This window comes from Eleutherodactylus coqui, chromosome 1 (assembly GCF_035609145.1).
Source record: "Eleutherodactylus coqui strain aEleCoq1 chromosome 1, aEleCoq1.hap1, whole genome shotgun sequence".
In the NCBI taxonomy this organism is placed as follows: Eukaryota; Metazoa; Chordata; class Amphibia; order Anura; family Eleutherodactylidae; genus Eleutherodactylus; species Eleutherodactylus coqui.
The window spans coordinates 397,589,386-397,733,564 of record NC_089837.1 but is presented as its reverse complement, the minus strand read 5'-3'; the positions used below and the strand labels follow the sequence as shown (position 1 = coordinate 397,733,564).

The 144,179-nt window shown below is 44.2% G+C and overlaps 2 protein-coding genes across 3 annotated transcripts; one reads left to right on the top strand and one right to left on the bottom strand.

Annotated features, from left to right (window-relative positions):
- The first annotated feature begins 31,302 nt into the window (after positions 1–31,302).
- TPP2 (tripeptidyl peptidase 2) lies at positions 31,303–99,238 on the top strand. Of its 2 annotated transcripts, XM_066580095.1 has the most exons (30): positions 31,303–31,501; positions 33,762–33,890; positions 35,056–35,151; positions 35,414–35,518; positions 35,611–35,735; positions 37,622–37,785; positions 37,967–38,121; positions 41,765–41,841; positions 41,989–42,116; positions 43,228–43,327; positions 45,257–45,405; positions 45,617–45,732; positions 47,096–47,264; positions 49,539–49,696; positions 50,623–50,699; positions 54,057–54,160; positions 54,287–54,441; positions 55,905–56,021; positions 57,906–58,006; positions 64,361–64,457; positions 67,132–67,269; positions 70,163–70,407; positions 72,367–72,445; positions 80,539–80,577; positions 82,832–82,983; positions 88,002–88,098; positions 92,049–92,179; positions 94,100–94,307; positions 95,325–95,444; positions 97,972–99,238. In XM_066580095.1, exons 1-30 carry the CDS (start codon positions 31,334–31,336, stop codon positions 98,059–98,061), a joined length of 3,789 nt encoding a protein of 1,262 aa, XP_066436192.1. In that variant the 5' UTR covers positions 31,303–31,333; the 3' UTR covers positions 98,062–99,238. The 2 variants fall into 2 exon arrangements, with proteins under 2 accessions (XP_066436192.1, XP_066436200.1); XM_066580103.1 differs by lacking the exon at positions 80,539–80,577 and having other exon boundaries at positions 31,304–31,501.
- Positions 99,239–103,736: 4,498 nt separating this feature from the next.
- METTL21C (methyltransferase 21C, AARS1 lysine) lies at positions 103,737–129,125 on the bottom strand. The gene is made up of 4 exons (XM_066580113.1): positions 128,951–129,125; positions 126,751–126,905; positions 105,643–105,760; positions 103,737–105,496 (listed from the first exon to the last, which is right to left on the bottom strand). Exons 1-4 carry the CDS (start codon positions 129,123–129,125, stop codon positions 105,102–105,104), a joined length of 843 nt encoding a protein of 280 aa, XP_066436210.1. The 3' UTR covers positions 103,737–105,101.
- Positions 129,126–144,179: the final 15,054 nt, after the last annotated feature.

The window sequence follows — 144,179 nt, the reverse complement described above, 5'->3', positions numbered from 1 at the left end:
TTAAATGGTGAGCTGAAACACCACACAGATACTGTATGCAGCGTATATTATGTATACTGTTTCCCTCTGGCGCTATGACGGCGGTGATGTAACGGGCACAGCAGAGCCAGGAAACAATTTTGCGCAAGCCTGCTGTAACACTTAGCTGCGTATTAATTAGGACTACTACCCCCAGCAGACACGCAGTACACTGAAGACGGTCATAGGCAGCCCAAATATAGTATTTTTCCCCAATTTTTTTGAAAAAGCCCACTGCCTATATAGACAGTATATCTCTTTCACCTTTCCCACTGTCCCTGCCTCACCAGTACTGCCCCTATACTCTGTAAAATGACTGCAGACTGTCTATGTGTCTGTGACTGTCGGGTGTCAGACAGCGTATGCAGCGTATATATGTATACTGTTTCCCTCTGGCGCTATGACGGCGGTGATGTAACGGAGACAGCAGAGCCAGGAAACAATTTTGCGCAAGCCTGCTGTAATGCTTAGCTGGTTATTAATTATGACAACTACTCCCAGCAGACACGCAGTAGACTGAAGACGGTCACAGGCAGCCGAAATATAGTATTTTTCCCCAATTTTTTTTAAAAAGACCACTGCCTATATAGCCTGTATATCTCTTTCCCTGCCTCACCAGTACTGCCCCTATACTCTGTACAATGACTGCAGACTGAGGACGCAATGGTCTGCACGCCCGATTTAGAAAAAAAAATAATTGTGCAACACTGCTAAAAGCAGCCTAAACAGTACTACACACGGTCAGATGGGGCCCTAAGAAGGACCGTTGGGGTTCTTGAAGCCTAAAATAACACCTAACACTCTCCCTATAGCAGCAGCAGCATCAGCAGCACTTTTTCCTGATCTCTGTCAGAATGCATCTGTGGCGAGCCGCGGGCGGGGCAGATTTTAATACTCGGGCGACACCTGATCTCCCCAGCCACTCACTGCAGGGGGGTGGTATAGGGCTGGAACGTCACAGGAGGAAGTTGTAATGCCTTCCATGTCTTTCTATTGGCCAGAAAAGCGCGCAAATGTCTCAGAGATGAAAGTGAAAGTAACTCGAACATCGCGTGGTGCTCGTCTCCAGTAACGAGCATCTCGAACACCCTAATACTCGAACGAGCATCAAGCTCGGACGAGTACGCTCGCTCATCTCTAATTACTAACCATCCAAGTTCTTTCAAATTCTGATTAAACCCACTGCTATAATTTGCTATTAATAAGCATTGAACAATAGTCACCAACTCAGATAATATAAACCAGCAATTCCATGTATAAGATTAGGTTCTTACCCCTCCTCACGGACAGCGGGCTGTGAATACTCCATCACAATGATATAGATCTTGATATGGGTCTCAGTTGAAGAAGAATGTTCCTAAAGTCGCTGAAGTCTCTTTAGTGAGAGCAATAAGGAGCCGGTCTGAACTCTAAAAGAGCAATCGCTGACTGGCACCAACTGTCGTTTTCTTGCTCGGTTTGAAAGCAAATCCTGCGATCCTATTGGCTGTTGCAAGTGGCATCTGCCACAATGGTTCACACAGCAGTAAATGTAAAGGGAAGCCGCACTCTCATCATCTCACCTTCCAGGCTCATATATTATGGTTTTGAATGGATACTTAAAACTTTCCCTTATATTTATCATCCTTATCCATCTAGCGCCATTTATAGCTGCTGCCATGTTGTTCTCTGGGGTGAGATACAATTTGTCATACTGTACATTCCTAAACTTGGATATATTACTACTTGGATAAATTACTTTTTAACCCCCTGCATTTTCTAACCGTGGACGAGTTCCTGGGGAAGCACAAGTTAAGATGTGGATTTTAAATCCCCACCTGCTGAAAGCACTTCAGAGCAGTTCAGGTGACAATGCTGTCACAGTGTTCAGTGATGAGGGGACTCCCCACTAAGATGAAGCTGAGCCACAGGATTGCGATCTACTTTGTATGTTGTCAAAGGGGTCAGCGCTGCTGCCGCTGGCCCCATTAAACACAAGGTGAAACCCCGGATGTGACAGTATCCAGGGTTTTTACATCCAAAAAATCCTGAATTCCGCAGTAACTGGGATCATGTTGTACCACCTCTAGCTTGGTGTTAGGTTGTGCTGGCTGGGATCTGTTGTATATGGTTTCTAGCAGCACAAGCCCACAGGTGCAGCATGATTGAGCTGGCTGGGTTCTGGGGATCTCCAGCTAGCCAATCCCCTGGGTCTTTCCTCACATATAAACCCAGCTCCTGTTAGTGTCTGTTTGGTGTCTAGAGGGAGCAGTCATGCACCCTTGTCTGTTGCAGCTTGCTGTGAGTTTGTTGGCTCATGTCCGTTTGTACGCTTACTTTCTGTCAGTTTTGTGTCAGTTTGTTCTGCTGAGTTTGTTAGCTATTTCTGCACTAGGGTGGCCCTTAGGGTCCTCTAGTAGATGTGTCTTGCTAGTGTAGGGACCGCAAGACACGAGGAGCCTTGTCATGGCTTTGCAGCTTACATTCATTGACCAATCTACAAACCAATACCTCATACGTTTATAGCTATATTATCTGCTTATGTGTACAGGTATGCAAGGTGAGTGTTTTGGTCAACTGTCAGTCCCTATGTTTATGTCTGTTCGTCAGTCCAGTTTGGAGTAGGCTGTTCTCTGTCTAGTTGGTGTTTCCGTCACCATGTCCAATCTGAATTCCGTCTGAGGTCTCTGTGTTTGGGCTATAACCAGCCTGTTTTGGGCACGTTCGTATGGGCCTGGTGTTTATTTGCCCACATAAACGTAACACTTGGATGGAAGATGTGATACAGGTGGACATAGAGGGTCTAGAACCCTGTCGAGCTGCCTCTAGCTTGGAGGCAATATATGATACGGGCATGTATGAAAGAATAGAAATGTGGCCCCTCTCCTCCCCTTTCTTCACAATAAGTTTAAAATCTGGAGTTCCTTGCCCCTATCTATAGCAGGCCAAATTAATCTTATCAAAATGGTAATTCTCCCAAAATTTCTGTAAAGAGAGAGCTGCATCAAGGTCCGCAGGGCTGTAGGCGGAGGCCCGGGCATGAGAGGGTTAACAGGGAAGTGGAATGCAAGGTTGACATCAGAAGAAAAGATGAAGCAGGCGTGAGAAAAAAGGTGGTTATTGCAAAGGAAGGGGCAGAGCCAAAAAGTGCGCAAAGATGAAGAACCGCTGGTGACATAAGTTGGGAGGAGATTGCAGCCAGAGAAGAAGCGAGTCCAGAGTTGCGTAGGAAAATCCTAAGAAATGGATGTGAGTGCGATGATAGAACAGTTCCATGCGGCTGCGACAGTTTGGGGCACAGCATGACTATACAGGAAAATCACAAAAGTGCTCACCTGGGAAAATACAAAAATCTGACAATCACACCGAGGGCCCAGTGTAGTGAACCAGGAAGAGCACGTGCTCCAGCGCAGCTGAGTCCTGGACATTTGCCGAGGGTTCGCCGCTGCCTAGGAAGACCTTCTTAGGACGCTTCAGGTCAGCACCCTTCCACACCAGCCACTAGGGCAGAGTCTCGCCTGTGAGAAATTCCATGAGGCAGTGGAGAGCTGCACTGGGATCTTGGCTGCACTCCAGCAGGGTGGTGGAGCCTAGATTGCGGCTGACACTAGTGAGCAGAGGAAGTGTGGGGTGATGCTCGCCTAGCAAGGAATCGGTCAGGGAGCGTGCCAGTCATAGTCCAGGTGCAGTCGGTGATGAGGAAGATGCCAGGAATTTATGTCTGAAGGGGCCAAGAGGCCAGTCGGTGGCAGCAGGTGAATGTTGGTTAGTTTGGTAACGCAGAGGAAGAATCTGCAGGAAGTTCGGGATTAGCTTCCAGAAGTAGAGAGACGTCACAGACCGTCTGAAGGCAGGTGGTGGTGGGGAAGCCAAGGTGATCTGGAACGGAATCTGTGGCTGGTGGGTTCATAGCCCCTGCGCAGCCGGTTTAGTGCACTTCTATGTTGTGTCTGTTTAATTTAAATAATGCATCGGTACATATGGGAAGCAGGATATTTAGAGGTTTGGGCAGTGAGGCGATTGGGGCCAGCGCACAAGGTGTTGGTGAAGATGTGATAGATATTTTCAGGTACATGAAGGAAATTTTAGCTAGGTGTAAGAGGGGAGCTGGATTGGTGTTGCAGAGTGACCCATCTCTTGTGGAGGCATGGGTGCCATACAGTCACCGTGGCTGCGCTATGAAAAACAGTTTAGGCAGAGAAAAGCAGTGCGGCCTAGTATAAGATGGGACCATAAGGACATAGGCCTGTGGTTGCAGGTGATGGCACCTGCAAGGTTCGGGCAGCCCTTTCATAGGGGCACTGGGGAAGGGAGTACCAGTGGAAGTTCACTGTCTGGGAGCTAGCAGGGGCAAACAGGGAGTAATAAGTTTGAAGTATGCTGGCAGTGTAATGAGGGCCAGTGCAAATATGGGGGAAATTGTAGGTTTAAATACGTTTGTTCACAGTGCAATGGTACATCGCACGGAGCAGCCCAGTGCTTTAAAAGAGGGAAGGGAAAGGGACCATCTAGTTCTGGGAAAAGGAAAGTTGCCAGTGAGGCTGGAAGACATGGTATCGTACCTAAATAGGTACCCGGATATGGTTAAATCAGACCTGTTAATATTAGGTCTCCGTGATGGTTTTAAAATTCCTCCTCTGGATTCATTGTGTTCCGTTTTATAGAGAGAACCTGCAGTCTGCAGGCTGTTATGCAGAGATAGTCACAGAGAAGTTACGGAGAGAGGTATTGTTGGGACATATGGCAGAGACGTTTGTGGAACCGACTTGTATGGATTTTATAGTTTCACCATTGGGAACAGTGCCCAAAAACGAACCGAACAAGTTTCAGTTGATTCATCATTTATTGTACCCGAAAGGGGCATCTGTTAATGATGACATTGATCCTGAATTGTGTTCAGTAGTTTATACATCTTTTGATTAGGCCGTGAGGTGGGTGAGTAAGTATGGAAAAGGGGCATTGTTAGTAAAAACGTATATTGAATCAGCATTTCGCCTTTTACCAGTTGGCCCTAAGAGCAGTCGTTTGTTGGGTTGCTACTGAGAAGAGAATTCAAAAGATTCCTGAATCTAGCTTCTGAAACATATTTAGCTTAGTTTTACTCTCATGTATTATATGGGAATGTGTGTATTTTCTATTTCCCACCCAAAAAACCAACAAGCCCAATTAGAAATTTTAAAGCTACTATTACTCAAACGCCAGCGTCATTTATCACTATTCCCTGAGAGTTAACACTGGGTAATAGCGCTAATTGACGGGTGATTGTTGGGAAAATGTGAGCGCTAGTGCTGTAAGGCCCAATGTCCACGGGCGGCTTTTAATTATAAAATCTGTGTGTATCTTCCGTACTGGAGATCCTCAGATTTAGAAGCCTATAGAAATGCATTAGCATCTGCAGGGCAATTTAATGCATGCAGATGTTATTTTTTTCCCACGCAATGCACGCAAGGGAAGGAATCGCAGCATGCTCCATTTTTCTGCGGATCCGGCAAGGACAGCTTCCATTGAAGTCAATGGAAGCCGTCATATCTGTGGCACAGCCACAGCTGTTATTGTGGCTGTGTCACGAATCCGCGGGAGAGTAGGAGATTTAAAAAAGAAAAGTGGGCACGGCGCATGCGCGTGGCCTGCTGCCGCTGTGCCAAGTGCATCCGGGCAGAAGAAAGAGGATCCGGCTACGATGGAGGAGAGCTCCGCAGCGTCCGGACAAGTGAGTAAATGTCATTTTTGGCCTCATGGCTGCGGGCGCAGGTGGAAACTGCTGTGGGATGCCACACTTGGGCTTAAGGCCCCTGCACACTAGCATTGTTCATGTATGGTTTTTTTTTCACGTGATTTTGCTGCGTTATTTTAACGTAAAAGTCAATGGGACTTTCCAATGTTAAAAAAGCATCGCACAAAAATTGCAAGTTTGTGCTTTGCGATTTTTGTGCAATGCGTTTTTGACATTAGAAAGTCCCATTGACATTCGCATAAAAAAAAATGCAGAGTTCACGCAGCGTTAAAAAAAAAAACGCAAGTGGGTAGGAGCCCTAATAGTCAAATAGAAAAGGAAATAGAGAACTGCTGGCACGGCTCAGCTAGTAGATCTGAGGACAGCGGATATTTTACTAATGGTCAGGATCAAATTTGGCAGACTTTTTCCATCTTAATTGGCTTACACTGGTGAACAATAAACAAAGTATCTGTTAATTTACCCTCTGAAGGATCTAAATAAAGAATTGGTGTGGAGACTATGGCCATTTGACTGGTTAAAGGAATACATCTGTTCCCAACAGTTTCACTCATGTCACTTTAGCACACAATATCATTGCATGTTAACATTTGCCAGTTGCTTCTGCTCCGCATGGACGACCAGGCAGAGGGCGTTTGTATGATTGCCCAGTTGCCAGTGTTGGAGTTGTAAGGAAACTTTGTTCCTGGAACTTGCTAATTAAAATTTCTCATCTCCAGCACGCACATGAGGAGGATATTTTTGCAGTGCATATAGCAAATAAAACTGCAATAAAAAAACTCCAAATATGACATATGTTCACTGGGTCTGCAAAGACATATTGTATGTGACAGTTATAGCTTATAAAAGCTACAAGCCAAGGAGGAAGAGAAGCAACATGTAACTGACATGAGATAAGGAACTTGATTGTTTCACCCATATCAGATTAACGACATTTTAACTCCCCTATGAAGCTTTTTTTCAAACTTGAAGCTTCATGAAGATGTTGAAAAGCGCTAGTTGAACACTAGCATAATGGCATTCCAATGTTCGCTTCTGTCCTAGGAGCTGATTAAGGGAAAGATTGGAAGCATAGGATTCGGCAAATGTTAGAACTAAACAGACCACATTTCCTATAATGGGGTTCATCCACTTTCCAGCATGCCGTCTGATGAAATTGCAGAGCATGCTGCGCTGTTTCGCCTTGGACTTTATACTGGATCTGTATCAGAGGCTCCAAGCCCGCAGCACAGATGTGAACATGGCCGTATCTGACATTGCTCAATAATGGCTCATTTACACGCAACGATTGTTGTTCAAAATGCATTCAAACGCATGAATTTGCGCGATAATCATTGCATCTAAACGTAAAGCCATCATGCACTTTTCATTCGTCGCTCAGTTTCAGCCAGCATGAAAATCAATCATTGCTGGTTCGCTCACTTCTCATTACGTCTAAACACTCCCCGCTTAGTGCTTCACATAGGAATATGAAGCACTGACTGCAAAGTCAGCGATTCTCAGCAGTGATCTGCCTGTCTAAACTTTCTGCATGAGCGCAAACAACTAGTGATGTCACTTGCTCGTGTGCTCATTTAAACGAGAATCGTCTTGTGTACATGGGGGATAAATCATGTTCTTCATCTCTCACTTTTATCAGGTTTTGCATTTTCGCCTCTTTTCTAGTGAAATATGTTTTTGTGTTCCTCCTCACCTCTGTAATTTTAATTATTATAATTTTTTCTATTTGTATGTCCATCAAAGGTTATCAAGACCCACATTGGGTTGAAACGCGTTCTTTGCTCTGATGTTTTTTGGCACTAAGCACTAAATAAAGCAGGTTCTTTTGTTACGGGAAGCCGCTTCAACTTGAATTCTTTCGTGTCCAAGCAGTAGAGCAGGTAATGTGTATCTACGTGCGCATGAGCGTTGCGTTTTTGGGGAGCGCACAATGCTTTTTTGTGCATGCTTTGGCATATTTTACTGTACTTTTTGCAGCTGGAAGGCATGTTCATTTGCATGTGGCAAAAAAAATAGTCACCGATTGAAATGACTATTTAGTCTAATGAGTTCCAGATGTTCTTTTTTCTGTGCACTTATGCAATTTTTCCTGCATCTCCTAGAGTATTTTGCACATCCCCACTAACTTCTATGGGTAATTTTGCTGCCCAAATGCACAGTAGAGTAGAACATTCTGCATTTTTTTGCACAAACAAAATGCACAGGTAAAATATGCAAATGTGAACGAACCCAATAAAACCAACCTCTGCAGACAACCACACGAGTTTCCAGTAGACATAAACATACTCTGAGGCCGGATTCCCATCAGCACCTGGCTTTCCATTTTCCATCATGGGATCAGGACAATAGACTACTGGAATCATCCTATGATGGAAATGAAGCTAATGGACCCTATCGACCCTAATGGGGTCCGACAGCCTTCCATACTTCCCTCTGGCAAATTCCCAAATTAGGGCAGCATGCTGCACTTTTTACCTAGTAGTTTATATTGGATCTGCTCCAGAAGCTCAGAATGGAGACTTTGATGCAAAGTTGGTTTACGTGCACCACTGGCACCAGCAAGAAGTTAAAAATTAATGTCGTTACATATTATTTTGGCAACATACCCACTTTATATGGTCAGGCTAATGATTGGCACGCGTGCAGGGAGAGGATGCAGAGCCCGCTCTGCTGGCACGCGCGCCGACGGCTGCTCATCACGATATTCATTACCGTCTGGGATGCCGACTTTCACATGCAATAGAGGATCAGAAGTGTTCCCCATTGATGTCACTGGGAAACCTTGCATCGCACTCGCATGCACATCACACGACGTGCAAGGTATGTAAGATCCCATTGAAATCAATGGGCGTTGTGTTCCGAGGCACATGAAAAATATAGGACATGCATTTTTTTTCTCACAGCATCTCTGTGAGGGAAAGCATCGCTCATGTGTATGACTCCATTCAAAACAATGGAGTTCATATTCGCACAAGTCTTATGAGTCTTGCAATGTGCAAAACTCACTTGAGATTAGCGCTCTTGTGAAACTGGCCTTAGTGGATAATCTGTGGCCTTAGTAGTTTTGTATAATTTGTTAAAACAGGCTGCACTGATAATGCACTACACACATAAATAAAGACAAAGTCAGAATCAATTAAATAAAATAATTTTATTAGTACCTTGTAGTAAATGTATGTCATTTTAAATCATCCAGTGACAATCAATAAGGCTGGGTTCACACGGGGCGTATTCCCGTCGGAAATCTTGCGGTTTAAGCCGGGCGAACCGCCGCGGTTTAAGCCACGGCGGCTTTGAAGCAGCCCGGCCGCCTGCTTTTCCGTTGCGGCCGGCGCTCCATAGAGGAGAGCGCGGCCGCGACGAAAATAAACAAAAAAAAAGTAAATAGACATGCTGCATCTTCTGAAACCGGACTTACTGCAGTGGATTGGCCGTCCCATGTGGACGAGACTTCTGAGAAATCTCGTCCACATGGCTGGCTAATGCCGAGATTAGCGGCCGCGGGCGGATTTGCCACGCCCAAATGCCGCGCGGCAAAGCCGCGGCAAATGCGCCCTGTGTGAACCCAGCCTATGATTTATGCTAAAAAAAAAAGAGGACCTTTAAGAATCCTAGAATGGTAGGGTTGGTGCTCAGTGCAGGATTTACTAAATCATCCCAGACAGATATTTGTCCAGCCTTTGTTTGAACACTTCCATTGAAGGAGAACTCACCACCTCCCATGGTAACCAGTTCCACTCACTGATCACCCTCACTGTCAGAAAGTTTTTTCTAATATCTAATCTGTGTCTCCTCCCTTTCAGTTTCATCCCATTGCTTCTAGTCTTTCCTTGTGTAAATGAGAATAGGGCTGATCCCTCTGCACAGTGACAGCCCTTCAGATATTTGTAGACAGCTATTAACTCTTCTCTCAGCCTACCTTTTTGCAAGCTAAACATTCCCAGATCCTTTAACCGTTCTGCATAGGACATGAATTGCAGACCGCTCACCATCTTGGTAACTCTTCTCTGAACTTGCTCCACTTTGTCTATGTCTTTTTTAAAGTGGAGTGCCCAGAAGTGGACACAGTATTCCAGATGAGGTCTGACTAAGGAGTTCGATCCCCTTGTTCCTCTGCTACATGTGGCGCCTAGAGCTTTCTGCATTGCATAAACAACCAATGTTCTGTAATGTCTTGCTCCATGGCTGTTCATGTTATGCTGATGTCACAAAAAGCTGCAGTTACAAAGACTTATTGTAACCCATTTACCTGTTTAACTATTTTAGTTCTATACAATGTTGAAAGTGTGTATTTCTTGAATAGTATCCCTTTACATATCATGGTAATATATAGTATTTGTTCTATAACAGTTCATTAATGAAATGAAAATAGAGATTTACAGAAATGTGCATATTCCTCTCGCACCTATGGGTCAAAATGGTCCTCACATAGTATCAACAGAATGTCTTGATGTCTGGGACATCAAGGGGTGGAGAGTGCTGGTCCTATTACCCGTCGGTCCACACTGTACCCAGTGGATGAATACAGGCAAATCAAGAACAGAAATGCATGAACCATGTTTCAGGAAATTTGATACAGATGATATGTAGGTAAGTACTAGCATCAGTGTTTCTGGTAGTGCAATGCGCCACTTACTAAAATAATATAGTGAAAGAGATTGGAGTTGGTCATAGGTCCTAAACCAGGAGAGCCGGACAGCAGCCATATGCTTACAGGACCCGTGATGATGTCACCGTCATGTGGCCAGTCACTGGGGCTCTGAATTCCGCCCCTGATGACGGTGACATCATCACAGCCCCTATAAGCACACAACTGTAAGGCTCAGCATGTTTTAGGACCTATGAGGACGTCACTGTCATGTGATCAGCGGCAGAGCTCTGGTGACTGATCACATGACGATGACATCATCACATGTAACTCACACCATCACTCAATCACACATCACTCACAGACAGGTGGTCGTTAGTATTTTGATATATATGTTTCACTGCTAGGTCATTGCTAGCATAAGTCCACTTCCCTCAATTGTGGAGCGCTTGGCTATAACAATTCCCTTGGTGCTACAAACCAAATATGGTGGTGGAAAGGGTCCAAACCAATTTCTTCATTATTCACAGGTACACAAGCAGTGGACCCAAATCACATGGATCTGAGGGACAGCAACATGCTTCCATCTTTATCAGGCCCTAGACTTACCTCCAGCTTTACAGTGTCCATCATCATTTGAAGAGAGCGCCAAAATGCTGCGCAATCAGTTTATCAATGTGTGGTCAGCTGATCAAAAGTAAGATCATCTGATCACGGGGTACTATGATAATAGTAGTGAGTCCACTGATGATCGTTGGTGTATACTGCCAGTCTCATTCATGATGTTTATGGTGTTTGAAGGACATCTAGTGGCCAGTTAATGTTAGTACTGGTTCAAAATGAAATACAGGAGTTGTGTTAAAAGGACAGAAAAAAGCTGGAGGGGTTCAGGGGGGTCATTTATTCTGTCCTTTAACACAGCTCACGTGAGGTCAAGTGCCTGCTATACATGACTAATGTATCCATTACTTTTACCAAAATGCCAATTAAAGTTCTTGAAACTGAAAACAATGAGCAACTGGATTGCATTACGTGGAAATGAACATTATGTGCTGAACAGTAGGAGAAACTAATGGAAGGCAGCGAGAGCAAAAAGGGCTTCAGTGTAACATGAGGGAGGGGGAAGCACCATAAAGTGGTATGGGAGGTGGGTGGTGGCAACAGTAACAAAGTGACAAGAGGACTGGAGAACAGGAAAGGGGCATCCTGTGTGATAAGGGGGATCTATTAGGGGCATCCTGTATGTTAACCCCTTAGTGACCAAGCCTGTTTACGCCTTAATGACCAGGCCAAATTTTGCAAATCTGACACGTGTCACTTTAGCATGGAAAAAGACCAGAAAGGTTTTGCATATCCAAGCGATTCTGACATTGTTTTATCGCCACATGTTGTACTTCATTTAGGTGGAAAAAAAAGACCGATAGAATTTGTGTTTATTTATTAAAAGCGCCAAAATTGGGAAAATTTTGAAAAAATCGTCATTTTTTCACATTTCCAACTGCAATATCTCAAATATGTGCAAACATAATATAGAAATTTTTGCTAAGATTTATATTTCCATCCGTTTACTTTATTTTGGGCGCACATTGGAAAAACTTTCGTTTTTTTTTAACCATTTAGGAGACGTACAAATGTAACATTACTTTTCAGCATTTTGAGGAATACTTTGTTTTCCTACACCAATCCAAGATTGGAAAGGCTCATAGGAGTCAAAATGATAGATACCCCCACAAGTGACCCCATTTTAAAAACTACACCCTTTAACGTATTCACTGAGGGGTGTCAAGAGTATTTTAACCCCACAGTTTTTTTCAGGAGTCAATGCAATTTAGAAGAGAAAAACAAAAATTTCATATTTTTGCAAGTATGTCATTTTAAAGACAGGACTTTTTTCTACAGTACACATGAAAATCAGGATTTGCACCCCAGAATGGATACCCCTGTTTGTCCCGTGCTCAGAAACATACCCATTGTGGCCCTAATCTTACGTTTGGATGCACAATGGGGCCCAAAATGAAAGGAGCAATCGGTGGCTTTCGGAACAGAAATTTTGCTTGAAGGAGATTTAGGCCCCATTGCCCACTTGTAGAGCCATTGAGTGACCAAAACTATGGAGAACCCCCACAAGTGACCCCATTTTGAAAAGTAGACCCCTTAACGAATTTATCTAGGGGTATAATGACTTTTTTGACTTCACAGTTTTTGAATGAATCTAAGCCAAGCCGAAGGAAAAAAATTACAATTTTCATTTTTTTGGTAATTCTGTCATTTTAAAAGCAGTTTTTTTGTACAGCACATATATGAATGAAGACTTGCACCCCAAAATGGATACCCCTGTTTCTCCCGTGCTCAGAAACATACCCATTGTGGCCCTAATCATATGTCTGGATGCACAATGGGGCCCAAAATGAAAGGAGCAACCGGTGGCTTTCGGAACAGAACTTTTGCTTGAAGGAGATTTAGTCCCCATTGCCCACTTGTAGAGCCCTTGAGTGACCAAAACGATGGAGAACGCCCACAAGTGACCCCATTTTGAAACGTAGACCCCTTAACGAATTTATCTAGGGGTAGGATGACTTTTTTGACTTCACAGTTTTTGAATGAATCTAAGCCAAGCCGAAGGAAAAAAAATACGATTTTCATTTTTTGGTAATTCTGTCATTTCAAAAGCAGTTTTTTTTGTACCACACATATATGAATGAAGACTTGCACCCCAAAATGGATACCCCTGTTTGTCCTGTGCACAGAAACATACCCATTGTGGCCCTAGTATTACGTCTATATGCACAATGGGGCCCAAAATGAAAGGAGCAACCGGTGGCTTTCGGAACAGAAATTTTGCTTGAAGGAGATTTAGGCCCTATTGCCCACTTGTAGAGCCATTGAGTGACCAAAACGATGGAGAACCCCCAAAAGTGACCCCATTTTGAAAAGTAGACCCCCTAACGAATTTATCTAGGGGTATAATGACTTTTTTGACTTCACAGTTTTTGAATGAATCTAAGCCAAGCAGAAGGAAAAAATTACGATTTTCATTTTTTTGGCAATTGTGTCAATTTAAAAACTGTTTTTTTTGGAAAGTGTACATAGGAATGAAGACTTTCGCCCCAAAATGGATACCCCCATTTGTCCCGTGTTCAGAAACATACCCATTGTGGCCCTAATCTACTTAAAGGAAACATAGCTAGGCCTATAATGGAAGGAGCACCCGTTGGATTTCAGGGTACAACGGAATAAATTCCAGTCCCCATTGCCCACAGTTAGAGCCATTGAGCGTCCAAAACGATAGAGAACCCCCACAAATGACCCATTTTAAAAACTAGACCCCTTAACAAATTCATCTAGGGCTGTACTGCATATTTTGACCCCAAAGTATTTGAATGAATCTAAGCAAAGCAAAAGGAAAAAATTACGATTTTCATTTGTTTGTCAATTTTGTCAATTTAAAAACTGTTTTTTTTGTACAGTGTACATAGGAATGAAGACTTTCACCCCAAAATGGATACCCCTGTTTGTCCCCTGTTCAGAAACATACCCATTGTGGCCCTAATCTACTTACAGGACACATGGCTAGGCCCATAATGGAGGGAATGCCCGCTGGATTTCAGGGCAGAACTGAATAAATTCAAGGCCCCATTGCCCACTTATACGGAAAAGAAATTGACTTCCTAAAAATAATCCCCCCCCCCCCCCCCGCCATCCCCATTTTTTGGCATTCCCTAAATATTAGATAAAGGTAATAATATAAATGCGTTTTATGTCCGAAGACAGGGGTAATTACGGAGGCTGGTTGGGCTGGGCACATGGGGCAAGAAAACCGGGTATCCCCCCCCCCTCCTCTCATGTATTTTGGGGGGTATTTCGTAACCTCAGCAGCGGGGATGGGGTGTAGAAAGTGGCGCTGTGAGGCTTTGTAATCTTGCTGCGGTGCAGCGGTCTCACAGAGAAGGCGCTCAACAAGCTGCTCCTGGAACTGCAGGAAGGCGAGCGTTCCCGGGGCTTCTTGTAAATTACGGATTACAGGTAGCGGTCTGAATAACACCGGGCTCACGTAGCCGTAGGCGGAATCTGCTTGCGGAGGCCCGCAGCGGATTCCAGCTGTGAACCCGGCTGTGACCCTGCGTACGGTTGCGTAATGTACTGCACATAACTGCCTACTCACACAGGCGGTTTTTTGTTTGCATTTCCCGCACCGTCGCTTAGAGTTGACCCGGGTACCCGCAGCCCGTACACAATGTGTTTGCATATGGGCTGCGAGTATATCCGCGGTCATAGAGCACAAAGGGCTCTAGGTCGCAGATATTCGTGGTAAAATATAGCATGCTGTGTTCTGTTTCTGCGAGTGGATTACGTAATTCCGACCCGCTAATTGGGGGGAATTGTGTAATCCAATGCATGCGATTGATCCGTGGATTACCGCTGATCAAGCGCATGCAGAACCTGTAATTCCTCTCTGGTCACGCGTGACCGGCCTAATGTTAGATCGCTACTTTATCACGTGACCGGGGACCGCTCAGCGAGGCCGCCGGTCACTGCTCCAAGCACTCAGCAACCGTTGGTCGCTGGGAGCAAGGAGATTTAACATTTCCTGGGCTTCCCGGCTCCTGCGAATGTGTCCGGCATTTTGCCGGCGGGCGCATGCGCAGCAGCCGGAAGGGTCCATGGAGGATAATCGCATCTGGATTCAAATGCGGAAGCCTCCGAGAAGATGTTTCATCTCCCCCCACCGATCGCATCAGTGAGGGGAAATGAAACTGCCACTTTTTAAAGAACTTTTACGTGATCGCCATTATGCATTGGATAACGGCGATCACGTGACCAGTAACCGCATACCGCGGCTCCCCGTGACATCTCCAGGCTCTTGGCTACCTTTTGTAGCCAGTAGCAGGGAGATTTTATATTTCTTGGGCAATCTTTCACTTTTGCGCATGCGTCCGCCATCATGCTGACGGGCGCATGCGCCGAAGCTGGGGTAAGATCCGCGGATCAACATCCCACCAGGGAACGAATCCGGGTCCTTGGGTACGTAATTTCATCCCCCCTTACGGATACGATCCATAAGGGGAGATGAAACTTTAACTTTTTAAACTTTTTTTTACTTTTTAACTTTATATGATCACCGTTATCTGATGGATAACGGTGATCATATGACTGGAAACCGCATACAGCGGTCCCCAGTCATATCTCCCTGCACTCGGCTATCTGTGACAGCCGGGTGCAAGGAGATTTTGAATTTGCCGGGCTCGCCGGCTTCTGCACATGCGCGCCGCATCGGCACATCGCAGAAGCCAGCGGGGGGTCCAGACACCAGCCGGAGGACATCGGCAGACCTGAGGTGAGTATTTTCACCTCCCCTCATGGATCCGATCCATGAGGGGAGGTGAAACTTTTCTTTTTTTACACTTTTTTTTTAACTTTTTTGCGATCGCCGCTATCCATTGGATAACGGCGATCGCGGTACCGGGGACCGCTCACCGCAGTCCCCGCTGACATCTCCTGCCTCCCGGCTACATACAGGAGCCGGGAGCCAGGAGATTTTAAGTCTCCCGCGCCGCCGGGCCTTCTGCGCATGCGGCTGACGTAATGCCGCCAGGCGCGCATGCGCAGAAGGACGGCTACGGCGCCCAGAGCATCGGGACAGCTGGGAGTCGTGCGATGGACATCGGTGAGTAATTTCAGCTGCTCCGATGGATCTGATCCATCAGAGCAGCTGAATCTTTAACTTTTTGGGCACTTTTATTTACTTTTTTGCGATCGGCGCTATCCATTGCATAGCGCCGATCGCAATGCCGGGGGGGGGCTCCGAACAGCCCGGGATGACAGCTCCATGCTGTCAGCTACCTGCAGACACCGACAGCATGGAGCTGTCACGTCCACAGCCCGAGGGGCATTATTCTCTGCAGGAAGCATGTTTTTACGTCCTCAGAGAATAAGGCCCACTTCGGGAGGATGTAAAAACACTATGGGCTGGTCGTTAAGGGGTTAAGGTGTGTGTGTGTGTGTGTGTGTGTGTGTATGTGGGGGGGGGCTATTAGCAGCATCTTGTGTGATACAGGGAGCTATTAGGGGCATCCTCTCAGATAAGGTGTGGGGGGGGGGGGACTTTTACCTGCATCCCATGTGATAAGAGAAAGAACTGTAAGGGGCTTTCTGTGTGATAGTAGGTGAGGAGGAGAACTATAAGGCTAAATTCACACGTAGCGGAAAATCCACAGCAAAATCAGTCATTTCTGCTTCAAAATCCGGACCATTAATGCGCATTTTGGCACGGATCCACGGGCAATTTCACCATTTCAATAGGAGGTGTGGTTTGCTGTGGATCTACACCAAAATCCAATTCCAAATCTGCCAAGACAGTGTGGATTTTCTGCAGTTTTTGACAGAAATGATGCCGATTTTTACCTGTGGAAAATCTGCACCATTTCCGCTGTGTGTGAATGTACCCCAAGAGGCATTCTGTGTGACGAATGTAGTGTAGAATCTTGTAGGGAAGCCCACAACATACAGGAATGGGTCCGCAGGAAGAGTAGACATATTAACCAGACAAGTAAGCACCTAACAGAATTATGTAATGTCCCTTCAGGTCAAAGATATGCCGCTGCGTCTGGAAAGGGTTTCTTAGCAAAATAATAACTCCTTTTACTTTGCTAAGATTAGTGCAAACATAAAACCGATGGTACTGGGAGTGGAAGTAGTGAGGTCTGGATGAGCTTGAAAATGGTGTCACTTGGAGGCATAGAACTTGTCGGTCGCGACAGCGTTGTGGCATGGTGGCCTTGGCGCAGGCCAAGACCTTTAACCTTGCTATGCAGGACAAGGGTTAATGCACCATGTGGAGAGACTGCTGGGTGCTGTCTCTCTTTGCTGCATAGATGCATGTTGGATTAGTCGTGCCTGGGAGAAGGTTGGAGGTGTGGTTCCCTAATTGCTCTGCCAGTCCTCAGTCATTGAGTAGTCTTATATTCTCACCCCTTCTTTTCCTTAGTGCTGCTTAATCTCCAAATAGAGAAGAAATGGAGAGTGGAGCTCCTCTGTGCTGGGTGGACTGCTACTTACAGAAAAGTTGCTGCGGTTTACTTTTCGGTTGTATTTTCTGTTTTCATTTCTGTATTGCGTTACTGTTCAGTTCATTGCTCCAGGGGCCTGTATGGGGACAATCAGGGCCCAGGAAGAAGACCATGGGGCCGCCTTTATCGAGACGATTACTCCGCTTCTAGGCAGGGACCCTTCACCCCCTGCTAGGTTAGGGCCAGGTTTCTTTCTCCCTGGAGTGGTATTACTGTTCAGCATAGCATGGTGCACACTGTTCTACAGTGCATAGTAGCATTCAACTGCAGTGGTTGTGAACGTCACCCTGCGTCTGTGCTGAGTGTGGTGCTTGTGTGCCACATGGACGTGACAATAATATTGGGTTTAGGTTTGCTGTAATCTGGCGCTTATACAAAAAATACACATCAGAATTGCACTTTTTTTGATCACACAGTCTCCAAGAAAATCATAAGAAGCAATCAAAAGTCATGCTCCAAAATGGTACCAGCAGAAACTACAGTACATCCTGCAAATAAAACGCGCCCTCGCACAACTGTTGATGAAAAAATAAAAAGTTATAGCTGTCAGAATAATTGCACTGAGACATAGAAAAACAACACATAGGGTAGCTACAATCACTTAAGATTGCGCTGTGGAGTATTATTCCATCACTCATTTGCATCATTCATCATACAGCAGCAATTACAACAAAAGTAGGTGACTTTTCCAGAATTTTATAGGCAGTGCATTTCCAGTGATAGGAACTGTGGTGACACCTAGTGGTCACACTGCATAGTGCTGCCATAATGGAGACCATCTTATCTCTACCAACGTAGAGACATAGCCGTACCAATTTAATTACTTTGTACATCACTCATCTCATGCAACACCCCTACAAATATAGAAATAAAAAGGGAAAAATTAGATCTCCAAGAATGTTTTAAAGAGAGTTCTCATGTAATTTTATGATATGTATTATGCTTCATTTCTCTTAACAGAGCCTGTCTGTTCCTTTACGAAGGTCTATTCTGGGGATTGCTTCTTTATACTGGTTATAGTCATTACGTCTTTTGCGCGGTCCTCTTTGTCGCATACAGACTGTTTAACTGGTGAGAATATTAGGATATGCAGGTTCGATGTACTGCACCTGATACAAAAAGATTCTTCACATACTTAGGAAGTATTTACACAAACAGTTTTCCCATGTGAGTCCCATTCTATTATAACATGGATGGAACTCGCACAAAAATATAACACAATTTCAATGGGTTTAATTTAAATGAGTGAATTTTCACTCGACCTGATAGGGCAAGATCGAAAAATGGCAGTATGTCCCATTTTTAGCTTTTCTGTTCCAGAATTGCTCACTGTTTCCATGGCGCACCTGCACTACCGTCCATAGTCTTTGTCTTGGCCCGCTCACTGCGTTGATCGTGGTCACTGGTGCACCCTTGGCCTTCTCCATTCCTCCCATGTCGTGCACTTGTTCTGGGGCATGGCTTGGCATGCTCCCCTCAGCGCTGTGCTTTGGTCGAGCTGGTGCTCTCTCATGGGCTGGGGTCGAGAGCGGTCATGTACGTAGACACTTCCAGCCGGGCTAGTGATATAATCTAGCTTCTGGCTTCTAGGCCTGTATAGCACATAACTAGAGGTGGAACTTCCAGTTGGTGTGTGGGGATAGAGCAGGACTTCCGTTTCGCGCATGTAGGGGGCGGATCGTTCCCCTTGCCCGTGCAATATTAATGAGCCCGATCCTTCCTATAAACAAGGGGTTCCTACTTCACCACTGTTCCCCACCGCTCTGAAGGTTTAGGAGTTGACTTCCGGCCCACCTCTCCGCACTGACTGTCTGCTTCTCCACCACTCCCACCAGCTCTAGGATCCTCCTGGGGGAGTGATGATATCTCCACGGGGGAACAAGCAAGGGTTCTTGTTCCTATTTCAAGCGAAGCCCCAAACGCACCCAGAACTGATCTCCAGCAGCCATTCATCACCTGGCTGATTGCTTGCCTGGGCCAAGTACCCTCTGTCCTAAGGGGCATTCTTCTTCTTTATAGACATTATTGTCTTCATTACAGCCATACTCTGCTCTCTTCAGAACGTATGTCTTTCACCTTTCACTATAGTTTGCATGGAGAGGAACAACACTGAGTTGACATCATCACAGATGCTGTAAGTACACAGCTGCTGTCCGGCTCTGCAGGTTTTTAATAAAGTGAAGGACCTGTGATGACGTCACCGTCATGTGATTGAGGTGGAGCTCAGAGCACCAGTGACTGATCCCATGATGGTGGCATCTTCACATGTAACTGACACAGTCACTCACTTACAGATAGGTGATCGTTAGTATTCCATAGCAAATGAGGCCGTGGGGCATGCATATATTTATATTCCACAACACTTCTGCTCGATTCAACCCAAACAACCAATCACTGTGAAGAAGCCAACCCAAACAACCAATCACTGTAAATCAGCCAACCCAAACAACTAATCAGGTTGCTGGAATTGTGAATCAACCGACCCAAACAACCAATCAGGTTGTGAATCGAGCAGAAGTGTTGTGAAATATAGATATATGCCTGGGGGATGCATATATGTATATTACTCCCCAAATGCACACCATTTGCAACCTGATTGGTTGTTTGGATTTACTCATTCCCGGTGATTGGTTATTTGGGTTGGCTGATTCCCGGTGATTGGTTATTTGAGTTGGCTGATTCCCGGTGATTGGTTATTTGGTTTGGCTGGTTCACGGTGATTGGTTGTTTAGGTTGGCTCGTGTAGAAGTGGGGAGTAATAGTCTAATATGCGTGGGGGATGGTAGGGGAGCATATATTTCTTTTCAGCCCCACTTCTTTAGTATTGAGCAATTCCAGCAACCTCATATCCTCGTGCACATCTCAAAAGGAAGGTGTTGTCCCCAACAACCAATGAGGTTGCTGGAATTGCTCAATGCTACAGAAGGGGGTCTGAAAAGAAATATATGCCGTAGGGGATGTTGTCTGCTCGAAATCTGCACAGGGATGAAGTACATGTGATGACGTCACAGTCATGTGATCAGGGGCGGAGCATGTAACTCACTCACAGAGCCCAGGTGACTGATCACATGATGGTGACACCACCACAGGTCCTGGAAGCACACAGCTGCTGTCAGGCTCTGCATGTTTTATGACCTTTGATGATGTCGCCATCATGCGATTGGGGAAGAGCATGTAACTCACACGGATAGGTTGTCGGTACTATTTTGACTATTGTATGCGCGGCATTATCTAACATCGTTATATCATGCCCTCAAATATCAGTCAACCAATATCTTCATAACCACACTGTTATTACCGGCTCCGGACAACTTTTCCTCCCTCCACAGGCTATCGTATACCTACCACACTCTCGCGGCTTCTCCAAGTCAACCAACTCTACAGCATCCTTAGATTCTCCCAGGGGGGAATATTACAGGCAATTTTTGCTCTTGAGAAGGGCATTCTCGGCACTGAGCTCCATCACACTTGTGTTTTTTTAACGCTGTTTTTTTTAACGCGATTGTCAATGGGACTTTCTAATGCTAAAAACGTATCGCAAGTTCGTGCTTTGCGATTTTTGTGCGCTGCATTTTTAACATTAGAAAGTTTCATTGACATTCATGTTAAAAAAATGCAAGTGTGTGGGAGCCCTAACACTGAGGCAACTTCTTGGGCCACTCCAACAGTAGCCTATCACGGCGATCCTTTCCAAGCATTGGGGCGATTTTTCACTTGTACGAGTGCTAACGTGCGCAGCGTGGGGAGTGGCAATGCTCTACATCTCTTTATAAGGAGCTCTAAACAATAGCATCATTTCTTCACTGTAGTTCTTTCTAGGTACGGCCTCTGTACCCAAGCTCAGGGCATCAGGCATATTGTGTTATTAATAGAGATGAGCGAGCATGCTCGTACGATTATTAGCATACACGAAGGTACTCGTTACTCGAGCGAGCACCACGCGGTGCTCGAGAAAATTTCACCATCTCCTCCCCACATGTTTAGCAGCTTTTTTAGCCAATGAACATGCAGGGAAGGCTTTGGCACCTCCTGCTATAATGTGCCAACCCTGTGCACGTCTATAGCAGTGATTGGCTGGCCAGATCAGGTGACCTAGAATCATAAAAACTCAGGTCACATGATGCTCGCCTCACACGGAGGCTGGATTAGCTGAGGGTCAGAGCTGCTGTGAATGAGGGAGAGCAATAGTGTAGGTTAGAAGGAGCGTTTAGGCAGGGATCCATCTTCAAAGAACCCAACGGTCCTTTTTAGGACTACAACTCCTCTTTTGTGCATCAGCAGTTTGGCTGCCTGGGACCAGTAGTGCGCACAAAGCATTCACAAGCATCCCAGCTGTATACTGCATACTGTTACCGGTTCTATACAGTATACTGCTACTGGTGTACACAGACTGTATAGGAACTAACAAAACTCCTCATTTTTCATTTTTTTATTTGTTTTTGTACAAGACTGTAGACATTTTTCAGGGTCTTTTTTTTACTATAGTGTACGCAAAATACCCCAGTGTGTGTCCTGTCAATCCACACTATATAACCAGACTGTACACATTTTTCACGGTCTATTTTTGGCTTAAAGCATACGCAAAATATCTCACAGTTTGCGTAGCATTTTGACGCAGTGCATTATACAACATGATCAAGACTAGGGGTAAGGGTCGAGGACGAGGGCGTCCGAATGAGGGTGTGGGCAGAGGCCGAGGTGGGGTGCAACAGTGCTTACTGCAGAGGGAGAAGTAGAACGCCATGTATCTATGCTCCCTAGCTTCACCTCACAGTTTGCAGGTCCGCGTAGTAGACCATTATTAAAACCACAACAGTGCAATCAGGTGATCACGTGGATAGTGTGTTCCACACAGTCCACTCGCGCTAGCCAAGGGACTGGATCTGTAAATCCTCACGCTGCTCCTCCTTCCTCCCAGCCTGCTTACTTCATGAAAAGGAGAAATTCAGAACAGGCATACTCACAGGAACTGTTCTCAGGTCCCTTCCCTGAGTCGCAAACAATGGTTCATGAGCCACTTGAGGAGTTTGTCATGACCGATGCCCAAAATTTGGACCTTTCACAGTCTCGGGGTGATGAGGGTGGGGACTTCCAAGTACTGTCTCAAGAGGTATTTGTTGATGATGATGAGACACTGTTGTCTGTCAGTGAGGTTGTTGCTAGGTCAGTAAGTGTGAGGGAGGAGCAGACTGAGGATTCAGAGGAAGAGCTGGTGGATGATGAGGTGGCTAACCCGACCCCTTCAGAGGGGGAGGCAAGTGCAGGTTGGAAGAGGCAGTGGGGTGGCCAAAGGGAGAAGCAGGGCCAGAGCAAGTAATCCCCCAACTGTTCCCTACAGCACCTCCTCGTGGCAAGCTCCCGTGCAGAGGGCTAGGTGTTCAAAGGTCTGGAGGTTTTTTAATGAGAACGCGGATGACCGACAAACAGTGGTGTGCAACCTGTGCTGCACCAAGATCAGGAGGGGAGCCACCACTACCAGCCTGACCACCACCGGCATGCGCAGGCATATGATAGCTAAGCACCCGACGAGGTGGAACGAAGGCCATTCACCGCCTGCGGGTCACACCACTGCCTCTTTCCCTGTGTCACATGCTGGCACTGAGATGCAATCCCCCTCCAAGGACGAAGGCACGAGCGTCTCCCGCCCTGCACCCACCCCTTCACCTGCACAGTCCTCCACTGCCTCCACCAATGTGTCCCAGCGCAGTGTTCAGCTGTCCATAACACAAACATTAGAGTGCAAGCGCAAATATGCAGCCACCCACCTGCATGCACAATCGCTTAACGTGCATATCTCCAAACTGCTGAGCCTGGAGATGCTGCCATATAGGCTGGTAGAAACTGAGGCTTTCTGCAACCTCATGGCGGTGGCTGTCTCTCGCTACTTGGTCCCCAGTCGCCACTATTTTTCCCGCTGCACTGTCCCCGCCCTACACCAGCACGTGTCACGGAATATCAACCGTGCCCTCACCAAGGTGGTTACTGGGAAGGTACACTTAACCACCGACACGTGGATAAGTGCTGGTGGGCAGGGACACTACATCTTCCTGTCGGTACATTGGGTTAACTTGGTGGAGGCTGGGACCGAGTCTGACCTTGGGTCTGCTCACGTGCTACCCACACCGAGGATTGTAGGTCCTACCTCGGTCATGGTTTCTCCGGCTTATTATGCCACCTCCTCCAACCCCCCCCCCCCCCCACTCCTCCTCCACCTCTCAATTACCATCTGTGAGCACGTCGCCTTTAGTTAATAGCTCGAGGCACTGCAGCACTGCCGTGGGAAAGCATTGACAGTCTGTACTAGAAACTCCTGAGATTAGGTGACAAGAGCTGTTGCAGGGTTTGACGGAGCAGACAGATCTGTGGCTTTCGACGCTGAACCTCCAACCAGGCATGGTCGTGTGTGACAATGGGTGTAACCTGGTGGCAGCTCTGCAACTTGGCAGACTAGCACACGTGCCATGCCTGGCCCACGTGTTCAATCTGGTGGTTCAGCTCTTTCTTAAAAACTACCCCAATTTGTCTGAGCTGCTCATCAAGGTGCGTCGCATGTGCGCACATTTCAGAAAGTCCACCACAGATGCTGCCACTCTCAGGACACTGCAACAGTGCTTCCAGCTGCCAGTTTACTGACTGTTGTGCGACGTGCCCACGCGCTGAAATTCAACTTTGCATATGTTAGCCAGGGATTACGAGCAGTGTAGAGCCATTGTTGAATACCAGCCGCAACATGCCCCTCGGAGTGGTAGTCAGCCTCCACACTTCTTCACAGAGGAGTGGGCATGGATGTCTGACATCTGTCAGGTGTTAGGAAACTTTGAGGAGTCAACACAAATGGTGAGCGGTGATGCGGCCATCATCAGCGTAACCATCCCACTGCTTTGCCTGCTGAGAAGGTCGCTGCTAAGCATTAAGGCCGACGCTTTGTGGATAGAACAGGAGATGGGGGATGACAATACGTCACTTGATAGCCAGACCACCCTCATGTCTGTTTCTCAGCGCGTATTGGAGGAGGAGGAGGTGGGGGAAGAGACTGCTTCCCACACTGCAGAGGGTACCCATGCTACTTCCTTCACATTTGTTCAGCGTGTATGGGCTGAAGAGGAGGAGACTGAGAGTCATCCTCCTAGTGAGGACAGAGATGTGTTGCGTACTGGGACTCTGGCACACATGGCTGACTTCATGTTAAGCTGCCCTTCCCGTGACCCTCGCGTTAGACACATTCTGGCCAACACGGATTACTGGGTGTTCACCCTTCTCGACTCACTGTATAAGGAGAACCTTTCCACTTTCATTCCCGAAGAGGAAAGGAGTATGAGAGTGATGCAATACCACAAGGCCCTGGTGGAAAAGCTGATACTAAACTTCCCATCTGACAACACTAGCGGTAGAGGACGTAGTTCAGTGGTCCAACTAGCAGGGGAGACGAGGGGAACAGGCAGCATGTCCAGCGCAGGCAGGGGAACACTTTCCAAGGCCTTTGCCAGTTTTATGGCACCCCAGCTAGATAATGTCACCACTCCTCAGTCTAGGCTGAGTAAGAGGGAACAGTGTAAAAAGATGGTGAAGGAGTACATAGCCGACCGTACCAAAGTCCTCCGTGATCCCTTTGCTCCATACAATTCCTGGGTGTCAAAGCTGGACACGTGGCACAAACTTGCGCTGTACGCCTTGGAGGTGCTGGCCTGCCCTGCCACTAGCGTGTTATCAGAGAGGGTTTTTAGTGCTGCTGGGGGGATTATCACGGTTAAACGTACCCGCCTGTCAACTGACAGGCTTACACTTATTGAGATGAACAAAGCCTGGATTTCCCCAGACTTCTCTTCTCCGCCAGTGGAAAGCAGCTAAACATAAAGTATCTTTGAGCTGGAACTGGAGAACCATGCACCCTCTATCACCCCAAAAAAGGGTAGAAGTAGCTTGGTCTATCCTTCTCTGATCTTCCTCCTCTTCCTCCTAAACCAGCATGTCAGCACGCTCAACAGCCAATTCTTCAGAGGGCCAAAAGGCTCTTTAAAAACTATTTTTTTCGGAGGGCTGCCTCCAGGCTTTGCCAAAACATTTTTTTCTGAGGGCTGCCTCCAGGTTCTTGCCCCCAATTTTGAAGAGTTTCACCACTAGAGTTTAGTAAACGTGCTGGTTCCAGCTTGATACACCCTCAAATGTATCCCAGCGCAGTGTCCAGCTATCTGACACCAAGACAGAATAAATTGTCCTGGTTTGGCCACTCTAATTTCTTCATAGTACATACTGTCTTTCCCTGGGGTACTGGTTAAAAAGCCCCTCGGGGAGAGGCAGGGGCTGGGACAGGCGGTAGCTTGCCTGTCGGTGGACCGCCACCTGGATCCCATTAAGCAAGTACGAGCTCTATGTTAAAAAAATATTTCAGGGGTTCACCTGCACTCTGGGTAAGCAAATCTTTCAGGGGTTCCCCGATACTCTTGGTACACAAATTTTTCAGGGGTTCGCCTATACCCTTGGTAAACAAATGTTTCAGGGGTTCGCCTACACTCCTGGTAAACAAATGACCTGCACTCTCGCTCAAAAAATCTTTCAGGTTCTCATTTGCAATCTTGGTAAAAAAAAATTCTTCTTAAAATGTGTTGTTATCTTCATTAAAAATGTAGAAGTACTGGCCTCTGAGTCCCCCTTATGCTGGCGTTTGTGGCTAATGAAATGCTGCGACGGAGGTGGCATGAGATGACATTTACAATCATACATTAATTTGTCTGCGATTTGTCAGCTATGAAGCACAATTTTAAAACGGTCACACGGCGTACGGAAACGTATCCAGGCGCGGTGTCCATCTTTGAATACTAATTTCCTTACAGTTCATGCAGTCTTTCCCTGGGGCACTGTTTAACAAGCCCCTCGGGGAGAGGCAGGGGCTGGGACAGGCGATAGCTTGCCTGTCGGTGGACCGCCACCTGAATCCCATTAAGCAAGTACAAGCTGTCGCTCAAAAAATCTTTCAGGTTTTTACCTGCACTCTTGGTAAACAAATCTTTCAAGGGTGCACCTATCCTCCTGGTAAACAAATCCTTTTAGGGGTTCTACTACACTCTTAATAAACAAATCTTTCGAGGGTGCACCTATACTCTTGATAAACAAATCTTTCAGGGGTTCACCTACACGCTGGGTAAAAAAATCTTTTGTTTTAGAATGGGTTGTTGAATTGTGGAGATGTGTAGAAGTACTGGCATCTGAGTCCCCTTTATGCCCACGTTTGTGGCTGATGAAATTTTGTGATGGAGGTGGCATGGGATTGGAATTATGATCATACGTTAATTTATCAGCAATTCCCAAGGGAGGCGGCAGAGGGGAGGCTGCGGTGCACTGACTGAGTGTGTCCCCGCTCCTTCTCAGCACTTTGAGAAAACGCATCAAAGACCACAGCTCTTTCCCATTAGCCCCAACAAGGTGTCCGTCGTGACGTTTTGTGAGGCCTTATTTTACTGCCGTCGGCGCTATCAGGGGAGACAGGCCTGCTCCTTCCGCCTTCCTGGAACCGGCGCTGGGCCTGCACCGCCCAGGATTTTCCTCATACCGGTTCTCTGACACCCTCTTCGCCTTGCGGCCGGGGACGCTCCGTCGAAGTCAGCCTTTGCCTTTTTGGGCGTCCCCTGGAGCACGGAGCACAGAGGTTTGGCCCTACCGTGGGTTATTAGGCGATTTTTTTTTTCTCTTTGCATGCTTCCTCAACTGGCAGAGGCATCGTTGTGTGCCTGGCCGCTCGGAGGGGGTGCCCGGGTCAGACGGCCACCCGCCAGCTACCTCGGCCGGACAGGCAGAGTAGGGGCTCAGGGACTCCATGGCTTTGCCCCAAAGGAAGGCGGCAGAGGGGCGGCTGCGGTGCGTTGACTCGAGTGTGCGCGTCCCCACTCCTTCTCAGCGCTTTGAGAAAATAGGTCAAAGACTGCCAGCTCTCACCCAGTACTCCCGGACAAAGGCGGGTTTACCCGAACCCCCGGGACAAGAGGAGAGGGCTGCTCCTCTTTTGCATGCTGCTCCGCACGGGGGCGCCGTCGGACGTCAGGAGCCGGAAGGACTGGCCTATGGTGTCGCCGAGCTCCCGGCGGCGAAGTAGGCGAAGGGGTGCACCTTACCCCGTCTGGGATGGGGACAGCTGGACGCTGCACTGGAAAAAATTTCAGTACGCTGTGGACGAAGGCTCGTGCCTGCCTCCTGGGGGGGATTGGACAGCAATGCCAGCATATAACCCAGGAGAAGAGGCAGTGGTGTCCCCCGCAGTTGGTGATTGGCCTTCGTTGCACCTAGTGTGGTGCTTAGCTAAGATGTGCCAGTGCGAGTGCCTTGCTGATTATGGTCTGGCCCAACTAAATTGTTAGGGGGGTGACCGCCAGGCTCTTGTCCCCAATTTGGCCTAATAGTGCGAAATAGGAGCCTCAGATGCATCCATGCATGCTGCCTCTGCTGTTCCCTATCCGTTTCTGTGGTGTTTCCATCACTTTCTGATGTTTTCGGGTGATTTACACAACCTCCCCTCTGCGGAGCATGGGTCACCTTGAAAAATGCTCGAGTCTCCCATTGACTTCAATGGGGTTCGTTACTCGAAACGAGCTCTCGAGCATTACAAATAGCTCGACACGAGTAACGAGCACTGGAGCATTTTGGTGCTTGCTCATCTCTAGTTATTAACCAAAATAATGGTACTTAGCACATGTTAGAAAATCATCACTTGAATTCCCCTGGCAGCCGCTGGTTTCTAATGGGCAGGGAGCGTTTGTTAGGTACTTGCCTCCTTTGAGACCCACATTTACAAAAAAAAAAGTAATTGTCTATGTGGTATATGAGCCGTGGACATCCAGGCCTCAGGCAACCCCACTGTCCTGCGAGCTCTTCCACCTAGATGGTCCCCCTTCAGGGACTGTTGCCTCTCTGGAGATTCCCTCCTATCATGTCAGGGCAATAATGAGGCATAAGAACAGGGATTGTATAATGAGACGCCTTGCAGAGCGGAAGGTTTTATTCTCCTTGTATTTTGACTGCCATACTTGAGACTTAAACCGTAGTTGCACATACCCCCTCCTTTGAGCAAGCAGTGGTTTATGTAAGTGATCCCCCCGATCACAGCAGTACAGCTAGAAGTAGAGGGCGACTTTGGCCACGATGAAGGTCACATGATCGCATTGCCGTTGAACTTAATGGAGTGGCAGAATGCCACAACTTCACAATCACAGCAACCTGCAACTGGCACTGTGACTCTACTGGGTTTGATGGCGGTACTACACAGAGATCTTTGGTTGTACAACGTCACCGTGCAGTTCTAGCTTCATGGTTCCATAAAGGCCTATTTAGACCAAACGATTCTCGCTCAAAAAATCGCTCAAAGACTTCTTTTGAGCAAGAATCATTGGGTCTAACTGCACGGACATACTGCAGTCTTCGTTAACAAGTCGCTGATTGTTGTCTTTCAGCAAGCTGAAAGAGAAAAACCAGTCCTATCAGGAGCACCTGCTAAGTTCTCAGCGGGATACAGCTGATACTATTGTTTTAACTGGTATCCTGCTCAGAGAACACAGCCAGAGTATGAAGAGGACAGTGGTCTAGCTGTGTTCTGCATACCCCAAACGGAGCGGCCTCGCAGTGATTTTCAGGGAAGGGCTTTAAATATAAGCCTTCCCTGAAAATCATTCTGATCAAGTGTAAAAAATTTTAAAAAATACATATATACTCACCTCCCCACCGCTGCCAGGGCTCAGCGGCGTGTAGCCAGGTCTTCTCCCTGCACTGCATTGAAGTGCTTTCATCAGACGGGGACTTAAAATCCCTGCCTGATGAAAAGAGCAGTATCCGATTGGCTGAGCGCTCAGCCAATCACGGGCAGCGCTCAGCCATTCAATGAATGACAGCTAAGCACTGCCTGTGATTGGTCTCAGCGCTCAACCAATCACAGGCAGAGCTCAGACATTCATTGAATTTAACAAATTGCCAAGCGCTGTCTGTGATTGTGTGAACGCTCAGCCAATCAGATACAGCTCTTTCAGCAGGCGGGGATTTTAAATCCCTGCCTGATGAAAGAACTTGAGAGCAGTGCAGGGAAAAGACCTGGCTACACGCGGCTGAGCCCCAGCAGCAGCGGAGGGGTGAGTATATATATTTTTTACACTTGATAGGGATGATTTTCAGGGAAGGATTTATATTGAAAGCCTTTCCGTGAAAATCACTGCAGGGTTGTCTGTGTTCTGCATACCCCACTCGGAGTGCTCAGCTGTATACCAGCTGACTGCTCCAAGAAGACAACAGCTGTATGCAGAAGATAGTGGTCCCTCTTGTCTTCTGCATACAGCGTGCCTTCATTTACACACTTATGCCAAGTATACACACGTATACTGCGGTTTGAGCGATCATCTTGTCGTGTAAATGCACACAACAATTATGACTCAAAAGATGCTTTTGAGCGATAATTGTGTCTAAATTAGGCATTACACAGAGGAGGAGTCAATAATGGGAATTGCACCCTTAGGTTACATTCACACGGACGAGCGCGATATTGGGCGGAGCAACTTGGCCTGCTATAATGCGTTTACATGTGGCTGCCAGGCGTTTCATCATTCCAAACCCTCTCTCATCACTTCTGTGAAGCTGCCATCCTCAGGTGAGTTTCATCAGAGGATCGCAAGTAGTTGCCATTGATTTCAAGGGGAAACATGCCATCACACGGAGTGTGAGTACTATGCGACGTCCTTAAAAGTCCCATTAAAAACAGTGGGCGATGTGTTCGGAAGGAACGCCAAAAAAAATAGGATATGCTGCGATTTTTATTTAACCTTAAAAAAAAAGGTTCATGTGAATAACTCCATTCAAAGGAATGGAATTCAAACTGGCACGTCTCGCAACGCACAGAACCCTACGAGATTCACGCACGTGCCCAGCTTCTACCCTGTACCCCTATGTGCTGCGGCACTGACAGCGGGCGCCTGATCACCTGGGGACCCCCGACAATTAACGATGACCTATCTTGAGGATAAGTCCTGGAAGTCCCCTGTAAACCCTTAATGACCACAGACGTAATGTTACATCCTGCGGTTGTAGGGTATTTCTTACAGCCGACACCTGGTGGCAACAGCTCAGATAAGCCGTGCGCTCCGATAAGCCGTACCGCGGCCCTTCCACAATTGACGATGCAAAAAAACGTTGTGGATTCCACGACAACGCAGGAAAAGCAGAAGTTAAAAAAATCTGTACTGTGCATGTCTGACCGCGAGCCGTGCGGACCATCCGCAGTACAGATGAAGACGAAAGTAACAGGTACGAGCGGACGCCGCTGCTGGCAGAGCCGGACTGTGCTGCGGGATCCGGCTCTGCCGTGTGCATTGGGCCTTACACACACCCATGTAGTGGGACGGAAGAGTGGCAGCATGTTCTATGATACGCTGGCCTGACACGGGACTAATGCATGCACACGTGTCCTCACATGGCACGCAACATGCAAGTAGCTTCCGTGGTCCGCTCACCATCCGCTGTGTAAATAGACCGCACACCGAGGCTCCAACATACATCCAGTGGGCAAACTAAAAACGTCTCTCCGCTAGATTTATCAATTCTGTGTTGTCGTTCCTCTATTATTCCTCCTGGCAATAGAGTATCCTTGGGTTAGGATCGCACATGCAGCCGTCAATGTAGATATACACCTCCCAGAGGAATAACAGAGGAGCAGCAGAGCACAGCGAGGAGCTGCTCTGCAACGGTCACATACAGGTACCGACCGCAGCAGGTGGACGCCGCTCACCCCGCACTTACCGGCGCGTCTCGGAACTAGAGCTGCACTACACGCGCTTTACATGCAGAGGGCGCTCCGGGCATCTCGGAGGGAATGGATTGTAGGCCGACCAATCAGCTTCCAGAGGCGTGGCGTCCTCCCACTTCCGCCCGGCCTTGTACGTCCCGTTGTTGGTGCGCTGGCCCCGCCCCCTCTTCCTTGTCATGGTCATGGCTGCCGGCAGTGAAGAACCTTTCCCTTTTCACGGGCTTCTTCCCAAAAAAGAGACCGGCGCCGCGTCCTTCCTGTCCCGGTACCCGCACTACGATGGGCGCGGGGTGCTGATGGCGGTGCTGGACACCGGGGTGGACCCGGGCGCCCCCGGGATGCAGGTACATGAGGGCAGCCGTGTCTGATGCACTTCCTCCCCCGGCGAAATGTCCCCGTGCCCGGCGCCGCGCTGCTGCTCCTCAGCGGACTTGTGTCGCTGCTAAAAGAGGCCTGGCACGGGGGAGGAGCCGGCACGTCGGCACGACTACAGTGACAGTCGGGCGGGGGAGATGCTGGACACTGCAGAACACCCCTCTTTGTCAGGGAGAATGGTACCGCCCAGCTGTCATTCTGTTCCCCTATAGCAGTCCTCAGGGACCCCCAACAGGCCATGTTTTCAGGACATCCTATAGTAAGAACACCTGTGGCAATGTGTGAGGCGCCGACAATAATTACATCACCTGTGCAATACTGAGGAAATCCTGAAAACATGACCTGTGGGGGAAACTGAGGACTGGAGTTGGGGAACACTGGTCTAGAACAGCCAGGGAGAGGTGCAAGTGATGCAGAACAATATAGAATGGGGCAGAGGAGTGACCATGGTGATACCCCCCCCCCCCCATGGTCAGCTGGCGTTTAGCTTGAGACCCCCTAATATCAGGAGTTGTAAGACCCTTCTGCACGGAACGATTAGCGTTCAAACAAGTAAAAGTGAAGCCTGATCATCCAGTGTAAACGCGGCCGGCGGCAGACGACTAGTACATTGGTCACTTTTGGTTTGTCGTTCGTTCTGTGTAGGGCTACCAATCATCGCTGGCTCATTCACTAATTGTCTGGTGTAAATGCCGATAATTCAGTCCCTCTCATTCCTTTAGGCCTCATGCACATGCGATTTGCGCAGCGGAAGACCTGCAGGTCAGCACAGAAATGCTTTTTAAATGCTTGTCAGCGATTGATCGTCTTTCCCGCGCAGATGGATGCTGATGGATAGCGGATTGTCTGCGCGGGGGGAAAAGTATCACAATCCCAAAGTGACTGTCTTCCCCCTCCTCCACACCTCCCTGCTTGATCTCCAAGCAATCAGAGAGGTATCTGCCTACAAATCAGAAATTAAATTGCCATCTTCCATAGAGATCAATGGAGCCTATCTGCGCAGAATCCGCGGTAAAATGGAGCATGCTGCGGTTTCTATTCTGCATGCGGAATCTGCAAATCAGATCCGTGTGTGTGCTGAGGAAGCTCCGTGCTTTCCTATGGGCGACTAGTACAGCAGATCTCCCGCGCAGGTGTCGATCACAGGTTCCGCAAATCTAATCCAATCCGCCCGCATGCGCGAGGCCTTATACAGTGAATGACTGAAGGGTTTCTCGTGTGAACGAGCCAGCGATGTATCTGCTGTATAAGCCAGCGGCCCGAACGAACGCCCACATCACTCGCTCGTTCAAACGATAAATCTTATGTAAAGGGCCCTTTGGAATATGTATGCGCTATACAAATAGAGGCGGGGCGGCACTTGCCCCGTGGGGCACCATCAGATGATCACTGACTTCCACGGTGACTAAAGGCCCACTTAGACACAACGATTATCGCTTACAATTTGCTTAAAAGCCGTCTTTTGAGCGATAATCATTGGGTCTAACTGCTCGGACATCGTGCAGCTTTGGTTAAGGAATCGCTCATCGTTCTCTTTTAGCATGCTGAAAGACAACGATGAGCCTTAACAGGCATTCACAGTATGTTTCAGCTGTATCCCGCTCCCTGATCACAGGCTGGGTATGAAGAACACAGCCGTCCAACTGTATTCTGCATATTCCGCATAGAGCGCACAGATGTATACCAGCTGAGCGCTCTGTAAACAGCAGGGGTATAAAGAACACAGCAGTCCAGCTGTGTTCTGCATACCCCGCTCGGAGAGCACTCTGAGCAGAGAACAGCTGGATGCAGAAGACAAGCGCCCTGCTTGATTTCTGCACCCCCCATTCGGAGCGCTCAGCTGTATAACAGCCAGGCGCTCCGAGCAGAGAACAGCTGGATGTAGAAGACAAGCGTCCCTGCTTGTCTTCTGTATACCCCGCTGGGAGCGTAAAATGATCGCTCAACGTTTCAGCGATCACCTTGCGCTTAAAGGCACACAATGATTATTGCTCAAATTACGTTTTTTGAGCAATCATCGTTTTCTAAACCAGGTTTAAGGAAGGCTGTGTTAGCCTCTTATTTTGGTTTTTCACCTGTCCAGGTGTGCACTTGGGCCATAGGTGATAACTGTTGATGCCTGTGAGTTGTGAATACGCCCCCTAGTGGCCAAGAGTCGGCAGAACTCTTTTACTTGCATGTGAATGACGCTGATTAAAATCTTCTTTTTCTTTTTTCCCCCCCCCCCAGCAAACATCAGATGGAAGGCCGAAGATAATAGACATTATAGACACCACCGGAAGCGGGGATGTAAACACCAGTGCTGTAGTGGAACCTAAAGAAGGTGTGATATTGGGCCTGTCTGGTAGGACTTTAAAGGTAGGTCTTCAAAGGTCTTAGATATCTATTGTAACTTTTCTCTTCGGCTGGGTTCACATGAGGCGCAATTGCTGTGCAGACTTTTCGCATGGAAATTCTGCCGGCATTTGTAAACATGAGACTAAGTAGCGAAGTGGATGAGATTTGCAAAAATCTCATTCACACGCTGCGCACAAGGCGTGCAGAAACTGACATGCGGCGCAGAATTCAAATTCGAAACATCTCAATTGTATTGCTTGTCATACATATCGGATGCCCATCGATGAGGTAGGTACTTTTAATTAGCGCCAAACCAATAACTTGTCATATAAGTATGGCGTTAATAGCCCGGCAGAAAACCCCGCAGAGTCTGAAGACATATGGTTCTTTAATGGTATTCAGATTTGTCATATAAAAAGCTGTTTAAATGTGTGCAGGACTTGGAGCTGTGAGTTCTGCCACTCGCTGCCCACACAGCGTGATGAGCGCGCTGCTGCCAGGAGTCTCCAGTCAGTCTCTATGTATAGGCAGAGAAAGCAAGACTAAAGATTTTCGGAGTCCTGCTTGCATTTAAAGGCAGTTTAATCAATGCATTATATAGGGGAGCAGCTTGTTGGTAAACGCTTAGTGACTGCTAATATGCCTTTTTATGGAGGTCACAAGGGGGCCTTTTTCCAATGCATTAGTCACTTTACGTCACCTTGGAATAAGGCTGGCATGGGTGACCTGTCTGATGACAGCCGGACTTCTGGAAAAAGCACAACATTGGTATTGCCGCATCATTCTCCTTGACCAGGTGCCCTTGATATCAGTCGTATGACTAATATGACTGAGTCTAAGCTTGACCACTGGTTGCAAGCTGTGGCCTGGGTAATGGCAGTGATGTCGGCATCATGGTAGGTAAAAAGAAAGCCCAATCCTATTAAGTAATCTAACCGTTTAACTGGGGACACTTTAAACAACTACTTGAGCTGCCAGCCAGGCAGGGATCACGGCTACTGCCCACAGAATTAGGAGTCTGCTGCTGCACAAAGCCATAGATAAACTTGACTAGAACCTTGTTACAGCCATGGAGGGGGGCTTTACATACAAGTGTATTTGCATCCCTCTTATAAAAGTTCACCAACTGCCAGGAAGGTCAGCTGGAACAATAGGGAACTTATTTTGTATCTTTCCTCAACCACAGGTTCCCACGAACTGGCGAAATCCATCCGGCAGATACCACATAGGTGTGAAGAATGGGTTTGATTTTTATCCAAAGGCACTCAAAGAGCGACTGCAGGTAATATGTGGGAGTAATGGGTAACATTTGCAGGTCATATGACTCCTCTACTTAGCATTGTCTATTATAAGCTGTGAACGGTCACACTTATTATAATGCGAACTAGTAATGATACTTTTATTAGAAATGACCATATGCAGTTTCCATAATTGTCTAGACAGATCATCATTGTACTGGTAATAAGAATTCTGGAAGACCAGACCGTGAGCAGTAAAATGACTGAATACTCAGTTTAATGTTCATATTGGTTCTTCGTATCTAGAAAGAACGGAAGGAGAAGTTGTGGGATCCTGTCCACAGAGCTGTACTAGCAGAAGCCTGCAGGAAGCAAGATGACATTGATACAAGTTCTAATGCTCAAACTTTGGTAATGGATGTCTCCGTTATTTCCTGTTCAAAAATGATAGTCTGTTTTGGTTTTTTTTATATACTTTTTCTCTTGTTCTTTCTATTTAATAGATGGGGAAATTAATTAAAGAAGATATTCAGAATCAAGTTGAAATGCTGAATGTATTTGAGAAAAAATTCAGTGATCCTGGCCCTGTATACGACTGCTTAGTGTGGCATGATGGAGAGTCGTGGAGGTATGTCATATCTTATCTTCGTTACTTCTGTTTCAACATTTAAGAAGAATCGGTGATATATTAACCTTCAAACAGGAACTCCCTTTTTAGACAACTAGGTCTTATCCATAGGATACGCTTTAAATGTCTGATAGATGCAGGCCTAGAGGTGGAACTCACCGCTACCTCTAGAACAAGGGGCACCCAACTGTGTCCCATCTTGACTTTTCCAGCTGGCTGCTGCATGCAGACTCATAAATGGTTGGGTTTTACCTAAGCAGCCAAGCACCCTGTGCTATGCTATTTCCATAACTCCCCTAAAAGTTAATGGGAGTTATGTGAACTGTATAGCACAGCACGCTACATCATTTCCACATCTCACAATGGCAGGTTGAAGGGGGTGGAATATTCTAGGCAGCAAGTGAAGTCAATTTTTGAAATTCGAGTGAGAAAGTGTAAGGACCTAAGGGTCATTTTACACAGAGCAATTAATCGTTGGAGTGAGCAAACTAGTATTTTACTTTCGAACGATGTCCATTTACAAGCGCAGATAATAGTCATAGCTTGTTCAGTCCACTGTTGACCTGTCAGGGCCATTCCCAGGCATTTCCAGACTCCCTAAGTGATTTTTGTCAAGGGCCAAATTGTGATGGCTAGAGAGCTGGATCAGAGCCGCTCCTAAGTGGCAGGTTTTGTTGGGTGTTCTCCATATACAGTGGGTTAATTCCTACCCAGATGTGTTAACGGAAGGATAACTAGTAAACTGATGCGGTCATGAGTGCCCAAGGCACTCATGACCGCATGGCTAGGACTAGCCATCTGCTCTGTTTCTACAGACGTATTGTAGCTCAAATTGTTGAAAAAGTTAATGTAGGCTTTGAAAGAAAGGGGTCAGAATGCACAGTTACTCCTTATGGACTTGTGTAGCCGCAGAGCGGTCAGGCTACCACTGTCCACTCCCAAACTTATCGACAATGGGCATGTGAGCATCAGACTTTGACTATGGAGCTATGGAAGACTCTGGTCTGATCTGATGAGCCTTGTCCTTTACATCATGTGGACTGCTGAGGTTGTGTGTGACTTGCCTAGGGAAGAGTTCTCACCAGGATGCACCATGGGTAGAAGGGAAGCTAATGGAGGCAGTGTCTTCTCCTGGGGGAACCTTTTGTCCTGGCATTCATGTAGATGTTCCTTTTATACCAAAGACCTAAACGTTGTTGCAGACTAAGATGGCGTGGGTATTCCCTAATAGCAGTGACCATATTTGGTAGGATCCTGTGTCCTGCCATACTACAAAAGCTGTTCCGGAATGCTTTGAGGAACATTATAAAGGGGTCAAAGTGTTGATTTGTCCTCCAAACTTCCCAAATTTTATAGATTTCAAGAATCAGTGGGATGTGCTGGAAAAGCCATCTGCAACTGAATAATTCTAAGATCAATTGGTTTGCACAATATTAAGCGTAAATGCGTTCAGCGACCGAACAATCAGTTATAAGTTGTTAGATTGTTGCAGATTGGATCTTTTATACGGCCCTAAAAATCATTGTTCATCAGCTTTAAATCTTTTGGCATAAACTACCCAATTACTGATCAGTGGAAGACACACAACAGCTAGTTCACCACCGGTTGCATTCTCCTTCCACTTTATCCGGTGGTGTAGGAGGGCCTTTACAGGCATAGAGCATTTGCTGTGAATGTCATGCTGCTAGGTATCACAGGACACGTTGGAAGGTCTTGTGGAGTTTGTGCCTCAGTGGGTCAAAGAGGACCTGCACAATATTAGACATGCGGTTTTAATGTTTTCGCTGACTGGTGTCTACTGCCAGCTGCTGTATTCCATTATTTGATGTAAAACTGACTGTTGTGTGCTGAGCCCTTCTTGAATTTGCACATTTGCCCTCTTGCAGAGCCTGTATGGACACTAGTGAATGTGGAGAACTTGAAACTTGCACTGTGTTAGGAAACTACAGAGAAGCCCAAGAGTATGCATCATTCGGTACTACAGAAATGCTGAATTACTCGGTCAACATTTGTGATGATGGGAACCTGCTTTCAATTGTAACAAGTGGAGGTATTTTTTTTTAGCTTTCCTTTATTCATAGTGTAACAAATCTTAAAGGCTCTTGTAGGGATATCAAGCAAAATTAAAAAACCCTTGCAGCCCTTAGCAACCATAATGTAGCTATAATTTCCAAAGCTGCACTATCCTCGCCAACGATACCTGGTGATCGATGTGTTGTTGTGCATTACAGGTGCTCATGGAACCCACGTGGCCAGTATTGCAGCCGGCTTTTTTCCTGAAGAACCAGAAAGAAATGGTATTGCTCCTGGAGCCCAGATTCTAGCAATAAAAATTGGTGACACAAGGCTGAGCACAATGGAGACCGGCACAGGGCTTATACGAGCGGTATGAATTCTGTTCTGCTAGGATCATGTTTGTACTGCTTGCAGGTTGTGCCTTCAGTTTGTCAGTCAACCTATCAAAAAATATAAAGTATGTATTCGCTTCTAGCAGCTGGCAGCATTCTTTGGTCTGATATGAGATCAAAAATCAACTTGCCAGAAGCTAATACATATAGCTATTGCCACTCAGAGGCAGACACTAAGGAGAAAGTGTTTGCCCCTCCTACTAGCTATACCCCTCCTGCAGGCACCAAGTTAACCAGTTTTAGCTTGGTATCCATATGAGATGCAGGTTTGTTGCCGGTCTTAAGAACCTCTTGGATTCAGGTGATACTGGGAGACATGACTTTCCTTGATGGCTCCGTTCTGTTCGTCCTCTTCAGTGAGGTAACAGTTCTGTTGTCTGCCCTAACCTCAGAAGGAAAAGAGGCACGTTCAAACCCTAACTTGAACATGACCCGCCAGCGCCTGTCCTCTTTTTCACCAGAGTGCTCCTTTCAAGGCAGGCGAGCACAAGGGGGGGACACTGCTGAAATCGGGGAGCTGTTCTTCTTTCTCATCTGAAGGGTATTTTTTCAACTCTGCAGTGAGGTAAGTATTCTTCTTGCCCAATTCTGCCCACTATAACCCCTATAGTTTTCCATAGTAAGGCGCAGTGTTATGCTTATGTGGGGTGGGGATCTCCCTTTCCAGTGATACTACCTCTGTCTAACCTTACATGCTGTAATTGCTATTTATCATGGCTTCTAAGTGGTTTACCAGCCATCAACAAATGGTAAGTGCATTAACTGCGCTACCGTGGACTTTGAGTCTGCTTCATACATTGTGGAGGACATTTTTATTAAGCAGCTGACACCCACTAGTAAGGGCCACGATCGGTGCTAGCGCTGATGATAGCTGCTTAACCCCCTAGGTGCTGCGGTCCATGATGACTGCAACATATGAGCAGATAGACAGAGGGGAAGACCCCCACTCCGTCATTGTGACGTGATCACGAGAAACAGATGGTTGTCATCACAGCTCAAGGCCTAGTGACTGCTTCTAGGCTGCTACAGAATCAAGCCAATTAAGACCTGCCACAGAGTGATGGGTGATCTTTAAAAGTACAATATACTGCTATACTGAATTAATTTTTTTTTCAAGTGATCAAACTGTTCCCACCTCAAGTCTCCTATGAGGACTAATACAAATTGTAAAAAATGTTTAACCCTTTCCATTCCACTGTTTGACGTCTAAAGACATTATGATTTAAGGCTGTACAGCTCCGATGTTGGAAGACGTCCGTCAGGGTTCTCTTATTGTATATTGCCAACCTCTGCTGTCGGAGCCTATCCAACGTGTCACCTCATGCAGTACTGGCTTTAGCCAACATATAGCGCTTTTGTATAATGGCAGAAAGAGTCAGCCCCCTAGGAAAACCAGGATACAAATTGGATTGGAAAGGGTTAAATCTTTCTAAATAGTCAAACAAAATGAATTTTAAAAAAAGTTAAATCTGGTTTGCATTGCTGCAAAGTCTGAGCTACTGCCGCAAAGATGTTGCATTATTTATCCCAGACAGGGAATGCCTTTAAAAAAAAAAGACTTGATTGATTTAATTGTATTTTTATCGCATGCACCCCATAATGGTAGCAATAGAAACTAGAGCTCACCCCACAACAAACAAGCCCTTCACACAACTCCATCAATTAAGTTATGAGGCTCAAAACATTGCAACAAAAGCAATTTTGTGTTAGCCAAAAAAAATATATATATTAAAAAATGTGATATCACTGTAATTGCACTAATCTGCAGAATGTTAGCAAGTCATTGCACCATAAATGCTATATACACGAGACCAAAAAATTAGGGTGCATCTGAATTTTTTTCCCCTTATTTTATAGTATGTTGGGGGTGATTTCGAAGAGGCACACAAAGGGTTACTTGCATAAGTTTACTCTGTGCTCCAAATTAAATGGGTTAGATGCACCTGCGGAAGGAGAAGATATCAAGCCGTGATGAGTATAGTGTTATGTTGCCATATCCTGACATAACGCAGGGCTGCTAGTCTATTTATAATGCTAGTGTTCGAGCTTAAAGGTGTCGTAACCTATGTATCACCAATCATCACACAAGTTAAGGCTGAGTCATGAATGTCTGGGAGACGTGGTACAAATAAGATGTTGGTAAGTCTTATGCAAATAGATGTACAATGTAACAGTCAGGAGCGGCTCAGGCTGTTCACGCTCTCTAGTGAACTTTCTATACTATGTATCCAGGTAAACTAGACACAGTGAAGTCAATACCATACAAAGTGGAAACTATTATTGCTAGATATTAATGCACAGGACAATGGAGAAAGTCCAGTGTTGGGTTAAAAGCTTTCAGTCTTAAACCATCCAGGCAGACATAAAGGGACATAGGACATGTGCCGTCTTACATGTTTTAGGCAAGCATGTTGCCCTTAATCATAGACTTTTTCTCCATTTTCCTGTGTATCAGTTGTAGTTTGTAGCCGGCCCTTGCATGGGAGCTACTGCAGAGGAGCTAGTTTGCATTTCTCCTGTAGGTACGTTAAATGGTTCCATTGCAAAATACGTCTTGTCCCGCAAAAGCAAACTTATATGGCTGAGTTAATAGAAGAATGAAATAAGTTATAGCTTTTGGAAGATAGTAATGAAAGGGTTTAAGGCCACTCTCGCACACATGTTCAGAAATCACGGCATTTTACAGCAATTTCGAGCAGCGTTTTTGAACGCCTGTCACGGTGTTTAACAGCGCTTTTTAACACACCCCATCATTGTGATGGTTGATGAGGTGCGTTAAGCACTAAAATGTGCAAAAATGAAGCAGACGGCACTAAAAAAAAAACAACAATCAGTGTTTTGAAGGCCGCGTCCGAGCACAAGTCTGCGAAGCCTGATTGAAATCAATGGCTGTGTTGTACTGCGGTTAGCGTGGCACTTGGGACACCGCAGTAAAAAGTAGTGCGTGTGAGAGCAGTCTGAAGGTGCAAGGTTAACAAGTTTTCATCCATGTGGCTGGTTTTCTATCCTTTTTATAACCCTTTTAACTTAATTAAGATTCTCCATAGCCAGGGCTTGACAAATTGGTCAACATGGACCTTGTTTCAAGACTTGCATTAAATTGTAGATGCGAATGCATAGAGTAATCATGTCTGGCTTCATATTCATGTCAGTCAGAGAATGTGGTTCCCTAAGACCTCGTTCAGATGTCCGTAATCTACCTGCTTTTCCGTGTCGTCTGTATTATGGCTGTAAATCCCTACCCACTGTGGAGTCTAAAACCCCCAAACGTAAAGTGTCCTTGATGCGTATGAAGTCATTAGACCTGCGGTCGGATTAGTATACAGGTTGTGGGACACAGGAATGTTCAGCAGGTTAGTCATGGGGCTGCATATGGCCCAGGGGGAGAGAAGAGGCAGTTGCTATAAAGTCATAGGTGGTGTCATATCAACTAACTGTTTTCTGACCTTTCTCGTAGCCCTGAGAAGGAGTTATCAGACCTGCCCCAAATATTCTGGTATTACTATAGTATTATGCAGAATAGATGTGACCTCGCCATAATCTTACACTTGTGTAGTTCTGTCATCCGTTTGTAATGTCTGACTAGAATCGGGACATAGAAAATCTTTTTTTTTTTCACAGATGATTGAAGCAATAAAGTATAAATGTGACCTCATCAATTACAGCTACGGCGAGGCAACTCACTGGCCAAACTCTGGGTACGTCTGTGCTGCTTACCGACTATTGTAGACTGAAGGGTTAATAACGAGTAGGCTTTCAGCTGACTCAGAATATGTACAATTTATTGTTTGAGATTTTAGGATGGAAACTTTGCAAACATTCTCTGCATTTTTTTATATTCTTAGGAGAATTTGTGAAGCAATTAATGAAGCAGTATGGAAAAACAATATCATTTATGTCTCAAGTGCTGGCAATAATGGCCCATGTCTATCAACTGTTGGCTGTCCCGGAGGAACTACCTCTAGTGTCATAGGTGAGATTCACTAGTATATACTTACTGTTACTAGTCGGAAAGTAGCCAAAGCACCGTAGTAGGTTTTTTTATTTTTTTTTATTTTTTTTTGTGTCTTTGGACACATCCCGTTAAAATAACTGTAAATGGGCAATTAATGGTGTTCTAGGGATATACCGTATATACCGGCGTATAAGACGACTTTTGAACCCCGAAAAATCTGCTCTGCAGTCGGGGGTCGTCTTATGCGCCGGTAATACAAAAAAAAAAAAAGTGTAAAAAAAAAAAAATTCATTACTCACCTCCCACGGCGTCCTGTCGCGCTCCGGCAGGATGTCGCTCGCTCCGGGAAGCTGTCGCTGGCTCCTCGTCCCCGCCGCAGCATAGCTTTCTGAATGCGGGGCTTGAAATCCCCGCTTCCAGAAAGCTAGTACACACGCCGGCAGCCATGACAGCATTGAATGGCTGTGATTGGCTGAAGGCGCACGTGTTAGCAATCACACCCATTCAATGATGTCATTGAATAGTGTGATTGGCTGAAGCCACGTGCGCTTTAGCCAATCACAGCCATTCAATGATGTCATGGCTGCCGGCGTGTGTACTAGCTTTCTGGAAGCGGGGATTTCAAGCCCCGCATTCAGAAAGCTATGCTGCGGCGGGGACGAGGAGCGAGCGACAGCCTCCCGGAGCGAGCGACATCCTGCCGGAGCGCGACAGAACGCCGTGGGAGGTGAGTAATGAATTTTTTTTTTTTTCACCACTGAATACCGGCGTATAAGGTGACAGTTGGGGGGTCGTCTTATACGCCCCGTCGCCTTATACGCCGGTATATACGGTAGTGGCACATAAGTTTACAAAATACAAAATCGCCGCTATCAAGCATCATGGGAAACGGAATTGAGTCAGGTGAAATTCAATAACAAGCGGCTGCTGGTTGATAATATATGGTGCATGCACATCTCATGATTGTTTTTATTCGAGCTGTGATTTTTGGCTTTTCAGCTATTCTGCTTTCTTTTTGATTTTATAAGAAAAGGGGGGGATTACATTTCTTTAATTCAACGAGTGAACAGAGAAAAATGACAATTTGATGTCGGTTCTTGTGAATGTTATGCCATGGTTTTCTCTTCAGGTGTCGGGGCGTATGTTTCTCCAGATATGATGGTTGCAGAATATTCCCTCCGAGAAAAACTACCTGCCAATCAATATACTTGGTCTTCGAGAGGTCCTAGGTATGATTCTGATTATTAGTCTTCCATTTGTAGTAGTACATGTCATCACTGGCTTTGTGAACCATGTTGGAGCCATTTTTCTGCAAAGAATCTGAATAATTTTATAATCCTACAAATTACATATATTTTAAAACCTGAAATCTTGCAATTTTCATTCTGGTCATGGAGTATTAGAATGGGCTCATACTTCCTTCAAACAGCAGCTATCTCATCGTCATCACAGTCAGGCTCACCATGATGGGTAACACTAGCTTTAGGCTCCTTTTACAGGCTAGCCTAGGTAATTTTGTTTTTAACCCTTTCCAATCCACTGTCTGACATCTGAAGACATTATGATTTAAGGCTGTACAGCTCTGATGTTGGAAATAGTCCGTTGGGGTTCTCTTACTGTATATTGCCAGCCTCTCTGCTGTCGGAGCCTACCCAATGTGTCGCCTCATGCAGTACTGGCTTTAGCCAGCAGATAGCGTCGTTGTATAACGGCAGAAAAAGAGTAAGCCCCCTAGGAAAACCAGGATACAAATTGGATTGGAAAGGGTTAAGTCTAGGGCCCTGTATCTGCAGACTATAGGTTCCTATGTGTAGCTACTGTAAACTATGTGAATTAACAGAGCAAAGCAGCGGTTCAGTCAAGATGACTGACCGAGTCCAAAAACTCCCTCCCCTTCTTCCCATGAAGAGCAATCTAGCATTTATTTAATATACAAAACGTTATGGTTAATATTCTGAACATACCTTGATCTGTTATATTACTGTGTAGTTAATAAAAACAGAATTTACAATAAAAAAAAACTGAATAATAAAACCTACTACCAAAAATTAAAAATGGTGTTTTAACGAAGCAATAGGCCACACTATCTGGTTTGATTTAAAAAAAACTCTAGGTGAGGCATTCCTTTTAATCCAAAAAACAAAAACAGAACTTGATCACGGGCCAAGAATACTTCTGCCAGTTTGTTTATACACTCCTACTTTTTTTTGCTGAAATGCTTGTACACCTTTACACTTATTTTACACATTTGCATCCTCAGGCCGTCTTCAGGTGTAGTAGAAAGTCTGCAGCATTTATAGTACAAGCCATGTGGAGGAGACTTCTAAAATCTCCTTCACGTAGTGCAGAAACTTGAAAAATGCTGTGGATTCTAAATCCACGTCGTGTCAGTTTATGCTGTAGACTTCCGCTACAGAATTCTGCCCTTGAAATACAAAAGCTAAAATCCACAGTGCATAAGTTAAGAAAACCACAGCCAAATCCACACCATTTAGGTGAATGTTTTGTCTCTACAGTTTTGCTGTGTATCTGCTGTAGGTTTTCTGCTGTGGGAAGCCCGCAGCAGATACGTCCCTTGTGAAGGCGGCCTAAATGCAGCAGCAAATAACTTCTGAATAGATTTGCTTGTTGCTGTGGAGTCTGTTCTGCTCCTTCACATGGCTGGCTGTGGTGCTACTTCGAACATAGTTGGCAACAGGTTTTGGCTTCTGTTGTCTTAGTTCCTTGATCATCTACTATATTAAGGGCTTTCTCTTTACTTTTGGAGCTTGCAATCTGCTCAGAGTGGCACAAAGTCATTGGGAGAGTCCAGCAAGGAAATGGTAGGCTTTTACCCAGGGCGTTGTATACAGCAAAAGGGGAGAGGAGTTCACACAAAGACCAAAATTTACTAAAGGGAAGAAGGGGGCGATAGAAGATCACACTCTGTTTAGGTTTGTAAAAAGGGAGCAACTTCTGCTCAGAGGAACAAGGGGCATCACAACAGCAGATGGTAGAGGAGATTATTCCTTAATTATAGACCAGTGGAGCTGGGAACAGTGTAATGTGTCCAACTCTACAGCTGCACAACATCTGTATAGATTCTGTACTGGAGAAAATGTCATAGAATCTTGTTTTTACATAATTAATCGTACTTTCTTGCCCCACCCAATAATTAGTACTGATGGATGTCTCGGAGTCAGTATAAGTGCACCCGGTGGAGCTATAGCATCTGTTCCAAATTGGACACTGCGTGGCACCCAGTTAATGAATGGAACGTCCATGTCTTCTCCCAATGCTTGTGGAGGCATTGCACTAGTATTATCAGGTAAATATTGTGTTTTGTAACATTTCTGTATTTTAATGGTCTGTACTTGAAGTGTCAATTCATAGCTGGATGTTTCACCAATGTCCTACATGTGTAAGGTGTGTGTTAACCTAATTTCATGGGATAACTTGCCAAGCAATTGGTTTAGTTTTCATAGATATCTTATCTGCTTTATTTCTTTTAACTTTCTTTCTTTGCTCATTTTATTTAGGTCTCAAAGCAAATGGCGTCCCGTACACTGTTCATTCAGTTCGAAGAGCTCTTGAAAACATGGCTATGAAGGCTGAAAACATTGAAGTGTTTGCTCAAGGGCATGGTATTATTCAGGTTTGTGAACATTTAGAACAAAGTGGTGAATTTATTACAGCTTCCCTCGTGTGATGCTATGGAGTCTTATGGTGTGTCCCAAACTGAAGGAGGTCTTTGAATCCAAAATGCACTGTATTAAAGGGAGTCCTATGAACCCATAAGCTAAATTTTGGTGCTTATAGGAGATGACGCCCTTAAGGAGATGACACCCTGAGTCAGAGGATGTCAGTCCTATGCATATGTTCCTTGCTGTTCCTCCCTCACTGTTCTCCGTCAAAGCTGCCCCTTGAATGCACCTGGCAGACTACATAGGCACACACATAGAGAGGACTAGTCCTTCAAGTTCTTTGTGTGTGCCACATAATCTTACCGGATGCACTCCGGAGCTTTGACGCGCTTCTTGCAGTCCTCAGCCACTCACAGAAGATCACTTCCTGGTTACTGGATTCATAAATCCCACCTCCAGGAAGTGATGGCTGTGATTGGTTAATCAACAAGCACTGTATTGATTGGCTGAGCTGCACACAAAGAACTAATGACAGCCATCACATTGTAGAGGCTGGATTCATGAATTGGCAGAGCTGCGACATTGATTGGCCATTTCATAAATCCCACCTCCACAACACAATGGCTGTGATTAGTTCTTTCTGCACTGCTCAGCCAATCACAGCCATTGCATTGGTTCTTGAGTGCTGCTTAGCTATTCAATGCAGCGCTCAATGAACCAATCAGAGTCATCACTTCCTGGAGGTGGGATTTATGAATCCCATCAACAGGAAGTATTCTTCTGTGGGAGGCCGAGGACCGCAAGAAGCGTGTTGGAGCTCCGGAGAGCAGCCATGGACTGAGCCTGCTATGTAATGTATTCCTTTTTTTATATGTAATGCAGCTAGGGCTGATTTCCAGCATAGGGTTTTTAGTTCAAGCCACCCCAAAAATCCTGAAAAATCGGGGTAGGACTAATTTTCAGGGTAGGTTTTATTTTTGGGGAAACGGGGTAGTTAAAATTCTCTTAACTTGACACTCATAAAACTGAATTCTTTTTTTTAAGACAAAAACCTTCTGACTATTCCTTTAATGATTTATAATGACAGTGCCAATCAAATTTGCTCTTTTGCATGACAAATGTGTCAAAGTGGTACATGCTGTATGATGTAGATGCCTAACATACATAATCTGGCACACAGGTATGTACTCCAGTTATTTGACACGGCTTGAGACAGAAATGTATCTCATTTTGCTTTCTGTTGTCTTTTATTTCCCCTTTTTACCTTTTTAATATGTGCAGTGTAATCTTTGGTTATTGTAATTAGACATTTCTGTAGGGGGTTTGGACTTTAAATCTTAGAAGCAGAAACTATGAATGTTTTGTATTTTGCAGGTTGACAAAACTTATGACTACCTCATGCAGAATGACTCCCTAACCAGTAAGATAGGGTTCACAGTTACAGTGGGGAATGGCCGTGGAATTTACCTCAGGGATCCAGTACAGGTTGCTGCCCCATCAGATCATGGTGTAGGCATTGAGCCAGTATTCCCAGAAAACACAGGTGAGGAGGCATTCTGGGGAGATTGTGTATAATCAGGCTGCTTTTACACCGTGTATTTGATCCATTTGACGCATGGGATGAGCAGGTTCCTGTAGGCCACCATTTATTGGGCAGAGACCATTGCGATTATCTTTTAGTTAGCCGCTGTCAGGGATTCTGTTCACGGGGTGTTTTTTGTTGTGGATGGAATAATGCAGCAGACTGTGCTAGTCTATCCAGAAGCATGCTGTCAAAAAACGTGCGTTAAACATATACCATAATAGCTCTTTGGGTGACACAGGACACTGTGTGACATCAGTTGCAGGTATAAGTATGTCCTGAGCTTTTTAATAACTTTTTATGATTCCCCTAAATGGGTTGTCCAGCATTGGAAAAATTGTTCCTTCCTAAAACGGCGCCATACTTGTCCATGGGTTGTGTGTGGTATTGCAGCTCAGCCCAATTCACTTTAATGGAGTCAAGCTGAAGTATCTCACACAATCCATGGACAGATGTTGCGTTGTCTTTGAAAGCAATCAGTCCTACTTTTCTAATGCTTAAGAACCCCTTTAAATGGATGTCATTATAGCCTATGCGTGACAGATGCTTTAAATGGATGCCCAATGGTGACATCTGTCCATAGTCTATAACTGCATCTCCTTGATATGTTTTTTACAGGATGCCATTGGATTATCAGACATTCTTCACAGCCTCCTATAACCTGTCACACTAGCCACTTTTCCTTTTTTTTCTTTTTTTAATTGTCTTTTTCCTGCACTCCAAGAGCTGTAACCTGGGTGTTTTTTGTTTTTTTTCATAGAATGAGTTGTAATTTTTAATGGTGCTTAATGTACCATGTAATGAACTGAAAAACTTCTAAAAAAACTTCTGAGTGGAGGGAAATGGGGGAAGCAATTGTGCCTTTTTAAGGGGGGGTCTTGCTTTCACTGTATTCATGGTATTGTAAAAATGACCGGTCAACTTTTTTCTGTAGGGCAGATCTATGAAAGCAATGCCACATTTATGTAGTTTTGAACACTTTCCACTCCACTGTCTGACGTCTTCCTACATTCTGATTGAAGCTTGTACGGCTCCAATGTCAGACGACGTCTGACAGGGTATTCTTACCGTCTATTGCCAGCCACTCCTCTGTCGGAGCCTCTGACGCACACACACTGGCTTGAGCCAGCAAATGGCACTGTTGTACAACAGCAAAAAGAGAGAGCCTTTTCAGAAACCCTGAATCCATAATTGGATTGGAAAGGGTTAATATGTTTTTTTTGTGTGTGTTTTTTTTTTTTGTTTTTTTTTTTTATATATAAAAGCTAAAAAGCAAGAAGGCTTTTTGCTGCCACATTCTGATTCCCATAACTCTTTCATCAATTGTTCTGTAAGAGGGCTTGTTTTTTGCCAGGTGAGCAAGTTTTTTTTTTTTTTTATTGGTATCCAATATGAGGTGTATGACTTCTTTTGATCAATTTTTTTTGATGGTGGAGTGACCAAAAACCCTGCAATTCTGGCTTGTTTGTTTTTCTTTCCTTAATGACGCTTAGTATTGTAGTATATTGTAAACTTACCAGTAATAGGCTGAAAAAAGCCTTCACAAAGCTTTGAGCAATCATGTGAACTCGTCGGCTTCCTGCGATCAGGACGTGTTGTGTGTAGGCCAATGGGACGCTGGAGGAGAGCCCCCCCCCCCCCCCCCCCCACACTAGCCCTCTAACCAGTTACTTGGACACCATGGGCTGTTTTAGACTGGGAAGAGAACAAAGTTGTGGATTTAAGCGGCATAACTCACAAAAATATTCTACACGATTCTTTTAGTAATAAATGTAAAAACAGCCAATATAACACGTTTTGTGGATTCAGCTCTTCTAAGAAATGACACTAAGGAGCACCTCACCCTGTTTCTCATAAGGAATATTAACCCTATAAGTAAAGAGCTTCACCTCTACCCGTACCACTTGTCTTAGATGGTTTGTTTTGACCAAGTATGAAGTGGGTTGGGGTCTCGTGCCTGCTTCATACAATGCTTGTGACCTATGGCTCATATATCAGTCCTAGGTTGTTAAGAAGTTAAACCTTTCCATCAAGAGCTTTTCTTGGTGCGTACAGGTTTAACGAAAGCTAGTAAATCGATGTGAGAAGACCCTTACTAATGTGCTGCAGATTCTGTCTTGTATTTTGGTGCAGATCTGCAGCATATTTCACCCCTTCCATTTGAATTCAATTAAACAGGTGAAATCTGCATGCTAGAAATTCTTATATTCTGTATAAATGTTTATCTTTTGACAGATAACTCCGAAAGGATTTCCCTTCAGCTTCACTTGGCGCTTGTCTCAAGTGCTTCCTGGCTTCAGTATCCCAGTCACTTGGAGCTAATGAACCAGTGTAGACATATAAACGTCCGCGTGGATCCTCGTGGTTTACGTGAAGGGGTGCATTACACAGAGGTAAAAGGACTACAGTACTGGCTAAGGGGAGGGTTGAGTCTCCTGTAACAACCTGCAAAGGATGTTGGGGCCTGCTGTGAGAATTGGGCCTCCATTATCACATGGGTGACAGAAAGGGAACTACCAAGAGGGAGGAGGAAGTGGTATTGCATCACCTTCTCCTTGTGCACATGTACATTCCTGTGTCACCTCATTTTAGATTGGACTAACGCTGAGTATCGTGGTTAGACATCTCGATGACGGCTATTATCGGAGAGCTTTCTCTGCTCAGAACCTTTCTAGCAATGCTCATGCTGGCAGTGCAGACGGGTGCCAATTAGGGATGAGCGAGTATACTCGCTAAGACATACTCGCTCGAGTAATGTGCCTTAGCCGAGTATCTCCCGGCTCGTCCCTAAAGATTCAGGGGCCGCTGCGGGGCGGGGAGCTGCGGGGGAGAGCTGGGAGGAACGGAGGGGAGATCTCTTTCTCCCGCTCTCCCGCCCGCTCTCCCCTGCTCCCCGCCGCAACTCGCCTGTCAGCTGCGGCAGCCCCGGAATCTTTAGGGACGAGCAGAGAGATACTCGGCTAAGGCACATTACTCGAGCGAGTAGTGCCTTAGCGAGTATACTCGCTCATCCCTAGTGCCAATCCTTCCCATGGCTTGGGTTGTTTTCACCCCTCGTAGATTTGTAAATTTACTAAAGTCAGAACGGGGCACTTCTGATCAGAAGTCAGAAATGCTCATTAGGTCCCCTTGATTGCTCAATTGCAAATCGGGTAGATCTATTGATGACTGTGTGGCCAGCTTTACAAACTTTAAAATAATGTAAAAACTTGGCATATTACCTTTCATTTGGAACAATCCTATAAAGTGTTAACTCTTGTGTTTTAAGTATTCCACATTGATGCAGATAAGCCATATATACAATGTTAACTTTTTTCAGATTTGTGGCTATGATGTATCTGCTCCTAACTCCAGTCCATTATTCAGAGTTCCAGTAACTGTTGTCATTCCAACGAGGTGAGTGATATTAATATAGATTCGTAGATTCTATACTTCTATAGAATGTCCACATACACTGGCCACTTTATTAGAGACGGTCATCTAGTAGTGCATTGGACCTCCTTTGGCCTTCAGAACTACAGCAATTCATCATAGTGTCCATTCGCCGGTATCAGAAGAACAGGGTGTGCCAAGAAAAACGTAACTCTCACCATTGCTCCACCAGCCTGAACTGTTGACACTTGACAAAGGGTTCAGCAATTCATGCTGCTTGCATCAAATTCTGATCCTACCATAAATGTGGTGCTACACAAATCTGGATTCATCTGACCAGGCAATGTGTTTTTTTTGTTTTTTTTTTTTTACCCTGCTCCTTTGTCCACTGTAGTCCTGCCTTTCTGTTTCTCTTGGACAGTAATGGCACTTGCTCTGATTTGGTGTTATAACTTTAAAAAATCAAGATGCCAACTCACACCCTGTTCTAATAAAATATTATTCCTTCTTGATCAATCCATCAGGAGTATATTGATGTAAGTACATTTCATGCTTGCGCACTTCGAATAAAACTTCTTAGATGTAGCATGCTTAATGCATGAATAAGTGAGTATTTCAAAACTTTTTGGACCAATCACAGACAAGTTTACTAACTTTATAAATAACCAATAAAATACAAAAAGCAATATGTATTAAAAAACATAGATGACTGCTGTAATTATGAACAAGCTAATATAGGGTGTCCCAAAATGTATACACAGCTTATAACTCCCTAGGGAGGATAAATTTAAAACTGGTGCAAAGGAAAACCTGGCGTAGTTGCCCATAGCAACCAATCAGATTCCAACTCTGGAAAATGAAAGCAAAGCCCTGACTGGATGCTATGGGCAACAAAGCCAGTTTTCCATTCCAGTTTCGTTTTTTTTTATTTTTTATTCTCTCCCCCACTTAGGCCTCATGTCCACAGGCAAATTCTGATTTTAAATCCGCAGCGTTTTTCCTGCACGCGGATCTGCGTCCCATAGGGATGCATTAGACACCCGCAGGTAGTTAAATACCTGCGGATGTCATTTTTCCTTGCAGGCGCGGGTCCCGCGTGCAAGAAAAAATCCGGACATGCTCCATTCAGGCGCAGGTCTCCTGCGGAGACAGCTCCCGCAGGCTTCTATTGAAGCCTATGGAAGCCGTCCGGATCCGCAGGAGACCCGCCCCTGAATTAAACTCACCTGCTCCGGGCGATGCAGGTCTTCCTTCCTTCGCGGCCGGAAACTTTTCTTCGGCCCGGCGGATGTGCCCGGCGCATGAGCGCGGCACACAGCCGACGTGCCGAGCACATCTGCCAGGCCGAAGAAAGAAGATCCGGCTGCGACGGAAGGAAGACACGCACGAACCATGGAGAATCTGTAGCGGGCCTGATTTTCCCCGTGGACATGAGGCCTTAATCTTTACTACTTTATTTTAGGCTTAAAGCCCTTTTACAGGGCCCAACAAACTTTTACACAACTGCACAAGTGCTGATGTCACCGCTCAGGTCATCAGCTCTCCTGCAGAGCACATAAACTGAAAAACTTCCTGCTGGCTTGCGGGCTTCTCGCTCAGCGCTTCACCTCCTATGGGAAGCGCTGAGCAGGAAGCATTTACACAGGAGAAGAACCCAGCGAGTCAACTAGGTTTTCTAAGCTGACTGAAAAGTCAACTTAAACAACTGCGAACGACAAGTGATTGTTTTTTTTTTTTTTTGTTTTGTTTTTGTTTGAATTCGCACTGAACGATTATCGCTCATATTAGTTTGTTTGAAAAAATGTTGACTTGTAATCGTTAATTGGCCTTCAACTGATTTAGAAATTATGGGTGAAGACAGGCTAAGCCTTGAGCAAAGGAAATTTTATCCTAAAGAACTACTAGAAGTTTATACCTCCACTGTGTTTTCAAAGACTGTTTTGGACAGACTTTCGAACAAATCCACCTATGTGACTTACTGTTTCTGGAATTAGAGATAAGTTCAAAGCCGATAGAACTGTTTAGAATGTCCACAAGAATCGTTTTAGAAGTCTGCGGACATCAACGAGCTCCACAAAGCAAGAAAGGTTGATGAGTTGTGATGAGCGAGTATACTCGCTAAGGCACTTTACTCGATCGATTAGTGCCTTAGCCGAGTATCTCCCTGCACGCCTCCTAAGATTCAGGGGCCGGCGGGGGGGAGAGCGGGGAGGAACGGAGAGGAGATCTCTCTCTCCCTCTCTTCCCCCGCCGCAACTCACCTGTCACCCGCGGCAGCCCCCGAATCTTTACTCGAGCGAGTAGTGCCTTAGCCGAGTATCTCCCCGCTCGTCTCTAAAGTGCCTTAGCGAGTATACTCGCTCATCTCTATTGATGAGGAAAACTGTCTCGTGTCCAAGAAAATTGGAGAGACTAGAGGTTCAAAATAGTGTCCATTGCATTTTGAAGCACTGTCATTGGAAAAGTTACGTTCTAAGAACAGTCCGTGCTCTCAGTGAAAAGACGATCCAGACCACAGAGTGCAGTTCTGAGTGGTGCAAGATGTGCAGAGGATGCAGTTTCCAAGAAATATTGGAGTGACAACTATATTTTAAATTAAATGGCTCAATTAACTTCCATAATTGTACTTGCAGTCCCATCTGTATGGGAAAGCACACACACAGAGCCATCTGAAAAGTGTCATGCTGTGTGCATGTGTCAACTTTGTGTTGACCTAGCTTAGGAATCGGGCACCCAGTGAGTACATGACTCCCCACTTCCTTACTTTTTGAGCCCCGTAATGTAGTTTATGGGGCACAAAGGTGTTGTTGGTTCGCTTTACCTAATGGCTGTAGTCTAGCACGAATGACATTGAAGTCTTTCATATCAATGATTTTTTTTCTCTCTCCTTTCTAATATGGATTTATGGAAAACTTGACTTTATGCTCCACTTTGTGGTCACATGTCTAATTTCTATACAGGAAAGCTCCATATGAGAGAGGGTAGGCCATTCAGTGTGTGATGCATCAAACCACTGCAAGAACCAATCTAAAATGGGAAAACTGAACAGGGAAACAAACTTTGGGCATGTTTGCAGAATTGTTTTTGGAATACACATTGCATGGCTGAAAGTCCGAGGACTTTGTGTATGTGGTATAGAAGCTTCTCCGTCATTGGCCTGAATGTGAATATGATCATCCATGCTGACAAATGTTTTACATTGTATTTCTAACCTTATAATGGGCTGCTGGGTTTCATCTCTTCATATTATCCGGTACAGAGTACTTGTATCTAGACAAATACAAGATATTTCAGATCTCGGTCCTGTGTCCCCTACAATTATATTTCTCATTATCTTTTATTTTTTTTTTACTATTCACTTATTTTCTTTATATTTTGCAGGCTCAGTGATTCTACATATGACATGGCGTGCAAAGATATAAGTTTCAAACCTGGACAGATCCAGCGCCATTTTATTGAAGTTCCCCAAGGCGCAACGTGGGCTGGTAAGTCAAAATATGTGGAAAATGTAGTGTTTTTACATCTCCTAGATTTAGGAGGAAATCTGATGGTGATATTTAAAAGATAGTAAAATGTTTGCTCAACTGTATTTTCTCGCCTTGCTTGACCAGAGGTTACAGTAAGCTCTCGCTCTACGGATGTGGCATCCAAGTTTGTTCTTCATGCAGTTCAGCTAGTGAAGCAGAAAGCCTACAGAAGTCATGAGTTTTACAAGTTTACCTCTTTGCCGGAGAATGGTTCTGTGACGGAAGCCTTCCCTGTGCTGGTGAGTTGTGCGCATTGTAAAGCACTTTAGTTGTAGTAGGCGGTTATGGAAATGGGTTATGTAAAGGATTTAAAATAATAGTAGCGGGGATATGAATCCTGTATTGACACCCCCTTTCCATATTCTCTATTGAGGCACATAGAGGATCTTGTCACAGATTTTGGTGCAGATATGCAGCATATTTCACCCCTTCAGTTTGAAATGAATTGAAACGCAACATCTGCAACAAAACACACCGCAAATCCGTAACCTATTAACACACAGGTATTCCTATCCAATTGCCATAAATGCCTACGGGGGTGTAGGGTCTGTTCTCCTAGATGGTAAGGGTTTAACTTTTGTCAAATCAATTATAGTTAGTTTCACGTAAAGTATCCTAACTTCTATACCCGTGTTAGTGTGCGGACTGGTCTGTTTTAATGCAAATGCTTCATGTATTTAAATGTATGTAAGTTGACAGAAAATAATTAATGTATTGGCTTTTAAATATTGTCTTATAAATATAACAAGAAAACAACTTTCTTGCTGTCAGCCGTATTGGAGATGATCGCTTCTGTACTGTCTGTATAGGCTTTATGGCAGCTGAAATGATTGTCAGTTGCCAGAACTGCCATAGATTATTGGTCTGCAGGCAGTGATGGAGTGCAGGTCACTTCCCCAGTGTGATGGAGGACCTGCATACCTGATCTGTGCAAATGGTGTTACTTGACTGCCTTACTCAGTCCTTCAGCTGTACAATAGAGATGTCATTAAAGGGATATTCTGGAGACTGGGCAAAAGTTTCAAAATTTCCCTAGCATTTTCACTTACTGTCATTATTCTAAAACCTCCATCTAAATCCTGAAACTGAAATCCAGCGCCTTTTTTTTTGTTTTGTTTTTTTATTGCCGACCCACACCTCCGCTGCTTTCCAGCCAGCTTCAGATTTCTACATCACTTTTTAAAATGGACATCGGGAAGTGCAAAAACTACATCTCTCATAATGCCCCATTGCCAATTAGCGACGAGTGCCCATTCAGAACTGTATAATCTGTCATTACAGAATATGAAGGCACTGAGCATGCCTGACCAGTAATACAGCGGAACGTACAGATCATAACCATTGGATATCAACAGAGAACTAAGGAGGAAGGAGACTACAGGGAGAGCAATGTCTCTGCAGCCTTGTACAATCAGTTCTTATATTGCACAATTACGATATCTCCTTACGAAGCATGTCATTTTCACCAGAATACCCTTTTAACTCCTTACCCCTATTCTGACTCTTCCAGTCTGGGCAAGTGAGTTACAAAAACAGTGTACCTATTGTGTCGGCTCTAGTAGCAAGTGTGAAAACTGGATTAAAAAAAAAAAAAAACATTCTATTACAGATAGTCTATTTTAAAAATGAAGGCTTTGATAACCTGACCTATAATTGCTTTGATGAATTTCCTTTTTAAGTTGCTTTTTTCTTTGTACTATAGGGGGGCAAGACCATTGAATTTTGCATTGCACGCTGGTGGGCGAGTCTCAGCGATGTCAGTATTGACTATTGCATTTCTTTTCATGGAGTTGCCTGTGGACTGACCCAGCTCAATATTGTAAGTTGTGTTTATGTTGGTAAGTGTGCATCCAGACTTATAGAACTGCACCATTAGTGTGCGTTACATACATGAGGTTTGGGTGTTAATTGTGTTGGATATCACATGGGCATATTGGGATATATTTCCATAACGTAGTGCTGACCTATTTTATTTTTTTTATCACATGGGCACCTGTCCGATACATGGACAGCCAACATATTGACATGCATTTACCAAAGAAACTGCAGTGTGCATATACCATAGGCTATAATGGGTCTGTGTGCTTTCCTTGAAGTAAGACTGACAACACACGGACCCAAATATGCTATTGTGCTGGAGGCCTGTATGCATCATAGTTTGATATTTAAAGTGTTTTTGTTGTGTTTTAGTACGTGAGTACAGCATCTTTTTATTAACCCTATTGGTATAGCATATAGTGTGGGGTTTTTTTTTTGTTTTTTTTTAATCATGACAGTTAAACAATTAGATTTGCAATTAGTTAAACAAATGTAAAGAAAATGCACTCCTTTATTAAAATATCAATTGAAACTGAAATTTGTAACACTGCCGTCATCTGTGCCCATATTAAACTTGAATTTGTTGCTGAAGACAACCCGGTTCCACGCTGTAGCAGTCTCGTAGACTGGTGTCAAAGGCAGTACATGTAGTGGGCGCCATGACACCAAATGTCCTTCAGCCAAGCGCCTGGAAATGTTTTTGAGAGACACAGGGATCAGTAATGCTTGGGGTCACCTGTCTCTGGATGGTGGACAACGAAACAGTTGGAGCTGCTTGTGCTTGCCTGACGATCAGACACGGGGCAGGAATGTCTGCAGCATTTCTGCATCCAAAACCGAGTCAAAACCCGCACCACTAGTGAGAATTCTGACTCCAAATCGGCTGCTCCCCTCCAAAGTCTTCAGCTGTCAGCGCACTCCTTCATGTGGTACCCAGCAGCCTGTACTGAGTGCAGCGCCAAGGATCAGGTGATGACACTTCCATATTACCTCACCAGTGGCACTGAATTCGCCAAAGGCCATCGGGTGAGGGAGTGAACTGACAGCCGAAGACTTTGGAGGTGAGGGCTGTATCTTCAATGCTGCGGATTTTGACTTTGCTTTGGATGTGTAAATGCTGTGGAATTTCTGTTGCGGACATTCAGCAGCATTTCCACCCCATATAAACACGCCCTACTGGTGGTCTGTCGAGGGCATCCCGAGGTCGGTCACCTTGTGCTTGCCCTCACACATCTGCTGGTCCCGAACCCAACAGTCTGGTCAGAAGGGCCCCGGTGGCGAGGAATTCTTTGATATGACCATTCCAATAACGCGCCCCCTCAATACCTGTTAACTGGGCAAAAACTTTCATTGCAAAGGGTGGCTGAGATTACATTTAGGGACCTTTTGGAGGCTGACAAGTATCCTACCTTCCTGAGCCCCACCTTTTCATTCAAGTATATGGGAAATGACAAATGGGGGTCAGGTAGTATTTGCATGTAGCTGTACAGTGGGCTTTCAGAATGAATTTTAATGATGGGCTCTAGGCACCCCAGTCTGACACTGTACAGAGCCCTAGAATAAAAGACATTGGCTATGCTGCACGTTGAACGGCACAAAATTTGAACCGCAACATTAATGGCAGACTTTCGGTTTGTTTTTGTATTTTTTTTTTTGTTTCCCGGAAAGCTAATAAAAGGTAAACAGTAAGTTATATGTACTCCAAAACAGGGCTACCGAAAAGTACATCCCAACTTGCCCAAAAAGTCAGCCTTCATATTGCCAGTTCAACGTAATAAATAAGTTAGGACTTTTTGAATGAGGTGATGTAAAAACAACATAAAAAGGTTTAGTACTTTAAAGGGTTAAAACTGTAGTACATTTATGTCTTTTGTTTTGTTCCCAGCATGCATCTGAAGGGGTCTCTCGTTTCGATGTGCTTTCTACATTAAAGTATGAAGATCTGTCTCCCAGCATAAGTTTAAAGAATTGGGTACAAACCTTAAGGTAGCGTATAAAGTAAATATAAACACATTACTACTTTTTCTCCTGTCTTAGATTTCGTCTTATTGACTTTAAGGGTGAATGCCCGTGGACGGATTTCTACTGCATTTCCTGCAGCTATTAGGTTGTATTTAACCTAATGGCTTTCTGCCTGCCAATGCTCGCATGCCGAATTCCGCCACAGGAAAAAAATCACAGCATGTTCTATTTGCCACGAATTTACTCTGTGGGGGGTCTCCATTAATATACCATATTAATGGAGACCGTGGAATTCCGCAATCACTCGTAGGCACAATCGCGGTTTTAATTGCAGTACTCCTGCGGTGTAAATCCCCGCAACGCTTGTGGGCATGAGCTCTAACACTTTCCCCCAATTGTCCATGTTTTCTGGGCATATTTGGGCATATCTGTAACCGGTAGTCAACCCTTTAGTTTTGGTACTTTTTTTTGGTTATTAATTTGGTTGGGGTCACCTATAATGCACAAAGTACCCTATTCATTTGGTTTCCAACTAACCTTCAGATTAATACTTATATACCCCCCCCCCCCCTTGGTTTACATTTGTATGAAAATTGGACCTAATATAAACAACCACCAAACATGCAAACTCTGCTGTTCTTGAAGGCCCAAAACACCTTTGGCACTCGCATGCTGAGCTACAGTCACACGAGCATGAGTTTTGCGCAAGGTTTTGCATTGCGAAACGTACGAATATGAACTCCATTCCTTTTAAATTAAGTCATACACATGAACGATTTCCACCCCATTCCCCCCCTACCTCCCTCACAGTGATGCTATGAGGTAAACACTCTCTGCATGTCCTATTTTTTTTTTTTCTCAAGGCCCTTGGAATGCATTGCCCATTGTTTTCAATGGGACAGTCACACTGCCGTGTGAAAACATCACCCTTGCGTGCTCATATTTCCCACTGAAAACAGTGGGAAACACTTGCCGATACGCCGCATGAAGCAAGCGCTGGAGGGTTGCAGTTCCGCAGATGTGATGCAAGGAGTTTTGCATGCAAAAACGCCTCGCATCCACTGGTAAAACCTACTAGTTAATTATCTGCCCAGGTTTATCGGCCCCATATCGCGCTCACCCGTGTAAATGTAGCCTTAAAGTTTTTAGAAGCTGTGTGATGTGTTTTTCAATTTAAAAAAAGAAAATAATTCTAACGATAGTTTGGTGCATTATGATTTTGTATGGGCTGTGTGGTCATATTAAAATTGCTGAAACCTGTTGGGAATAAACAAATGATATATATTTTTTAATATACATATATTTAGCATTATACTTCTTTCTTCTACCAGAACATTGGTCTGTGTGTATAGACAATAACTTTTTGGTCAGACTAGGCAGACTAGCGGTTGCAAAATAGTTTTGTATTTATTTTATCAGAATTCCTAGTGATGGGGGTGGGGATGGGGGTGGAGTTCTTTAGATACACTGATTGTCGGAAAAAAAATCCATTCCCCAGAAGCGGTTGTCAGAATCAAACGAAACGTTCTCTCTGATTGTAGCAATGATATAAATGATTACAGTATAAAAGCAAAATTGATTGTGGAAAATGGAACACTTGAAGGGAGGCTCTAGTACCCTGTTGTACCGCCTCTAGCTTGGATACAAGATGCAATACAGGGTAGGCAACAGGGTACTAGAGCCTCCATGCCCACCCGTATCACATCTTGTATCCAAGCTAGTGGCGGTACGACAGGGTTCTAGAGCCTCCATGCCGCCTTTATCACATATTGTATCCAAGCTATTGGCGGGGCATGGAGGCTCTAGTACCCGGTTGGGCAGCTTCTGGCTTTGGATACAAGTTGTGATACAGGCAGCATAGAGGTGTACATAGTATCCTGCGGCATATCAGTCCACATTTGCTGTAATTGAGCACCTAAATCGTCAAACTCGTAGCCTGTTGAAGTTGGCTTTCCAGATGGCCCCTTGCATGTTCTATTGATAAGTTTGGCGACTGGGCAGGCTACGGAAGTGTACCAATGTTGTGTGTGCGGCCAAGCATTATGTTGCCGAAAAATGCCTCTTGGAAGTCCTGCCATGTGGCTACAGGATGTCCTGAACAGCTCACTGAGCTGTCATTGTCCACTACTGGCCAACAGTCTTATACGATGACCCTTAAACCATCACACCAGCAGTGGGGGCAGTGTGCCACTCCACAGCAAAGGCAGGATCGAGGCACTCGCCCTTAGGTCACCAGACACGAACCCGGCTGTTGTGAGTGCCAGGATTAATCACTGAAGACAACCTGGTTCCATTTTCTAGCAGTCTAGTTTAGTTGTTCACAACACCACTGCAAATGGAGGTGATGTTGGGTGGATGCCAAAGGCAGTACATGTAATGGATAATGTGAGACCAAATGTCCTTCAGCCAAGTGCCTAGAAATAGTTCAGACAAACAGAGGCCTGTAACAATGGTGCCATCTGTCTCTGGATGGTGAACAGTGAAATAGTTGAAGCTGCTCATACTTGACGGCTGAACAGATGATCCTCTCTACTGGTGCTCTATTGAGGGCATCCTGAGCTCTGTTTTCTTGTGCCCTCACGCATCCACCAGTTCCAGTTTGTTGATGAGACCATACAACTTCTCGCATTCCAATAATATGCCCCCTCTTAAACTCTCTTAACTGGGTTAAATCTCTTTTATTGCATCATAGAGGCGTCTAGTGGTCAACGAGCTCCACACATCAGAAAAAATGGTCCATTATACAACTAGCCTCTGAGAGACTTTTTATAGGCCATAACTCTAACCATTTGTATATCTGCATGAGATGTAACCCCATGCCAAGTTTTGAAGCAAAATCCATCCAGGTGCTGCCTTTTTTCTTTTTTTTTTTATGCCAAGACTCTATCCCAGACAGCACCCTTTGATAGTCGGTCTAGGCTTTAACAGGGAGGTAATACTTCATTGAGGAGCAGAACACTTAGACTTTCCAACGCCAGTCTTTGTATAATTTTTCCTAGTGCACAATACACCTAATACATGCAGAGGCTCATGACCCTTCATCTCTTGGGCACATCTGAGCATGTCTGTGGGCCTATGTGGAAATGTAAGCCAGGTTCTGGTTTATGTTCCTGGCATAATTTGCACCAATTTTTGGCCTAAATTCTATACATAAATCTCTCGGTCTGGGCAGCCATGCCCCCTCCTGACAAACCCCACCCACTCTTTACTAAGGGGGTGAGGCTAGTGTCAGAGGCTGAAAAGTCGGTCAAGTTAGGCTTGCACAAAACTTTGCAACTTTTTTACAACCCAATTCTGGTGTAAAATCTTGTGTCCCCCTGAGTTTCTCTGCACCGTTCTTCTTGTGGTTCTATATATAATTTTTTTTAAACCTTCAACTTTGCTAAGAGGCCATCGTTGGTTGGAGAGAGGCGGCCATGTTATACCAGTCAATACATAGTGTAATAGTCATGGCCAACTTAAAAATCATTATTCCACCACTAGTCCTTTTAGTTATCCCACAGATGTATCCGGTAAGTGACTTAGTACTTGTGTACCATGTTGCTAACTGCATACAAGGTTGTCATGTGATTAATGCCATATTTGCTCCATGGATGCATACACCATTCTACTTTGCAGATGGGTTAACTACACAGATATAAAAGTGAGTGAGCAGAATTTTTATTCCCAACAGGTTTTGGCAGTTTTTAAATATCCAGACGATTAAATAGGGCAGGCAGAAAACCAGCAAACTTTATTTTCCAACATCACCTCATTACAGCTTTTTTTTATATAGCATCCCTTTTGTGTAACATTAGATAGCATTTAAAGGGTTTTTTCAAGATTTTTTTTTTTTTAAGCTGATCGTGTTAAAAATAATAGCCTATGCTCTCCTGTTCTGGGTCCTGCAGCTCAGGCACTGCCTCTCCTTTCACACTGCTGGGTCTGTTTTTAACCAGCTGCAGTCGGCCTGTGCATGGAATGTCACGCTGCTGCAGCCAGTCAGGTCCCAGTGGTCAACTGAGGTCTGTGACTGACTGCAGCAGCCTGTGACCTCTTGTCAGCAGGCTGTGACTGTAGCCTGTATAGGGAGCACAGTAGAGCAGAATGGAAGTCCGGCTAATTCAAGTTTCAGGTATCTGGGAACAGTGAATTATGGCAATTGTTTTTTAAAATGTGGGCAGCTTAAAATAGCATTTTGGAAAACCCCTCTTTAAGTCATGTTCCTCTTTATTGCAACTGTAGATCACTGAATCTTAATGAGTATCATATGTCACTTACTAATCCTTATTTCTTGTCCATTGCATTGGGGGAAACTGCTTAAGACTGTGGGTAGGGCTACTTGCCACTAGGAGGTGGACTCTAAGCAAAAAAAGTGTTAGCTGCTCCTACTAGCTATACCCCTCGTGCAGGCACCAAGCTAATTAATTTTAGCTTAGTGTCTGTAGGAGGCAGACTGCTTCATTCACTAGTCTTCAGCTGTTATCCTTCTGGATCAGGGAATACAGGGCTGGCACTGGACTCTCAGCCCACCGCGTCGGGAGACCAGGCTGGAGTTAACCAGTCTGTTGTTGGCCCAACTCGGAGGACAAGGTTGTATGGTATCGTCTTATCGTCTGCCCCTCAGCCACTCATCTGAGCGAATGTGCTCTCCACAAATTGATTTAGTTCAAGCCGTAATATACCTTTCCCAGACGTCTTCCTTCAGACACTGACTGTTAGTAATTCCACATGGTCCGAGACCTGGCATTGTGGTTTCCAAAGCCTTCATTTCACTCTATCAGATCAGCAGGGGCATAGGCCTACCGTACCAAAGACGGAACCTCCTTTATGGATCACTGTGCATTTGCCCTGGGCAGTGGGTGCTTCTTGGGCAGCTTGCAAGGCTACCAATTGGACGCCACACCATCTTAAATTCTACCAGATGCAAATGCTCATTTGCACAGTTTTACAGATGGCCATTAACTGATGCGTTTGTGTCATTGTATACCTTTCCTCGCCCCCAGGGGACTGCTCTGGAATGTTGCACAGTCTTAAGCTGTGTCCCCCATGCAACAGATGAGGAAACAAAATTTTTGTACTTCTGTAAAATCTCATTGGGTTCATTGGGGAATACAGCACCCACTTTGAAGATTTCACTATATCTTTCGTGTTGTTGGAACTTTCTCTCAGAGTTCACATGGTTCTCCGCTGTGTTGCGGTCTTAGGGCTCCCCCACACTTGCATTTTTTTAATGCTGCGTTAAAGCTGTGTTTTTTAGATGCAAATGTCAATGGGATTTTCTAATGTTAAAACCGCATCGCACAAAAGTCGCAAAGCACAAACTTACAATGCATTTTTAACATTAGAAAGTGCCATTGACATTCGTGTTAAAAAAACGCAGCGTTAACAAAACGCAAGTGTGTGGGAGCCCTTAAATATTTTAATGTTCTTTATTTACATTGACCATTTTATCTGTCATATGCTACCTGTCTGTGCCTAGTGTTTGCGTACAAACTAACTAGCTTGGTTCTTGCAGAAGGGGTATAGCTGGTAGGAGGAGCAACCCCTTTTTTTTTTGCTAAGTGTCCGTCTCCTAGTGGTAGTAACTATACCCACTGTCTTAACCCTTTCCAATCCACGATCTGACTTCTTCAGACATTCTGATTGAAGGCTGTACAGCTCCCATGTTGAAAGACGTCCGGCAGGGTATTCTTACTGTATATTACTGGCCGCTCTGTTGTCGGAAGCCTCTCTAGCATGTCCCGTACCGCAGTACTGGCTCTACCCAGCAGATGGTGCCATTGTTTAATGGCAGAAAGAGAACCCACCCCCTAGGAAACCCTGAATTCAAAATTGGATTGCAAAGGGTTAAGCTGTGTTCCGCAATGAACGTGATATGAAAGAAATTTTATGGTAAGTACTTGCTTTTTAGTTCCAAACATGTTTTCTAGATTAGTGAAGTCTGAACCCCGACACACACCTACCCCCTGCTAAGCCAAACTCCTGTCCCATAGCCAAACATTGTTCTTGGCTTATAGATGGCTGCAGAAGAAAGGGCATGTAAGACCAGACACTCGGCCCATCTACTACCAGAGTTCTTCTATGGAGGGGACTGGGCACTGTCAGGTCTCATGCCCCTCCACCTGCAGCCATCTCATGGAGCGGTGTTCTGTTCAGATGGGACGGGGCTGACGCTGGGTGTTCGGGGGTTAAGGTCACTAATCCATGTAATGCTGCAGAAATTTAAATAAGGATATATTAGTAAGTGGCATATAATTTTGATTAAGCTTGGTATACGGTAGTAATGTAATGGCTATCACCTTTAATATTTTGCTAGTCTCACTAGTCTTGCTAGATATGACTGCCTAAATGACAAAACGTCATCACTTGCATATTAAAAATGTGTTCTATTTGCAGACCTGTCAGTAGCAAGACGAGACCACTGAGTGCCCGTGATGTTTTGCCAAATAACCGCCAATTGTATGAAATCATTTTAACTTATAGTTTTCATCAGGTGAGTTTTACCAAAATGAATTCCTACTTTTTAGTATATTTTCTGTAAACTTGTAATTCTCCTCATGTAGACAAAAGGAATTGCACTTTCAGCAGTTCTGTAATATCTTTTTACAACCATTAATAATGGAGGGTGGCTGGGCAGGCGGTGGGCACAGCTACGACTTTTCATTCAAGAAACAAAGTGGGTTTTTGGAAACGTTTTTTCCGGCAATGCTCCATGGGAAAGAACGGTGCAAATTTAGCCTATGTCAGCCAAACCTCCTCCTCCTTTAAAAGGAAGAGTGGCCCATCTGCAGACAGCTGTATTAAGGTTTTTTGGCCCTCGTCAGTACGGAAGAGGGTGCTGCAGGAAATACCTTAGATACAGGTTGGGCATGTACTGGTTCTCATTGAAGAGACACCGCTTTAGGGCTAATGCCCACGGACTGTTTTCTGACACATTTACCTAGGCAGAATAATGCAGCTATTAGGTTCTATTGAACCTAATGGCTCAGTGATCACATGCATGATTCTGCTGTGGATTCTGCTGCGGGAAATAAAATCGTGGCATGTTCTAATTCACCGCGTTTTACGGAATTGCGCGATCACTGGCGGGCACTTGTGTTTTTAAACACTGTACTCCCCGGTGGAAATCCATGGGCGTATCCCACTCCGTCCGTGGGCAGGAGCCCTTAGGGACTTGTATAACTATAGAGTGTGGAGAGTGAAGTTTAGACTAGCACCTGCGAGCATTGAGGGCAGGCTCACTGGAATGTAATTCAATGAATGAATCCAGTTAGTGCATTGAGTTTCAATGATCCATTCACACTTACGTATATACATTGCATATAATACGAGTGTAAAAAAGAGTGCAGCATGTTCCATTGTACCGTGTATTACGCACGTTAAGGCCCTATTATCTATGGGTGCGTAATAAATGCTGTATATATGCAATTATATTCTGAATGTGTGGCATTTTTACGTATCGTCGCTAAGCAATGGAAACTTTTTAAAGGGGTCCGGTCACTAGAAAAATAAAATTAATACTTGCCTATTCCTCCCCCATCAGTCTTCTTACCGCATCTTCTATTCACCGATCTTCTGGCTCCTGCAGGGTCCCCGGGTCACATCACCTCCAGCTGTCAGGATCCTGCTCTTCTGGTGACGAAGCATCCATTCTCTGCAGTCTCATTCCTGCAGGGTAATGTACTGTCACTAGTGACGTAGCGTTCAAAGCATAGCAGAGAGTGCTGAGCTGTTGCCGAGACTGCGCATGCGCTCTGTTTCGTTCCCATAGTATATGAACACTTGCAGCGAGACAGCGATCATGCATAGTCTCTGCAATAGATCGACATTCCTTGCTAGGCGGTAAACGTTATGTCACAGGGACGTAACCTACACTGACCTGCAGGAAGCAGATTGACAGGACTGGATGCATCATAACAAGAGGAGGATCCGGCGAGTTGGAGGTGAGGTGACCTGGGGGACTGGAGAAGATCTATTAAAAAGACCTGCCTGTGGAGAAATGGACAAGTATAGATTTTTTATTTATTTATTTTTTTTCTAATGACACAACTCTTTAAATAAATCAGTCCAAAATCGCTGCCATACATAGCATAACGCGTGCTCACACAGTGCTAAAATGCTGCATTATGCACACGCCGTGTTTTACGCATGCGCTCGTGTGAGCCTGCCTCAGCTCCAACAGGTCTTGCTAGGTAGCAGAATCGGCACAGCATCGCATCTGTCTGGTCTGCAGATGTACACTTACGTCCTGGAGCGTCAGGGTATGTATGAAGAGAGGTCGCGGGGCGACCTCTCTTCATACAGCATGGGCTTCAGCTGTTTATTACAGCTGACACCCGCGGGCAATAGCCGCGTTCGGACGATCACGGCTATTAACCCTTTAAATGCTGCTGTCTGTGAGATCGGGGATGCCGTGCAGGTGTCATGGCAGCCGGGGGCATTCTGAAAAGCCCCAGGGCTGCCTTGAGAGACTGTCTATCAAGCCATCCCCGTGGGGTGGCTTGATAGGCTGCCTATGAAATTGCAGTATGACGTCATATTGCAGGAGCGATCAAAGCATCGCATATTGTAGTTGCCATGGGGCTCTTGAATGTAAAGTAAAAAAAAAGATCATCAAAGTTTTTTTAGTTGTAAAAAAAAAAGTAATAAGTTTAAATCACCCCCCTTTTGCCATATCTGTAATTAAAAAAATCTAAATAATAAAATAAAAATACATATTTGGTATCGCCGCGTCTGTAAAAGTCCGATCTATCAATGTAGCACATTATTTACCCCGCACGGTGAACGTTGTCCAAAAAAAAAAGAGGAGGAGAATAATGGGGCTGCAGTGCTGGATTGCTAGGGATAAGGAACTCCTGCCTTTTATTGTTTCAACTGTTTTGGATCTACTGTTTTGGATCTACTGTATTTTTAAAACCCATTACCCCCGGACAATCCCATTTAATAGCTATTCACATCTGAAAACAGTCATGTTTAGCAATTTATTTCTGTTTTACATATGAAGTTCCGCTGAAGAAAAAACCTGAATGACCTTCATTTAGCACTCTTACTGCAATTCCTGAACAGACTTGTACTGCTCTTTACTTTTCTCTTTCATACAACATAAAAATTCTGAAAAATGTTTTTTTTCCCCCTTTTTTCTCTCCTTGCATTCATTAATTCTAAAGCCTAAATGTGGAGAAGTGACACCTAGCTGCCCGTTACTCTGTGAGCTGTTGTATGAATCTGAATATGATAGCCAGCTTTGGATTATTTATGACCAGAACAAAAGGCAAATGGGCTCGGGAGATGCATACCCCCATCAGGTATTGTCTTGAAATATGCTGTGCCTTCTAGGCAAAAAACATGAATGCTAGATATGTTAACGATGGCTGCATGAGATGTAGAACATGAGATGCTATTTATTATGTTAATTGCTTGTGTGGAGTTGGAGCAGTAGACTGTGTCTTGGCCTTATTTACATTCTAGAAACTTAAGAACATGTTCAGATGTATTGCAAGTCCGCTGCCTTTTACTGTACGATGCAATAGGTATAGCTACTGCCAGTAGGAGGCAGATACTATGCAAAGAAAGTGTTAGCTCCTGCTATTGGCTATAGCCCTCCTGCAGGCACCAAGCTAGCCAGTTTTAGTTTGGTTTCATTGGTCTTCAAGCCTGGCATTAGGCTCTCCTTGTTTGCCTCACCGAGGATGGCGAACAAACCAGATTTAACTTCTCTTCACAGCCCGAGCCTCAGAAGACAAGGAGGCACAGTCAACGTTTGACCCTGACCCACCCTCCATAGTGACCCCTACATTGGCGCGCTCACTAGGTGCTGTCTGGCGGCGAGCTCCCCTTCTCCTTTACTTCTCCTGTAGCACACATAGCAGCAGGAACACTTAAAAGCGCAGTGTGACACTGTGTTGGACTCCAGAGCTGACAGACCCAGACAGCACCCAACCAGAGCCACTCATTTTGCTTGTGCTCGCTGCAGTATAAAATTCCCATGTGGACAGCTATTATGCTAAAGCTGTCTTCCACCGATCTGGGTGTCCAGCGACCCAGCCACAGGCATTCATCCTATTCAAGCCCCTTCAACTGCCAACCCAGAATGGGCTCTCTCGCTCAAGTGGTATCTGACCTTACTAGAGTTTCCATCTTAGACACGCTGGACCACTGGATGAGAAACAGGCCTATAAGCGGTCCTCTTTGGTTGATAGTCTGATAGTGGTAGTGAAAAAGACCCTTTAGATGAAGGATCAGCCACCGACTATCTTTAGAAGCTTAGAAGCTCTCTCTTTTCGGCGCCAAAAACATTACCCTGAAAGTATTACCTTTCCATTTGGAATTCAAAGACATTGTAGACTGGGAATAGAACTTCCCCGACAAATGCTTTACTAAACCTAAGCATTGGGATGCCATCTATTCCTTTTCAGAGGATTTGGTGACGTGGTCCTCTTCACCAGTAGTGGGCCCCCCCCCCCCCCCTGCCAGAGTCTCATTTGTCCAGGAATACTATCTTATGGCTAACACTGCCATCCCACACGCTTCTCAGCTATTTTTTTTTTTTATAGTAAAGCACATTGTGGATTCCTTGGAATTGCTCAATAAACATAAAACCCTGATAAATCATTTTTATATTAGCAATTTTTTCAAATATATATAATTTTTTTTTTCCTTTCGCCAGGGATCCTTTCCTAAAAGTTGTCACATACAGTATTCCCTGGGGTACATTTTGACTTGCTTAACCAAAATAAGCAAATCTTTCAAAGGCTGAAGTGCTTTTAGCCGTGTTCTCGGATTGTGCAACCTATTCTCTAATATTTATGCAGTGCTTTGCCATTTTGTAATAAGTTTTACAACTTTTTAATATACCTTCTTCTCCTCCCCCTTTCCAAGATGCGAAGTACAGTGTGTGTTCATTTAATCACTTTTGTTCACAGGCTGCAATCAGTACATGGCTTGTCCTGCTCTTATTCCTCTCACACAGGCGCTGTTTACCATGACTTAATGCAGCGTTTTGAAAGGCCGCGTTAATCGCAGTAAAACACTTCCATTGAAATCAGTGGGTCTCGCGGACTTGCGCTCAATCCCGGCGCTGGACAGCGCTTTCCAGCGCCACGATTTTTGAGTGGAGACTGTTCTCTATTTGGACGTTTAGTCTAATTAATCACCCATCACAGTGGGGTGCGCTAAAACAAGCTGTTGGCCGCAGGAAGCTGTGAGCGAAGGTAAAGTCGCAGCAATGCACCGCGTTTGAAACCGCGCAGACTCCTGTAGTTTCTACTGATAGGGTTTGGGAGTACATATAACTTTCTACTCAATTTCCATTAAAAAAAATTTTAATACTGCAATGCTTTACTAGTTCAGACTTTTAGACCTGGGAAAATACTAATTTTGTTTTACTTTTTACTTTTTTAAGCCATTATATAAATATATATATAAAACTTTTGATTCAAGTATAAGCCTAACTATACTCAAATATATACTGGGGAAAAAAAGACAACTCCATACTCCCCTCCCAGCCGGCGTCTGTATCCCTGGCGGTGCAACAAGCTGCTTCAGTCTTCTCCCCACTGTCATCTCCCTGGCTTGGTTTTGAAATCCCCCGCCATCAGTGCTGTGTGTGGAAAGCGCTGTGATTGGCCAATCACAGCTGGTGTCATTCACTGAATGGTTGTGAATGATCGAGCGTCGGCTGTGATTGGCTGGCGCTTGATCTAGTCACAGCGCTTCCTCACACAGCGCTGACGGTGGGGGATTTCAAAACAAAGCCAGGGAGATGACAGCGGGGAGAAGGCTGACGCAGCTTGCCACACCGCCGGGGAGAGCATTGCATCGGGGACAGACGCCGGCTGGGTGGTGGGTATTTTATTTATTTATTTATTTTATTTATTTTTTTACCTCACTCAAGTAGAAGCCCAGGGATTTTTTTTTTTTTTCAGCACATTCTTTTGTGCTGAAAAACTCTGCTTATACTCGAGTATATACGGTAAATTAAAATGATATTTTGCAAATGTGCTTCAGGCCACTACCTGGGGCTGCAATTTAATGATGGAGAAAAAGTGAAAGTTATAACGCCGATGATTGTAATTGGGATCCCTTTCTGGGCGGTTGCGTTGTGGTGAGGGGAACGGTGGCTCTTCTTGTGATCATGATGGATCGCACTACAGTCCTTTTTTCATCAAGATTAATGTTCTTTATTGTTTTCTTTTTTAGTACTCTGTAAAACTTGAAAAGGGAGATTATACAATAAGGATGCAAGTTCGTCATGAGCATTTAACGGAGCTGGAACGTCTGAAAGACCTTCCCTTTGTGATTTCTCACAGAATGTCTAATGCTTTGAGTCTGGATATATATGAAAGCCACAGCATGGCCCTCTTGGGGAAGAAAAAGGCCAACACTATAACATTGCCGCCAAAACATAGCCAGCCTTTCTTTGTTACAATGTTACCTGATGATAAGTAAGTAGTGAAAATGGCCCGGCCACTCTTGTATTAACCCGTTAGTGACCACCCTATAGTGTTTTTATGTCCTGCAGTTGCAGGATGTGTATGGAGGGAGATTGCGCGGCTTTCTCCCTCCATACACCACGGGCGCCGTCTGTTTCTACAGATGACACCTGCGAGCAACAGCTCCACACCCCTTTTCCTCCTACCCCCACCACTCATGAGCAGTCTAGAAGCAAGTTGCAAGCTGAATGTCAGGCGGTCTAAAAATCTGCGGTGTGGAGATTGCAGTCTGAAGCTTAGCGCTTACCTTGAAGTAATTATGTTGCACTACCAGAAGTAAAAATCTAGAAATGAGCTTTCTGCATCACTAGTATTGTATATTAAGCCCTCTTATGTTCTTATTAGTTTTGCTTATAGTCAGGCGTTGAAACTTAGAGAGAATTTTCACAGCCTTTTTGGAGAGCAGCGGATGGTAGTGATAAGTGCAATGATCACAGTGATGTGTCTGCTGTATTTATTTGTGCCGTAGTTTGGGAGTAGCAGCACACAGAGGGCTACAGGAAGTAGTCCTTGATATTCATGAGCTGCAGGCTAGCTCCTCCCACCTGCCCTTCAGACAATGATTGACTGCTGTCTGTTCTTGTGCATAGAGAAATGTATGTCAATCAGTGGATGGAGAGCAGAGTGGGCGTGGCTAGCTGCAGCTAATGAATATTAAGGACTAGTCCTCTGTATCTGAATGCTACCGTTAAATGCAAGTTTCTTCCAAACTGCTGCACAGATACACACAGAAGATGTATCGCTGTAATCGGTGTGCTTATCACTACCTTGTCCTCTATTAGAGAGCTCTAAAAAGATGGTGACAGATACCCTTTAACCCTTTAATGCCGCAGGACTTGAGTTTGTCCTGTTGCGTTAACTTTACATCCTGGCTGGGGGGACATTTATGTCCTACAGATGATGTAGGCTCAGAAGCTGAGCACTCGCGATCACACAGTAGGAACTGTCTGTGATTGACAGCAGGCATCCCGCTGCAGCAGCAGGGATCAGTGAGAACAGAATGGTAGATTATGACATAAAGGGCACTGCAATGGTCTCCCGCATGAAAAAAGCACTGGCCGAGCATGTGCGGTCAGCGCTCCATTCATTTCAATAGAGGTGACAGAAATATGCGAAAGGGTGCTGCTCAAGTATCTCAGCAGTCCCATTAACCCTTTCCAATCCACTGTCTGACATCTAAAGGCATTCTGATTGAAGGCTGTACAGCTCCGATGTCGGAAGGCGTGCAGCAGGGTATTCTTACTGTATATATTACTGGCCGCTCTGTTGTCGGGGGGGGCCTATCCAGCATGTCCCATATCGCAGTACTGGCTCTAGCCAGCAGATGACGCCTTTATATAATGGCAAGAGAGAGCCCCCTAGGAAACCCGGAATCTAAAATTGGATTGCAAATGGTTAAAAGTGATGCACAACCAGCACTGCATTCAATCTCCTTACTGCGGAGGGTGTATGAACCCTACAGGGAAGATGGGGGATATTGGACCCCCAGTCTCGATTTAGAAGAGGTCTCCGCAGTGAGACCACCCCCGATCAGCAAGTTATCCCTTTTTCTGTGGATAAGTGTTAACTTGCATTTTTGGTGCAATCCTTTTAATTGCTCTTGAGGAGCATGCTGAATCGGTGGTTATTAGTATTGCCTTGCAGCGCTGACTGCTGAATTTCAAATCTGAAATTCTGAGAAGGGACAACATCTGCATGGGGTTTGTTCCCTCTCTCAGTGGGTTTTTTTCTCGATTTAAAAAAAAATAAATACAAACCTACATACAAAATTTGGACTGTCCCCCCCCCCCCCCCCCCCCCCCCCCCAATGAAGGGGAGACGGGAATATAAGTGATGACCATTTCTGTACAGCCCTGCGGAATATGTATACACTATATAACAACTTTGGTATTCAATGTTTCTATTTAACAGAATACCTAAGGGAGCTGGTCCAGGCTGCTATCTAAGTGGGACACTAACATTGTCGAAGACAGAGCTAGGCAAGAAAGCCGTGAGTATCTGACTTCTTTTTATTCATTATTTTTCCCCCAGATCTAAAAGGGAACAAGTCGGCAAGCACACAATTGTGAACAGCATCTGTTATTTATGATTATGGTGTCACTTGATCAAACTTACAGTATAGTCTTTGCAGCACATGTAAAGGAAGAATCCATATTCATGACATGCGGGCTCTCAGCAGCTGCTGATTGACAGATTCTTTTTTTATTCACAGAACTGGAGAGAAATCTGTCAATCGGGCATAGAGAAATCTGTCAATCAGGCATAGAGAACCTGCATGTCATAAATGCATCAGAAACTTCCTTCACAAACACTGTAAGCATTGTACCGTGATTTTTGACCGAATCCCACCATTGTCCTAAATGGCAGACTCTGTTCAAAACGGTGTGCTTGTCACTACTGTGTGCTTCTCTTAAAGGCAGCGTGAATCATGAACACACTCCCTTTAATGAGTTAATGCAAGTAGAACACTTGTGTTTTCTTCCTGCCTGGCAACTACCTGGAAAAGTGCCTTCACTAATAATCGCATGCATTTAGATGAACCCCTTGTAGTGCCCTGCCATTCTTGTAGCATTGTCTTTCTGCTGTTACTGGTTTTCATTATTGTAGTTTAACATGACCGTACCAACTCTGCATCTTCCATCTGTTTGTTTTTGCATAGGTAAGCAGTCATTATTCTTCATCTCTACTACAAGGCTTTGTGCCCTCTGTGCCAATATTACCAAGGGTACTTGTAGAGTTCAATTCTGAATGTCTGAGAGCATTCCTAGCAGTGCTTTTTGCCTTATTTTAGGTCTATAGGGCTTATATTTAACCCCTTAACGACCGCCCCATCGGGAAACTACGTCCTGCTGTTGCAGGACGTATATGGAGGGAGGTAGCGGCGCTATCTCCCTCCATACAGCGCGGGCATCAGCTGTTTATTACAGCTGACACCCGCGGGCAATAGCTGCGCTCGGCCGATCGCAGCTATTAACCCTTTAAATGCCGCTGTCAATTCTGACAGTGGCATTTAAATCCCCCGAACGCTGTTTGGGGGTCCCGCATGGCCCCCCCGCGGTGAGATCGGGGGATCTGTGCAGGTGTCATGGCAGCCGGGGGCCTAATGAATGGCCCCAGGGCTGCCTTAGCAGACTGCCTATCAAGCCATCCACACAGGGTGGCTTGAAAGACTGCCTGTAAAAAAGCAGTATGACGTAATGCTATAGCATTACGTCATACTGCAGGAGCGATCAAAGCATCGCATGTTAAAGTCCCCCAGGGGGACTTCAAAGTAATGTAAAAAAAAATAATCAATAAAGTTTTTTTAATTGTTAAAAAAAAAAAAAGTTATAAAAGTTTAAATCGCCCCCCTTTTGCCATATCCATTATTAAAAAATCAAAATCATAAAATAAAAATATGTATTTGATATCGCCGCGTCCGTAAAAGTCCGATCTATCAAAGTATCGCATTATTTTTCCCGCACGGTCAACGTCGTCTGAAAAAAAAAAAATAAAGAACGCCAGAAATACACTTTTTTTTTTAGTTACCCTGTCTCCCAGAAAAAACGCAATAAAAAGCGATCAAAAAGTCGTATGTATTCCAAATTGATACTACAGGACATCCCGCAAAAATTGAGCCCTTGCTCAACTACGTCGACGAAAAAATAAAGTTATTGCGTGCACAAAATGACCGCAGAAAATAATTGAAAAAAATTAAATATCTTTAAAAAAATACAAGTACTACAGCAAAAAAAATACTATACAAGTTTGGTATCGTAGCAATCGTACTGACCCATAGAATAAAAATATCAGGTCGTTTTTGTTGCAGTTTGTGTGCTGTAGAAACAGGACGCACCGGAAGATGGTGGAATGTCGTTTTTTTTCCATTTCTCTCCGCTAAGAATTTTTAAAAAGTTTTTCAGTAAATTATATGGTACGATAAATAGTGCCATTGAAAAATACAACTCATCCCGCAAAAAACAAGCCCTCATACAGCGACGTCGATGGATAAATAAAGGAGCTACAATTTTTTAAAAGGGAGTAGGAAAAAACAAAAATGGAAAAAAGCAAAAAAGCTCCGTCACTAAGGGGTTAAAGGAGTTATCTGGCTTTAAAAGCAAAGGCTGCAAAGTTGTAAAACACAAGAAGAAACCCTAGGGACCTGTGCTCTACCGTGGTGATCCGGTGCTGGAACTCAACTTGTTCCTTGCCAGACTAAGTTTACATGCGGGCTGCAATGACATTTTGCAGTACTGATGGCTGCTGCAGCCAGTCGGTAGCCACATTGGTTATATGCAGTAGTCATGGCTACCATCATTAAACATAGATGCCAGTATTACTGCCAAATAACTGCTGTGGCCATTGATTGTTCTAACGGTTAAATGCTGTCTGCGCATAAACGAAGACAGGAAGACTGTGGAAATATCTGTCTATCTCTCACTCACTCACCTGGTGCTGGTGTGTTCACCCAAGTGAAAGGGGTACCCACCAGCACCCAGGTCTGTGTGTCAGATTTAATCCCCTCCTGCGATCCAGAGGTCCTGGAGAGACGTCTTGGTGAAGGAGCAAGTTCACCAGTTCAGGGAGGTTCTTGTAAGGCAACCAGTATAGGAAGAAATACTACGCGCTTAGGTTGGGGAGGAACAGAATTATCCCAATAATATGATGGCAATATAACCGTACTTTGTTAGGGATGCCAGCAACGCTCATCGGGTTGCTAGAATCCCTAATAAAGTATGATCTAGTACCATCATGTTTGGGTAATGCTGTTCCTCCCCAACCCGATGAGCGCAGAGTATTTTTTTCCTCTAATTACAGCGATATCATACAGTTTACAGCAAAGCACTTTTTAGTAACTTGATTCTAGAGTGCTGTGGCTTCATTGATTCCTAGTAGCAGGCTGACACTTCATTTCACCAAGTAGTAACCTAATATGCAATTGCTTTGTAACAGACCAGCGAAGTTTAAAGTGACACTTTAAAATGAGCCAATTGTCATTCTGAAAAAAAGGGACATGTTTCTAGTTTACAGTAGATTCAAAAATTGCAAGAGTAAAGAGGTTCACATAATTAGTGAACAGATATCAGTTACTTGGTTTGTACAAAGATATGAAGTGTTATACTAGATGATAAGCTAAATGAGCTGTAATAACTTGGAGATTCCCGCCTCCACAAACTGCCCTAAATCCTTTGGTACTCGGTAATGCTTCCCTTTAGTTAGTTCTTAATTTTTCATAGGTAATCGTATAATCATTTTATTCCATTGTAACACGGACTGTGATCTAGGAGACATCCAAAATTATATATATTTAACTTTCAATAACATTCAATAAACGTACTGTAGTTTTCGTGTATTTTTGTGTAAATCTAATAGCATTTTGGGGACAATCACAAGGAAAAGCCAAACACTTTCCTAATGTACTGTATCTATCTACCTGCTTACATTGCCCCAGTGTGTGCCTAGTGTTATATGCTGATAGGGAGGATTTCTAAGCTCATGTGCATGTAATAGAGAGGATGTCTTCATAAATATGCAGGGCATGGCTCATTTTGGACTTCGAGCGAACAAAGATTTGAAAATCGTAAATTTAGAATAACTGTCTTCTAAACGGAATCGGTTACCAGCTTTGCGGCATGTTGGTACGTAGCATTAAGGTAGTGGCAAACTTCCTGATTCCAATGCTGTCTTGTTTTCGTTTTTTTTTTCTTGCAGTAATTTTGACAAATCATTGTTTATTAGAGATGAGCGAACCTTCTCGGCCATGCCCCTTTTTCGCCCGAGCACCACGATTTTCGAGTACTTCCGTACTCGGGTGAAAAAATTCAGGGGGCGCCATGGGTAAGTGGGGGGTTGCAGCTGGGAGTGGGGGGAGGGAGAGAGAAGTACTCGAAAATCGCGGTGCTCGATCGAGGAATTACTCGAAACGAGTAGGTTCTCTCATCTCTATTGTTTATCAGCTGCAGCACAAGCGGAGTGCAGAGTCCTCTTATTCAGGAGCTTACCCTCCTCTGGCCTATGGACTGATTTCTCTCTATACAGTGTGTAGTGAGAAACCTGTCAATCGGTGATGGAGGAGTCGGTAGCTCATGAAGTTCTAGGATGACAGAGTATTGGGAGGACTCCAGTGCCGCTGATCAACAGTGATTTTATGAAAACTATTGCAAGAAAAACAAATTGCACCGTCCTGGAGTCGGGGTCTGTCACTGCTTTATGCTGCCTTCAGATGGGACAGCATCAACTTGGTGACCTATTCCCTTCAAATTATTTATTGAATATTGTAGTTAATACTATATATCTGTAAATTAGTCCCGAAATCTTTTCTCTCAGATCACTGCGCCTCATAAAAGGCTGACACTTCGTGTTCTATAAAGATCATTTCAATAGTCATCTCTCTCTCTGATAATGACCTCTGCTAAGGTCACAGAACACACCTCCATAGAGGTCAATGAATTATTCAGTTTCCTGTGCCCAAGTGGCTGCTGTAAAGCAAATCTGATGCTGTTAAGTCTTGTTCGAGTTGAAATGTTTTATTGGATCTCTCTTCCCCATGTGTAAACATAATAACCAGCTTACACTCCCCTCTTCCGGCAAGCGCCCCACTGCTGGCTCTGGGCCTCCGCTCTGACTTATTGTGTATGGGACGTCACAGGCTGCTGCAGCCAATGACTGAGTTCAGCAACATCCCATATTAAAGCTGCTGCAGCAACCTGTAAACTGAGTGGAAGCTAAGACTCAAAGCTGCTGGTGGAGACTTGCAGGGAGAAAGAAGGGAGTTTAATATGTTCACATATGGGGAAGAGAGACTTGATAAACTTGAACAAACTCTAACAGCAGCTCAGGCAGGATGATGGCCTCCATAATCATGTTGAGAATATTTTTTTTCTTTAAATTACACTTAAAAGGCATAAGCAGATTAGAAAAAGGTGCAGTATCTGGTTTGAATGCGTAAAAAAAAATATATATACGGTTGCAAGAAAAGGAGTAAGTGAACCCTTTGGAGTGTCCTGGATTTCTGCATTGAATACTAATTAAATGTATTTGGATTATCTAAGTCACAGTTAAACCCCATTTACAGACAACAATTATCGCTCAAAATTCATTCAAACAATGGTTTTTGAGCGAATCGTTGTGTGTAAACGCTTCCATCTTTCACTCTTCGGTTGAATTATGATTTTTAGATGAGCTTAAAATCAATCATTTAGGCAGAGAGGGATAGCAGGGACCGCATGCTGTGTTCTCCACAGGAGCAGCTGATTACATTGTATTCAGCTGACAGCCTGTGGTAACCTGTGTGAAGACAATGCAGCTGAGTGCAAAGTCCGGACCACGTGCTAGGATTTGCAAACCGCCACTGTAGGCTCATTTACATGCAAATGAAGGTAATAAACTGCTAAAGGACATTAGTGTCCATTAGCAGTTTGTGCAAAATGATCGCTAAAACTGTAAATTTTTTCAATGATTTGAAAGTTTGTCTGCTTGTAAAGGCCTTTACTTTAATTAATTAGGTTGTGGTGGTCTGTAACTCACAAACAGTTATATCATTCATGTTTTTTTTTTTTTGAGTAATCATGCACACTGCAGGGAGGAAAAGTAAGTCAACCTCTTGGTTAATGATGTATCCAAGGGTTAGCTGGCAAAGGGTATTTCAGTTAGAGTGTGGAAGTGTGGATTTCACAGGAGCTTTGCCCATTAAATAAAGCCACACAAAACCTGCATGTTGACAAATCCATTCTTCTTGAGAAAGGTTTGTTAATGTTAACCGTGCCTCGATGCAAACAATCTTTAGATCTCAGAAGATCTTACACAGCTAGCAGCAGTATCATGAGCCATAGGAAGCTATAAACTGGAGATGACGCATTAATTTCTATACAAGGCTGTTCTATTCAACTAAGCCTAAAAATCCAAGCATGTTTGTTATATACAGCGGATATAAAATGTTTACACACCCCAGTTTAAAATGCCATGTTTTTGTCATGTTAGAAAAATTCAACAAAGATGAATAATTTCCGATTTATTTCCACCTTCAATGTGACCCATTATGTGTATAATTCCATTGAAATCAAACTGAACTCTTTCAGCGTAAAAAATACCCCAAAAAACAAAAAAAGCAAACCTAAATAATGTGGTTGCCTAAATATGCATATCCTAAAACTAATGGCACATCTTGACTTGGCAATCTTTGCAAGCGCCTCAACCGTGTGTTTGTGAGGGCATCTTGTGTCCAGCGCCCTCTTCAGGTCAACCCTCAGATTTTCAATGGGCTTCTGGCTGGGCCATTCCAAAACTTTGATCATTTTCTGCCTTTCGGATCTTCTTTCTTCAGCACGGCGAATGTGTCCGGACATGCCGGTGACGTACTGGACCCATGTGCAGTGTATATATATGTATATGTGTATATGTATATGTGTATATGTATATATATATATGTATATGTGTGTGTGTGTGTGTGTGTGTGTGTGTGTGTGTGTGTGTATATATATATATATTTTAATGTCTTGCTTTCACGCGGATCCTCTGCACAGCCACAATGATAGCTATGCCTGTGCCGTGGATATGATGGCTTCCATTGACTTCAATGGAAGCCAGCCCGCAGGCAAAAATGGAGCAATCCACACGCCAGGAAATAATCACATCCGCATGTTTTAAATTGCCCTGCGAATGCTAATGCGTCCCTATGGGAGCGGATATTATGATAAATATCTGCACGTGGACATTGGGCCTTAATGTGATTGGCTAATTCTGAACACAACCACATCCCCCAAATATAAGAGGGTGTTCACACTTATGCAACCACATTATTTTAGGTTTAGTTTTCCACCCTAAATGATTTCAGTTTGTTTTTCAATGTAATTGTACTGAAGGTCGAAATAAATCGAAAATTCATCTTTTGAGTTTTTAACATGGCAAGAACATGGCCTTTTAACAGGGGTGTGTAGACTTATTTATCCACTGTGTTTGTTTTTAATAGTGTTTTTTTTTTCTAAAACCAATCATGGGTAATATGATGCGGTCTACAATGTTTCTGCTGACATATGTTCCAGACCTCATTGCTTTGCATCTGATTAAGGATTTCAATGTATTGGATTTCATCCTTGATGTCATGTCCAAGGGACCTGAATAGCTTGTAAATGTACTGAGCATGTAAGGGTTCAACTGTCCCCATGCATGCTCAGAACTTAAGGCCCCCTGTCCACGGCTGTAGTGGAATATTTCTAGCGACTTATCGCCTATGGACAGGCAGCCTTACATCCATTGTGATTGCATGATTCTTCTTTTAGGTATATGATACCACAGTGGAAGGACAACATTTTGTGTAAATTGTAGCCAACAGCACTCAACCTGAGCGATGAGGAGGTGGTGGAGGTTGTTGGGCAAGATAGGTGGCATACTTGGAGTAGAAAGACGCTGCATGAAGGTGTAGTGGGCTGGTTTCAAAATGAAGGGTAGATTTACAAAAACTGATAGTCGTCTGAGCAATCACTCGAGGGATTATGGGGGACTGTCGTTGCTTGTAAACCTGGGACCCACAGAGCAAGTGAGTTAAAGTTGCTCACTTGCTCTGAGCCACTTGGTTTTTAGCTCGCCTAAAAACCAAATGACTGTCAGCCTGTGCAAACCCGGTGGTAGTTCATCTCTGCAATAGCAACACACCTCTATGCAAACATAAAAATTTTAATTTGTACTTTTTTTTTTTTCTATTTTAATATTGTGGTTTTGGAGTGATTTGGACTTTTTTTTTTTTTTACTTTTATTTTTTACATTTAATTTATTTATTTTTTATTTTTTTAATGTTCTGCAAACAGCCTCTAAAGGGGTTGTACTAAGATCACAAGTTATCCCCCATCTGCAGGATGGGGGATAATTTACTGATCTGTGGGGGTCTCACTGGTGAGCCTCCTGCCGATCTCAAGAACGGGACTCCTGTATTTCGTTCTGCTGTCACTGTGGGGGGGTCGCTTCTCCCCCCTGTAGTTTATTAAATATCCCCATTAATATGGAAGGATAAATATGTGCACCTTTAACCTGTAGAACCTTTAGAATAGCGAGTAAGGTTTTTCCTTGAAGAGTGCATGTGTTCTTACAGTATGTTGTTCTAACTCCCAGGGGCAGTCTGCAGCAAAACGACAAGGAAAATTTAAAAAGGTACTGATGTTAGTTACTATAACTTCATGATGTTGCATATACTGTATAATCTGGATCTGTCACTAAAACATGGACAGCAGATGTGTGGAACAGATGTTTCTGCATCTTTAATATACTATGCTCTAAAAATGACTAGATTCGTATAGAAAGTTAAACCTAATGCCATATGCCAGTTCCTTGTAACATAAATGCCTTAAAAAAAAACAACCAAAAAAGCTTTCCTGGCAATCAAAATAAGTTTAGCTGGAATCCAGGTGTACTCTCTCTTAAAGGGAACCTGTCATCACCTTTTGGGCCCCAAGAAACTTTATGGGACTCAAAGGTGAGGGAGTGGAGCATTAAACAAGATATTTCATACTCAACAAGTACCTCATTCCAGCGTTGAGTCCCCAAAAAGTTCGCACACTGTGACTCTTTTCAGGCAGCTCTGTGCACGCAGTCTCCCATAGAGATGAATGGGAGAATGTGTGCATAGCGCCGTCTGCAACAAGTCAAGCTGTGTGTTCCCGGACTCCCCTTCCCTCACCCTTTTGAGCACCGTAATGTAGTTTATGGTACTCGGAGCTGATGACAGGTTCCCTTTAATATTGTTTTGGTGAAAGATTCACTTAATGACTGTATGCTTTTTGTGTATTGATCACTTTATTACACTGCAGTTGTTTCCATGTACTGCAAAATGTATCCTCTTCATTTGTTTATACCATGGAGATGCCATTGGATAGACCGGGGATCCTGCTGTGGCTGGCCATTTTCGATGTGCTTGAGAGCTGCACATATCTGCTCTTTCCTCTAATGCATCAGTTGGTGAACAAATGAAAAGAAATAACCTGTGGATCATGCCATCTGCTCTCCTATAAGAGATGTGTTGACTTGTGGAATAACCAGGTCTACGTGGTTCTGTCCCAGGATGGATGTGTGTGAGGTCATGAGTCGGCACTAGTTGTGGTAGCTAGCAGTCTTGGTTCTTTTCATAGGGTTCCCCGATTTTTATATAGGTGTCTGAATTCAATGCTTACATGTAAGGATCACTGCACATGTGGATAAGTTATACACTTATATGCATCGGATGGAATTTATAAAGCCTATATCTGAATTTATATGCCTATAGCTATACTATTTTACTCTTTTAGGCGATACTGAATGAGATCTTTACTGTTGTAGGCAATAAGATATGCCGTTTTTTTGGATCCTGATTTGCGTTTGTTGATTTTTGTTCTGAGTACTGTATGACCATATAAGTATTATCTGAGAAGTCCATTTCCACATATATAAATAGATCTGAGACGGTGTAGTGTTTTTTTTCTTAGATACTAGAACAGGAAATGTTATTCTGTAAACTGTTTCACAACCATAAAGCCAAGCCAAAGAATATTTGTGAAGCCTTTTATATGATTACTATAAAACTGGCCACAAGATAGAACACTTATTTCTTTTAATTTCATACCTGATTTCTGTATAGATATTTAACTGGGTAATTATGCCAAGATATCCACTTGGCCCTCATCAAGGATAAGGAATAAGTGTCTAATTGGTGATGAGTGTGACTGCTGGGAACCCCACGATCTTGAGAACGAGGAATCTGTGTACCCCCCCTCCCCTCAGAATGGAGCATTGGCAGAGCATACGGATAGGGGATAACTCAATATCTTGGGATAACATTGAAGTGCCATGCATTGATCCCTAATTTTGGCTTGGGTAACAGTGTAAACTGTGCCTCTACTTGTAGAAAATGGAGTGTCATAATTTTATTAGCGTGCACCAAGTAGTTCTAGTCGTCACTTTGAGTTTAGAATCTAGATACAAAATTGCGTATTGTATTAATATTCATTATTGTCAGGTAGGGTAACGTTTCTCCCTGTGGAGAGCACCTAATAGGCTTAAGGAGACTTATAAGGCCATGCATTCTCCTCTGGGAAATTTAAGATGCAAATGGGATATAATACTAATATTATACCTCGTCAGTAACTTTATCTTGGTGTTCATTCCTAACTTAAAAGTGTTTGATACTTTTGGTTGTCCCAAAAGCATATCTGTGTTTTGACAGAAGAATATTTGCTGACTGTGAAGGTCCACATCCTAAATATAACTATTTGTATACACTGTGTGAACTTTGGGGATTCGTTACTGTAAATTATAGGTACAACCTTTAAACCAATAGTTCGGATTCCCAAATATGCCTCACAGTATAATAGTTTTCTATGCATTTTTGGTCCTAAAATAAGAAAATGTGTAACGCACTTCTGTCTTTTTGCAGGATGTGATTTCCGTCCATTATCACTTGATACCGTCTACAAATAAACCAAAGAATGGTAGCAAGGATAAGGAGAAAGAAGTGGAGAAGGAAAAGGATGTTAAAGAAGAGTTTGCTGAAGCTCTCCGAGACTTGAAGATCCAGTGGATGACAAAGTGGGTTAATACAGGAATACTGATTCTAATTCATAGGTTAATTCATAAACTACCTTGGCATGGAAACATGTCCCCTGTCTGCATCTCCTGCCAAGGAGTCCTTTTGAAATGACTGCCCTCCAGTTAGTGGTGCCAGAACAGTTTTTCATTGTAAGGGTTAGTTCAGCACTTTAGAAGTGCCCTTATTTTAATTTGTTTTTGACAGTCATTTTATACAAGGGTTGATGCTGTTTTAGGTCCAGGGTTTGTGGGCATATGCTATAAATGCAGCTTACTGGAGGGGGCTCCAGATGGTGAGGGTGGCAGTAGGTAACTTGGGTCATGGTAATTATCACCAACACTTTCCTCAACCAATAGCACCTATCGGTGTTGAAGTGGGTGTTTATACTTTTTACTACCGTATGATTGGCCGTGACGCCAGTGCTATGTAGCACAACACTGGGATTACTAGCAATAACGCAAAAGCAGAGTAAGGTTGAATCAATGGAGTTCACTTTTACCAGACCTTGTAAATAGCCACTCATATACAACTTTCAGAATACACTTTCCTTAAAACTGGTAAATAGCACTATATTTGTATGCAAGCAGAAATGGCAGGCAACTGCAGACTTTCAAGAGATTTAGTAGGAATCCACTGGCTGAACTGACTGAGCCCAATTGGATTTCTCAAATAGGGGAGGACTGTGTTTGGCCTTAGTACTCAGGACAGACCTGTGAGGTGTTTTCTAGCCCTGCTATTTGAGTACAGTGCCTAACCCCACTTTCCTAGACAAGGCCTTGGGTGCTAAGTAAGATTTTCACTCGCAGTTCCGGATTATGTGCTACTGGTCTTAAGGCTTGGCTGTGGACTTTGGATGCCTTCCGATACCCTTTACACCCTTCTTCACTTTTCCCTCTCTGGTCTGGGATTATGGCATTTCCCACCCATACTCTACAATACTGCAAGCTAGCGAATAAGATGGCTTACGAGATCTTCTATCACCACTCACACTCTGACAGTAGTGGGCATTTCCGCAATCGCTCACAGCTTAGGCTGCTCGCAGGGTTCACTTAAGTCTTTCTGCTTGTCCAATCTGTGTGCTGAATTGTTAGCCACTCCATCCAAAGCCCTCACATAGTGTATTAGGATAAAGGCAATTTAGTGGCAATAATGAAATTTCAAGGAGCTAATGGATGTTCTTCAGACGCTTAAGGCAACAGAGCATCTACTAGCGGATTTGCACTTAAAGTTCTACTCCTGACAACTTGACAGAAGTTACACATCAGCAATAACAGGGCAGAAAAAAAAGGAATTTGAAGATTCTTTCTTCCCAGGATCCTTCAGAAAATAAGAATGGAGAACAGCAAGGTGATCCTAATAGCCCCCTCTGCTAAAAGAGAGGATGGTTCAAGTCACTGAACAATGTGAAGGTATTAGACCCAATAGTCCTTCCAACCAGTAAACCAAATAAAACTGATAGGATAGGCCCCTCAGAAGCCAGGTTAAGAGCTGAGTGACTTTCAGAAGCCGTCATTTACACTCTCCATCTGAATAGAAAGTAGCAAGCTTAATTAATGATGGTCCTAGCATGGAGGTCATATTCCTTGCCCCCTCCAGACAAAATTTTTGAAAATTCTGGACATTCTATAGGCTGGTTTTAGAGAGGTCTAAGGCTAGTACACATGTGAGCATTAAACTTCAGGACCTTGAAGATCACTGATAAGGGAAGAGAACTCTAAAAACAGCAAGGGTATCCAGTTGGGTGCCCCTATAAGATCTTGGTCCTGAAGGGCTTTTCATTTTTTTTTTTTTTTTTTTTTTCTTTAAACACCTATCTGTCTGATATCAAATATCTCTCCTAGAAATCTGCAATAGGAATAGGGGCGATCCCAGGGAAACCTCCAACAGTCCTGGAAGACAGAATCATTCTCTACCTAGATCTATCTTTACTGCCCAAGGTGCTTGTGGACTGTCGCGTGTTACAGGACAAAATTTTTCTTTTTCCCAGAATTCTTCCATTTTTAGGGAAGAATTATTCCACACTGGGTGTTAGCAGGACTCACTTGGATACATGGAGATTTCAAAAGCATAGAGAAAAGATCATGCAAAATATGCAATTTCTTTGGCTCCAACAATGGGAAAAAGATGTCAGTATCTTTATCCAATTAAGGCCATATATTGGGTTTTATGAAGCAAATCTCCAGAAACTTTGAAAGCTCATTAAATGAGAGCCTTGTGTCACCTAGTCTGAAAAGGCAAAGTCTTTCATCAAGCAGATCTGTAGAGCCGCTACCTGGTCATCCGTTCATACTTTTTCAAGATACTGTAGACTTGATCTCGTGTCTACCAAAGAACTTTGGTTTGAGAGGAAAGTCATCCATGCACTTAACTCCTCCTTTATAGAATGGCATTTGACATTCTTTCTGAGGTCCAAAATAGAATTAGTTCCTACAGTCACAGGCTATGAAGAAAGCTGCAGACACAGTTAGGAAGCTGCCCTCAGCTATTCAGGGAACGTATCTGGAGAGATGTAGGGATTACAGAGATAAAAGCCATGTCTAATAAAACACTCCTTTCACTTCACATGGGATAGCAGAGAGAAAAGAGGAGAATGCATAGTGAATTGATTATGGAGATAGAGGGTTTTATTGGAAATGGCTTTTATTAGAAAAATGCTATGAATAGTTGTAGAAGGCTGTGAGCTCCGAAGAGCAGCCAATTTGTAGCTATGATGAGATGGGGATGAGATTCGAACACCTGCCCGGTTGACATTAGAAGCTCGTTCACACTTTACCATGGCAGTAATACACATCTGCAACGGTTTTAAACTTTGTGTCCTGAGTGAAGTTGAAAGTGGTGCCCCCTGTTACTCTTGCTGCAGACTTTGTCCGTCCAGTTATGTGATGACGATCTGGTGGCCGAGCATACCCACTCAGTCTTGTGAACATGGCCGTGCTCCTCCTGCATATGTTCTATGGGAAAACTAGTTTGTGAAAGAAAATCTCACTGGTGATGTTCCTGCAAGGAGAGTCTATAAACATGGTGTCAGATGCTCCCGGCAAATGCCGAGGTTTCACTGCACTTGTAAAGATCCAGCTATGGTGGAGGGCCCTAATCTCCCAGACAGCCCATATGTAGAAGGATGTGTTTATAGGAGTGATCATGTAGGCTCTGCCCCCAGCATTGTACCCCTAGATGGGCAAGGTGGACAACAGCGTCCTTATGATGAAAGATGGATATCTTTATAACGAGGCATGGGTTTTAATGCTTAAAATATTTTCTCCCTAATTAGACATGAGTTGGTGGCAGAATGCATCTAAGAGAGCAAATAAAGCCCTTTTAGGCGGAACGGTTATTCAAAAAATCATTCAAATGAGCAAAACTGAATGATCATTCAGTGTAAACAGCCAGCGACCAAATTACAAACAACAATCGTTCACTTTTCATTTATTTTAGGCAGGCATAAAATCATCGTTGGCTCGTTCACTTATCGTTCAGTTTAAATGGCGCTCGTTTAGTCATCCTCATTTACTCATACAGTGAATGTGATTGTCTGAACAATTTCTTGTTTGAATGAGCCAATGATGTACCTGCCGGTATGAACAGGCTGAACGAGTGAACTCTGACTTGAATTTGATTGTTTAAACGATATTCGTTTGGTGTAAACGGACCCCAAATCTTAGTAATGCAGACCAGAGTTTGCTCTGTTGTAATTGTAGCAAAATACCTGCATGAACTTTTTAAAGAGGTATTCCCATCTCATTTCCCAAAGAAGTGATTGAGAATTGCCTAACCCCCTTCCCGCTATATGACGTACATTTACGTCATGCAGCGTCTGAATATGTATGAAGAGAGATCCCGGGGCAACCTCGCTTCATACAGCGTGGGCGTCAGCTGTTACAGCTGACACCCCTGGGTAATTGCTGCAATCAGCCGTGCGACCGATTATGGGCTATTAACCCTTTAAATGCCACTGTCAGTTCTGTCAGCGGCATTTAAATCCCCCAAACGATGTTCGGTGGTCCTGTATGGCCCACCCCGCGGTGAGAGCTCTGGTAACCGTGCGGATGTCAGGGCAGCTGGAGTCCTCCTGAAAGGCCCCAGGGCTGTTTTGGCAGACTGCCTATTAAGTCATCCTCGTTGGGTGGCTTGATTGACTGCCTGTCCGATTGCAGTATAATGATTTTTTTCCCAGAAAAAATGCAATAAAAGGCGATCAAAAAGTCGTATGTATTCCAACCAACGTAAACTACAGGATGTCTCGTAAAAAGTGAGCCCCTTGCACAACTACGGAAAAATGTTATTGCGCCCAGAAAATGGCATAAAATAATTTTTTTTTAAATTTAAAATCAACAGTAGTACAACAAAAAAAGTAGTAATCGTACTGACACATAGAATAAAGTCATCATGTCATTTTTGTTGCAGTTTGTGCACCATAAAGCTTTTCAGTACACTATATGGTATGTTAAACAGTACAATTTGAAAAATAGAACTCGTCCCGCAAAAAACAAGCCCTCATATAGCGACGTTGATGGATAAATAAAGGAGTTACGATTTTTTTAAAGGGGGGAGGGGAAAAAAAGGTCTGCGTCATTAAGGGGTTAAGTAGCCTAGCGCAGCGAAATGTGCGGTCTCCACATATAAATAGTGTAACTTGCTATGCTGCGCTCTTTAGACAACTCCCATTCACTTCTATAGAAGTGGCATAGAACAATCCGTATGACTGTTGACCTAATCCCAACCAACTCGAACAATGCTGGTGACCCACAACTGGGTCGGTGTACTAGATAGGTGTGGGTTTGTTTCAAAGTGGGGCCTTCATCTATCAGACGTGTGACGTATCGTGCCGATATTCAGAACATTTATTGTTACTGAAAATCAGATTGGAACATTTAGCTTTTTTGGCTGAGACCTTTGGGTATGTGGATACAGCAGTAGGCTGGATGCTGAGGGTTTTGTTTTTGTGTTTTTTTTGTTTTTTTTTTGTTTTTTTTTGTTTTTTTTTAGTTCTAATGAAAAATTTTTGTAACGGTTTTAGATTTGAAAGCAATGATCTGTTCAGCGAACTAAAAGAATCCTTTCCCAACCATCTCCCTCTCTACATGGCCAGGCTTCATCAGCTGGATTCTGAAAAGGTAAGGCTAGTTTCTAAACTTCATTTCGATCCTACCAAATGCATGAGTAGGTTTGGGCTCGGCGCGGTTTTGTACGCTAATGTATTTTCTTCTAATGGTCTATTATTAAGGGCGGCGGCACATGAGCGTAATTCGCTGCCTGTCGCCTGGCACACAGCAAGTACGCAAGGACACTGTGTGCTTGTTGATCGCTGCCAATGCATGCGTGCGTAATATGCACCAAGATAGAACATGCTGCAATGTGACTGGCAACTTAGGAGCCGATGGCAGATTGGTACAGTGTATTCCATGCAGAATACAATGTAACAATACGCTTGTGTAAAGGAGCTCTAAGTGGATAGAAGTTGTGTGGTTTTTGGAAGTAGAGATCTTTCGATGTATTTTTTTTTCTTCCAAGAAGGGCAAGCAAAGCAGATTAAAATCTTGTTTACTTTCAAGCTATTTCATTAATATACTGTGGGATACATCCACGGACCGTGGGCCGAGCCACATGGCTTCAGCTTGGCGACACATTTTCATTTCTGGATAGGGATGAGGGGGGAGCAGCTGAGGAGAGAGCAGGGAAGGAGGTTGAATAAAAATACATTGAATGATAGTGGGCTAGAATTCTGACATGAAAAATTAGCAGGTTTTTACACCCGATTCCACTTGCACAAACATTTGTGACTTTTCTGCATTTACGTCATCCTCACTGCTTTTTGTAAAGTGAGCCAGTGAAGACGGGGCTACCCATGGCTCCTCAAATTTACTACAGTTTGTGCCAGAAACTGGTGTAAATTGTTACTCCTATTTACAGCTGCTTTTGTCTACTGTACATTACCTGCCATAGATTTTACCAAGTGGTACACGGCTGCTTTCCTAAGGTGTATAAAATACCAGTGTTGGACAAATGTGTTAAGAAAAGCGCTTTTATGTCAAAAAGCTCTGTAGCCAGATTATAGTGGTATTTGACACCAGACTGTAGTCGTATAGTTGTTCCTAGATTAGTATCACGTGGCTCTTCTGCCAAATCTGGCAGCTGGTCTTGGTACTCAATGCCAAGTAGCAGCATTACTGAGCCATATACCCTGAAATCAAGAGATATGTAAAAAATGTGCAGCAAGTTACTCTAAAAATTCAGTGAAACTTTTTTTCTTTTTAAATGTCCTTCCTTGGCACCACCTGAAATGTGTTTACAAGCTCTCTTAGTTCTGAAGCCTTATTAGGCTTCTGGCATATAGCGCTTGCCCATTTTTGCTCAAACTAATTAGTTGGTGTAAAATTCCCTATAGAATAACCCTAACCACTACTTACAGCATTAATACCTGCCTTGTGCTATATTAATACAATGCCATGCCCTCACCCACTCACCGCCTAGCTGTCTCTACACACTTAAGGAGAGATGACACCCCTCTTGAACACATCACAGGCTTCTCACTAGCTAAGCCAGTAACCTACAGAACACTGATGAGGGGCAAACATCCCGAAGCAGCTGTCTGTGTATGGTTTTCTGGCTTGGTTTCCTATTCCCAATCATTGTCATAAAGACCTGTATAAAGAGTCTGACATTGTTTCGAAGGAATGCTGTCATCCAATAGGTGGCGCTGCAGAGGTATTGTTCCATATGCCTTATTTGCATAAATTAACCAGAGGAGTGTGCACAGCCATATAAGACACTTCTCAGGTGTCTTCTCACACCCCTTCTGGGTGCTCTCCTTGGGGGAGTAACTGTCATCACTTTTTGGGTGCTTTCCTTAAGTAGAGACGACACCCCTCCTGACCCATATTAAACCAGAAGTGCTCAACAAGCTTTAAGAACCTGGTTAGTACATGGTAAGATGAAAGGTATATCTACTGATCAGTTTCTGTTCTTATTGATGACTTCTGATATACAGTACTCTCCTATAGCAGTAGTAGTAATGTTAAATACCCATTGTGTGTTTTTCTTGCAAATCTGTAGAAGAAAGGTAAAGCAAAGGTAAGTTTTTCGTACAGAAATACTGCCAGAAAAAAATAGCTAATTTGCTCTATTTTCTTTTCCTGGCTTCTACATGGCAAGGCGCTCATGTTACTGGAGGCAGACGTAGTTTGGGAAATGGTATATTTACAGAATTAGGAACCTTCTCGAAACATTTGGGAGCATTTACAGTCGGAATGTTTATTCTCAGTGTTCCCCTTATCTCTGTTATATATTAAAAACATAAGCCAGCCATTAGGATATTTTACAGTTTATCAATCCAGCGTTCCCAACTGTAATCCATTCTGTAATTCCATTCAATTCTGGGATTTGTTATGAATACTTTTGTGTTTTTGTTCTCCTCGGTTTGCATTTTTAGATCGTGGCCAAAAAAGAAAATTTTTATTCTTTTCAGAAACGCACACACCAGTCAGTTTATACACTTATGTCTAGTGCATGGGCTTAGGAAGCGGTCACAAATCATCTCGGGGGTTTTTAAATCCATACGGTCGGGTTCACGCGGGCAACAAATATCGCACAAATCTGAACCCCATTCATTTGAATGAGGTCCTACACATGAGCGATGCTATCTTACATAGGTTTCTCGCATAGCTTCGCATCACGGTGCTATCACAGCATGTTCTATTTTCCTGCGATATCTTATTGTCACTGCTGCCGCTGGCCCCATTGAAAGCAATAGAAAAACTCCGTAATCCTCTGCCACTGCTGCATCAGACAGCAGTGGCAGGGGATTCCTTCATCATCCGCGGGGAATCCCTTCAGATGCAGCAAGGATAAAGTAATCCCCTGCCGCTGCTGTCAGAGAGGATCGCAGCATTCTTCCACTGCTTTCAATGGGGTCCGGTACTGCTGCCACCCCATTGAAGGCAATGGCATGAAGGGATTCCCCGCAGTCATGCGAGGCTGTGTTCACATGAAAATACCTTGCATCCACGGGGCTTCACATGCTGGAAAGTGCGATATCGGGTCGTGTGAAACTAGCCCAAGTCTTGCCCGCCATGCCCAAGGCAGTACATGGAATGCAGCTCTGTTCTTCGAGTGTCACTTTAAAAGTGACACCCATGCTTTTTCTCCATCCATGCAAAATACTTCCATCCATTTCTATCCACTTTTACACCGGGTTAGATACCAGATTGCTACGACATCTTTATTTAATGACTGGATAGAATGGGTGAAAATAAATTAACTTGCAAATGTGAATACTGATTCAACTTTATTCATTTATCATCCATTCTACTTTTTTTCCAGTTATCAGTCTTTTGCATGAATGTACCCAAATTTCAGCCTGAGATATTGGCCGAAAAAGCTGCATGCATTTGCTTCATATAACACGTACCCTGCGTGTCCCCGTTTCACCCAGAACATACTTTCTATACATCTTGCCTGTTTTTAGCCGCCATGTGTACGTAGTTATGGGATACTGACCCTGTGATACTGCATGTAACTTCATGATTAGAGATGAGCGAGTATACTTGCTAAGGCACATTACTTGAGCGAGTAGTGCCTTAGCCGAGTATCTCCCCGCTCATCTCTAAAGATTGGGGGGCCGGTGACAGGTGCGTTGCGGTGGGGAGCGGGCGGGAGAGAGGAAGAACTCCCCTCTGTTCCTCCCTGCTCTCCCCAGCCGCCCCCGCCCCCCCCCCCCCCCCCCCGAATCTTTAGAGACGAGCAGGGAGATACTCGGCTAAGGCACTACTCGCTCGAGTAATGTGCCTTAGCGAGTATACTCACTCATCTCTAGTCATGATCTTTCATTGGCTAGAAATATCAATTTTGGATTATTAATTTTTGCATGCGGATGTTGTGTGCCAATTAATACCCTAGAACATCATAGTGGCTGCTTAAAGAATTACAGGATGTTTGAATTTCAATTCAGGTCAAATACTATTTTAATTGTATCACATAATGCAACAATTGTATATAAATACCTAGAGAGTGGCAGGTTGTCTTCCTTTACTAATTGTGTGTTTTGCAATGTTTTCTTTAATTTCAGGAACGCATCAAATTTCTCAGTGAAATAATTTCAGCGGCTGATGAGGTCATCTCTAGAATCGACCAGACCGCTCTCGCGGTTTTCTTTGCCCTGAAGACTGATCCAAGACCAGATGCAGCCACTATAAAAAAGTACCTAACCAGTAAATATTTTGTTTTATTGACCTTTTTGTGCCACTTGTTAGCAATAGAACACTCTGTATATGGATCAGTATTTGTAGTCCCAAGACATTGCTTACAAACTAAATGCCCAGGACAGAAACACATTGAACTTGGTCCATTACAGTGTACTAATATGCAGTGACTATTGGTTGATGTTAACCCTTTCCAATCCACTGTCTGACGTCTTCCTACATTCTGATTGAAGCTTGTACAGCTCCAATTTCAGAAGACGTCCGACAGGGTATTCTTACCGTCTATTGCCAAACACTCTGCTGTCGGGGCCTCTTTGGTGCACACACTGGCTTTAGCCAGCAGATGGCACCATTGTATAACAGCAAAAAGAGAGACTTTTAGGAAACCCTTTCCAATCCAATTTTGGGTTCAGCGTTAATGGACAGACCCTAGCTTCCTTCATTTCCACTCAATGGAATTGTGCACAGCTGGTTTTTCGTATGAGTTGAGCAGCCATTGTCTTATCTTGTCCTCCGTTTCAGATATTTTCCCGCATCACTAGTCACCCTATTGGTGGCCGCCTCTACATGGGCCAGCCATAGTTTGTATTTGCTCATTTGAGCAATTCTAAAGGTCCCGTATAAAGGTGCCTTTAGTCCTTGTGGGTTTGCGCGGTTTTCTGATACCATTTCACCACATCAGCTGGTTGTGTACATGGGAAGTGGTGATTTCTGCTTCTCAGACATCTTTTGTAAGCGCTGCAGTTTTTAATAGAATTCAGTATATTATAAAAATATGTAGTATCTTGCACTCGGCTTCCATATGCTCAGATCTGCCCAAATTCTATGGCTTTTATTTATTTTCTTTGGTTGTTAGTGTTTACAACCTTGGTGCAATATAAAGTTGCAAATTAAAAATTTGCCTGGGCAGCAATGATGGTACCACGGCAATGGACTTTTATTCCTTGAAGACCTGCCATCTTTCCGGTTTTAGTCCTTCTTTTCTGCCTTCCAAGAGCCATAACTTTATTTTTCCATTGACGTAGCCAGTGAGGACTTTTCAGAAGTTGAGCTGTTTTAATGGAACCATATAATAATATACCATACGGTATACAGGGGAAATGAAAGGGGGGGACGACAATTGCCTCATTGTTGGTTTTTCTCGTGTTTAATTTGGTAAAGACTATATTGGCTCCCTTGGTTAACAGCATTGATCCTATGGTCAGCACCTAAGGAGTTAAATAGCCACTGCTGTTGACTGCTGTCAGCGTTTTCACATAGCCATCTCCTGCCAGGCGCGGCGTCTGCTTAGCTCCTGATGCCTCTCCATACCTTCCTTAATTACATCATAGGTCGGCAAAGGGCTCCGTTTTTAGTAACTGTAAAGTAGTATATTTGTTGCCATTTTCGTTACTGTCAAACTTTTTCAAGAATTTCTTTAATTTTAGGAACTTTTATCATTGCTTAATATTTGTAAAGTTTTTCGGGAGTTTAAAGACTTGTTTAATACACACAATATTTGTTGAATGTCAATAGCAGAATCTACACCAAAATCCCACAAGATGGCATAGTATGTTACGTGCGTGAGGCAAATGGGCTTTCTCATAACACCTTCAGTGTTGGAGTATGGGATTACATTTGCGTCGAGCCCTTTCTGCTGCAGATGTCGGCCACAGTAACATTTTGGAACAAAATCTAAGCCTGCTTTCACTAAATCCACTTTTAACATTCAGATTTAATAGTGAATTCTGGTGCATTTAAGGCTAGTTCTATACACTGAACCATTCCCTTCCATCCACACAATGTGTCAACAAACTGCTGACCATGACAAGATCACTGAAGCAGTTTAAGTTTTTTATACTGATTTTCATTTAGTTTTTCGCTCACTGAGAATACACTTTTGAGTTACAATCTTTTTTTTGTTATGCACTTTTTCTAGTGACATGGACAAGCAGAAAACTACCCTAATTGATGGCCTTTGTAGAAAAGGCTGTGCCTTGGCAGATAAAGTGTTCCACTTGCAGTCTAAAGAGGGCGCTGCTTCATGTGATGCTGATGGAAGAGAAGATGATATTGAGGTTGCTTTAGAAGCCGTAAATGAAACTTACTGGGAAGTGACTAAATGGGCTGATGCCTATGACTCAAAGGTAATGTTAGTGAATTCAACAAAGTACAAGCACAAACTCACTATTGCCCCTTTTGGAAACAGCATATGTGCTTCAGTTTTGGAGTGGTGGTCTCCATTAAAAGGAATATTTAAAACACACATCCATTTTTGAACCCTATGCTAAGGCCCATTTACACACAAAGATAATCTTTCAAACGACTGAAAGATTTAGCGATATTTTTGCATAAAGTGTTACTGGCCATTAATACTTTATCATCTACATTTGCATGCAAAAGGGCCTCCAGGAGCCGTGTAGACCCGTAGGTTTTCACTATACTTTTCCTTAAAACATTTCTAGAGGTAATTTATAATAAACTTGGCCAGTTGCAGGTGAACCCACCTCTTCTGCCAGACCTGTAGAAAAGTGCTGACGACTATTGTGCAAAGATTTCAGACTTCTAGCTCCTCTGTCAAGTATGACTTGTGCTAAATATACACCTTGTTATGGTTGTAACTTTGACACATGCCACCTATCGAAACCTTGTCGCAAACCAAGTTCACCCCTTTTGCAGTGGTATTCCCTAATAGCAGTGCCCTGCCACACTGCAAAAATTGTCCAGGAATGATAGGTACATGACCGCGTTCCCGATGCTGACTACTTCCAAATTCCCCAAATTTCAATAGGGATATTTGTGTTGCCATTTTTTTTCCATTTGTTTGATTGTTTCTCATGTAGAACAATGAAAACCAACAAAAAAAACTGTCAAGCCAAAGCACATCAATATATTAAAGCGGCACAGAAACAGTTACCCTCTTCCCTGGTCACTTTGTATCACACAGGTCTCCTGTCTGGCAAATTGAGGGACAGAAAATATTTATACATAAATAGGACTGAAAAAGGCAGTTTATGTGTTTTATATTTTACAAGATGGACTAGTTACCCTGCAACAGTCAGGACTAAACATTAACTAGTCATCTTTAACTTTTATTTCCTTTTAGTTCTGTGACTTTATTGATATTCCGTCTCAATAAGTTTTCTGTTTTATCTTTGGTGAAGGTGTTACCATTCGTCTATAAACATGCCTTCGTGAATAAATTATATGGGCGAGGTATAAAGTCGGCAACAAAGCTTGTAGAGGAGAAGCCAACTAAAGAAAACTGGAAAAACTGTGTGCAGGTGAGTTCAATCCACTTTTTTTTTAACTGCCCGTTTGGTCTTCTTTCTGCACAAATCTTCTCAATAGAGCCATGTTTGACCATTTACAGGACAGTATGGAAAAGGAGTGACTTTATGAAATGACCCCTTTTAAGATCTCTAGTGGCCATTTGCTGGAATGCCTCTACATGTGCTGCAGGGAAATGCTATTTACTTTTTACTAGACTGTATGTCTTACTTGCCTGCTGGAATGATTCCGTGTCTTCCAGGGGGGTCTTTGCATTGGGACATGTAAACCTCTATACATACATCCTGATCATGTAATTTGTTTTTCAATTTGCTAAGAGAAAACCTGTCAGATCCTGGAAAGCCCTAGGAGTCTGTAACCTCATGAGACTTTTTATATTAAATTGTCATAAAACACAGTCCATGGTTCATTCAAGGACTTCAGGGGCCACGGCACATAATTGGTTCCCTAAGGCTACATAAGACTCGGTGAAGTGTGCTCCTCATAGCAAGAGAGATTTAATTAAACTGTATTGAGGAACTATATATTACGCACCTCCAAATATGTATGATTCATGAGTTGTAAATGGAGGGGGAACAAGTCACATTCCTCATGTTACTATTATTAATGTATACCTCTAAATCAGAAATACGCTTCATCTTGCATTAGATATTTTTTTTACCTTTACCCATGACGGCAGAGAGGATTGGTCCACCTCAAAGCACAGGAAACCCACAGATATAAAATGGTAGTCTTCCACCTTTCCTGAGTGGTTTCTCGGCCTTTGATGAGGAGACTTGTGAGTCTGAGGTACTGTTGTGGAGTCAGGAGAGAGAGGTTTCTCTTTTTAATTTAATTTTCTGCATGTCTGCCAGTCCTGGGTGTAAGATGCTGGGGTGCTCCTGTTGCCTTACACTAAAGAGAATTATCTGCAATGCAGCAGAGCTCACAGTGTAGTCTTAGGTTGCATCCTCTGCCATGTGATTCAGGTTTTTTTTTTCATCCCAGATTTTTGGCTTTGGTGGTGTCTGGCACAGGTTGCTCTTTTGTGGATACTGGGGAATGCCCCCACACAGATTACGTTAGTTGCTGACTCTGCATGGAGATGGCTACATAGACAACATGAAAATGGGCAAACACAACAAGGACAAAAGCAATGATGTTCCATGTACACAGAGACTCTAATTACAGTCTGACTTGGATAACTTCCATAGACAGTAGACTGGCGACTCTCCAGTAAATGCTTTTAGATGGCGCCGGATCCCACCCAAGATTCCAAAGCAACAGTTGCCAGTCACTCCTGTTGGGGGGCAGATCAACTCTTTCAGAGCTCCTGTGTCTTGTTTCTCTAGAACAGTACTTCCAACGCAAAAGAGCTTATGGCAATCTTGAGCTCTGGAAAGGTTTCTCAGAGATTGACCATCATTACGTGCACGTGCTGATTATCAAAGGGATGACAGCCGCATACTTAGATCATCAGGGAAGCCACCAGGTCAAGAAAGTTTGTTTTAAAGCATCACATGCCTAGCCTCCTGGAAGGGGAGAACTTTGTCCCTCTCAGGCCTTTATCTAAAGGAGATAGAATATCAGAAAGCTGTTTTTCTTGGCTAACACAAGTTGAATTGAATCGGGGAGAATGGTGTCTGGGTATATTCATCAATACACCCACTTATTGAGAAAGCCAAAAGTAGACTTTTTTGCTTCAAAAGAAGTGAAGGACTTTTAGTTCTTAGTAGATCTTTCTACAGTAAGTAGAGTCAGACCTCAATCTATGTCTTCCTCCCTGAATCTAAGTTTTTCAAAACATTAAAAAATAAAGGAAGACTGGGCTAGGGTCATTTTAATAACTCTATTTTAGGCCAAGGAAATTATGGTTCCCCAGGCAATGACTAATGTTGGTGACATATCCGTGAGTCATTCTAGAATTCCCAGCCCTTCTATTCAAGGGACCAATTAATCATCCCCAAGAAGAGAAGCTACACTTGACTGCTTGGAAGTTAAAGGGTGACTTCCACTGAATTGAGGTCTCCGAGCTGTTTTTTGCTTTTCAGCAGTGTAGAAATAAGTTGCCCCTAAAATTATCTGCGATAATTCTTTAGACTCCCTCCAAGTCACTATGACCCAGGTTCTAGATTTTCTGCATGTAGGTCTTGACAAGGTGTGAAGCCCAAGTACACTGAAGGTACACATTTCAGCACCAGGTGCTTTGTTTGAAACCAGGATTATGGATTTGTCCTCTATTGCTGTCATGTGTAATAAGAAAATCCTAATACTAGTAATTTAATTTTCTGGAGCCCATGACAGTACCCCCTTTGCATGCCCTCTTTCTTATTTGTATAATCTACACATTGTTAAGGCAACCTCTCCTGTCTGTAAACCTCTGATGGACGATGGGAGGCTGCACCTGTTATACCTGCAGGTTTCCTGTCCTTGCAGGCAGACGCCTCTCTCTCTCCTAGTTAATCATACTATTGGTTAATAGAATACATTTTTCATACAGTTAAAGCCTAAAATTGAATTTTGCTTTGTCTTTTTCCCCAGCTGATGAAGTTGCTTGGATGGACCCACTGTGCGTCTTTTACAGAAAACTGGATCCCAGTCATGTATCCACCAGATTACAGTATTTTCTAACATCACACCCTGAACGATAACTGTTTTATACAAAAGTCTTATAAATGGGGATCTATAGAGCAGTGTATGACTTTTGATTTCTTTTTTTTTCTAATGCATGTTATTTGTTAGTGTAAGGCATCTGTTAATCTGTGTATTTATCTGCCAATTCACCCTTGTGCTTCATCGTGTGAGGTATTTGGATGGGTATGATTTTTGCATGCCTAGTTGGGTGTTTTAAACAGAAGAGCAGGATTTTACAGCTGGCACATTTTAGCATTTTATGTCAGTATGTTTAGGTTATTAATGCCTTAATTATTCATAAAAAGTTGGATTATTGCTTACAAATGTTAAAGTCCATCAGTTGCTTACATGGAGTGGAACCTGCCATGTTGCTGACAAAAACCGAATTCGCAAGAATTCCTACTTTAACATAATATGTAACCTTGTTTGTAAAGCCACCGCATATGGAGGGCTCTCCACGGTAAGCAACTGGTACACTTAACACCGTATGGTTTACGTTTACAACAACTCTACAGGCTTTCTTCTAAGATCAATCAATTTTATACTAAAGGGACAGTCATATTATTTTTGATCTCAATGGAAATCATGTCCTTCCATGTTTGAGTAATTCTGATTTTACAAGTCGTTTTTTTGTGTTTTTTGTTTCTTTGTTTTGCATATTCTTCATGTAAAAAAAGCATAACGTGCAGACATTAGAGAAATTTATTCAGGCAGTAGTAAAAAACCTGTGTATCAACACTGGTGTGCCAGGCATTTAATGCTCTTTATTCAGGTATACTGTAAAGCTATACATATGTTTATCAACAGAATTATGTAAAATAAAGCAGAAACCACCATGCACACAACAAGTATGTAACAAATCCTGGTATCTTGATTCTTTTTCTCCTTTTTTACACGAATTACATGATTTCTAAAATGATCGTGGTATCTTTGTTCTTCATATGACTTTTTGTTTTCTTTTGGACAAGGTTAGACTCAATAGTATCAGTATTATGTACCAAATGGGTAAGTATACACCACATATCAAACCGATGAAAGAAAATTTGTCCTTGCACCTCATCCACATCCTTTCCCTTGGGCTGTAATCTGGTTACATAGAACTATACATTTGAAAGAAAAAAAGAAACAAAAAGCTATGTCCAAGTGCAACCAGGACATGTTTTTCCGAGACCCTGTGGAAAATGTAAGCAGTACTTGTAGAGGAGTTGCCTGCAGAGAACAATCATTTCCATTAGCCCATGAGGCAAAGACTTTCCCTTAACTACCCCAAGGTTTCTTTCCATGCATCTACTGTATGTTTTCGGCTACAGATGATTTTAATTGAGAAGTTGTAAGCAAAGGATTTAGTACTTTTCATTCCAAATGGGTGGCCAAAAACGTGTGGACTTTTTAGTTATTTACGCTATTTTAACCAGATGCATTTTGAATGGATCAATAAGGTAGAGCATGCAGTCATGCAATTTTCATAGAAAAAGAAAAGCTCAGGACTGTCAAGGTAACATTTTTTTTTTTCTTTAGTACTTCGAGTTTCTAACTCATCGGTGTACAACTTACTATCTGGTTAGCTGCTGCTTCTGGACACTGTGTCAGAACTGTTCTCTGAAAACGTATAGGGGTTATCCTACAAAAAAAACTATAGCCTGTCCACAGGATAGGTGATAAACGTAAGAGCGCTGCAGATCTCACAGCAGTTCCCCCCCCCCCCCCCCCCACTGATCCCTGGAGTGCTATACCCTGTCCCATAGGCTTTGAGTGGAGCGGCATTTTCGCACAGGTTAGGTAAAGTCCCCCGATGCAAGCACCAAGTCATGACTGATTCCTAGGGTGACGTCACAATATGACGTTTTCTTGGCAGGCTGTTTTTGCCATTGCCTTCCCCAGTCATCTCCCCCCCCCCCCCTCCCCCCCCCCCCCCCCCCCCCCCAGCAAGCTGGATACTTTTTATCGACCTCAGAAGGTTGGAAGCTATGTCAACCTTGAGCCAGCTAGCTGAACCATGGGGGGATTGAACCCGCAACCTCATGAGCGAGAGCTTAAGACTGCATTTCTGCACAGTTAAAACTTCTTTGGAACAGGAAGAGACCCGGGACCAAATGTTAATTCAATGGGAGCTGTGCCTGCAATACCAAACTGGCCTGCTGCAATAAAAATTGCGCCATCTGCTTCCAGCGCTGGCCATCAATCAACTATTGACTTATCCTGAGGATAGGTCATAAATGGTAAAAGTCTCAGCAAACCCCTTTTAATGGTACACTATGCAGTAATACTATAGAGAATTGTCCACATTGGAGAATATTTTACTTTAGCTGTAGTTAATATTTTCACTGTAGGTTTCTAAACCACTGGATTTACAGTTTATTATCCATACATCTAGAATCCGTTTCCATATTTTTCATACATTGTCTTCATTCATTTTGTTTTGTAGCAACAGCTAGTAAGGTATCATGTTATTGTCCAAAACACATTTTAAATATGAACTTCAAATTCATTGAAATGCATTGTGTTGATGGGACGTACAGAAATAAAAAGTGAATATGGTCTCAAAAAGGGAAAAGCTGCCTTGAAAAAAAAAAAGTTTAAAGGGGTTGTTAGAGTTTACTTTATTACAGTTACATATAGGGATTTACAAAAAAAACAAACGATCCTATACTCTCCTGGCGCTCCCACGGAGTCCAGCATGACATCCTCCAGTCTGTGACTCTGCGTCTACTTGCAGCATGTGCCGTCCTGTAAAGAGTTATTGTAGCCTGTCCACAGAGACCCAATGCAGAGAACTGAGCCGTGTCTGCAAAATAACCCTAGCAGGAATTGTCTCATTGGTCAGGAACTTAAAGATAGTATAACTTGGTCCAGGGCAAAATATCCCTTTTAGAAGTTAATTTCTGTAAAATGTACTGTTGTCGGGTCTCTTTGATAAATCATGGCAGTGGAAGCATAGTATCCTGGGCTCCTGATGGCTTTTACATCTTACGGTTCATTACCTGTATTATATTTAATTGCCAATGCAACCATCATAACGTTGGACTTAGATTCCAATGCATCTGTTTCTGCCTAAAAGATTTTTGAGTTATGGAGGTGAAAACTCACATGAAAGTTTCTCAAGAAATGGCCACAAACACTGAAAATTATTAAGGCCTTATCCGTTTGTTAGTACCGTTCTAAGTCCGCTGAAAAATACGTTCATGACTTGGACTTGCTCCAAAAGTTGTCACATTGTTGACCTGATCACCTAATGGACTGCAAACTGATAACTGGCAATCGTCTGAGTCGTCATAACAGCCTGTTATCCGTTTGGATACTTTTCCATGCAATTTCCTATTTATATGCAACGGTTCCCTCAGGCTGGAAGTTTTTTGGCAAGAAACCTCACTGGCAAATTAAGCGGTGTACAAAAGCCATTTATTAGAAGTTCCTAATTTTAAAGAAACAGAAGCTTTTATTTTTTCTATGGAGATGGGCATTCTGAATTCTTAAGAAGAATTCTATAATGTGCAGACTAAAATTAGTTTTAATGAACCGTCAATTTTCAAATTTTTTTTTTTTTCCTTAAGAGCCATGAATTTTTAAAATTTTTCTTTTCACATAGCTCATGAGGACTTGTTTCCAGAACAAGCTGTACTTTCTAATGGTACTATGTAATGTAACATACAACTAATGTACTGAAATATATAAAGATAGAGGTGATGAAAATGCCAACATTGAGTTGACCGGATCAGATATACCATTTACTCTGTGGAAAAGAGCTTTATCACGTTTTTAAAGAGTGCTTGCACTTTCAACTATCTTAACAGGTCGCAAGGATTCCCACTCATCAATACTTTGCCATGTCTGAAAGTGCAGGTACTCTAAAACTTGTATCGGACGTCTTTGACAAGAACAGGATTAGAGAAGTTAGAGGAACTTGACTCGTTTTAGACTGAGACCTTTTAGTTTAGTCGCGGTTTGTTGAATTGTGTGGTTTTACCATGCCTTCATCTTCTGTGCCACTATGGAAGATTGTCTATGTAAATAGAGAATATTTCAAACAATTGCCAATAATTCAAGGGTTGCCCTAGTTAAACTCAACGGCAGAAGCTAAGCTGCTATGAGAGGTCATTTAAGAACCTTAGAAATTCATCCCATCTCCTCCAGATAGCTCTCATCACTGCACAAATTAAATTGGCGACGGAGGTGAAGCTTTTGCTCTTCAGAAGGAACATCGGGGCATGGCTAAAGTTTGCCTATAAAAACCTGAGCAATCCTCCAGATATCTGGCACAATGTGGTCTAGGCCCATGAGACAAAGAGTTTAGTTTTGCTCTTTTGGCACAAGTCTTCTGATTAGTGGTCCAAAGGCAATTTCACCAGAAGGACCTGATACCAGTTGTAAAGCACAGCATTAGATGTGTTAGGCTGCCCATGCCATAATGCAGCTCTGTGGCCCTAAACACGATCATTTCTTCATTGTGCCTGATGATGATGTAAGACCCACTGTCAGAGGAAACTGCTGAAAGTGGATATCACAACATGACAATGACCCTAAAAATACTACTAAATCCATCCATGAATGGAAGAAAAAAAAGGGCCAAGGCAAAGCCCAGATATGCATCCCAAAAAGATAGTGGTTTAGAAGGGGGGTAGGAATGTTGAAATTGGCTGTGCATTCAAGGAACCGCTGAAAATCACACAGCTTAAAAATAAATTAAATATAAAAATTCTACATATGCCTGGACACAACTGATCCAGGTCTGCAGGTCTTTTGCTGTCATGCTTGGGTCCTAGCTTGCCTCTTTCAGTATGGCCTGTTCTGAACTTGGAGTGACCTGTTTTGTGGTTTTCCCTGCATTGTGGATGTTTATGCAATGTGCTAGGTATTGGTACAAATGGTACAACTGTTTGTTTAGGTACCTTTCACAAGGGACGATTCGACTGAATAATCACTTGAAAGAGCGAATTCAAACTTGCTGTCCAGTGTAAACGCAGCCACCTACGGGGTGGCGTGTGATAAGTCACTACTCGTTTGAGCTTGCTAAAAAAGTCAATTTAGTGATCTAGTGTAACGTTATCGTTTAGATCTGAACGATTTGTAAATGAATTTGCATGGGTATTCCCTCTATAAACGACTAATTAATAATCCTCACACTGTGTAAAAGCAAACTGACTGGCTTATACTTTAGCAACTTTCTGAGTGACCATCTGAGCAATAATATGACTGCCTGTTTACTGTGAATGGAGGCAGGCTAGAACAATCCTCGGCCCACTCCCTCTCCATTCACCGAGTGATGATCATTCCTACGTAATATAGGCGCTCCAGTGGTGATAGTTTCTGTACTTTTACGCAGGAACGATCATTGCTCCGTGAATGGAGAGGGAGTGGGCCGGGGATTGTTCTAGCCTGCCTGCCTCCACTCACACAGTAAACAGGCAGTCATTCCTAGATGGAGCGACTGCCTGTTTACATGGGCCAATCGTTGTTTAGTGTTTTATACATGCATACACTGAATGATGAGTGATAGTTGATTCGCTTATAGTTTCATTCGGCACATGCATTTCCACTGAGCGATTTAATTAAGATACTCACTGGATTGTAGGAATCTGAACGGTTAGATCAGCCCCGAAAGGGCTCCATTGGTATCTTTTTTTTTTTTTTTTTTTTTTTTTTTTTGTCTAGATTCTCTTTAGTAAAATGTGGTCTCATTGTTATCTATTAGTATTCAATGCAGGTAATTCTCAGGGGTTCACTTAGTTTTTTCCTGCAAGTGTATAAGAAATTGCTGCTGAATGTTTTTGGAAAATGGAGCAATAGTCGCTATTGGGTCTAAGGTTGTAATTCATTTTTCCACAGAACAAAAGTGTAATTTATTAAACACATGCTAAATCAAAGTGTTTTAGTTCAATGACATCACCTTTATCTTTATATACTGTATGAATGAAGATCAAATCATGAAACTGTAAGCGCTCATATGTTAAAAATAAAAACTTTACAGGGGGTGGCCTTAATTTCTTGCATTACTCAATTCCTACTCCTATTAAAGGAATTGAGTAGTTTAATCACTGGTTGTGGAAGGTGGTTATAAACTGCTTAACTTGGGTTCAGTTAGTTTTGCTTGCTCTCTAGTAACAAGGTATGAAGACATGACAGCATAATTTTTGTCCATTTGCTGATTTGAAAGGTTTTTAGCACTGATCCCATGAATTATTTCTAGAGCAGCTAAACTGTTTTACTTCCATGCAATGTTATTCTAGTTCCATAATTTTAGAAAATGTATTGAGCCATTTTACTAGCAGCAGGAGGCAGGCCAGTGGCGGCATTCAAAGCCCAGATGAAGAAAAAGCTCTTTCACCTGGGCCATTAATGCTATGAACAGGCACAAGCTGAGGTATGCACTATATACAACATTTTAATATTTTTAGCAGGTGCCTCAAGAGGTTATATGGCAGGGGCGTAACTATAGAGGATACAGAGGATGCAGTTGCATCGGGGCCCAGGAGCCTTGGGGGGCCCATAAGGCCTCTCTTCTCCATATAGGGAGCCCAGTACTATGAATAAAGCATTATAATTGAGGGCCCCGTTCCAGGTTTTGCATTGGGGCCCAGGAGCTTCAAGTTACGCCTCTGTTTTATGGATATGGCTTTATAGATGATATAAGTGGCAAAAAGATCCTTCTTTTGTATTTTTGAAGCATGTGCAATAGCTTGCAATAACAAATGGGCTGCCGGGCTTTTATAGTTTCCCAGTTGATGGAGCGCAATGAGACCCCTGTTCTAGAGAATAAGTGAGGAAGGTGTTGCTTTGAGTAATGTAGATCTTACCTGCTTACAACATTTAAGAGGTGATTTCATTACATTTTTGTGCGGGACGGTAAGGTAAGCCTTTCTATTATACTGGTGGAGAAGAGACCAACAGGCACGCTTTGATGCAGAAATACATGGTGAATACACTCTGGTCTAGTTGGTTTAGACGTTCATGTTCTAATTGATTGCACCCCATCTTATGACATATTGTTTATTATGTTTTGTATGGCTTCTTACTAAATGGACCTACAGCCATAGAAGCATTTAAACTTCTTTGTATGTTGCTCTGAAGATTTTAACCTCTAACTCTGGGTACTCTGCCAGGACCTCTGTGTCAAATGAGTTCTTAAAATCTGATAAAAATATTAAGTCTGTGTTAAATCTGAATTTGTTTGCCCATATTAACTGGGTACCAGGCTGGCACAAATATTTCATTGTTTGTAGTAGTTCAGCAAGACAGGTGTGGTGATAGACGACATCAGCAGCAAGGACATAATCGAACGTGCAAGGAGTATTTTGAAAGTTTCGTTGAAGATCGTGTCCCCATGTCAGCTCTCTGGCTTCAGGAGGATGCAAGCAGCGCCCTTTTGTGTTTCTTGACAAATTAAATCTCAGATTTCCCAGTATTTCAGGCAGATCAGTTGCAATGACTTGAGCTCCTAGAAGAGGAAATCTGTGTCATGCTGAACTCTATGCGTACGGGTTGGGCGAGCTTTACTAGCAATAACACTCCATTGGCAAGCAATTAGTTGAGATTTAGTCAGCGGTTAGTGTATGCACACTGTGTAATAAATTATTCACAGACCTAAAATACATGCGACAATCGATACCAAGCCTGTTCCAGAGCCGATTTCCAAAATGTTCTTGTGTCTCAAATCAAATTCATCTCTGTTTTCTTCCAGGAAGTAACACAATGCCTTTGCCTGAAATGAGTGAAACAATTTTGATTTTAGTTTGTTTTTATAGAAAAAAGAAATCATCAATAATAATGTTACAATTTTTAGAAATCGCCAGGATCACATCACCGCATAATCTAAAAGATTTCCAGCCTTTAGGGGTGTTCTAATAATATCCTGTAATAAAATTTCATTTATCTACTGTCCGGCTCTGACTCACAATGTATTCGCTTTCTATGGCTGACCTTCAAGGATACGTCTATATGTAGTAGAACTTTGTTGTGGATTTTGATGCATGTTTCACTCCCTCGTTGGAAGAGGTGAAATCTGTGATGAAAATCCACAGCATAAATAGACATGCAGCAGTTTAAAATCTACATTGCATTTTATTTTTTTTGCAGATATCTTGATATCTTATATACCGTATATACTCGAGTATTAGCCGACCCGAGTATAAGCTGAGTCAATAAGTTTTACCACAAAAAACTGGTAAAACTTATTGACTCGAGTATAAGCCTAGCTATACTCTAGTATATACTAGGTAAAGAAAAACAACGCAATACTCACCTCCCAGCCGGCGTCTGTGTCCCTGGCGCAATGGTCTTCCCAGCAGTGCAGCAAGCTGCTTGAGACTTCTCCCCGCTGTAATCTCTCTGCTCGGCTTTAAATTCCCCCGCCGTCAGCGCTGTGTAAGTAAGCGCTGTGATTGGATCGAGCGCCAGCCAATCTCAGCTATTCAGTGATGTCATTCACTGGCTCTGAATGATCGAGCACCAGCTGTGATTGGCTGGCGCTCAATCCAATCACAGTGCTTACTTACACAACGCTGATGGCGGGGGAATTCAAAGCTGAGCAGGGATATGACAGTGGGGAGAATTCTCAAGCAGCTTGCTGCACCGCCAGGGCGGCCATCGGGCCGGGGCCACAGACGCAGGCTGGGAGGTGAGTATTGCGGGTTTTTTGTTTGTTGTTGTTGTTTTCCTACTATAATCTGCATAAGTCCCATGGATAAATGTACTGCAGTATGTGTGAAGATGCTTGAAGGCTAGTGTGAGAGCTCAGAGTAACTGACTGAGGCCCAATGTCCACAGGTGGACTTGAATTATGGGCATCTGCAGTTGAATTGAAGCATGCGGGCGGATTTATTTTGTAGACCTTTCGGTCCGGAAACCAAATCACAGCATGCTCCATTTCAGTGTGGTTACCACTTGGATTACTTCTATTAAAGTCAATGGAAGCTGTCGCATTCGCAGCTGCAATTGAATAGTGGACGGAATGTGGATTCCGTCTGAAAGCAGGAGTTTAAAAAAGAAACAAGCCTTCACTGGCCATGCGCGGCGGCTTGCTAGCCAGCGCTCCAGCACACATTCACAGTGAAGAAAACGGAAGACCCAAATGGGGCAGGGTCTGATTCCGCTGCTGGTTCCTGAATGTGGAACCTGATCATCTCCCTGTGGACATGAGGCCTAAAAAGCGCCAACCATAGGAAAGGAGTTGTCCAAGTGTTGTGTTTTTGTTTTGGCTTTTTTTGCTACATTTTTTGGAAAACCACATAATTAAAAGTTACCTGAAAGCGCTGCGTAATAAGTTGACGCTATGCAAATAAGATTTATTTATTTTTATTCCCCCTCAGTAAAATGACTGACCAGCATATAGTCTCCTCTCCCCACTACTCTGGTGTTTGTTTTACGGGTCCAGTCCCACCTGTTTACAGAATGTCACCAACGCTGCAGCCCATGACTGAGCACAGCAATCGCTGATCTCTGTTATTGGCTGCAGTAGCCTGTGGCATCCTGAAAACGGACTGGGGCAGTCTGTGAACGTGACATCAAAAGTGGGAGGCAGAGAAATGTTAATAGATGCTGGTTAGTTATTTTTCCCCCAGTCGTCTCCACGACAGCACCAATGAGATTGCCTCCTCCTGGTAGGACAGGAACATACTGAGAGGTTAAAAGCTCCCCCCCTTCCCCACTTTCCTCAGTGTCTTCCTGTCCTGCCAGGAGGCAGGATCTATGAGAGGAGCTGGTGGAGAAGCCAGCGAAAGCATACAGGCGGATCGGAAGGCAGTGGCTCACCCTGTCATCCCTTCGCAGCCAGACGACTCCCGGGACGCCACATCAGGGTGGTAACCCCCGGGCCAGGTTCCTCCCGCGGCGGCCCATGGGGGGTTCAAAGCGGGAGCCTCAGTCCCCCTCGTCCTCCGGCAGAAATTACAGCGCGGCGCTCCAGGAAGCCCCTTGACGGCAGGGGGGGGGGGGGCGCCGCATCTCACGTCCAGCGCGATGACGTCATCGCGTCTGCATTAGGAGCGGAGGGGGCGGGGCTTAGCGCAGGAGCGCGAAAATTCAAATAGGAACCTGAGAGAAGCCAGAACACCAGCATCACAGGTCGCAGGGTGTCTGCAGCACTGGTATAAAGATGAGTGCTCCAGCCCCAGAGACAGCTGAAACCTCAGCCTCAGCGGCCGTAAGTAGCCAGTGCGGCAAAAATACAATGCAAATATCCAGTATGTTGTGTATGGAAAAGTTGCATGTTTACCCGCAAAAATGCTTTGTTTGTCAGGGGGATAAAAAAGACATCCCCCCCAGAACAAAACTGCGAAAGTGCGTGGAATGCGGGACGAGACTGCCAGCCACGTATCAGAGGCCTCTATGCAAGGCATGCGTGGCTAGGCTAGTCAGAGGGGAATCGGGGGGATTCCTGGATGACGTTAGAAAGCTGGTGAAGGAAGAGGTTCAATCAGCTCTAACGTCACTGCCGGCACCGCCAGCGAAACGCCAAAGAAAGGCATATGTTCCCGAGGAGTCTTCTGATTCCGAGAACTCCATCGGATCAGAGCAAGAGGAGCAGGCGGCCGAAGAGTCCTCAGAGGAGGAGGACTACAGGAAATATTTGTTCCATCAAGATGAATTGACGGAACTAATTAAATCAGTTAGGGCTACGTTAAAAATAGAACAGCCCAGAGAGCCGCGGACCCGACAGGATGAGATATTCAGTGGACTTGGGGAGAGGCGCAAACATACCTTCCCGGTCCACAAAAACATCTCTAAAATAATTCAGAGAGAGTGGAGTAAACCAGACGCAGGTTCCTACTCCGCTCGAGGCGTAAAAAGGAGATACCCCCTGGAGGAGGAAGCTTGCGCAAGCTGGGACGAAATACCTAAGGTAGACGTCCCGGTGGCCAAGGTAGCCAAGAGGACGACTCTGCCCTTTGAGGATGCCGCACAGCTAAAAGACCCCATGGATCGCAAGGCAGAGGGACTCCTAAAGAAATCATGGGAGGCAGCGGCAAACATCCTTAGGCCAGGGATCGCAGCCACCTGCGTGGCGCGGACCCTGGGGGTATGGTTAGAGCAGCTGGAACTACATCTGACCAACAAAACGCCGAGGGATCAGATCCTTAACTCCCTTCCCATCCTGCGCATGGCCACTAACTTCCTAGCGGACGCCGCGGCCGAGACCGTCAAACTCTCAGCAAAAGCCACAGCCCGCGCTAACTCAGCCAGAAGGGTGTTATGGCTGAGGTCATGGTCAGGCGACCTGGCCTCGAAAAACAAATTGTGTGCCCTCCCATTCTACGGCCAATTTCTATTTGGACCGGACCTAGATAAAATTCTAGAGAAGGCGGCCGACAGGAAAAAAGGGTTCCCTGAGGAAAAACCACAGAGAGTGAAGACCTTTCCCCGGGCCCCAATGCAGCAGCCCGAGGCCTACCGAGGCAAGGGCAAGACAGGCCGCTGGAGTTACCCCAAGGGGGGCAGAGGAAGGAATATCCTCTTCAACCCCCATCAGGGGGAGCCGAAGCAAAGACCCTGACGCCATCCCCGTAGGGGCAAGGCTGGGGAGCTTTGTGGATCAATGGGCCGCAATCTGCGGGGGCCCATGGATCCCAAAGATCCTACAGCACGGATACCAGATAGAGCTGGTATCCATCCCCAGAAGGAAATTTATTACCACGCGAGCCCCAAAAAAACAGCTACATTTACTAGGGCAAAGCGTGCGCGACTTGCAGCGGTTAAACGCAATATCTCCCGTACCGCGAAACGAGGAAACCCAGGGCTATTACTCCAGGCTCTTTTTAGTAAAAAAACCCGGCGGGAAACACCGGACGATAATAAACCTGAAAGACCTGAACACCTGCGTCCGATACAGGAGATTCAAAATGGAAACCATCTCCTCGACAATAAAGTTGATCCCCAGAGGAGCCTACATGGCGTCCATCGATCTGAAGGACGCGTATTTTCACATCCCGATCCACAAAGATTCACAGAAATACCTGCGGTTCGCAGTGGACATGGGCGGAAGAACAGAGCACCACCAGTTCAGATGCCTGCCCTTCGGGATATCCTCAGCTCCCAGAATCTTTACCAAGATTATGGCGGAGGTAGCCGCCCACCTGAGAGAAAAATCGATCCTAGTAGTACCGTACCTGGACGATATTCTATTAATAGCAGAGTCCAAAAAACTCCTAACCAAACATCTGGAGACAGTGCTACAACTTCTCCAATCATTGGGATGGATTATAAACTGGGAAAAATCCAGCCTAGATCCCGGCAAGCAGAAGACGTTTCTGGGAATAACTCTCGACTCAGAATCGCAATGCTCCTACCTACCCGAGGAGAGAATACAAAAAATCCGCAGAATAGTCAAAACCTTCCTACGAAGACGATTCTGCACAATTCGGGAGGCAATGTCTCTTCTGGGGAGCTTGACATCATGCATCCCAGGAGTAGCATGGGCCCAGGCCCACACCAGAGCCCTACAGGCCGTAGTCCTATCCTCGTGGGACAAAAGGCAGTCCTCGCTAGGGGCAAGGATGTACATCCCAAACAGGGCAAAAACATCCCTGCGTTGGTGGACATCCCCAGAGAACCTGCGGAGAGGGGTTCACTGGCTACAAAACCCAGCCATCCACATCACAACAGACGCAAGCGCCTGTGGATGGGGAGCGCATGTGGGGAACCAATTCTTTCAGGGTCCCTGGCCTCAGAGGATAAAAGAACAATCCTCAAATTTCAGAGAACTACAGGCAGTTTGGCAGGTTCTACAGCAGTTGGGCAACTCGCTACAGAACCATCACATAAAAATACTGTCAGACAATGTCACCGCGGTCGCTCACATACGACACCAAGGGGGCACAAGATCTCCCCCACTGCAAAGCATCGCACAGAAAATCTTTCACTGGGCGGAGGGCCGGATCCTCTCGATCACGGCAACCCACTTAAAGGGGACACTAAATGGAAAAGCAGACTTCCTCAGCAGGAAGCAGATAGACCCAGGAGAGTGGTCCCTCTCCCCAGAGGCATTCAGAATCTTAACCAACCGGTGGGGGACCCCACAGTTGGACCTCTTCGCAACCAGGGAGAACACGAAAGTAGGCAACTTTTTCTCCCTCCGGCCAGGAGATCGTCCGATAGCGGTAGACGCCCTGGGCCAGGACTGGGGACAAGGACTGGCCTACGCCTTTCCTCCCATACCACTAATCCCCAGGGTTTTACAACACTTCAGAACCCAGGGATGCACGCTAATCCTAGTGACCCCCTTCTGGCCAAAAAGAAGCTGGTTCGGTCTTCTGACAACACTGAGCGTCCAGGACCCAGTCACCTTGCCTACCTGGACGGATCTTCTATCGCAGGGGCCACTGAACCACCCCGGCCTAGACAAACTCCATTTAACGGCATGGCTCTTGAGGAATCCTCGCTAAGAAAGAAAGGATTCTCAGAGAAAGTAGTAGAAACCCTAATGTCCAGTAGGAAAAAGACGACCCACCTGATCTACCAGAAGGTCTGGAGAAAGTTTTCCTCATGGAGACAGGGAAGGGATCGCGGGGATTCTATCCCCGACACTCCGCTAATCTTAGAATTCCTGCAGGAGGGCTTAGAGATGGGCCTCTCCCCGAGCACCCTAAAAGTCCAGGTTTCAGCCCTTAGCGCTATCTGCGACACAAAATTCGCAGACGATAGATGGGTCCACAGGTTCCTAACAGCAGCAGCTAGATTACGCCCTAGGCCCATAAACCTGTTCCCAGACTGGAACCTTAATTGGGTTCTAGAGGCCATGACAGCGGTACCATTCGAACCGATCAAAGCGCTACCTATAAGAATGCTGACAATCAAGACCATCTTCCTAGTAGCCATTACATCCGCAAGATGGGTTAGCGAACTACAGGCCTTGTCCATCCGCCACCCGTTTATGAAAATTACAGACACCAAACTAATATTTAAAACAGACCCGGCCTTTATGCCGAAAGTAGTGTCAGATTTTCATAGGTCCCAGGATATAATAATCCCCTCATTCTTCAGCCACCCAAAAAACGAGGAGGAAAGAACCCTAAGCTGCCTGGACGTTAGGAGAGCAGTCCTAACCTACATAGATACAACGAGCCACTGGAGGCGGGACGACAACCTGTTCGTCCAGTTCAGTGGCCCAAATAAGGGTAGCAAAGCAGCGAAAAGTTCCATAGCCAGGTGGATCCGCCTGGCCATCATAGAATCCTATAAAGCCCTCGGGAAGGAGATCCCGTTAGCGCTTAAAGCCCATTCCACAAGGGCAGTAGCGTCCTCATGGGCCGAACACAGTTCAGCCTCGGTCGAGCAAATTTGCAAGGCCGCAGTCTGGAAAAAACCCCACACGTTTACTAAACACTATAGGGTAAAAGTGCAGCAGGACGAGGACATGGCCTTCGGCCGCAAAGTCCTCTCGGCAGCGATCCCACCCTAATAAACTTTAGTTGGTACGTCTCATTGGTGCTGTCGTGGAGACGACTGGGGGAAAAAGTGGATTATACCCACCTGATAATCAGGTTTCCAGTAGTCTCCACGACAGCACCCGTACCTTTCCCGCCCTAGAAAAATAAAATAATAAATTTAAAAATTAAAAAACCCCGGTTAGGGGAAAAAATTTAAGTTTAGCTCCTGCCCCGGCAATTCGTTAGAATCCACTGAGGAAAGTGGGGAAGGGGGGGAGCTTTTAACCTCTCAGTATGTTCCTGTCCTACCAGGAGGAGGCAATCTCATTGGTGCTGTCGTGGAGACTACTGGAAACCTGATTATCAGGTGGGTATAATCCACTTTTTCTGCATTGGAAACTGGGTTTAAAACAAAAAAAAAAAAACTACTGACAATCCCTTTAAATAGTTAGCGGGATATTAAACATTAATAAAAATGTTTATCAAAAAGCACTAGTAAAATCTTTTATACATACTATATTTGTACACGTTATACACACTCCTAATGAACCAATTATATAGAATAGAAGTACAGAGTCACTGTGCGATAACTTGTCTATAGCCTTGCTGACAACTGTTAAGAATTTTGCAAGTGAGCAGCGCTTACAGCAGGACCCTTCTGGATGGTCAGTACTGACCTGCCATCTGGGATACCTTGTTTTACTACAGGAAAGCTAATAAATAGGTTTGACTTCAGAGGAGAATACAAGGGCACAGCTAGCTTCAAAATTGGCCCCCTAGTCAAGTGCTTCACAGCCTCCATTTTTGGCCTACAGGCTCAGACTGCAGCTGTATGGCCAGAACAATTTTCAATTAGAGGCAATGCTTGTAGGGGGAAAATAACTCCATACGTACGAAATACAACAGAGTATGTCATGATATGCCAGGAGCATACAGAGGTAAAGTAGAAGGCCAATGCTCTTCTACTGCTGCTCAGTGCAAAACAGCATTGCAACATTATGTGCGTGAGACCCTGCACTGACACAAAACTTGTCTACACATGATCACCAAGGGGTTTTGTAAAATGGGTCACTGTTGAAATATCATTTTAAGATGATTGTACTTAATGATCTTTAAAATAGTTCATTAGATCTTCAGTCACAAACCTAATGAAGAATCAATCTCCCAAATGTATTAAAGGGATCTGTTCCACTGTCTGCCCTATATATGATTACAATTTAAACATGAAGCAATTAAGCTGAAAAAGTGTTTTAAGGACAGTAGCCAATTAGCCTGGTTTTAAAAGAACAAGAAACTCTGTAATTAGGTGACTTGTCGGAAAATTCTTTGCTATTTGCATGAATTGGTGGGTGGCGCAGAGGGTTAGGGCAGCAGAATGCAGTCCTAAACTCTCGCTCACGACCTGAAGGTTGCAGGTTCAGTCCTGTTGACTCAGCCTGCCATCCTTCAGAGGTCGGTAGAATGAGTACCCAGCCTACTGTTGATTGATATATATGTTGGTCATTCATGAAAAAGTCAGAATACTACTATAAACTGAGAAGGCAAAAACCCTGATACAGCTGTATGTGCATGGGCTCTGACTGTGCTTTAAATTCCTGGTCATTGTTGCAAGGCTTGTATAAAGGGTCTAACTTTGACTTTAGGTATTGCTGCCTTCCAATAGGTGGCGCTGTGGAAGTTTTGTTTCATTTTCCTTATTTGCATATTCCCCAGAGGAGCGTAAATGGCCTTTTAAACCTCCCCTACTAACCATCTAGGTGCTCTCCCTATGGAGAACACATAGCGTTTCTAAAAAATTTTAAACTATTGGAGAAAAGGGGTTTGAAATCATCAACTATTTTAATCATATGTTTATGCACAGCTTGAAGGTAATCTGTAATCAGAATATGAGCTATTGTATAAATCAAGCTTTTATGCTAAACATTTTAAAATGTTGTTGATTTTTCTTTTACCTTTCAATGTTGCTCCCTATAGTAAAAAAAAACCTAAATATCTGCAGTTTTCACACTGAGCACTAAACCTAATAGGCTGATACTTGTTCTGTAGAGAGATTTTTTTCAGCAGTCATCTCATTTTCCCAGGCATGATAATGAAGAAAGGTAACTGAGCGATGCCAACGATACTTGCTCCTGTGTAACCGCACAGGAGCGAGCTTCATTGGGATGCGCTGTCGGGCATCGTTTGCCTGTAAATGGGGCTTTAGCAATGGTCACAGCTTATCTACTCCCCCTCTCTGCACAGATCACTGAGCATGTCTAAAACACTCTTCTATAGAAGCCAATGGGTGCCCTGTGTGAATAGCGCAAAAGGCTACCATAAACAATTCTTTTGAATTGTTGCTTCATATTATTGCCCATTTCACACTTTTTTAAAAATAATTTTTTTTAATCTACAAGCATTTTTCCTGGCCTATTGAAAATGGTGTGTCAAACCAAAATGCTGTATATGCAAGCTTTACAATATATTACTACAGAGTCTCAAAGGAACATCTGGCCTCAGCATTTTTAAACAAAAGAAAAAATGCGCAGAAATGCAAATACTGTGTATGAAAACAATCATAAAAAGCAACTATTGGCCTTAAATAGACACTAACTTTTTTTAAGTCACTTATAGGTATATGAAAGTAAACGTGAAAACTAGCAAAAGTGCAAATCAACGTATTCACCGAAAAATGTCATTTTTGTGCTGAAAAAATCCCTCAGTTGCAGGCCAGTAGGGATCCCCCTTTTCTTCTAATTTGCTGCCACAGCCTGATATGTAAAGTCCGTCTCTATTAATCGAAATAACAAGACTGAACACGGGAAGTGGAGGAAGCTGATTAATCATGCTGCCCATAGAAGTCTATGAAAAGGAAGAAGCTGCTGGAGGGATACTCACACAGGCACAGAGCTAACTGAGTTTATTGTGTTACGGCTAGTGCCCTCACTGATGAAGTTATTTATGTGATTTTGCTACGAAGAGCAGAATCCTTTTTTTCTCATCTGTATTGTGTAGAAGACTACATAGCAGCAGTCTCCTCCCACCAGCTCAGAGAAAACTGAAAACAAGAGATCTAGCCTGCAGAGAGGGAAAAGGCTAAAGAATTGCAAAACCTATAAGGAAAATATCTCTAATTTCATGCAGTGGCTGACCGATCTGACTGAGCCCAAGGGTATGTTCACGCATGGCGTTAAATGCTGTGAATTTGCTGCGCAGGAATTTTGAATGGAAAATCTGCAGCATTTTCAGTACAAGTCGTGAATAACATTTTAACAAATCTCACCCATATGATAGGAAAACAATATATGGGCAAGATCCACAGCAGAGCAGTGTTGGTTTTAAATCCTCAGCCTGCCAATTGTTTGCATTGCAAAGGGTGAAATAGAACTATACAAGAAGCTCCGGAAGTAGAGTTGCAAGAAATGGTAAGATCACCTAGATCTTTCATTACTAATTACTACTACTATAAAATGTAATTTTATTTATTAAGGTGTCTCTACACAGGACAAATGTTGGGCATGTAAGTGACCGGCAGTCATCTTGCGGACTACCATTTGACTATTGCTCATATGCTATAAACAAGAGTGATATAGTTCTGCAAAATCTGAGGCGGAGCAGGCCAGGTAGCATAAGGGATGCATGCCCCCCGTTGATTTGTCAGAATTACTTGTTTTTTAGCTCCCCTAAAAATCAAGCGACTGTTGGCCCGTGTAAACACCAGTCTCTCAATCTTTGAACAACTGTCTCTTCACAGTGAATGGAGGCAGGGAGCCAGAAGAGATCTTCAGCCTGCTTCACCTCGATTCACAGAACAACTATTGCATTAGTGTATCTTGACGCCACCGAAAGCTACCCTGTTATCCCGGAAAATAAGACATACCCTAAAAATAAGACATAGCATAATTTTCCTGAATTTTTGAGGATGCAAAATGATTTTTCAGGCTTTTTGAGGATGCTGAAATATAAACCCTACTCCAAAATTAAGCCCTGCTAACAGTTAATGTAAAAAGTCAATTGTAATAGTGTCCAGGCAGCTATACATGTAAAAAAGTTAAACCTTTTTGAACAAAAATAAATATAAGACGCTGTCTTATTTTCAGGGAAACACGGTAGGGGTTTGACAGGACGAACGCCCCTCGCACACCCCAGCTGCCAAAACGGTCAAGGCAGGCCGGTCCCAGCAGCACAGTGTGCATAGATGTGCGCCAGCGCTGCAGCCTTAGGCTGAGGGTTTAGTGGTATTCTTAGCCTTACATTATGAGGTGTAAATGTTGCCATGTTAGCGCACTAACATAACATCATTAACATGTAATAGCATGTAAGGCATCCACACAATGATAGTGTCCACCTTTGTGCCCCCACACTGCTAGATCTCTTACCTGCTCATGAGGCATCCTGTGCGGTTTCTGAGGGGGCTCTATTAGCTTGAGCAGGCACTAAAGGGTTACTATTTACTTGTGCGGGCATAATAAAAGTGATCCTCCGGTTTCAGAACAGAAGGGGGAGGGGGCATATTACCTGCAGTTGTTCTCTGTCACCTCTGATCTGCCAGTTTGGGACCTGTTTTCACCCATTCATGATGGCTGCAGTGATTTTCTAACTAACTAATGCACATTGTGCACTGTTCTCTGATTGGCCAGTGCTCATAAAACAAACAGCTCTGGCCAACCAATGCACTGTGGAGATTAGGTAGTCTGAAGATTGCAGCATTTTAGATGTCCGAAACTGGACCTAGAACCAGCAGATCAGAAAGACGTTGGAGAAGAATAATTGCAGGTAACATACCCGATCCTCCTCTGATCCTGGGACTCCATTTTGTCCTGAAACCGTATGTTAGGCCAACTAAGATATATGTTCAGCCTATTTTTACCCCAATGTTGATCCAGAGGAAGGAAAAAAAAACAATGAGGTAGAAGTCAATTTTCCCATTTTGGGGGGAAAAAAATTCCTCCAATCTGGCAATCAGAATAATCCCTCGATCACTGACCCTTTTGAAGAGATCAGTGACTATAACATGTAATATTGGTACACTCAAGAAACATGTCCAGGACCCTCTTGAACTCCTTTAGTGAGTTTGCCATTACCATGTACTCAGGCAGAGTGTTCCATAGTTTGACTGCTCTTACAGTAAAGAACCCCCTTCTATGCTGGTGTAGAAATTTTCTTTCCTCTAGACGTCGAGGATGCCCCCTTGTTACAGTCACAGTCCTGGGTATAAATAAATGATGGTAGAGATCTCTGTATTGTCCCTTAATATCTTTATACAAAGTATTAGATCACCCCTCAGCTGACTTTTTTTTCTAAACTAAATTACATTATAGGATACAGACATTAAATAGCCAGAAGGGTTGTTGATCCGGGTATCTTCTGACTGCCAGACTTGATGTCAGGTAGGAACTTTTCAAGCGTTGATCCAGGGATTTTTCTGACTGACATTATGGAGTCGGGAAGGAATTTTTTCCCCCCAAAATGGGGTAAATTGGCTTCTGCCTCATTGTTTATTTTTTTTACCTTCCTCTGGATCAACAAGGTGGGGGGGGGGGGGGCTGAACTGGATCGACATGTCTTTTTTCAACCTAGCATAATATGTTACTACTGTTACTATGTAAATAAGCCCAACTTTGATAACCTCTCTAGATATTGCAGTCTGTCCATTTCATTTATTACTTTTGTTGTCTTTGTACCTGCTCAAGCGCTGATATGTCCTCTGAGTACCGATGCCCAAAACTGCACAGAATATTCCATGTGTGGTCTGACCAGTGACTTGTAAAGAGAAAGAACAATGTTCTCATCCTGTGTCCCCAGATCTCTTTTGATGCACCCCATGATCCTTTTTGTCTTGGCAGCAGCTGCCTGACACTGCTTGCTCCAGTTTAGCTTACAGTTAATGAGGACACTATTTACTTGTGTGGGCACTAAGGGTACATTATTACCTTGTGAGGGTACTAAGAGAATACAAGGGGGCACATTATTAACATGTATGGCACAAATGGGGACATTATTAAGGATCACTATTACCTTGTGGGGGACACAAAGGTGGCCCTAATATATTCGTGGGTACAGAGGGGGACACTAGTACTATGGGGGTGGGGTAGTGAAAGGGGCACTGGAGGTAACAGCAGGATAGGAGCAAGTCCTGACTGGAAGAATTCACGGGTATTAGTCTATCTTCACGCCACCAGGAAGAATTCATGGAGTCAAGATTGACAGGGGGGGTGACTCCCCCTGAACGTGATTGGCTGCAAAGCTCGATGAGCTAAAGGTCCTGGCAGCCCACTAAAGTCAAGTAGCAGCTGCAGTGATGTCTGAGAGGGATGGAGGATTAGGATGAGGGCAAAGTGTAACACTTAGTCTTATAGATACACTACCGTTCAAAAGTTTGGGGTCACATTGAAATGTCCTTATTTTTGAAGGAAAAGCACTCTACTTTTCAATGAAGATAACTTTAAACTAGTCCTAACTTTAAACAAATGCACTCTATACATTGCTAATGTGGTAAATGACTATTCTAGCTGCAAATGCCTGGTTTTTTGTGCAATATCTACAAAGGTGAATAGAGGCCCATTTCCAGCAACTATCACTCCAGTGTTCTAATGGTACAATGTGTTTGCTCATTGGCTCAGAAGGCTAATTGATGATTAGAAAACCCTTGTGCAATCATGTTCACACATCTGAAAACAGTCTAGCTCGTTACAGAAGCTACAAAACTGACCTTCCTGTGAGCAGATTGAGTTTCTGGAGCATCACATTTGTGGGGTCAATTAAACGCTCAAAATGGCCAGAAAAAGAGAACTTTCATCTGAAACTCGACAGTCTATTCTTGTTCTTAGAAATGAAGGCTATTCCATGCGAGAAATTGCTAAGAAATTGAAGATTTCCTACAACGGTGTGTACTACTCCCTTCAGAGAACAGCACAAACAGGCTCTAACCAGAGTAGAAAAAGAAGTGGGAGGCCGCGTTGCACAACTAAGCAAGAAGATAAGCACATTAGAGTGTCTAGTTTGAGAAACAGACGCCTCACAGGTACCCAACTGGCATCTTCGTTAAATAGTACCCGCAAAACACCAGTGTCAACATCTACAGTGAAGAGGCGGCTGCGGGATTTTGGGCTTCAGGGCAGAGTGGCAAAGAAAAAGCCATATCTGAGACTGGCCAATAAAAGAAAAAGATTAAGATGGGCAAAAGAACACAGACATTGGACAGAGGAAGACTGAAAAAAAGTGTTGTGGACGGTGTTGTGGACGGATGAATCCAAGTTTGAGGTGTTTGGATCACAAAGAAGAACGTTTGTGAGACGCAGAACAAATGAAAAGATGTTGGAAGAATGCCTGACGCCATCTGTTAAGCATGGTGGAGGTAATGTGATGGTCTGGGGTTGCTTTGGTGCTGGTAAGGTGGGAGATTTGTACAGGGTAAAAGGGATTCTGAATAAGGAAGGCTATCACTCCATTTTGCAACGCCATGCCATACCCAGTGGACAGCGCTTGATTGGAACCAATTTCATCCTACAACAGGACAATGACCCTAAACACACCTCCAAATTGTGCAAGAACTATTTACAGCAGAAGCAGGCAGCTGGTATTCTATCGGTAATGGAGTGGCCAGCGCAGTCACCAGATCTGAACCCCATTGAGCTGTTGTGGGAGCAGCTTGACCGTATGGTACGCCAGAAGTGCCCATCCAACCAATCCAACTTGTGGGAGATGCTTCTAGAAGCGTGGGGTGCAATTTCACAAGCTTACCTCAACAAATTAACAGCTAGAATGTCAAAGGTGTGCAATGCTGTTATTGCTGCAAAAGGAGGATTCTTTGACGAAAGCAAAGTTTGATGTAACAACAATGTTATTTCAAATACAAATCATTATTTCTAACCTTGTCAATGTCTTGACTCTATTTTCTATTCATTTCACAACGCATGGTGGTGAATAAGTGTGACTTTTCATGGAAAACACAAAATTGTTTGGGTGACCCCAAACTTTTGAACGGTAGTGTATATTGTAAGGCTAACTGTTACACGTACCCCTCACCCTAACCCTCCATCCCTGGCACAAATTATCGGACTGTGCTTTGCCTATGCCTCACAGCTGACAGCCCCCCCTCCCTCCCCGGCACAGTATAGTCCCGCACCCGTTCCCCTGCGGCTGAAGCAGCTGGGGGCACTGTCAGAGGCGTTCCCACTGCTGTGCCCTGCTCCTGCTCACGCAGCACGGCCAGAGTACTCATCAGCTGCGGCTCCCCCTGGTAGCTACTTTGAGGTGGCCCTGGACCGCGCTGTGCCACTGGCGCTTCCTCACGGTCAGTCGGCAATACAGAGTGCAGGGAGGGCGGCGGGGAAGGCGCTCTGCCACCACCACTCCCTCAATGTTCGCTGCGCTGTTCACAGTCCACAGACCAGTAGAGACGGGACACCTGTGACAACTATCTAGCGTCGCTGCTCCATTACTGTTCCCCACCGCTGCCGAGTGCAAGCAGCCCAGCGGGGAAGGCGCTGTGCCGCTGACATTCCCTCGTCTGGTAAGCACACTTTACTGAATTGCAGGACCTGAGAGGGGGGAGTGGCCGAGTTGTCAACCTGAGTGTATCTTGTCACCACCCACACTTCTGGTGGCGTCAAGATACACTAATACCGAAGTCACGCAGGTTTGAGCACCGATAAAGAAGAAAACCCAAAAGTAAACAATTTCAATCAGAAAAAATGTCACTTTTGGACGCTGAAGGTAACTGCAGCAATAACCTCTACTGTCTGTGTAGGGATGATATCTAGTATTTAGTGACTGCTTGATGTAGAGTTATACTATCATACATTGAGGTAAGCTACTGCACCTAAGGCTGCTACGTTATGGAAGTTGTCTTAGATATGTTTTCTCTCATATACACACTGCTCAAAGAAATTAGGAGAATGGTTAAATCACACACAATTTAGTAAAAATTGGAGCCCTTGAGTACAATTGGTGCAGATTTTGACTGTCAGCACTCCCCAGTTCCGGTTCCCAGCGGCCTGTAGTAGCCTCAACTGACCAGTCTGCTGGGTACCAGAAGCTGTGGGGTGCTGACAGCGGGAAGCCTTCGGAGGAGGCGAGGGGGAGCACTGCATAGTATTATATCAGCTGTGGATATGCGATTGATTTCCAGTCAAAATCCGAACCATAGGTGCGGATTTTGACTGTTTATTGCATGCGGAAATGCTGCAGAACTTGCCATGGAAATTTCAGCTGTGGACATTCTGCAGCATTTCTACCACGTGTAAACATAGTCTAAGTCAGCTTTAGGTATGCTGCCATGTGCAGAGTGGCCTCAGAAGTAATAGTGTCCCCTATATCAGACCCAGTAGTAATAGTGACCCCTCCCCCCACACACACAGTGGCCTCAGTAGTAATACTGCCCCTATATCGGCCCCAGTACTAATAGTGTCCCCACAGTGGCCCTGGTAGTAATACCAACCCCCACAGTGGCCCTAGTAGTAATAATGTCCCCCGCAGTGGTCACAGTAGTAAAAATGTCCCCCATAGTGGCCTCAGTGGTAATAGTGTCTCCCATAGTGGTCTTAGTAAGTAAGTGTCGTCCCCCACAGTAGCCCTAGTTGTAATAGTGACCCCCACAGTAGCCCTAGTAGTAAAAGTGTTCCCCGCAGTAGCCCCAGTAGTAATAGTGACCCCTACAGTGACCTCAGTAGTAATAGTATCCCCCACAGTGGCCTAAGTAGCAATAGTAGTAATGGCGTCCTCCATCCCCTAAAACCCATACACTTACTTCCTCCTTGTAGTATACGGGCCACTACTCTTCTCGGGGCTGGCAGTGGCCCTAGTAGTAATAGTGTCCCCCACAGTGGTCGAAGTAGTAAAAATGTTCCCCATAGTGGCCTCAGTAGTAATAGTGTCTCCCATAGTGGTACTAGTAAGTAATAGTATCCCCCACAGTAGCCCCAGTTGTAATAGTGACCCCCACAGTAGCCCCAGTAGTAATAGTGACCCCCACAGTGACCTCAGTAGTAATAGTGTCCCCCACAGTGGCCTCAGTAGTAAGTGTCCCCCGCAGTAATAAGTGTTCCCCACAGTAGCCACATTAGAAATAGTGCCCCCACAGTGACCTCAGTAGTAATAGCATCCCCTCAAACCCATACACTTACCTCCTCCTTGTAGTCTAAGCACCACTACTCCTCTTCTCAGCACTGCTTCAGGTGCACATGATGTTGTGCGCCCGGAATGCTTCCTCCCTTTCCTCTCCTGCAGAACCAAGGAGGAGAGGTCAGGGAAGCAGGATCCCCAGTGCACACACTGATGTCAGAATGCGCATCGGGAATCATCGCAGCTGAATAATTCCCGGCCGGGAAGCTGCGGCAGCCCGGCCGGTAATCACTATTGTGGTGGCTGTGGGCCAGACAGATACAGGGGCCTGTAATGAAGGTGCCACCTGCCTCTGGATGGCGGACAACGAAACAGTTGGAGCTGATCATGCTTGTCAATCACACAATCCTCTCTATTGATAGTCTGTGTAGGGAGTTCTAAGCCCAGTCACCTTGTGTACGTGCCCTCACACACTAGTCCCAGCACCTCCTAACAGTCTAGTCAGAACGGCCCATATGGCATCCAGTTCATCAATACAACCATCCAGCTTCTTGCATTCCAAAAATGTGCCCCCTCCTCAAACTCTGGGAGCCTTTTTCTAAGCCAAGAATGGAATGACTTTTAGGGCTTTAGGTGGCAGGACTGTTAATCTAATCATGGCACAACTCTAATCATTTGCATATCTGCTTGAGATGTAACTGAATGCCAAGTTTTGTAGCAAAACAATAACTTTCTCTAGGTGCGGGATTTTTTTTACAAAGAGTGTATTTAACACTAACCACACAGAAAGTGGACCTATTTTCTTCAAATATTAAAGCTCAATTTCAGTCCCAGTCCAGGCCTGGTCAGGTATGTTGCATTTCAACAGATCTAATCATTCGGTCTCAAGGGAGATAAGCAACTAGAAGAGTCTGGCAGCAGTTTCTTCCTATCTCCTCAGCCAAGCTGAGCATCCATGTGTATGGAGAGGTTGAAAAGAATAGCTGAATGAGTGTTCTAAGGTTTCTAGTCACTTTAGGTCAGTGGCAGACACACATGGCAAAGCTTGCCCATGCAAGAACATTATATGGACCCCTTGCTCTGGAATAACTTGGCATAGGACTAGAATTTATTTGAAAGTCCCTTACAAGCTATTTTATAGATGGCAGGAAGCTGCTTTTAAATTGAAAGAAGGCCCCCCTAATCACTGAGCCCCTTTACAGCTGCACAGGTTGCCCATACAGTATTCTGCTGCTAATAATAATCAATGACTATTGTTTATTTCCTACTTGTGGGCTGCATTTCTCAGAACATATCAACATGACCTTATTGCTGAAATGCTATATTTGGCTCGAATTCTATTTAATCTTGACTTTCACTGTTGGACTGCAAGTGCCCCCAAATAAAATGAATCATACGCTTTGTATTGTATCTGCCTGTTGCTATTCAGCAGTAGGAACAGAACGGTTCATAAGCATTTTACTCAGCTGGAAAAGCAATTGAAATGTTCCATTATGTGTTCTCAAAAAATCACTTAAACCTTTCTAATGAATATTTGTTCCTGGCTTTCCCCCCTACTAGTTACATATAACTCCTACAGACCAGGTATTGACTTATGATTTGTAGGTATGAATGGAACGTTGACAAGTCTTGACATAGGTAGCAAGTGGAAGAATGTGGCTGACAGCATTACAGGGGTGTCAGTATTTTCAATATAATATTCCAAGAAATGTAGAAATAAATGAAGAAAATGAGCTTTAATGCCTGGTCAGTGAAAGTACTATTCCTTTACCATGTAATGCATGAAAAGCTCTAAGATGCATGAAGTCCCCCGTCAACCATTACCTTATAGATGCAATCACAAATAAGCTTAGAAGGGCAAGTTCCTCCAGATCATCCCCAATTATTTTTCCTCTGTTACTTAGTTTTTATGGTTAAAAATGTTTTGAAGTTTCGCCTGGACTTCACTATATCAAAGTTATCACATCGTACAGCTATTGGACTGCAGTGAACACAGCATGCAGGATGCAGCACTGGAAAGCAAGAGGAAGACCATGCAGCTACTATAGGGCCATGGGGAGAGGGGGCCCAGCTAGGTTGTGTTCCACTCTATTCTACTAAAGAAAATTTACAACAAATCCAGCATGGAAAATCTGCTAAAACATCTTCATTAGAGAAAACGTATCAATTCTGCCATAGGTTTTTTTAAGTGTTAATTATGTAGCATAAATGACACAATACATTTTTTTCTGTGGGGCGGTACGGTTACAACGATACCAAAATTCTTATATTTTTTTTTAGGTTTTTTCACAATAAAAACCCTTTTTTTGGAAATTCTTCTTTTTTTCTAAATCACTGCATTCAAAATCCTATAACTTTTTTATTTTTCCATGGACGGAGCTCTGTGAGGGCTTATTTTTTGCGAGACGAGCTGTAGGTTTTATTGGTACCATTTTGGGGTACATAAGTTTTCTTTATCACTTTTATTGTGTTTTATGGGAGGCAAAATGCTAAAAATTAGCATTTTGCCTCAGATTTTTAGGGTTTTTTTTAACACTTTTTGCCGTGCAGGATAAAAGAGTGTTCAATTTATTGTATGCGTCATTATGGACGTGTTGATACCAAATATGTGGGATTTTTTATTTATTTTTTTATGCTAATATGAGAAAAAGCATAAAAAAGGGGTTTAACCTTTTTTTTACAATTTTATTTTTTTGTATTTTATTTTTCTCTTCTTTTAACACAATCTGTGTCCCTCTGAGGGACTTACACTGCAGGACTGAAAATCGCTACGATAAGGCATGGCAGGACTTCTCTCCTGCCATGCCTTATCTCTTATTATAGCGATCTTTGGCAAAGGCAATACAGGATGTCAGTATCTGGCGTCCTGTTGCCATAGCAACCAGCCAGGCTCTCGCGATGTTATCGCGAGAGCCGGCTGAAGTCACAGAGAGAGCGCGCTCCCTCTGTGAACCCTCTCCCTGCCGCAATCTACTTAGATCGCGACAGGGAAGGGGTTAACAGCTGCACAGGTTGCACATACAGTATTCTATGCACCCCGATGCACCCCCACTGTCGCAGCAGGAGGCCGGCTACTAGCAACAGGGATGTATATTCTCTTCAATGGAAACCTTTGAGGGGTTGCAGGGTTACTCTGAGCTGGATTGTGCTTGAGCTGACAGGTGAGCTGATTACCCTTCTAACATTTCTCTCACCTCTTATTTTCTTCTGTATGGCTGGAGCCAGTGCAGGATTTCTCTCTCTAGATGAACTGATTGCTCGAAAACAAGGCCGTTGGAAATTGTCTTAAGGGTCATGGAGAAGTAGTGGAGGGGAAAACAAATACCAAACCCTTCTGTCTTGGGAGCCCAATTTTATCACATAAAGGGGATCATTTTGATCTTTGCTATGGGGCCCCTTCTCTTCTATGTACGCCATTGCATAAATGCAAAATCCAAATATCTTTATTTAGAAATCCAACTTAAAAACTGATTAACCAGCATTATAGTAGTGTACAGAAGAGGATATAGAGGAGAAATAATGCATATTTAGCTAACGGGTTTCAGAAGTTTTACTCATAGCTACAAATTCTCATATGAAACAGAAGTGAGATATAGGCTTGATAATTGGATGCGCCCCTTTCTATGTGATGTGCAGGGAAAGTGTCCAGTTATCAAGTCTACATCGCCTTTGTTCCATACAAGACATTGTGGCTATGAGAAAAGACTGCAAGGTCTGAAATGTGCTAGCTATATATGATGTTCCTCCTATATATGATATATATCCTCTTCTGTTACTTGGTGTTCTGCATGCCTTCTGGTTTCATCCCTGGAGCTCTGGTGTACAGGTGGAGGTGAGCGGACTGACTCTGTCTTTTATTGAAGTCTAATGGATTATATTGTCAAGTTTTGGTGATTTCACCTTTTTTTAACCTGCTGGGGATGGACAAAAAAGGCTGGTATTCAAGGGGACATTGTGTCTACTCACTGTAGGCTTATTAATGAGTCCACCCTTTATTAGTATCTATTTGTTTTTTTTACAGACACCAACGATGTGGGGAACATCGACAGCGGTTTCAGCAGACAACGAACAATCCCCTTGCCAGTCCTTACACAGTTTTTCATTGCTGGCACCTACAGAATGGCTATACATGGGCATAGTTTCCTGTCTTGCAAATCAATGGATGACATGAATGGTATTCATGAATGGTATTTTTCCCACTTTAATATCTTGCTAAATTGCACACTGATTTAATAATGAAAACTGCAAAAATACACACATTATACAAAAATGATGTGTTACTCACTGCTGGCCAGATTACTCCTCCGTAGGATTCAATTGATTCCTGAATAACAATTTCGTACCCTGCACACCAGAGATGTTCTTTTCCAAAACAGGAGTAGACGGTGGGAACCCATGTCTTGTGGGGCTGGACAGATTGTTCGAAGTTACATATGACATCTATAAGAAAGTATAACTTTTTATGACAATAATGGAGTTACAACAGTTATATGAAACAAGAAAAATCATATTTTATCCCCATACTATTCTTTATTAATGATAAGGTCAGGGATGCATCAACAATGGGTGGTGTGCCTTTATTGGAAATAACACAGCGCTGCGAAATAAGTTGGCACTATACAAATAAAGATACCATTGTGTTGAAGTCACTGTGGAAACAGGGGCACTCTATTGCATATCATATGGACATGACCTAAGATATGCCATGTTTCACCTTGTGTATAACATATTTCACCAGACAGTAAATAAATCCCTACAACTGGCCCTCCTGTTCTTTGCTATTAACGCTGTGCCCCCCTCCTTTCCCCCAACATAGGCTGTTATTAGTCAAAGTTCTAGTATTGTCTAAACTTGTTCTGGATACTGGAAAAGCTCCACCATCCCAAGTTTGAAGGAATTTATAATAACAATTAATACTACATTCAGTATATGTTTATAGGAAAATTCTTGCTTATGGGAGATTATACTACAATTTGGTGACACCTGGGCCCTTTGGACTACAAGTATCTATTGTACTTCACCATAGGAGAGAGATTGGAATGCAGGTATTCCAGCCTTAGAATAAGGTCATCTTATAGCCTGGAATCTTTACGGCTGGTCTTTCTTTGTTAGGGTGCATTTACACTGCAAATATGGCTTTTGAGCAATCATTTTGCATAAACTACTACTTGGCAGTAATGCCTATTAGTACCAAGTACCAGCGTGTGAACCGCCAGGAGTTGTAATCAACTTTTTCTGTTTCCCCTCCATAGCAGTCCAGTTTCATCGTTGACGTCACCACCGCAAACGGAGGTGACGGTGGGTAGGTGTCTAAAGCAGTAGACCTAATGGGTGCCGTGAGACCAAATGTTCTTCAGCCAAGTGCCTGAAAATGGTTCTCACAGACACTGAACCCTGTAAAGATGGTGCCACCTGTCTCTGGATGGCAGACAACAGTTGGAATTGCTTGTGCTTGTCAGACAATCCTCTCTACTCTTGTGTGCACACACCTCCTAGCAGTCTGATCAGAAGGGTGGACAATTTGTCAACATAACCATCCAGCTTCTTGCACTGCAATAAATCATTTCCTCTCAAACTCTGTTAACTGGGCGAAATCTCTTCCGTGGGGTCATAGAGACAAGTCTATGGGTCAACAAGCTCTACACGAGAAAAAAAAGGAGGTCCAATACACACAAATAGCCTCTGAGAGCCTTTTTAAAGGCCAAGGGTGCAACCACTTCTAGGGCCTGAGGTGGCAAGACTGTTCATCTAATCATTTGTGTATCTGCCCGAGATATAACTGCACCCCAGGTTTTGCAGCAAAATGACAACTCCTTCTATGTGTTTGATTTTTTGGGGCTAAACAATGTATATTAAAAATACCAATAAATACAAATAAAAAAAAAAATCTGTCTACTCTAGAGAGAGGTCAGATGAAACATGGAACTGATGTAAGAACAAGTGATTCTTCTGGGAAGTCATTGAGTCATGCTAGAAGATGTTATCAGTGAGCAGAGGACCGCCACCTAGGTGATGGAATTTCGAAGGTGTTTCGTCTGGGCTTATTGCCACCCCACCTGATGACATCTGGGAACTAATAAAGATTTGGTTTACACCGTTGCATCATTAAAAGACGTACAACCAGACAGAGCCTCATTATCCTTCATAGTGGGGGATACAGGTTGTTACATTGCTGGGATGTCTCTTCCTGCAACAGATCCCACATCTGCATGGCATATAAGCAATATCCTTCATTATGATGCAGGAGAAGCTTCAATTAAGGTTACCCAACACTCTTCATCACAGCACTGAGCCTGGCAGCCCTAAGTTATGCTGGCATCTACAGGTAGTCTGCATCCCTTCCCTGCATCACCCTGCCATATGTAGCTCCACTAGCATTCTAGCAGCTGCAGGAGTATATTGGGGAAAGCCAGAGGTGTGGATGCTCTGATGCCTCCAGCTGCGATGATTACAAGGAGGTGGAAGGGAAGACTAATAGCACTTACCTTTCTGATCGCCCCCCAGTGGAGGGGTCTCTGCACAGTCGGGGTCTGGCTCATCCTGCTGCTCTCCTTCTTCATCACCCATAGTTGGAGCAGCTGCCTCCCTGCCGTCCTCCTCCTCTGCAGCGGGGAGCTCAGGCTGCACACAGGGCATACACTCCACACACTCAGCATCCATAGAGGTGGAAGCCGAGCAGCATCAGACGGAGCTGCTCTTATGGTGGGAGGGAGGGCTGGGGGCGGCTGTCATCTGCTGCAGACTGCTCAAGGAGGGGGGACCACTGATTACTGATCTGATCCACGTCCTGCCGGAGGAGACACAATAGATGCATCAGGCTGGCATGTCTGTATGGACAGGGGAAGCGATGGGAGCAGGGAGCTGATGGCTTGTCCTACAGATGGCACAGATTCCATACTAAGGATCTGCCATTGTACATGCCTAAACGTCACATCCAGTGTGCAGGAAACAAAGGGTATTGTGATGGGAGCAGCAAGTGGTTGGAGCTGCTACAGCATGAATGACCTACCATGGCTCAGCAGACCTCTGCCATATTACTTATCAACTCTTCTCCAGTCTAGTGCAAGGAAATAAATGCATTTTTTTTCATTGATATCTAAGATAAAGTATAATAGTTAAATAATGTGACTGCACAAGCAATTGTATGCTGCAGTTGCAATAAAAAATATGCAACCTCCATTATAGGATAGGGTGGTTTCACATCTGCACTTGGGGTTCCGCTTTCTTGCTTCACTTAGGGAGCAGGAAAGGGGAATCCCTTGGCAGAACAGCTCCGACTCAGGACAGAACCAAACAGCGCCGAACAGACCCGACTGAATATAATAGAGTCTGCTCTGTTTTCGATCAGCTGCCTGGTCTCCAGTATTTTGAGCCAGATCTGTGTTTTTCATTATTACAGTAGGCTTATTTGCAAAATTTACAAACTTTCCACTGTTTGCAAAAAACAATCAATCAAGAACAATGTAAATAGTTCAACCAGGTCAGTTGAACTAGCTTCTGGGCCCTTGAATTACACCTTCTATTGCTACGCCACTGCTCAGGATGCATGCCACAACCTGTCTGTACAATTGTATATTGGGAAGTCCAGCCAGAGCCTCAGACTGCCTCCTTGAGGATAGGGGCCCTGGGTAATTGCCCAGTTCGACCCCCCCACTCCCCAATGCAGGCCCTAAATTCACCACAACTAATATAAAAAGTGGTTTCTCCGAATTCAACACAAAATGCCACTATTAACGACGAATGCAGTCCCAGAAAGAATTAGTCACCCCCATGAAAACAATCCTTCATAAGAAAATATATTTGCCGATCAGATATTGTCTCGAGGTACCTTTACTTGAGGCAATCATCGTCCAAATAATCGCTTGAAACAGTGATTCATCTCTTGTACACAAAGGCAGTGACAAGGCACTGAGCGAGAAATTGCTCAGTACTCGCTAGTCGCTTTGTTTCAGCTCACTGAAATAAAGCGACTGGTCAGCTACTTCTCTCTCAGTGTAACTAGGAGTCATTCAATCTTTGCATGTAGGCTAGCGACCAGAAGAGATCTCCAGTGCGCTCTGTCTCCATTCACCAAAAAACTGTCGCTCCTGTGTGAAAGCAGTTGTCCAATGTAAAGGCACACCTGATATAACTAATTGAGGGCTTCACTAATTGTGTCAGGTGTGCTTGAGATGAAACACATCAAATAAATGAACTGACAAGGGCTTTGTTGACTGTGATGTTTGAATGTTTGTTAGAAATATGGCTAATAATATTTTTACAAAAACCGACTATCAGTCGAAAAATTGCTCAAACCAATGATTTACAAGAATAGATGTCCTTTGTCAATGCCAGAACCCTTAATAGTTGCTAGTTAATTCATTTCAGCTCACTGAAACAAAGCAACTAATGAACTAAACTGAGAGACTAAACAGCAACTAAACTGTTCACTGTGAATAGAAATGAGCAGGCCCAAGAGACCTGCTGCCCACTCTGCCTCCATACACTGAGCGACTATCACTCCTGTGTAAAAGCACTTTTTACTATAGTCCCCTGTAAAAGTACCCTAAGTCAAGAGAGTAGTCCAAAAAGTTAGAGGGGTTGTACCAGAATTAATTTTTATCACCCATCCATAGGATAGGTGATAAAAAGTCTGATCAGTGGGGGTCTTGGTGCTGAGACCCCCACTAATCCCAAGAATGGTAGTCCAGTGTCCCCCTCCCCTCCTCACTGTGGGCTCACTGCACTCCCGCCCAGTGAGAAGGAAATTGGAGCGATGGTTGCGATGCTGCTCCAATCATTTTTAAATGGCAGTACTGGAGATAGCAAAGTGCTTGTACTCTTCTATTTTCATCAGCCCCATTTAAATGAAAGGAGCTGCAGCCGTTCATATAGGATTGTTGCTCTATTCCTTTTCTACGTCGCTGTGGGTGGGTGCACAAAGCCCGCAATCAGGAGGAGAGGTAGACACGGGCCCCGCATTCTTAGGATTGGTGAGGTTCTCAGTGATGAGACCCCACTGATTAGCCTTTTATCACCTTGCCTATGGATTGGTGATAAAAGTCTATTTTGGGATAACCCATTTAGGATAAAAGATCATTGCCTTGCACAAACAAGCAAAAGGATACAGAAATATATCAAGGGCATGGAATGTTTCTAAAGATACAGTTAGATTGCAAGTTCAAAGTTAAGGGAACACTAGCTAGAGTAGAGCATGAGGAGAAAAGAATGAAGCATATGCTGAAAAGAACACCCCACCTACAGTGAAGCATGGCATTGGCTCAGTGATGCTCTAGGGCTGCTTTGTTTTGTCTAGCACTGGAAATCTGCAACGTGTGGAGGACAAGATAGATTCAACCAAGTATCAGGAAATCCTAAGGAAAATGTCATTCCTTCTGTGAGAAAGCTGAAGCTTGAGTGTCATTGGACCTTCCAACAGGACAATTATCTCACGCATACTACAAAGTCCATCAAGGTTTCAGAAGACATCCTGGAAGATTCCAGAGAGGCCATCACTGTTACTTAACACGCAACCCAAGAATATTAGTGAACTAGAGACCTTTGCCCCTTGAAGAATTGGTTAAGATGCCCCAGGAATGCTGTCAGACGTTGGTGTCTGGCTATATCCCATGTTTGCAATGTTCATAACAGTAAAAGGGTGCTCTATTGAGTCCTAAGGAAGCTTGTTGTGAAAGGGTTGAATTATTCTGAGACCGCAGTAGTCATTAAAAGTGGTATTTTGTGTTGAGTTTAGAGAAAATACTTCTTATTAGTTGTGTTTTTTAAATTGTTCTTGTTTTTTTTTTTGCAAACAGTTGAAAGTTTGTCAATTTGGCAAATAAACCTAATTTGCAATGGGGGGTAAATAATTTTGATTACAACTGTAGATACATTCTGAGGTTATCTCTCCCCTTATATGTTCTTGACCATTGAACAATTTCTCAAGAATACAGCATTTTAGAGTGAGCAAACAGATGTTTCTTCCAGTTGCAATGTCATTTCTGTTTGTGATTTCCAATTTAAAGAAACTGTAGATTTTGAAGTGCTCCAAACTCTCTAGACCCTAGATTCTCAACCCCAGGGGGTACACACCACATTTCTAGGGTTTCTCACACTGCCCTCATGTATTCATGAGTGCAGCACAGTACATGATAACAGTCTTCAGTAGTTTGATGTAATCTTTCCCAGTAGGGGGAACTTGGCTTAGAAATGTTGAGAAACGCCGCTCTAGACCGTAGACATTCAGCTTCCTTTATTCACTGTTGGATATGCTCTACCTTACCTTTAAGTAGATTCTAACTAGAAAGAAAAATCAAGAGTTGTAGGTGAACTGAAATACACTTGGAATACAGATCCCATACATTAAATTATTCAGTTGTATCAATCATTAATTAATTTTAAAAATGTATTATAGTGCTGTAGTTTCAGCATTTTTAGTATTTTCCCATGGAACATATTATTTCACATTTTACCTTCATGATTTAGCATCTCTAAGTAGCCCACAGCCAATATATCGAAAAAAGGGCTGCCTTAGTATGACTCCTACCATAGCACTCAAATAACTTAAAACGGTAGACCTTGGGCATGTGGCGACACTGGGGCATGGTGACATTGGGGCATGGATATATTGCTTGTGATTCCAACAAAATGTACTATCGACTTTTTCAAAATAGTAATGAATAAACATGCATATAGGATAACATCATCATTATGCAGGGCATTCTATATGAATGGTGGCCATAAAGTAGAATGTAGTCTATTAGTAGAGCTCAGAGTTTGATGTTTTATACCTCCATGTTGTTTCCTTGCTTGCTTCAATACAAAAAGAAAGTTGCTTCTTCAAAAGTTTGTGTTTTGGTGTGCCTGTCACCTGTCTTTTCTTTTTTGATTGCTTATTGTCTAATGATATTTTGTAGGGACTCAGGAGGCTCACTTCAAGGGCATTTCCTAGTATTTGGAATACCCTCTCTGAGCTGTTCATGTGACACCAAGTTAACGTGGTTATCCAGGAACAAAAACTGCAAAGCGGGTCACTGTAGTGGTATAACATAAAAGAAGCCATATTCACCCCATTCCCTTCCACCCATGTTCCAATGGGGGCGATGATGTCACCAAAAACAGGGACATGTAACTGTTGCAACCAATGTCTGTCTCACTTCAGCTGGTGATTAGCTACAGCCGTCACGTTCTGTCTGGACGTCATCACTGCTACAGCTGGAAAATAGAGAGTAGCAGGCAGCAGAACGGGAATGGTGGGAATCAGCTGAGCATGACTTCTTTTGTGTTATTCCAGAATATTGAGCAATTTTGCAATTTATTTTCCCTTGGACATTCCCTTTAAGTGATAAGATACTTTATTATACCACTAGGTGAGCTGACTCACTTCATAGGGTTTTATTATAGTGTTTAATGTGTGCTGTACAAATCCCTTTAAAAATCCTACTTTTGTTCCAACTGATTTAAATTCATATAAAGTGTTTGATAATAAATAAACAATTTTATTTTATTAATACTAATGGCAAGCCGGGTCTGAAAGGGCTATTGATTCTGTCAGTTTCCAGAAGAACATTCATATGAACATTCATTCAAAATCTTTGCCCCATGTAAAAATCAGTCAAGAAATGGGAAAACTCTCAGCAGCCCATCTCCCCATGTAAACGGGTGATGTGCTGCTGGAAAGGAATGATCATAGGTCATAAAAAATTGTTTGTGTGGCCATTCAGCCCTCAACAATTGTCCAGCATTAAAGGTCCTTAAACAAGCACCGATCCGTTTGTTTCTGTATATTGTTGTTCTGTGCTCATTACAGGCAATTAATCTGCAGGTAGGACAGGATTAATTAGATTCTGCACCAAAATCTGTATGTTTTCATGTGCATTTTGATGCGGAAATGAAATGGCTTAAATAAGCCTGCAATTACATATCCAAATCCACAATGAGACTCGTGGGTTTTAGTGCGGAATTCGTAGTGGTGGAGTAAGCAGTGGATTTGGGTGCAGAATGTGGAATAATTCTGTCCAGTGTGAAAGCATCCTAAAAGGGGATTAAAAAGTACCGTTACACCCTCGGACAAGGGATTGAGCTGCATACCTTTACAGCTACATACCCGCTGATTCCATTATTCTTTTTAATCCCCTTTTAGGATACTTTCACACTGGACAGAATTATTCCTTTCCCTCTGTTTAGCTGCAATGACTCTTGGTATTTGTGGACCCTGATATATAATGTGAAAACAAACTTGATCAATTTATGCCATGCCATAGTGGCTTTTCTGAGTACTGCAGCGGTCAGCATTGTGGAACATCCAGGTGGTCGTGGGCAAATTTAAGCCAGGTCACAATGTTTTTTTTTGAACAACAGCGGATTTTTTTGTGGTTTACTTCTATGAACACCATTCTGGTTCAGGGCTGTTCTAACAGCGGACACATGAATAGAGGGTTTTTGCAGTTTGTAGAGTCTTCTGTAGGAACTTTGAAGTTACACTTGTGTTCCTTCTCATATATTTCAGGATTACCTGGTGTGCTCTTATAACGATCTCAACAGGACATCCACTCATAGGGATAGTAGTAGCACCAGTCATAGATTTTCTACATTTTTTGATTATTAGTCTATCTATGGACTGAAGTACTTCCAGGTCTTTAGCAATGCTTTTATATTGTTTCCCAGCTTCATACATCTATACAATATGTATTACAATGGCTTTTAAAAGCATAGAGGCATGGTTCAGACTAACCAGTCTTTCTTTAGAAGAGCATATTTTTCTGTAACCATGCTTTGTGTGCCTTTATTTAATGGGTAAAGCACCTGTGAAACCCACTCTTCCAATCTCATTTCCTTAACTGAAACACCTTTTGTCAATTAGCTCTCGGAGAAGTCATTAAGACAAAAGTTCACTTACTTTTTCTTCCTGGTATTGGATATTTACTGCATGTACCCAATAAAAGACTTGAACGGAACAACTGTTTATGGATGATCAGTGTGGTTAGATTGCATTTGTCTATAATTTTGACCTAGATAACAGTCAGATCACATTTTATTTGTTATCAATGCAGAAATCCGAGAAATTCCAAAAGGGTTGATTTACTTTTATTGCAACTTGTACTGGTTGAAATGTGGATGCTAGTTTGTTTTACTTTCTGTGGCTTTTCTTTGTTAAAAAAAAAGAAAAGGCACTACACATTTCTTGCAATTTAACCCGTTAAGGACGCAGGCATTTTTGAGCCGATACATTTTCTGATAAAATTGCCAACCATGTAATTATATATGCACAGCACAGAGTTTGTAGAGCAAGTGCCATAACTATGTGTTCAGTGTATTCTACCAGAGCAATAGTCACCGAGTTGAACTGGCAGAAGTGTAGCTATAAGGGTTGCAGCAGTTTTAGTTGCAAACCGAGCCAGATGCCAGGAGTCCTGCTGCTCCCCAGAACCACATTTATTAGTGGAGTCAATGTAGTAACTGGGGCATGTGTAGTTTCTAGAGATGAGCGAGCACCAAACTACTCGGGTGCTCGTTACTCGGGACGAAATTTTCTCGATGCTTGAGGGTGCGTTTCGAATAACGAACCCCATTGAAGTCAATGGGCGACCCGAGCATTTTTGTATATCGCCGATGCTCGCTAAGGTTTCCATTTGTGAAAATCTGGGCAATTCAAGAAAGTGATGGGAACGACACAGCAACGGATAGGGCAGGCGAGGGGCTACATGTTGGGCTGCATCTCAATTTCCCAGGTCCCACTATTAAGCCACAATAGCGGCAAGAGTGGCCCCCCCCCCAACAATTTTTACTTCTGAAAAGCCCTCATTAGCAATGCATACCTTAGCTAAGCACCACACTACATCCAACAAAGCACAATCACTGCCTGCATGACACTCCGCTGCCACTTCTCCTGGGTTACATGCTGCCCACCCCCCCCCTGCATGACCCAGTGTCCACAGCGCACACCAAATTGTCCCTGCGCAGCCTTCAGCTGCCCTCATGCCACACCACCCTCATGTCTATTTATAAGTGCGTCTGCCATGAGGAGAAACCGCAGGCACACACTGCAGAGGGTTGGCACGGCTAGGCAGCGACCCTCTTTAAAAGGGGCGGGGCGATAGCCCACAATGCTGTACAGAAGCAATGAGAAATCCAATCCTGTGCCACCTCCATCTGGAGCTGCACACATGGGCATAGCAATGGGGAACCTATGTGCCACACACTATTCATTCTGTCAAGGTGTCTGCATGCCCAAGTCAGACCGCGTTTATTTATAAATAGTCACAGGCAGGTACAACTCTGCAGTGGGAATTCCGTGTGCACCCACAACATGGGTGGCTCCCTGGAACCCACCGGCTGTACATAAATATATCCCATTGCAGTGCCCTGGACAGCAAAGCTAACGTCAGATTAAATGCAGGTGGGCTTCGGCCCACACTGCATGCCCCAGTCAGACTGGGGTTCTTTAGAAGTAGACACATGCAGTTACAACTCCCTGTGGACCCACAGCATGGGTGGCTCCCTGGAACCCACCGGCGGTACATAAATATATCCCATTGCAGTGCCCAGCACAGCTGAGGTAATGTCATGTTTAATGCAGGTGGGCTTCGGCCCACACTGCATGCCCCAGTCAGACTGGGGTTCTTTAGAAGTGGACACATGCAGTTACAACTCCGTGTGGACCGACAGCATGGGTGGCTCCCTGGAACCCACCGGTGATACATAAATATATCCCATTGCAGTGCCCAGCACAGCTGAGGTAATGTCATGTTTAATGCAGGTGGGCTTCGGCCCACACTGCATGCCCCAGTCAGACTGGGGTTCTTTAGAAGTGGACACATGCAGTTACAACTCCGTGTGGACCGACAGCATGGGTGGCTCCCTGGAACCCACCGGCGGTACATAAATATATCCCATTGCATTGCCCAGCACAGCTGAGGTAATGTCATGTTAAATGCAGGTGGGCTTCGGCCCACACTGCATGCCCCAATCAGACTGGGGTTCTTTAGAAGTGGACACATGCAGTTACAACTCCGTGTGGACCGACAGCATGGGTGGGTGCCAGGAAGCCACCGGCGGTACATAATTATATCCCATTGCAGTGCCCAGCACAGCTGAGGTAATGTCATGTTTAATGCAGGTGGGCTTCGGCCCACACTGCATGCCCCAGTCAGACTGGGGTTCTTTAGAAGTGGACACATGCAGTTACAACTCTGTGTGGACCGACAGCATGGGTGGGTGCCAGGAAGCCACCGGCGGTACATAAATATATCCCATTGCAGTGCCCAGCACAGCTGATGTAACGTCAGCTTTAATGCAGGTGGACAAAAAATTAATTGGATTACACTGTAGGCGAGGGCCCCAAAAAATTGGTGTACCAACAGTACTAATGTACGTCAGAAAAATTGCCCATGCCCAACCAAGAGGGCAGGTGAAACCCATTAATCGCTTTGGTTAATGTGGCTTAATTTGTAACTAGGCCTGGAGGCAGCCCAGTTAAAATAAAAAAATTGGTTCAGGTGCAAGTTTCAACGCTTTAATGAGCATTGAAATGTATAAAAATTGTTTACAAAAATTATATGACTGAGCCTTGTGAATTCATGAATGGGTGTGAGTCAGACCTGCCTCTGATTGGCTCAGCGCTGAGCCAATCAGGGGGCAAGTCTGACTCACACCCCCTTCACACCCACTGCAGGGCGGCCGCGCGGAACTCCGGCTGCCGGGATCAGGTGAGTATATATATATTTTTTATTTTAACACTTTTCTGGATGAATTGCAGGGAAGGGCTTATATATTTAAGCCCTTCCCGACAATTCATCCCGCGCACGCCGGCTGCCCATTGCTTTCAATGGAGCCGGCTGTATTGCCGGCTCCATTGAATTCAATGGGCAAACATCGTTCTTCTCTGCCACAGCTGTTACAGTTTCAACGCTTTAATGAGCATTGAAACGTATAAAAATTGTTTACAAAAATTATATGACTGAGCCTTGTGGGCCTAAGAAAAATTGCCCGGTCGGCGTGATTACGTCAGGTTTCAGGAGGAGGAGCAGGAGGAGGAGGATGAATATAATACACAGATTGATGAAGCTAAAAGGTCCCCGTTTTTGATGGTGATAGAGAACGATGCTTCCATCCGCGGGTGCAGCCTACGTATTGTTTAGGTATCGCTGCTGTCCGCTGGTGGAGAAGAAAAGTCTGGGGAAATCCAGGCTTTGTTCATCTTTATGAGTGTAAGCCTGTCGGCACTGTCGGTTGACAGGCGGGTACGCTTATCCGTGATGATTCCCCCAGCCGCACTAAACACCCTCTCTGACAAGACGCTAGCCGCAGGACAAGCAAGCACCTCCAGGGCATAGAGCGCGAGTTCAGGCCACTTGTCCAGCTTCGACACCCAGTAGTTGTAGGGGGCAGAGGCATCACGGAGGACGGTCATGCGATCGGCTACATACTCCCTCATCATCCTTTTACAGTGCTCCCGCCGACTCAGCCTTGACTGGGGAGCGGTGACACAGTCTTGCTGGGGAGCCAGAAAGCTGTCAAAGGCCTTAGAGAGTGTTCCCCTGCCTGTGCTGTACATGCTGCCTGATCTCCGCGCCTCCCCTGCTACCTGGCCCTCGGAACTGCGCCTTCTGCCACTAGCGCTGTCGGATGGGAATTTTACCATCAGCTTGTCCACCAGGGTCCTGTGGTATAGCATCACTCTCGAACCCCTTTCCTCTTCGGGTATGAGAGTGGAAAGGTTCTCCTTATACCGTGGGTCGAGCAGTGTGTACACCCAGTAATCCGTAGTGGCCAGAATGCGTGTAACGCGAGGGTCACGAGAAAGGCATCCTAACATGAAGTCAGCCATTTGTGCCAGGGTACCTGTACGCAACACATGGCTGTCCTCACTAGGAAAATCACTTTCAGGATCCTCCTCCTCCTCCTTAGGCCATACACGCTGAAAGGATGACAGGCAAGCAGCATGGGTACCCTCAGCAGTGGGCCAAGCTGTCTCTTCCCCCTCCTCCTCATGCTCCTCCACCTCCTCCTCCTCCTCCTCAACGTGCTGAGATATAGACAGGAGGGTGCTCTGACTATCCAGCGACATACTGTCTTCCCCCGCCTCCATTTCCGAGCGCAAAGCGTCTGCCTTTATGCTTTGCAGGGAACTTCTCAAGAGGCATAGCAGAGGAATGGTGACGCTAATGATTGTAGCATCGCCACTCACCATCTAAGTAGACTCCTCAAAGTTTCCAAGGACCTGGCAGATGTCTGCCAACCAGGCCCACTCTTCTGTAAAGAATTGAGGAGGCTGACTCCCACTGCGCCGCCCATGTTGGAGTTGGTATTCCACTACAGCTCTACGCTGCTCATAGAGCCTGGCCAACATGTGGAGCGTAGAGTTCCACCGTGTGGGCACGTCGCACAGCAGTCGGTGCACTGGCAGATTAAACCGATGTTGCAGGGTGCGCAGGGTGGCAGCGTCCGTGTGGGACTTGCGGAAATGTGCGCAAAGCTGGCGCACCTTTCCGAGCAGGTCTGACAAGCGTGGGTAGCTTTTCAGAAAGCGCTGAACCACCAAATTAAAGACGTGGGCCAGGCATGGCACGTGCGTGAGGCTGCCGAGCTGCAGAGCCGCCACCAGGTTACGGCCGTTGTCACACACGACCATGCCCGGTTGGAGGCTCAGCGGCGCAAGCCAGCGGTCGGTCTGCTCTGTCAGACCCTGCAGCAGTTCGTGGGCCGTGTGCCTCTTCTCTCCTAAGCTGAGTAGTTTCAGCACGGCCTGCTGACGCTTGCCCACCGCTGTGCTGCCACGCCGCGCGACACCGACTGCTGGCGACGTGCTGCTGCTGACACATCTTGATTGCGAGACAAAGGTTGCGTAGGAGGAGGAGGAGGAGGGTGGTTTAGTGGAGGAAGCATACACCGCCGCAGATACCACCACCGAGCTGGGGCCCGCAATTCTGGGGGTGGGTAGGACGTGAGCGGTCCCAGGCTCTGACTCTGTCCCAGCCTCCACTAAATTCACCCAATGTGCCGTCAGGGAGATATAGTGGCCCTGCCCGCCTGTGCTTGTCCACGTGTCCGTTGTTAAGTGGACCTTGGCAGTAACCGCGTTGGTGAGGGCGCGTACAATGTTGCGGGAGACGTGGTCGTGCAGGGCTGGGACGGCACATCGGGAAAAGTAGTGGTGACTGGAAACCGAGTAGCGCGGGGCCGCTGCCGCCATCTTGCTTTTGAAAGCCTCTGTTACCACAAGCCTATACGGCATCATCTCTAGGCTGATCAATTTGGCTATGTGCATGTTTAACGCTTGAGCGTGCGGGTCCGTGGCGGCGTACTTGTGCTTGCGCTCAAACACTTGCGCTAGCGATGGCTGGACGGTGCGCTGAGAGACATTGGTGGATGGGGCCGAGGACAGCGGAGGTGAGGTTGTGAGTGCAGGCCAGGAGACGGTAGTGCCTGTGTCCTGAGAGGGGGGTTGGATCTCAGTGGCAGGTTGGGGCACAGGGGGAGAGGCAGTGGTGCAAACCGGAGGCGGTGAACGGCCTTCATCCCACCTTGTGGGGTGCTTGGCCATCATATGTCTGCGCATGCTGGAGGTGGTGAGGCTGGTGGCTCCCCGGCTGATCTTGGCGCGACAAAGGTTGTACACCACTGTTCGTCGGTCATCTGCACTCTCAGTGAAAAACTGCCAGACCTTTGAGCACCTCGGCCTCTGCAGGGTGGCATGGCGCGAGGGGGGCGCTTTGGGAAACTGTTGGTGGATTATTCGGTCTGGCCTTGCCTCTACCCCTGGCCACCGCACTGGCTCTTCCAACCTGCCCTGCTGCTGCACTTGCCTCCCCCTCTGAAGACCTGTCCTCAGTAGGCTTAGCAAACCAGGTGGGGTCAGTCACCTCATCGTCCTGCTGCTCTTCCTCCGAATCCTCTGTGCGCTCCTCCCTCGGACTTACTCCAATTACTACTACCAGAGTGATAGACATCTGTGTCTCATCGTCATCATCCTCCTCACCCACTGAAAGCTCTTGAGACAGTTGCCGGAAGTCCCCAGCCTCATCCCCCGGACCCCGGGAACTTTCCAAAGGTTGGGCATCGGTCACGACAAACTCCTCCAGTGGGAGAGGAACCATTGCTGCCCATTCTGGGCAGGGGCCCGAGAACAGTTCCTGGGAGTCTGCCTGCTCCTCAGAATGTGTCATTGTAATGGAGTGAGGAGGCTGGGAGGAAGGAGGAGCAGCAGCCAGAGGATTCAGAGTTGCAGCAGTGGACGGCGTAGAAGTCTGGGTGGTCGATAGATTGCTGGATGCACTTTCTGGCATCCACGACAGGACCTGCTCACACTGCTCATTAATTGTGAGATGAATGTGGGGACGCCAGAAACGTGCCTTTCTCCTAATCCCGCAGCAGTCTGCTGCGATACACCTGGATCAGGAGCTCGGCCTGTGCCCACACCCTGACTTGGGCCTCCGCGTCCTCGCCCGCGTCCTAGTCCTCTAGGCCTTCCCCTACCCCTCAGCATGGTGTATTACCAGTAGTGCAGAAACATAACACTGTAATTAAATGTGCCGCTTATTGGCCTGTGGTTGGAGGCTGACTTCGCTTACGGAACGCACAGCAGAGCCAGGAAAGAATTTTGCGCAAGCCTGCTGTAACACTTAGCTGGCTGCGTATTAATTAGGACTACTACCCCCAGCAGAGACGCAGTACACTCAGGACGGTCACAGGCAGCCCAAATAGATTTTTTTGTCCCAAATTTTTTTGAAAAAGCCCACTGCCTATATAGACAGTATATGTCTTTCACCTTTTTCACTGTCCCTGCCTCAGCACTACTGGCCCTATACTATGTAAAATTACTGCAGACTGAGGACGCAATGCTCTGCACGGCCGATATACAAAAAAAAAAAAAATGTACAACACTGCAAAAAGCAGCCTCAACAGTACTGCACACAATCAGATGTGGCCCTAAGAAGGACCGTTGGGGTTCTTGAAGCCTAAAATCACTCCTAACACTCTCCCTATAGCAGCTCCAGCATCAGCAGCACTTTCCCTGAGCTATGTCAGAATGCATCTGTGGCGAGCCGCGGGAGGGGCCGATTTATATACTCGGGTGACACCTGATCTCGCCAGCCACTCACTGCAGGGGGGTGGTACAGGGCTGGAACATCACAGGAGGAAGTTGTAATGCCTTCCCTGTCTTTCTATTGGCCAGAAAAGCACGCTAACGTCTCAGAGATGAAAGTGAAAGTAACTCGAACATCGCGTGGTGCTCGCCTCTAGTAACAAGCATCTCGAATACGCTAATACTCGAACGAGTATCAAGCTCGGACGAGTACGTTCGCTCATCTCTAGTAGTTTCCATTGGATTAAACATTATGGCCCAAGTTACTAGAGTAATTCCTTCATTTACTTATCCTCCTTGCTCTTAGTTTGTGTCCTCTTTAACTTAACCTCCACACTGTATCCTAATGTTCAGTGTCAGAATGTTGTGCAAACCAAATAAAGAGTTGATTATGATTATTTGGTGGTTTGATGGTGTTTTTCATCCTTGTGGAGATCTATCTCCTCTCTGCTTCCCTGCCTTTCCATAAATCTTTGCCCTCCTCTACCTCAATTTACCACTGGTGGATAAAGTCATACTAGGGGCTTCTAGGGGGAGATTGAGGTCACCCTCTTCAGAGTGGGTGCTTTGAACAATAGAACAGTGTTCAGGTGCCCTAGAGATTGTTAGAACTTGTTTTGTTTATGAACCATATCATTAATTATATAAGATGTGTGAATAATAGTTATACATTTCATATCTTAGTGACCAAAAGTTTTGGTGTTTGTGACTTTGCATATAATACTACTGACTATATATCTGGGTCTCCGAAAACAGCTTCATATGTTTGGGTTTCATGATTCTAATTATTTTAAAATATATGAAAATTTTAAAGTGAAATTAAAGAGTTGAACCTATTGGGATTGTCGCCTGAGAAGATCATGAGTATAACTCTATATCATCTGTAAAAAAAATATATATTTTTTAAATTGGAACTCATTATCTCTTGTCTTTTAAATTGCACAATCTAGAAGGCTCTCCAATCTTTAGAGCACATAATATAGGAATCACAGGTAAATACACTATCCTACCAAAAGTAATGGACACCGGAGGAAGGATCGGAAGCTGTATTTATTTACAGTTAATAAATATTTACATATTTATTACATACTTAATGAGGCTCCTTTGGCCCTAACAACATTGGATCCTCTCTATGACATACTTTCTACTAATGTCTGCTACACTTCAACTGGTATTTCCCTCAATGCATCCTGCATAGTCTGGCGAGTTCTCTCAAAGAAGATGGTTGCTGCTCATATTTCTTGACCCAATGTTCCAATTCATCCCAAAAATGTTCAGTAGGGTTCAGCTTGGGACTCTGTGCAGGCCAGTCCAATCGTGGACCGTCCATATCCTCCAACCAATATAAAACAGCGATGGATTTGTGACAAAGCATGTTGTCTTGTTGGAAGTATTGTTAACCATTTCCAGAGTATCGCCACATTGTCAGCAGCACATTATTGTCTAGAATGTCAAGATACACCTCAGTGTTCATAGTTCTTGACACTACAACCAATGGACCAAGACAATACCACAAAGAACATCCCCAGACCTTCATGGAACCCTTGCTGTACTTAACTTTTAGCAAAACATACCCAGCCATCCTCCACACCCAAATATGTCCATCTGATTTGAAGACAGAGTAGAGTTATTCATTACTCCATAGAGCA

Bases quoted from the DNA above. Each gene is read 5' to 3' on its own strand.
- TPP2 (XM_066580095.1), top strand. From the start codon at position 31,334: ATGGTCATGGCTGCCGGCAGTGAAGAACCTTTCCCTTTTCACGGGCTT. The intron at 41,842-41,988 runs GTACGTCTGTGC...TTATATTCTTAG, and splicing joins ACTCACTGGCCAAACTCTGG to GAGAATTTGTGAAGCAATTA. The intron at 54,161-54,286 runs GTAAGTCAAAAT...TTGCTTGACCAG, and splicing joins CCAAGGCGCAACGTGGGCTG to AGGTTACAGTAAGCTCTCGC.
- METTL21C (XM_066580113.1), bottom strand. From the start codon at position 129,125: ATGGATGCTGAGTGTGTGGAGTGTATGCCCTGTGTGCAGCCTGAGCTC. The intron at 126,906-128,950 runs GTAAGTGCTATT...ACTTTCTTATAG, and splicing joins ACTGGGGGGCGATCAGAAAG to ATGTCATATGTAACTTCGAA. The intron at 105,761-126,750 runs GTGAGTAACACA...CACTCATTTCAG, and splicing joins GAGGAGTAATCTGGCCAGCA to GCAAAGGCATTGTGTTACTT.